Source organism: Leuciscus leuciscus, assembly GCF_965113295.1.
Source record: "Leuciscus leuciscus genome assembly, chromosome: 3".
NCBI lineage: Eukaryota > Metazoa > Chordata > Actinopteri > Cypriniformes > Leuciscidae > Leuciscus > Leuciscus leuciscus.
The window spans coordinates 40382179-40517754 of NC_138727.1; the positions used below are offsets into that span (position 1 = coordinate 40382179).

Sequence of the window (135576 nt, forward strand, 5' to 3'; positions counted from 1 at the left end):
AGTTTCAGTTTGTGGTCAATATGATTTTTATTATTGTGAAAGATTCTTATTCTCACCCAAAAACTGTAAAAACATTAATATTGTGAAATTTTTTTACAATATTTAATTTCTATTTTAAAATGTAATTTATTACTGTGATGGTAAAGCTGAATTTTCTGCATCATTACTCCAGTCTTCATTATCACAAATAATTTTACTGACCCAAAACTTTTGAACGGTAATATAAACTCCGCTTATCGTTTCACTCACCCATATTTGTAGTCCTGTGGGATGGGATAGGGAATGTGTGATCTTGGCATAAGGAAGAGAGTCCGGAGGAGATGAATAAGATTACAGGTCGAGAGGAAGAGGAATGAAGAGCGAAGAGAGACCCCTTTCTCATAAAGCACCTTCAGAAATGGTTATACAGGGTTTCATGGATTGCAGTATGAACAGCTGATAAAAACGTTGCGTAGGCCTATATGTATGCATGTGTGTGTGTGTGTGTGTGTGTGTGTGTGTGTGTGTGTGTGTGTGTGTGTGTGTGTGTGTGTGTGTGTGTGTGTGTGTGTGTGTGTGTGTGTGTGTGTGTGTGTGTGTGTGTGTATACTTCGTACCTTAATGATCAGAAAGATAACTGATGAAGAGTCAAAGGCCCCATTATAGACTGTAATAATGGTTGATCTATGAGTGACAAAAAGGTTCCCCACCTGTAATGAGGATAATTAATATAAGCAATTTAGCATACTCTTAATGTATTGCATGTATGAACTATAATCATTCATGAACATACCTGCATATTTGTCATTAGAAATAAAATCCCCCCTACAGCTATGAAGGACAGAGCAGGAAAAAGCAAAAAAGAGAGAACTGTTTGAGGAAAAAGAGAGGGAAATTAGTTACACCGAAAAGGCCCATGACGTGTGATTATTAGTTCACTTTTTTCAGTCAGTCTTTACCTTTATTGGAGAATGCCACAATAAAAGTGCCGGTGGTATAAAGAAATCTACAAAACATTGATTATATCATTAGCATTAGTATTAAAAAGGGTATTATTGACCTTTTCCCTATCGCATATTTTAGTAATCATCATATTCAAAAATCCATCCTGTGAAAACATTATCATGCTGAAATGGCACTTTAAAACCTTTAAAGGACAAGTTCGGTATTTTACACTTAAAGCCCTGTTTACAGATCGTATCTGATGAAATAGAACGGTTAAGATAAAAATTTGGACACATGCTCCTGTCCCGAGAATTTTAGGTTTATTTCGCTTTAGTGGACCTATTTTGCCAAACGCGTCACACCCGTGATTCTTCCGTTGAGAGCTTGAATAATAGACACTCCAGCCCAGTTGGTGGCGATAATGCACCTTTGCCAATTGCAAGCAAACCACGGGCATTTCATTGAATACACAGAAGAAGCAGAAGAAGAAGCGGCGGAGTAATACCGTAAAGGTGCTGCGGTCTCACAGCAAGTCAATGGAGTTGGACAAAAACTACGATAAAACCTGTTGGAATGCATATTTTTCAGCGATTTTTGAGGGAACATATCAGTGAACACCCCTGACCACTCGGTGAGTTTCACGTCTTTGTAAACGAAAGTTTAATGTGTTTTTAGGACGGAATCTTCCAGTGCATATAGACAACCATTGTGGGGGTGGGTGGTGGGGGGGGGGGAAGCGAAATAAACCTAAAATTCTCGGGACAGCAGCATGTGTCCAAATTTTAATCTTAACCGTTCTATTTCATCAGATACGATCTGTAAACAGGGCTTTAAGTGTAAAATACCGAACTTGTCCTTTAAGAGGGCTCGATTTTCGTGATATCAACTTAAAATTTGGATCACAACTTGGTAAGCAATTTTACAGTCCAAATTTTACACAATATATATTTTATATAAAATAAAAAAAGGTTTTGTTCAGTATATTTGCTTTACAGTAAACTTCAAATTCTATTACTTTTTTTACACTTTCATTTTTTGAAGCGCTCTCACTTTTGCGATAATCTTGAGACCAACCTTAGGCCTGTATTCCAAAGCATTCATGATGACCTAAAACCAGATCTATGCCAAAAAAATGGGGATGACAGTTAACAGATTAAATGTTCAAATATATTATTGTGGTGATCCAGTGTTTCCCTTTTTATAAGTTTTGAGAACTTGTTCAAGTTTTGAGAACAAGTGACTAACATTACACAACAGCTTAGATTTGCAAATATTTCCGGTAGTTCCAACGAATTTTACTTAGGGTCTGTTTTTTAATGGCTGCAATACACAAAGCTCTGTTTTTGGAGTCCAGTCAAACGCCCACGATGAGTTCTACTATCTGCTTAAAGCACACCCCACTCACAATCAGATAAACTTCTTGCCTCCACTGCAGAGAGACACAGCAGTTCTGTTAATTCTTTCCTGATCTCTGTTTTACATCCTACGAGGGACTAACTCACATAGCCAAAAATCGCGTTGCCATCGTGCCAAAGTGGTCGAAGACAAATCCGTTGGGCAGAGTGAGAAAGTTGTTCATGAACGAGGCCACAGTAAAGACCAATGAGAAATTCTCATCTTGCAGACTGCAATCTAAAGCGAAAAACAGATAAGCAACGCACCAAAAGCATAAAATTAAGCGAACCATCTAATACATTAAAAGTATCATTGTATATGACCTCACCTGAGCCAAGTTCTCCACTAGCATTTGTCACATTGATGCATAGATCGCTGAAGTAGCCATCTGTCTTCAGGACAAACACGAGAGACGCCCAGCCAAACACGACTCCAGCGAAACACAAGCACTCCAGCAGTCCTGAAGCCAGAGTCAACTTGTACCTCATCCCCGTCCCAGATGATCCCTTGCATCCCAGCATCCTCTGCGTCCACACCGTCAGGGTCAGGAACACTTTTAGAACTATCCACTTGTATAGGAAAGCACACTGTATATGCTTACCAACATATGTGTTTAAATTAGCTGATCCATTTCTCTTGTTTGTCTGTTACAGCTTGCTCATATTTGACCAGAAACACACCATAAAAGCCAATATATGGTGGTAGAGATAACGCTTGCCACGTGTTTGAACTAAATTTAAGTTGTGCATGCTCTTCTCAAGGGAGGGAGCTATAGATCTGCTGTTGAAAACAACTTGACAACATTTAAGGTGCATGGATAAAGATTCACTACAGGGAGGGATTTATTACTATTAATACTAGCTATTTGTGTGATCCCATTTATACATGTTTGTTCGCAACATCTTTGTATGCAATTCTCACCCTCTTTATTCATGTGTCTGAAGTTTATGTAAAACTGCAAGAAGACAAGACAGACAAAGCAATGTTTTAAGTCAAATTTTACCTGTGCTATTCCATGTAATCAATATAAAGAATTCTGCCAAAACACATATCTGTCATATTATCTACCAATGTACCCCTATACCCTCAAATAGGGCATTATTTAAAGGGACAGCAATTTTGTAGTTTATTTATTGAGTGCACTCACTCAATCCCACAATGCACTGCAATAACGAGTGTACAGCCGATGTACACTCAACTGCTGTCAGAATTTGCTCACCCGTTTTCATTCACTCCTTCAAGTAAACTGTATTAATTAGTGGACTAACGAAGGGAATAGTGATTGAGGGTTTAGGGGGCGATTTCGGATTCAGCCATAGTAAAGTGTCCATCGTATGCACACTTCAGAATTACGCCGGAAGTAAGGTCATCCGGGTACTTTTCGCCTACTGTTTTTCGAATACTAAATTCGAACATACCTGTTCGCGTATTGTTTTTCGCATACTATATAGTAGGGAAGTATTTCCTTATTCACAGCAACATCATCTTTTAGTTTTTTAACGGGAATGAAAGAAAGACTCTGAGGGATAGACATACATCTCTTCATTTGACACATAAATCAGAAGAAGAAAAAAACATGAGCTGTGAAAAATTATAAAGGATCTGTGAGCTTTATACAGCTTTTTACAGTGGATGCCAAGGAAAGTCAGTCCATCCCTCACATACCTGTCATGGCGCTGCTCTGAATAAGGTCTTTTGGGAGGGGACGTTAAAGATTACGCGGGTATAAGCATATGGACTTTTTTTTTTTGTGCACTAATACATCATTTATAATAAATACTGCAATATTCATTTTAAAAAATAATTGTCCGTTTTTATTTCATGGCTCTTTAACTCAAATCAATGTCTCATGTCCACGTTAGGCTATAGGCTAGCAAAGAGACCCTGACGCAAGAGGTTTTATCACAATGATAATCACCGGCTGACTGTACATTATCCCTTACATAATTGCGATTTAGTAGTTAGACATGCTGCTGCAGACAGTGTCTAGTTTTCTTGAAATGTGACATTAGGTTAAAACTGAAGTTGATCACTGATGGCACACATGTTATGTAGACAGTTCACTAATCCAGATTAACATGTCTTCGCGCTCTAATCTCTCTAACAAGAACAACAGTTTTCCTCGTCCAGCGTTTTTACGGATAATGTAAAATATATCCCAGACGTAATCATAAAAGAGCGACAAATCAAATCAAAACCATCTCAAATTAAATGAATTCTGTTGACACCGTTTCCATTCCAGTTTTGAACAATAATATCTAGACAAAGTCTATGGGCATCAGTCAAATAATCGAAATTCAATTTTAAATAGTTTCTCCATACAAAGTTGGTATGTTTGCGTAGACGTCTACTCACAACGGTCTTCTGTCACATTGATGTGAATGACGGAATTTCTGAAGCCCTGCAAATTCCCGTTTCGAGCTGAACAGCAGTTCTAAACCTGTGCACGTCTACGCGCGTTCATGAGCCTGGCAATTACTCAAAGGTAACGTAAAGGTAGCCTAATCACAAGTGAACACGAACATGTCTAGCACAAACTAATATGCATGGATATGACCAGGAATGGTTAAATTATGGACTTGCAGTTCCTGACCTACATCAACCCTGCCTGGTTGAATAGATAATTCAATCTTTTGGCCATCTGGCTCCCTCTTGTGGATTGACATTAAGCCTTTGTGTGTTTGAACCGAACGTGCTTGGCAGGTGCTAATAGACTCTAGTAAAAAAATACATTTGTTATTTGTGTAAAAGGTGAAGCTCTGGATAAAATGTATTTGTGCCTGTGTCCAAAAGAAAAACCGGAAAATATCCTATAGTAGCACAGACGCATGACACTAAACTGGAAAAGTTTCCTTACGGACAGTCTAATAATTGATAGTGAAAAGATACTGATAAAACATACTATAATTCTGAAATTGAAAAAGGTTCAGCTCTATAGAATCCTCCAATAAGAACATGCACTGTTGAGGCTAAGCACATGCACTGCTAAACAGTCATACATTGATCAAAATCTGGACGATTTTTAACTTATGAGCTAATGATCATTATAAACATGTAGCTGTCAGTAAAAAAAAAAAATATATATATATATACAGTACCAGTCAAAAGTTTGGAAACATTACTATTTTTAATGTTTTTGAAAGAAGTCTCTTATGCTCATCAAGCCTGCAGTTAAAAAAACAAAAAACAAAAAAAAAAACAGTAATATTATGAAATATTATTACAATTTAAAATAATGGTTCTCTTTTTTTAATATATTTTAAAATGTAATTTATTTTTGTGATGCAAAGCTGAATTTTCATCAGCAAGTACTCCAGTCTTTGGTGTATTATGATCCTTCAGAAATCATTCTAATATGATGATTTGATACTCAATTATTATCAATGATGGAAACAGTTGAGCTGTTTAATATATTTTTTTGGAATACTTTTTTCAGGATTCATTGATGAGTAAAACGTTAACAGCATTTATTCATTAAAACAGCATTTATTCAAAATAAAAACATTTCTAACAATATAAATCGTTACCATCACCTTTTATCAATTTAACGCATCCTTGTTGAATTAAAGTACTAATTTCTTAAAAAAAAAATAGTTATTGTTCCCAAACTTTTGAACGGTAGTGTATATTGTTACAAAAGATTTCTATTCTAAATAAATACAGTTCTTTTTAACTTTTTATTCATCAAATAATCCTGAAAAAAGTATCTCAGGTTATAAAAAAAAATATTAAGCAGCACAACTGTTTCCAACATTGATCATAAATCATCATATTAGAATGATTTCTGAAGGATCATAAGACACCAAAGACTGGAGTTCTTGCTGATGAAAATTCAGCTTTGCATCACAAAAATAAATTACATTTTAAAATATATTAAAAAAGAGAACCATTATTTTAAATTGTAATAATATTTCATAATATTAGTTGTTGTTTTTTTTTGTTTTGTTTTTTTTTAACTGCAGGCTTGATGAGCATAAGAGACTTCTTTCAAAAACGTTAAAAATAGTAACGTTTCCAAACTTTTGACTGGTACTGTATATATATATATTTATTTATATATTTATATATTTATTTATTTAGAATATAGGCAATGCCTTGATTAAATCATTTTTGATCTTACATCATGGTAAAATTGTTAGGCGTTCTCAATGTAATTTACCTCTCATCTGAGATTGTGAAGAAAATACCTTTGCTTTGTAACATTTTCCCATCAGATCATCCATGTAAATTACATGGCATCACTGTAGAATCATCTGATGGACACTAGATGGAGCCAAGAGAGCTCTAACCAACCAACATCATGAGTCATTTGTGGTGCACCATGCAGAGTTTGATCAATTATTCACACTGCAACATTCGGCAGAAATAAACATTCTGCGACTGATCCTAACCTCTCTGCATCCCCTTCTTGTCAGCTCAATGAACAACTTGTAATCAGCTCTTTCTTGGTTTCGCCACCTATATAGCCTGTCAGCCTTTCCAGCTGAGTTTGCATTCAGGTTGTGATGTAAATATAAACCTGTCTTACTTCAGCTGCTGGACCAGAGGTGAGGCATATGTCACCTGCCAGAATCCTCTATACCTATTTCTGTCCTGAGACATTGTGAACGATCCTAGATGGTTGCTTCCTTTTATATTTTTGATCTGAGTCTCCTAGAGTCTAGCTCCTCATTGGTGACAATCTAATTTGATGATGTTGTATCTCAGGGACTTTTCAAGAAAGGCTGCATTATGTGTGAAATGCACCACATCTTGAATTTATACAGCAGAACTGGTTCCATATTCAAGTTGAAGATTCTACACTTGATGTTAAAATAATCTGCTTGAGCTCCAAACCAAGGCCTTATTGCTTATTTGTTTGTTTTTTGTCAGTCCTTGAAATGGTCATGGATTCCACTCTGACCTTAATTGTGGCATTCTGAGAGAACATCAGGAACTATTCTAAGGAGACACAGAATAAACAATTGAACCAAATAGGCATTCACTTCCGTTCAAAAGCTTGGGGTGGGGAAGATTTCATGCTCACAATGCTGCATTTATTTGATCAATAATACAGCACACAGAAATATTGTAAAAATGTATTTAAATTTTTTAAAAACTGTTTTATATTTTAATATGATATAAAATGTGATTTATTCCTCTGTTGACAAAGCTGAATTTTCAACACATTACTCCAGTCTGTCACATGATCCTTTTCTAATATGCTGATTTGCTGCTTAAGAAACATTTCTTATTGTTATCAATGCTGAAAACAGTTGCTGCTTGATTTTTTATTTTTATTTTATTTATTTTATTTTGTGGAGACTGTGGTACTTTTTTTTCAGGATTCTTTAAAGTTCAAAAGAACAGCATTTATTTGAAATAGAAATATTTTGTTACAATATAAATGTCGCTGTCACTTTTTTAAAATCAATTGAATGCATCCTTGCTAAATATTTTTTTTTAATATTTTGAATGGTAGTATATATTTAATGGCCTCAGACTACATTGGGGCCTAAAACTGGAGTATAAATAATGCAGTGCATCAGTGTGGATTTATTGAAGTGTGTCATAATAAAGATTAGATATTTGTATATTTGTTTTAGGGAGGTTTGGGGTTACATTTGCCTTATAATGCATAATAGATTAATCCTTTCCAAAAGCACAATCCAAAATTACCAAAAGATAGCAATTACGTAGCTTTGCATCATATTCATAATTATTAAATATTTGATAAAGCCTGAGAAATGGAATATTAGCTGTTGCAGTGATCTTAAACCTCATTTGATTTGCTATTAAATTGCTTATACTTTGGGCTATTTTTTTTTAGCAGCAGCAAACTGCCCGGTGGCTACCAATATGTGAACTTTAACCGTCACTGATGTGCGACATAACATGGACAACTGTGGAATTCTCTATGTTGTAGCTGCTGAAAGTTTGCCCTAGGGTCAAGGGAGTTAGCTATGAACATATGAGCTATATTGGATGACTCTGACTCAACTACTGAATACTTTAATCCACAAACTCCCATATACTGACTGGTTGTGTCGAGGTCAGTTCTCAACATATGAACTGAGTTTTCAAATCAGCTGAGTTTGATTTCCTGGGTGGGGAACTCCTGTTCCTGTAATCTCCCACATTGAAATGAAAGGTTCAGATATGACTGATGCTTCACTGGCCCACAAAGTCTGATCATGAGTCATCCTGGTTTAAGAAATATAGGAAATTAGTTAATTATTTATAATATTTGCCTTCAGCGTGTCAATTTCAAGTTTAAAAATAGACACAGACATAACACAGACCATTTTTTTTTTAATCAACAGATATTTCATTGACCTTTAAAAAGCTTATTTGAAAGCATGAACCAGCTATCACAAACACATATCACTGTTTTGTTCTTTAATTATGCTGTAATTCTAAAATAGTCTGTTTTTCAAAACCTTCAAGTGACACATCCATCTATAGTGACCTCAGGAAGTCTTCTAAACAACAAACAGAAATTAGATTGACAGAGATGGACCAACACATTAATAATTCACATGTTTTTGAATGCAATGTCAGTTCTGTGGTAACAAGTGAATTGATCCATCAAGATTCTAATCAGACAGAACATAAATAATCTCCACTGACTTCACTAGAGTCAAAATTGTAAATTACCCAACCTCATATTTTGTAGATCAACTTGAAAAGGCATGTGATGGCTACTTAAAAGAATAATAATGTATACAAATCAAAAGACACTCAAGGTACAATTAACACTGCTTGAACCCTTGTAATCTGGCAATCTGAGGAACCCTAAATGATGCTTTAAGTGTTATTTGATTTTCATACCATCATACAGGCTAAATAGGCTAAATAAGAGAACTAAAATGAGGATATACGAAAAAACAGAAACAACAAAATAATAAACAAAAAGTCAAATGAAAGAAAGAAACATGACAGATTAATTTATTAACAAAGGAGTGATTTGATAAATATTAATCTACGACTAAATTGTGCGAGAAAAACGTATAGTAGCCTACACAAGGTTATTTAGGCCTATTTCTTTGTTGTTTATTTTATCAAAGCGTACAAGGTTATCTATTTATTGTTGTTTATAATATTTAAATCCTTTATATAGCCTATTTTTTTTTATTTTTTATAAACTATTCATTTTTGGTGGAATTCCCCTAACTCGATTCCAATCAATCCAACACGAAGTATCACAGGTGCCACGAAAAGTCGTTTCGAGGCATATTAACAATGTCTGATAATTCACACGACAACGAATAACTGCGATGAAGTGCGTTTACATTTATAGGCCACATTTTTGCGGCGTAAAATTACGTTTTTCATTCGCTTGCATTTAAAAAAATCAGACTCGTGTCCCCGCCCAAAGCGGTGTCGGTGAGCTGAACTCCTGTTTCACAGGGGAGGGGTCAGACGCTTCACAGTGGGACGACGAGCAAAGAGAGGAGTGAACAAGGGGAGCGAGATAGATTGGTGGGTTTTTAAAAAGACTGCTTAAATTTGTTCATATCACGTTTCTTCTTTGTTTTGCTTCATCCAGGGGAAACGCGTTACAGGTCACGCGTTAGAAAGCAAGCTCATAAAATAGGACAGATGCATCTGGCGTAGCGTGGGGCTGAAACGCCCAAATATAGAGCAGCAAACGTTTGGAATTACAATCACTTCCTACCGCTTGGAAAATCTGAAACTGGCCATAGAGAAGCCCGTTTCGATAGGCCACGACCTCACATCGGGACTTTAACGAAACCAAAAACAAAGGTAGTCACTATGGAAACTCTTCTGTTTGTTCTGATCTGTCTGTTGGCTTTCTTTGTTGTCCTCTGGTTTTCCTTGTTTGGCCTCTTAATAGTGGAGTAGAACAAAGTTAGCCAGCTCTCCATGTTAGCAGGCTAGTGTCGTTAGCTGCTGTGCTAATCGAAATGGCACGAGCGTGAGGATCATTGGGACGGAGGAAGCTTGTTTTCCTGAAATTCCCTAAAGTTCATCTTTAAATCGAGTGAATAGTATTTTTCTATTATTGTAATGCTGGCTTCGTGAAAGAGACTCTGATAGCGGAGCGTTTCGGTGTTTCCCCCCAACCTTATTGCAGATATCCAGGATAAATGGAACAGATAAAGTTATTGGTTTTGAGAACTCTAGATTGATGTGCTTTAGTAGATATTATTATGATATTCCTGTATTAATTGTGCTCATGTTAAAACCAGAATGTCTGCAAATGAATCCCGAAACTGATTTGCATTAGGATTAACGTTAGCTTCAGTGCCTCTTATCTATAATGTGACGATTTCAATAGTTTATACACCTCTGTGAGGTTTCTTCCAGGAAAATTTCTTGCATTTTGCACTTTCAGGACCGTAATGTATTTTGATAAGGTTGTCAGTATGATTTCTATATGTGGATAGTAACGTTAATGCATTTGTGGGTGAATAAATGGCAGTGAGTGTGAAATGTTCACTGCAGTGAAGTAAAACGGGTCAAGGCCCATTAACACACCTGAGTTTGCGGAAGTCACCTGACCATTATAAAAAGCATTGTTTTTTGATAACGAGTTACAAATTATAGTAGCCAATGTATTTTATATATTTATTTTAAATATAATTTAACGAATACGTGTGATTCTTAATGAATTATTGGCTTTAATGAAATTTTTAATATTACTTCCAATTGAGAATGAATATATTTGAGTTTAATTGTGATTTTTAGCGCAGTATATTGGCTCTATTCACATGTTTTGGATTCAAATATGGAGTATCACATTCGCACTTACTGCCTCACCTGAACTGATCGGAGACTCACAGGTGCAACAAGACTTTCTCCGGTTTACCTGAGTTTGACTGCGACTAGTGTTTTTTGTATTTTTTTCCAGAAGAGGGCGAAATTCGGTGATTTAACTCATCGAGTATATGCAATAATCATTACGAAAAAAGTTTGGGAACCTGTTGAGTTAGTATTTTGAGAGGGTGTGATTGTGGGGGAAGGGAAAGGCGCGGTTCTCTCTCTCTCTGTGTGTGTGTGTGTTAACAGTGACTCTCATTTACACACAGCCCATGTGAAGCAGCAGGTTAAAGTGTGTGTGTGTGTGTGTGTGTGTGTGTGTGTGTGTGTGTGTGTGTGTGTGTGTGTGTGTGTTTAACCTCACGTCCAGACTTAGTCCAATGAGAAGCTCAGCGTGAGTCAGTGCCGCTCATGATGTTTATCAGACCCCGAGCAAAAAGCCTCAAAGCAGGAATGTTTGGGATTTTTCATACTCGTCTACCTTGACCTGAGAGAGCCGGTACATGTGTACACTCGCCCGATTTGGGACGCCCCCCACCCTTTGAGGGAGCTCAATTCTCCTGGTCGTTACTAAAGAATTGGTCAAAAGCTGTGAGGAGGGGAGGTGTGTCTTTGAAGACGACTCCTGAGTCCTCAATGACGGGTAACCAAATAGTTTGACCGCTGTAATGACCGGCTATAATGTGAGCACCATGCAGGGTGTGTCTTTCAAGCGCGGAAGGACACAGCGCTGTTATTAAAAACACTGTTTAATCATTTCTTAAGTAACATGAATACAGTTACAAAATACAGTTAACATTTCATACCTGTACGCTAAAGCACTGAATTTTAGTGTCAATGCAAAAATAAATCAGTAAAGTGATTTACAACGATCTTTATTAATTTAAAAAAAGAACTAGCTCTAAAGAACATCTGAACCTAATGCATTAAAGGTAGGGTAGGCAATTTCGGAGAGGCTAGCTTTGAAAGCATTAGATCCCACCCTCCCTTCAGAGCGTCTCCAAAGCCGTGCCTCCTCAAACACATGAACGCGCACTGCAAAAGCAGACTCTGCAAAGCACAAGAGTGTGTTAAATTACCTCATGTCTCCAAGCACATAGTATACAATAATATTGAACGTAAACAACTTGCAGAGCTCTGACTTGTACCACCTGACTACTTTGCAGATTCATTTCGAGATTGATAGTGTTGACATAGAAACGCATAATCCGAGTCTGAGGACATGATCAACTCTGAGCAGAGCGTCACAGGAACTGCCATCTCTAAATTACGGTTATGACATGGCGTGAACGCAGCAAAAGCTCGCTGTTTTGGTTCTGGAGGAAATGTAAAAGGTGGCTGCTGTTTGTTTGCGGCGCTCTGTGACTGTTTGTCTACGGCTCTGCATATCCTCATGGAACGCGCTGATGGCGTGTGATGTGTGCGTGAGCAGGGTGCATGGAGGTATGGAAAAACATAGGCTGACAGGCAGGTAGGACATCATATCGTTGCATTCGGACCTAATGCAATGATTGGACTTTTTATGGTCCTAAGACTTCAACAGAAGATACATACTTTGTTTTTGTTTTCTTCTTTTTTTTATGTAAATATTTAGACCATTTTCTATGATTGATTGCTATCAGGATCTGAAGAGTTTTTCATACCAGTACAGAATAATTGAGCATTGTATTGCTGTATGCATCAATGCAAAAAATTTGACTAGGAGATTTGAGTTTTTGTTGTTATTTTAAAGTTACGAAACACTAAAACAACTGTTCAGGACCTTGGCCATTAAGTGTGCAACATTTTGTCTATGAAGTTTAACTAAAATTACAGATCTTACAGAATAAATTCAAGACCTTTTGTAACTTATATTGCTAACTTTTTAAATGCATCTTATGCATAATATTTTATATATATATATATATATATATATATATATATATATATATATATATATATATATATATATATATATATATATATATATATATAAAAAATGTTCATGATGATCATGTAATTGTAACTGTAAAAGTAAGCTGTTCTACTTAATATTGGGACTGTGGCTATTCACAATATGCTACAGCCTCATACCTTTTTGCTCAAAGGGATGGTTCACTCAAAAATGAAAATTCTGTCTGTCGTCATTTACTAACCCTGTATGATTTTCTTTCTTCTGTAAAACATTTTTTAAAGATTGTTGTTCAAAACAGTGACCATATAGACTTCCATTGGATGGACAATAGAACACGGAGATGTTTCTCGATCATCTTTTATATTCCAATGAATATAATTCCATTTTATATTTGCGATTTTAAATGATAGATGGGGATTAAAAGATGACCATTTTCATTTTGGGTGAACTATCAATTTAAACATTACGTGTTGTCAATGGCAGCTTATTTAGCAATTAAAGAACAGGTTAGATGATGTTCTTAAACCTCTTATCTTATTTTAATACATATTTGAAGAGAACCAACTAGCCAGTCTTGTACTTATTACTAGCAACAGAAGTCTCCAAAATAGTTTTGTTTTTTTCATTGAAGTTGATCTCAGACTCATCAAACCCAGTTTGTGAATAAGTAACTGTTAAAGAGTTAATGTTTGGATTACTGTTTTTTTTAAGAAGTTGAATAGGATATGAGGCTTCACTAAATAACAGAGTTATTATTTCGTATTGGTAAGTCCTCTGTATAAGTTGTTCATATGATGATCATTTTCCAGTTCTATCAAAAATGGTGCTCTCCAATATATGAATTATTTCTCTGTTGAACCAATTTGGCAAAATAAAAATGAATTGGTGCTTGTTCTATTGCATCTTGCAAAGGAAAGAGCTGTGTGGAGAGAAATAGTGCTAGTAATAGTTCTTTCAAGCAAGGAGTGCATGGTTTAAAAAAAGCACGTCCTCTTCTTTTCCCTTAGTGGTTACAGCACTATACTTTAGCATGTCAAATTCCAGGAAGTGACAGGAAAATAAAAGACACTCCGCCCATAGTTGTTACCTTTTACCTGCAGTAACGTTCTCAGGTTGATGTTTAAAAAGTATTACGTCACCGGCACTCCCATTTCCTGGTCTATGCGGTGTGACTGCCAGCTCTCTGAATAAGTAAAGGTTATAATGTGTAATGATGACTGATTGATGTACATGCTGAAAAGGTCAGTATGCTTCCCTAACGCTTTGAGATTTAAACACACTAAGCATGGGTAGTGGTTAGAGTTATAGTGGGTTAAAGCACATGGCTGATCGTAGATCAGTTGGCTGCGTGTGTACCAAAGTTCACTGAGCATTAGTTTGGAGCCAGGCCAGTGCTGATGGTGTTGCTCTTTACATTTCAGCATTGCCTGAGTCAGCAGGAACCAAAAAGCGTGCGTGATGTTTGGTGAAATGGTACTAAAAATGCTCTCATTGGAATTCTCTCATTGGTATGTGAATTTAAATGGTGTTTTCCTACTCGACACCTGTATTGACTTTGTCTCAAAGTCACTCCATATAAAGGCACATCATAGTCAGCTTATTGTTTTTCTTCCCATAATCCACATATTTGGAGCAGAAGTCAGCAGCTGTTGTCTGAATTGCCTCCCACATGCATTTGATATGATGATCATATTTGACTGCCTGTTGCAGCTGCAATCTGTTATACAGCATGATCTATTTACTTGTCCTTAATGTGTTTAAACTGTGGTAAAGTTTGTCCTGTTATACTGTATCTTACTATAAGTATTATCTCGGCCCAAGGTGTTTAGAGTTTGGATGGTCAGTGGCTTAGGTATCTAATTCCTTTGCTATCCCATTAGAGGACGCAAATGATTAAGCACCTGACTAATTAAATTACACAGGCTTATGTCTAATACTACCAGAGTTCTAGAATCAAGTGGTTTTGATGATGTGTTGATGATGTCACACAGGGTATTTACTTTCTCTTTAATCCCACCAGAGCTCAGGGCAGTTTTGGTGCATAATGAATCACACTTTCTTAATATGGACTGGCATTTGACAAGATGTTTTTTTGTTGTTTTTTGCATAGTTTAGCACACCGTGTACCTGTGGTGTTAAATCATGTTTTATGTGTGTTTTTTTTTTTTGCCAAAGTTTCAGGGTGTTCTAGGTCAGATCTATTTAGAGAGTCGTCCCATGGCAGTTTTCTCCTTAGAAGATGAGAACTCTTGCAGTTGGTATAGCGTCCTGTGGAGGTCTATTTGTAATGCGCACAGGCTGTGTCCAAAACTTGAAAAATGCAGCATATATATTTTTAAAGCCAATAATGAAAAAAATGCTTTAAAAAAATATTTGCTTTGAATTCATTTTAGAATTTTAGGTGTTGCATTATGATGCATTACATCTACTAGAGACATTATGACTAAACCACTACACTACTTGTTTTGTGGACTTTATTGTGTCTGCGTTTGTAATGTGTCACTTCCTTGTAATTACAGTTAAGTAGTTGCATCCAAATTGGCATGAAATGGATATTCATCTTGATAAATATACTATGTTTTCTAGATGTCCCTTAATGATCTTATTGTGACAGAAACATGCATGGATTAATCGTTCTTCTTTTTTTAAATACTTTATTTGACCGTGTAATATTTCATCTAAATAGTATAACTGGAGAAAAGACATATCCCACTCTGGTGATGTATACTGGACTTCTCCAAAAATTTCGTACACATAATGTACACAGGCCCCTTTCTTTCAGTCAACCACAAGGTCATGGTCAGATCTGCCTCCATCCAATCAACAACCAATGCATTGATCCAAATCGATGATAATTTTTACTCGGATGTACATCACAATATGGAAGATATGGTCTGTTGCCACTTCCGTTAGATTTCGACTTGTCTATTTTTTTTCGACAGCTTTCACTTGACACCGTTTTTGGACACCTTGTTTGACACCACAATCAAAACATTTTGGGTAATTTCCTCTATTAGAAATCACATACATGTAACCAATCATGGATATGTTGTTTGTAATATTCAGTGTTCCCACTGGATTTTGTGAAACTGTGGTTGGTTGACCGGTTACATTAATCTGGTGCACTTTGAGTTGGAAGAGATAAACGCATGAGCTTGTATTATGCCGGAACCTGCAGTCAAGCTTTTATTTTGTCGGAAATCAAGTTTACGAATGCATCTTATTGCAAATCTAGTGAAATGCTGTAATCATCAACTGCAATGAAAATAGTGCGTAACTGGTGGCCGCTACATTCCCAAGTGCACGCTAAACTCAGCACATGCACAGATGGAGTTCACTGCATTCATTCACTGTGAACCGGTATTGAGAATCAAACCCGCGAAGCTGATCGGGTGAACGAAGTGCGTACTTATCGCACTTTGAATTTTAGTTTGTTTGACAGTAAATGCGCTAAACACGATATTTAAAGACCTTTTATGTTATTATGAGAAGTTTAAATGTATTTTCGGGCTGCCACAGTCTAGTTAATGAATGGGAAGCACTGAAATTTATTTGTGGTGGTCAATGTTGATATTTTGGTGGGGTGCCAAAAATAAATCAATGTATGGGAAACATTGATATTCGTACCCAAAAATTACAATTAAGGAGTTTCGTTAATGCTGCATTCAGCTGGTCATTTTCGTGAAGAAAAAAAAAACACATCCCTTCTGTCATCCTGAATAGGGTTTATTTTGTGATAATGTCCAGCATATCAGCGCACATTACAAACTACTTGCTATATGAACAAATGGACTGGAAATAATGATTTAAGTTAAAATGATAATGGGCTGAGACCACAGAATGATACAAAAGATGTGATACTAACACTGCATAAATAAATAAAAAAATCTGATCAGAATCAAGTATTGCTAAGAGCTCTATCACATATAGATTAGACACTCCCTTCTCTATGAGTGCATCAGAAGTCTTTTGTTGTCTAAATGATGCATGCATCAGAGCCAAACGGTCTGAGATGTGAATGAGTCATCGGTTACACACACTTCAATCAGATGCTTTGGGAAAGAATGAGGACATAGGTCTATGTCATAGAGAATGCAACGAAAGAGCGACATATAAGGAAAAAGGAAGGGAAGTGTTTTCCAGTTATTTTCAAGCTGCCAGAGGAGCTGAGACAGGATCTGACATGCCACAATACAAGCTGGAATGTGTGTGTGTTTGTGTGTGTGTGTGCGTGCTCATTCCTCGCTTTCTACGAGAGTCTGTTTGCTTTGTGGGGAGGGAAGTCGAAGAGAGGTGGAAAAACAGTTTCAGTCCTAGTTGAAACTGACTGCTGCGTCTGTGTTTTCGAGGACAATGCGATCACACCCACCCACACCCCCCTCAGTGAACTAAAGTCATCACGGCATATGCACGCCCCGCTGCTGTCCCTCTCTCAACCAATTCTCTGTAGTGGACACACATTTGCTATTGTTCTGTTAACCACTAAGCAGACAGCTGCAAATATTTCCTCTCTCTGTCTCTCCCTGTCGTGTGCTGGGTTGAGTTAGCTGCCGAGTCTTCAGTGGCTACAGCACTGTGTGGGGCGGAGCTTTTCCTATGCTGCTGTTTTGTACATTTTTGGCCTTGACTCCCTGCTTGCTTCCATTTCAATCCCGCTCATGATAGCCACTGTGTGTTTTGGGGTTTCTTTTTCGCTCTTGGATTGTTGTGCTTTTGTGGTCTCCTTAAAATAGTTTCTGACATGCACAGTAGTTTTTCTGTTTGTACTTTAGTGGATGCTTAGAAATTCTCAGTTGACTTTGTGCTTTATTTTTGCAGTGGCTTTGTTGCAGATGTAGGGAAGGTTCAGTCCCTGCAGATCAGTAGATCAAGGTTTAAAGCCAAAATTAGTCACCATGAAATCAAAACCGACAATTCTTATATTAATTTCTTTTGTTTGTTTTTTTATATTGCAGGATTTATTTTAAATGATTTATCAATGCACATGATGTATCATGTGCCCTCGTTATCTTTAAGCAAAATAACTTCTCCTCCCTCTTGCGGGAAATCTCTTCTCTGATGACTGGACATACTGGTCTTCTCTGGCGCAAGGGCGGGTCAACCTGTCACTCACATGACATCACAGCAATACAGCATCCAGTCCATTTCCAATGGACAACATCAAGGTCTTTATACAGGGTCTTTGATTCAGTATTCCCTAGAGGTGTGGCGAGATTAAAATGTCTAGATTTCTCGTCGAGGTGAAAAGTTTTCAAGTGTGAGGGTGAAGTTAGGATTGAATATGCCACCGCCACGTTAACAGTACGCATCCACTGTTGTTTTGCTTTTTATAGAAATAAAAACCATTCATTCATTTGGATAACGGTCGCTTCAATCCCATCCAGCTCATCCAACAAGAGCTGCTGAGTCTTACGTAGTGCAGCAGGAATCAAAGTTCACTGATCACGTGAAGGAGAGTAAGTGACGAGAGGATCACAACAACGAATTCACAACAAACGTGATTTCAATACCTTTTGAAAGCGGCTTCCTGATGCATGCAAATATCTCCCGATATGAAATAATAATAATAATAATTCGTTACATTTATGTAGTGCTTTTTCTGAGACCTCAAAGCGCTTTACATAGAAGGGGGGGAATCTCCTCAACCACCACCAATGTGCAGCATCCACTTGGATGATGCGACGGCAGCCATATTGCGCCAGAACGCTCACCACACACCAGCTTACTGGTGGAGAGGAGACAGTGATGAAGCCAATCAGTATATGAGGATGATTAGGAGGCCATGATGGACAGAGGCCAAGGGGCAAATTTGGGCAGGATGCTGTTGAAAGCTGTGTAGTTGTAACCACCTTACAACTTAGCTTGAAGAAAATGTTGGTTTCTATTTGTACTTTGAATATTGAGAGAGTACTTTGATTATGGTTGGACTTATTGATTGCACTTAATACTAAGGGGAAAAAAACTGTTGTTTATTTTTATTTATACTGTTTTTATTTCTATGATCAATTTGTGGAAAGGAGTTCAGTTGAGGTCAAAAGTTGTAGAAGCTCATAAATCATGTACAGTTCTCAGGTCTGAAGAGACTCATACGGGAGAGAGCTTGTGGCAAAACCTTTTACAGCGCTTGAGTATTGTTGCCTTTTACTGCATATAATTCATACTCAAAGTAGAACTGAAATGACCGAATTATTGAAATGATTTATTAGAAGATTATTAGTTAAAACATTTCAAATGCACCAGCAGACAATTTTTCTAGTCATGTATTTTGTAATTGAGGATTTCTTAAAAATACTTTGTGTAAGTCTCGTCTCGTTCTCGTGAGCTAATGGTCTTGTCACACCCTTAGTATTCCCATAAAGATCCATCTGTTTTGGAGTGCTTTGACTGGGTGTCAAGAGACTTGTGATCTTTATTTTAGATAAAGGTCTTTTATTTTTAAATTGTTTGCCTAAAAAAAAAAAAAATCTTTCACTCACCAGTGTGATGTTGTTGTGTGGAAAACGACCGAAGATGTTCTGAAGATTGTTCATGCTGTTCTTTTCTATACAACAAAGCATCAAGAAAAATGACTTAAGTACCCTAAAGTGGTCCATATGGCTCACGCTTCATAAGTCAGTTTTATGAAGACATTAAAACTGTCAATATTTACTCAACCATGTTTTTCCTGAAGCCTAAGTGTTCTGAAGCCATAAATTTGCTGCTAAAATATAAGTCCTTTATTCAGTGATAATCTTTCCATCACTTAAAACTATCGTCCCTCATTTGTGATTGCACCTACTCGGGCTTAGTTCACAATTCTTTGTTCTTCGCATTTTGTTCTTTGAAAATGCGAAGATTGCAAGCTGTGTGACTTGGAGACAGGAGAGTTTGGCTGTCACTGGACACGTATGAACGTGTCAACTTTTAAGTCTTTGATTTCAAACTGTTATACGCCTAAGTCTCCCCTAAAATGGGCCTGGCGCTCTCCCTGGTATTTAGTGGATTGTTTAACACAAAAAATGTCATCACATTTCAAACGCACAAAGGTATAGAAATTCTACAATGATCAAGAAAAAAAAAGCACTGGTATCGGTTCTGTATCGGCTGATATTCAGATGTGTTATGACAAAGGTATCGTTGCATCCCTACTACTTTGTTAAAAAATACTTAGGTTAAGTGAATCAAGAAGTTCCTTTCTAAAGTATAAATCTGTTTTTTACAGTTCACATTATTTTTAAATTGAAATACACATGTATAATTTCTGCAGTGACATTCTGCAGTATTAGGGGTGTAATGATGCATCGAATCGCAATATAAAAATGTGACTCTTGTTGATGTAAACGGTATGATTTGCGATAGTTTTTTTTTAAACCAAGACTCAGTTTACTGTATTTTTAAGATATGATTCACCCACAAATGTAAATTCTGCCATCATGTACTCACCCTCATGTCGTTTCAAAGTCAAACCTATAAGATTTTCACTCAACTTCCAAAAACAAATGAGAGAGATTTCTGTACCTCCATTTAAAGTCCATTACTCTTCAATTGAAAAGATCCCCCAAAAAATTATAAAGGCATCGTAAAAAATAATCAATCGAGTGGTCTAATCCAGCTATTCCCAAACTGTGGTCCGCGGACCACTAGTGGTCCGTGAGGGTACTTCAGGTGGTCCGTGGAAAGGCAAAATAAAATATAATTTTTTTTTTTTTTACCTTAATTTTACCAGGAAATTCCCCCCCCCCCAAAAAAAAGAATAATATGTAGGCCTATATTGATGTAACATTTTAATTAAATTGTCAAGTTATTGTGTGATTACTAAAATAGCCTAGTGGTGTTCGGCCTTGACATTCAAGTTCAGTGCCGTTAGAACCACAACATTGGTTCGGTGGATAGCAACAGGTTCTCTGAAGAGAAAAGGGCAGAGGCAAATATGTTCTCATTATCACATCACACGCATAGCCTTTAATGGTGCGTTCACACCGGACGAAATTTCGCTTCAAACTTTTGTTTTTACGCGCGTCAATTTCGCTCTCGACGCGCGAATTGATACAAAGTGGTCAAGCGTATCATTAGATGCGGTAGGCGCGAATTTGACATATGATCCCTTTTTGAATTTGACGCGCTATTCGCGTCCGGTGTGAACGCACAGTTAGGCATAGGCAGTAACGAAATGTTTATAAATGGAATGAATAAGGCCTGTTATTATTTTAATTTCCAGTTAGTTTCTTGATCTCGCGTTTCTGAAATGTTTTCCAGATGTGCTGTTAAGTGGACAAACTCAAGCCTAGGTACTTTTTGAGGACTTGTAAAACTAAAACTCTGAAGATTAATAATCCCCTAAAATCGCCAAAGGTTTTGAAATGTTGACTATATTCCAGTGTTCTGTATAGATTTCATACTCCATTGCTATGGAAATAAGCCTGTTGTTCAAATGAACCTGATTATGCCCTCGGGCGCTTGAGTAAATAAATAAATTAAATATGTGGCAGCCGTTGTGTGCAGTAAACTTTCTTTTAACAAGCCTGTTGTACTGATGTGATGACCAATGATAGTTTTAGAGCTAGTAAGCCTATTTAGAGGTGCAGATTAATTCAGGTAGGACTCTGTGTAGACATATTTTATGTGTATTATGAGGTGGTCCGCGAAAATTCTTGATTACAAATAGTGGTCCACACACACAAAAAGTTTGAAAACCCCTGGTCTAATCCTAAATCAAGCCTTTTGAAGAGACGCAATAGCTTTATATGATGAACAGATTTACAACGACGTACACTGACGTCAAATGCTTGCATGACATGTGAAAACATGAGTGAATTCAGAATACAATTTTTTAGATAAACTAACATTTACAGTTTATCGTAATAGTCATTTCGATTAGAACTGATTGCATTGATCATCTAAGCGCTGCCAGAATGGCACTCCTCAAAGTGAAAGCGCAAATGTAATTCAAATCACCATATCACATTTAGTTTTTGGTAGTATGATTAGTCAAAGCATTTTAGATGGGTTATTCTTAAATGTATAGTGCAATAATAGCGGGAGAGGCGGGACATGGCGAGCACCGGGAGAGTCTGGGCACTCGGCTTCTGTAAGAGATCCAACAAATGCCTGCATTGAAAAAAATGATAATTTCTGTGTCATTACTACATTAAACTACTATATATAATGTATAATAATGCAATGGGGGAATATTTGTGGGTCCTGATAATAAAATAATACTATTTCAAGAATATTAAAAAACCTCTCCTTTATTTTGGCTTAAAATATCACGATAGTATTGTGAATTCAGTATTGCAATTTGTAATTTCGCATTATTGTAATTTATGTATCGGTACACACACAGTCACCTAGTATTTACTAAACAGGGTAAAATTGTATAGGCTAATTTTGGCTTCCCTGCTCATCGCCATAAAAAAAATCCATATTGGGTCAACCACTACCAAATCATGGTGCAGTAATAATGGCATGATGAATAAATGTTGACAGAATTATGTTTCTGCATGAACTACTCCTGTAAACGGGTACGTGGTTGTACTTTCATGCAGGTGAGCTTTGGGGGAATTTGGTTATCATGCTTGCCTGTTTATTTCTTTAAACTAATTTTTAGCATGTTGTTTTATGTTTTGATTATCTTTTGTAATGATGCATAGTAATGATTCCTGGACGAGGGCGAGGGCAGGTGCAGCTATGGGCTCGTTTCTCTTTCACTTTGGCTTAACCGTAATAAACCTGAGAATTTGGGAAGTTCAATTGTAAATGGTCGGAAATAGTCTGGTTCCCTAGAATAATTTCTCACTTTTCTTCCCTTTATTGTCATTACTGTAAGCTAATTTACATTGCGCAAAGCCAGCATGCAGCCTTTTTCTAGGTAGTTCTTCCAAGGAACCCTTTAAACCTCTCAACCTGTAGCTCAGATTGAATCCGCTACCCGTATATGACGCTGTGCTGAAATCAGTGCTCAGATCAGCTCTCCAGAGCTCTGTTTTTTTTTCATCTTCTGTTCACACGCAGCATTTGCACCCCACCCAGATATAACTGGTGCTAATGAGCAAATGCAGCGTGGAGTCACATAAGTAGTTATTTATACACTATGCGACTGATATCACAAGTTCCACTGAGAGGATCTTACGAGAGAGCTTCTATGTTTAACACAAAATAATAAAATATGTCCTCTGACCATCTCCAGCTGTTTTACAAAGCTTACTTTAGTTTTAAGGCATGAATGGTCTTATTTTAAAGCAAGTCGAGGGTGAAGTGAGATGCATTGAAGATAATACTTACAAAGAACGATAAAAAAAATATATATATATATATATATCAGCATCGGCCGATGTGTTTGAACAAATAAAGAGATTTATTAAAGCATGATTGGTATTTTGATGGTTCGCCAGACTTTTATTCTGGCAGTGCTGAGACTGTCTGAGAAAGCACCCAGCATTCTCTTTATTTGTTTATGGTCTCCGTTTAACAGTTCGGTCTAACATAGAACTGTTAAACAAAGAAAGTAAACCGCATTTGAAAAAGTATGTGTTTGCCTTTCTATTACTAACTATATAAAAGCAGATGCTATAATACTTTCTAATTTACTATCGGCATTCAGCAAAATCACATTTATATTATATAAAAACATTTTTGAATATCTAATAAACATATTTATTTTCACAAACCTTGCAGACTTGCAGACACAACTGCGCCATGTTTTGTTTTGCCATTATTAATAATGAATAACAATATTAGTTTATTGGTTTTATTATTATTAATAATAATAATAAAATAAACACCACTGAACCATGATTCACATAATACATTTTATATTCAAAGATACTGAATAATTAAACTATAAAGTACACCACCAAGTATTACCATGATACATAATTATTCAGTATCTTTGAATATAAATATATAAAAATTGTCGGCGTTAATTAATAAATGCGTTAACGCGATAATAACGCGTTAACTTGCCCAGCCGTAATTACTATTTATTTATTTGGACTATTTTAATTTGGTTTTAATCAACTTGAAGTTGGATATAAATACATGATCCCATCACTGACTGTACCATGGTACTGTTGCTGTGCTAGTTGGTGTTTTTGTGCTTAAGGAAAACCAACAACTCTGAGTTTCAGTTGTCAGACAGTGAAATGTCCTCCAGAAAGGACAGCACAGTAGAAAGGGCATTTACGGCTTTCATTTATCTGCAGTACGTTTCCGTGGAGCCACTTTTGATTTGAATAGACCGTGGCTCATTCCCTGTTGTGTCTGCACTCGTCTATTTGCCTCTACACGATCTCTTCTCACACAGCATCTGAATCACTCTCCTATATGCGAGCTTGAAACCGGTTTGGTTTCCTCTGTGTTGTCGCTCAGAGGTGGCAGCGTGATCACGCCTGCGTCTGAAGCGCATTGTTAGCACCTGTCTTGCTCGCGCTCTTTTCACAGTTTTTACTTTCTGTCTGTCATGTTCTCTCTATCTCACATCTTTTGTGTCTCTCCCTGTTACTGTTTCTTGATTTAGCTTGGCGCATGGGTCACATGATGCACACCACTTTAAGCTATGTGTTTGTGTCTGTTTGACTTCGTGGAGCGCATGTTTCTTTTTTTTTAGGACACGTATGGAAAGGCGCTCGATCTCATGATGAGAGTGTAACCCCTGTCCTCTTTCTCTCAGTGTGTATGGAGCAGTGTGAGAATGCAGCATCTCTCCTGGCCTCCGTGCGAGAGCAGGAGATGCAGTTTGAGCGTCTGACTCGAGCTCTGGAGGAGGAGAGGAGGAGCGTGGGGCCCTCCGGTACCCTACCCCGCCCCCTCCCCACCCTGCAGGTAACGCCCTCCCAGCCAATCACGCAGCAGCAGGGTTCCCCGCATCATCACCCTGCAATTTCTCACCCTTGCCGCATCACTCTGCACCAATGTGTCCTAGTTGGCACCTCAAGGAGCATGACGATTAACCCATCCTTCACTGTTGCGTTCAGTGTCACCAGAACCCACCATTTGCATCCTTTCCTCTTGTCATCATTCTCCGCCCATCCTTTGCCCTCTGCATCATTCTGCAGTTAATGGCGTGTGTGGCGTCACAGAACGCTCTGAAGCCATACTTAGTAAAGCCATGTTTCCCTTGCATGTTGTTTCTTCATGTCTCCAATTTGTCTCTCACCACATCATTGAATGTCAACCCTGTTGGTTCTCACAAAACGCATGTCTGTACATCACACATGTGTCATTAACCTTGTCTGTTTGACTTAGCGGAATGAATGTTCTTCAACGAAGAGGAATTTCTCTCCCATTTGCTCACTGTCCTCATGATGAATCTCTCCCTTATCACAGAAACTTTCTCAACACCCAAACCCCTTTCCGCTGATGTCTGTGAGCGGAGAGATAACAAACCGGTTTAGTAAGATGAGTCTCCCTTGTGTGTAGAGGATTTCAGAAAGCTCCATCTTTTGGTGGAAGTTGCTCAACGTGAACACGTCAAGTATCGTCTTAAATCTCAGCTTTCTCAGTTTACTTCACTGTAGACTAGAGGACTTCTTGGATTGGTTGCATGATCTTAGACACGCCCCTCCTTTAAGGGCGTCGACTATGCGCAAGTGAGTTGAAACTCTGGAAGTTTCATTCACAGCTAGATAGTTGCATACACAACTTTTATTTCTCTTGGCTCTCAGATACATCAGATTAAGACGACATCTCACAAAATTGGAAGGAATACTAAAATACATTTATGCACCATTTTAGTTTTATTTATATCCTATTAATTTAATTAGCTTTTTTATATTTTCATTTTAGTTTTAATTGTCATTTTTAGCGTCAATGTCAGTTTAAGTAATGTTAGTTCTTGAACTTATTTCAGTTAGTTGCCAACATTATCTAATATTTTTTTTTAATGTAATTTATATTTGTACTGTATTTACAGAAACTCAGTTTTAATAGGTTTAGCTAGCAGTAACGACACTAGTTTCAAATCTATTACTGTCTTACTGTCTATTATGGGTAACATGACAATACTTAGCAAAATGTCTAGGCTGCGCTTTATTAAATAATAAATGGGTCAAAAATTCATATAAAGCTGCAGTCCAAACTTTCTGGCTGCTACATTCTTAGACTCGGTCTGTCATAGCTCTCAGATGTCACTTGCATTCGTGTACATTTTAAATACGGAGCAGAAGAACCAGTGCCATTTGACATTGACGTCAATCTTGGCGCAACACATCTTGATGCTCCACATTTGAATTCAACAATGCTCCACACAAATGCAAATGATATTTGTGAATTGCATCAGTTTAAAGCAGCTGAGTAAATAACACTATTTATTTTTGGTAGAACTATTCCTTCAAGAAAACACTTTTTTTTTTCTCATTCTCTCTCTCTCTCACTCACTCTCAACTCACGCACACAGACACAAAGATAAGAAGCTGTTCAGCAGTGTTTGGAATTCCACCATCTTCTGTATATATCCTCTCTGTTGACATAGTTGTATAGATATTATGTTATGTTTCTACCTGCTTTGACAGGTTCCCACAAGCCCGACTGTCAGCTAGGATTACCGTCTACTTTCACGGCTCCCTCTGTGGAGTGGGAATAGTATAGCAGCCCACTTTCCTTGGTTTACGCGTAGAGAATTTGTGCTTTAAGTGTGAATGTGAATGGTGTTGCATGCCATTGTTGTGTACAAGCATGAGTAATATTATCCGGTAGCGGTCAACCCCCCCATCTCATTCCTTGCGTTCGTTCATCCATGTATTCATCATTCATTTCCGCAACCCTGTCATGTTTCTCTTGTGCAATGGTCTCGTTAACTTAAGTTGTTTTTTAGTGCCTTCAGTGTTTATCCTTTGCATGGACATTCATAAGGTCATGTTTTTTCATATGCTGTTGTATTTACTCGGTCCTGCTATAATCTGTGGTCATTCTGAATGTTTAGCATTGTTCACCGCCTTGGTCATTGGCCATTTTCACGCCTTCCTCATCTATTTTACATACATGTTTTTGTATCTGTCATCATTTCTCTCTCTGTTTCTCTAGAACGGCCGTGTCACTGGTGATGCAGAGTTAGAACGTCTCAAATTAAACGAGGGATACATAAACGGGACTCAGGTTAGTACGTGGTGTCCACAGTGAACTTTTTCTGTATATTTCAGTTCTGCAAGATGACACAAATTAAGTGATTATTAATTATAAATTACGTATCATTTTAAAATTTTAATAATGAAATTATTTATTTATTATGATTAATTTACCCTGCCACAAATTTTATAAAATGGGTATTTTTTGCAAACATGTTTTTGTATTTGTCAGGAAAACAAACACATTTAACACTTTTGTTAAAGTTTTGTATAGAATAGTGACATGAAAAACATAAATCACATAAGTTCATGTTTTTGCTTAGGCTACATATAAGATTTAGTTTTAATCCAATTGACGCGTGTACGGAGTAAGCGAGCATGCCTCTCTCTTTCTCTCTCTCTTATGTTTTTAAAACCAGTCTTCGTTTTTCTAAGATGCTATTTCATGTCTTGAGACTTTTAAATCCATTGTGCTCATTTGCTGTTTTAAAGATCTGATCTTAAAGTCAGGACTCACTCACTCACTCACTCACTCACTCACTCACTCACTCACTCACTCACTCACTCACTCACTCACTCACTCACTCACTCACTCACTCACTCACTCACTCACTCACTCACTCACTCACTCACTCACTCACTCACTCACTCACTCACTCACTCACTCACTCACTCACTCACTCACTCACTCACTCACTCACTCACTCACTGTCAAGTAATGATAGTAATAGTTGCATCGTTTTACTTTCTATTTTGAGACATCCAACCAAACTGCAACTTGCAATGTTTGTGAAAAAGGGATGTGCGCTTAACACGCACATATCTCCATATCTCTGTTTGTTCTGTTGATAGAACACTACACATGCTGCGTGGTTTTGTGTTTCGGTATCGGAGCATTTTAATGAGTACGAGTACATGAGAGCAGCATTCCTAATAAAAACAGATTTACAATGAACAGGATGTAGTGTCAACACAGCACTGGTCCCAGGCCATCCTTATTGTGGAATCCTGGGTGTCCTCTTGCGCATATTTTTACACTTAATTATTTTGCTTCTGTACTAACTTGCTATCGTCGTCATTGACATACACCTGTGATTGTGCCAGATGGTGTTTGTGTGACACTTCCTATTCTTAGCTTATGCTCACTATTGTTCTTTGTTTGTGCGCCTGTTCTACAGTACAGGATGTTGGACCCTGGTCATATTGTTGAGTCGGTCACAGTCGAGGACCCTCATGAAGCGATGCCTATTATTTCTGTTGAAACTAATGATGATGGAACCACACGTCGCACTGAGACCACAGTAAGTTTTCTGTAGCCGTACAATCTAATTTAACTGGTGACATTCTGTCTGGCCTCATGTTTTTCAAGTTGGAAAGATAATTTTCACTTTCCCTTATCAGGTAAAGAAGGTCACAAAGACAACCACCACACGAACAGTCATTCCCTCAGTTTCCGACACACTTTCCCTGGATGGCACTGGTTCAGTCACTGGGATACCCGGTTATAATACCCCAATGGACCGTGTGTACAGGCCACCGGCTGGCCCCATGGACTACCCCACCTCCACTGTCCCCCGTAACTACCACTATGGACCTCCAGGTGGCTATGATGATTATCGCAGCGGCCCTCCTCCTGACGCCTACACCAGCCTCAGCCGAGGGACACGCATGGATGACCGCTACAGGTCTGTGCCTTTCAAATCAGCATATTAGAACGATTTCTGGAGGATCATGACACTGAAGACTGGAGAAAGTTAAGCTTAGCCTTGACAGAAATAAATTACTTTTTAAAAGATAAATAGATTAAAATAGTAACACTTATTGCACTATATTCAAGTTGTCATACACTAAATCAATGCAGCCTTGCTGAGCATAAGAGACCTCTTTCAAATACACTAATAAAATCTGAATTATTTCTCACTTTTGACCAGTAGTGAAGATGTACAAATTATGTATTTTTTCCTTTAGGCCTGTGGATGGCTACAGGACGCTGGACTCCGCCTACCGCACACACAGCCGGCCGCAGTTGGACCCGTACGGGGCCCAACCCCAGGTAGGACGTATGGGCAGTGCTTTGGAGATCTCTGGCATGCAGCGCTTTGTCCCAGAGCCCTACGGCCTGGAGGATGATCAGAGGAGCCTGGGTTATGATGAACCCGATTACGGCATGGGGCCGGCCATGCATTACAGCACAATGCCCCGGCTGGCACATCCACACCATGCACCACCTCCACGCCGGACAGGGTTAGTGTGTTCTGTTAAACATTAAGCAAATTTGGACAATTAAGGTGGGGGGAAAAATCACTTAATATGTGCTGCTGCTTGTTTTGCGTAGGTCATATGAGGGCACACTGGATGGTGATATGAGTGGAGCTGGTGATATGTATTATTGGGCAGGAGGAGCTCCACTGGCTCAGGGAGAGAGAGGCAGCATGGCATCATTGGATAGCACTCTTCGGAAAGGCCCCGCCCCCACAGCCTGGAGGCAACCTGAACTTCCTGAAGTCATCGCTATGCTCAACTACCGCCTGGACCCTGTCAAAAGCAATGCTGCAGCTTACTTGCAACATCTCACTTTTAAGAATGATAAGGTTAGTACACACTTACACAGGACGCTAGTCACAATATGTTGGGTAGCCCCGCCTACATAGCAGTGATTTATCACCTAGTGCTGGGGTTTGGAGCGGAGGGTTAAGTCACTCATGGTGTAGCACACAAGTTCCATGCGCTTAGTCTTCTCTGCCTATCTTTGCAGGTGAAGTCAGATGTAAGACGACTGAAGGGGATCCCTGCCCTTGTGTCCATGCTGGATAACCCAAAGAAGGAGGTCCATTACGCAGCTTGCGGAGCCCTCAAGAACATCTCATACGGACGAGATCCAGATAACAAGATAGCCATCAAGAACTGCGATGGAATTCCCGCACTGGTGCGGCTACTGAGGAAGACGAGAGATCAGGACCTTACCGACACTATAACAGGTACACGCTACTTAGCTCTGGAAATCAAGGTTTTATAATGTTACAGAAGATTTATACCTCAAATATGTGGTTCTTTTGAGCTTTCTATTCATCAAAGAATCCTGAAAAAAGTATCAGGTTATAATCCAAATCAGCATATTAGAATGATTTCTGAAGGATCACTGAAAACTAATAGCTGCTGAAAATTCAGCTTTACCATCACAGCTTTACCAAAACAGTTATTTTAAATTGGAATAATATATTTTATATATTTAATCAAATAATACACATAAAGAGACTTCTTTCAAAAACATATAAAAAGTCATGTCCTTTTGAAATTTCCATTTCATGCTAACGTTAAACTTTTTGTGATTCAAACACAAGTGGTCTGACAAGATGGATTGTTGTAACTGATGGCTCGTCCTCTGACAGGCACGCTGTGGAACCTGTCGTCTCATGACTCTGTAAAGATGGAGATCGTGGACCACGCGTTGCACGCCTTGTCCGATGAGGTGATGGTTCCGCACTCGGGCTGGGAGAGGGGGCACGAAGGTGGAGAGGAGAGCTGCAAACCCAGACACCTGGAGTGGGAGACTGCGCTCACCAACACCACCGGCTGCTTAAGGTACACAACGTTAATGCACGTTTCGCTTTCACAAAGCAACATTTCTTATTTCATGTGCGAGTCAACTGTCCTCACATTGGTCAGAGTGCACCTGTTCATGTTCCGGGATAGAGGTCATATGTCAGGATGACAACAGTTCCATGGGCTTATTGTGGCTTTCTTTGTACCTGTCGTTAATTTACTTTATCGTTTTTGTGCACGAATCAAGGCTTTGCCTGTATTTTTGTGTTTTGAACAGTTCTGAAATATGTTTGGCCGACCAAATTTTAGTTAGGCGTTTCACCTCATCTTTGCTCCAGGTTAACCCACGATTCATTTTGAGAGGCATTCGCAAAGCAAACACTGCCGTCATGCATTGCTCATTATACATTGTGATACAGCCTGGTTCATTGGTCCGCTGGTTCGGATTGCTTTCTCGCCACAAGTGAACCACTTCAGAGTTCGTTTAAGTGGGCAGAGACCACCTTGTCCAGGTTATACCTCGGGCTCGGGGTTTATTTATTTTTATTTTTTTGTGGTTGTAAATCCAAGCGTGATTGCCGTGTTCATATATACGCTTAAAAGAACCATACTAAGGGAGAAATCACTAGTTTCTGAAGCAAACGCTCCAAACGAGCCAGGTGTGAAAATGCCCTTTATCAGCCTGGGAATCGGACGCGTGACTTTGGTGATGCAGTTAAGCCACGGGAACACAGAGAGATGGGCGGAGGAAAGGATTAGGATGTGTTGGGAAGGGACAGTTTCATGATTCAGATTAATGAAAGACTTTATAGGGGGGAGGGGTGTGCCTCAGTGCTGCTAAAGAATTCCTGTCAAGAAAAGTTGTGTGTGTGTGAGGAAGCTGCATTTTGATGGAAGAAAGACAGGAAGTGCAAAGGAAATGCTCTTGAATTGTGTGTGAGAGCAAGAACCTCTAAGGCTGTGAAAGAACCAGGACAAAGTTTGGACAAAAGACAGAAATGTGATCTTTGAATCCACTTATTTCCCTTGAGTGCTTCTCTTTGAAAGTGTCCCTCGCTTCTCCCACTCGCCTATTAGGCTTTTAGAAAGAGCTCCGTTCAGTCGGAGGAGTGGTTTTACACCGTGATTACATTTGAGTAGAGCTAACACTGTCTTGCCTTTAACCCTTGCTTTCTCTTTCATTGGTCAACTTTCCTGATGCCATCTGTGTACTCTTGGTTAATATGTTTTAGGTGATGACCTGAAGCTAAAAGTTTCTGTGCATGCCAAACATTGCTAAACATTAAACAGGCAGTGTCCTAATTAGTTGCATGACGTTTCGCTCTCAGGAATGTGAGCTCGGAGCGGAGCGAGGCCAGGAGGAAGCTGAGGGAGTGCTCTGGACTGGTCGACTCTCTCATGTACATCGTCCAGTCACAGATCAACTGTAAAGATGTGGACAACAAGGTAACAACTGAACTGGGACTCTTTAAGTTTTGAGAACTGCACTTTCACTTCTCTTTCATGACAGGACAAGCATGTTTCCGGGAAGAGCATAGAGGGAAGAAAGCATTGCTGGTCGTTTTTATTATTACACACTGCAATTTTTAGCTGTTAGACAATTTGAACAGTAAATTTGTAAACGTTATACAGGACTAGTTCAATGAGCCCACACACTAGTCAAAATACACTAGCATTTTAAAAATAAAATAATAACTTAAACCAGGTAACCAAGTAACTTTGGCTGCGGGCCAATATTTTTTTTAGCCAGTAGATGGCGGGCCAGCTACACGGAGTAGGCCTATGGATACAAATTAAATACTCTTATATAGGCCTATAATTGTGGAATATGATGTGTCCGTCACCGTCCGTGGATCATTCATTCAATCTTTTTTTTTTCAAATTAAAACCAAAAATAAAAAGATGAAAAACGACTTGTTTTTCCATTATTTATTTCCTGAACTGAAATGAAAAAAACGAATAAGGACGGGTTTTCTGATTTTCTGATTGTGCTCAGATCAAAAATTGAAAAAATGAATTACTGGATTAGACAAATTTTAATTTTGATTTTTAATTTTTAATTTAACACCTTATGCATATATCAAGGAAATCATTTTAAACAGATCAAGTACTATTGTGGTAACAGATTACAGCCATTTTAATAAAGGTGTGAATAGCAATCATGCCTCATTCCGTACAGTCCGACTTTTGAATTTTATTCCTTTTTTTTATTATTACTTATTCGGGGACACACACACACACCTAAGGTTTAAGGAGGTCTGCGCGGGACTGTTTTTTTTTCTGTCCCGCTCCCACAAGGTTCGCAACCGCTTAAAATATACTCGGTGTTCACCCGCTTTATTTCCCGACCTGACGGGTCCACAAAATTTGGATCTCGTTTCCATAATCTCACATTCAAATGTCTCTAACGGAAAGAAGGAGATTAGTTATAATTATAATTATAAATGCTATACAAAAATTGTGTTCGTGTCAATATAAATAGTAGGCTATTTTAACATTGTACTGTCAGCAGAGAAAAAAAAATGCCACTGAAAAAAAAGAAATATAAATAACATAAATTAAATAGGACAAAGCCTATCACTCAAATTTCTAAGCAACATAAACGAAAATCATATTGCCCTACTGACGAAATGAAGTAGGCTATTTTCTGCCGAACTATTTCAAACATCCTTGCAAAAAAAGAATGTTGTTGACTGACAATGGTTTCAGTACCAAACAGCTCCTCAGAGATACAGTAGGTGTACAGGTGGTCAGAATTAAGTGCGGATACGCTGTCAAAAGATGTCGGGAGTGCGAGTGGGCTATTGTCAGTCAGACCGCCCGCTCCGTCCAAAGTACACCAGAGTTCTGACCGCTAACGTCTTTTGACGCGCGAATGGACACAAAGTGGTCAAGCGTATAACTAGACGCGGCAGGCGCGAATTTGACGCGCTATTCGCGTCCGGTATGAACGCACAGTTATACTTTAAAATGTAATCCCGCGCCGCATGATTCCCTATGGGTGTTTCACACAGTATGCGGCGGTGAAATCACCGCGCGACTACGGCTTTTCTCAAGTAGTGGAAGAGTTTTGTGGAGCATTTAGGACTACCAAAATAATCCGGCGGGCCAGAAAATATTGCTGGCGGGCCAGTTTTGGCCCGCGGGCCGCCAGTTGCCGTTCCCTGACTTAAACCAATGTTGTACAACTATATACTACCATTCAAATGGGGACAGTGATTTATTTTTAATTTTTAATTAATACTTTTATTTAGCAAGAAAGAATTACTCAAGTGGCATTTAAGGGTTCATATGAAGCTATTTTAAAAAGTTCATTCTTTTGATTATTGGGTGTAGTAGAATAGGTTAGCATGCTTGTTACATACTGTATATTATCGAGTCAAAATATTTCTAGTTGTCCTGCTTCAATCTCTAACAAATGATCTATTATTTGATCATGTTTGTTTTGTCTGTGTGCAGCTGATTGAGAACAGTGTGTGTCTGCTGAGGAATCTGTCCTATCAAGTGCATCGGGAGATACCAGGCTCTGAACGCTATCAGGAGATGACTCCTGTCAATCACGGCCCCGCCTCTTCCCAAAAGGGCGGCTGCTTCAGCTCCCGAAAGGGCAAAGGTACGCGTCCGATTCATTTAAAGAAAAACACAGGCGCTAGCTGTGGGCCATAACCAATTAAAATAAGTTAACTTGCTATCTTTGCATTCCAGTACACAATCTCTGTGTCGTGTAAACAAAGCCAAGAGGCCGTGCCTATTCCTAGTCTTTAAATCACAGTACACACTTTGAAGTCTCTTAAGCCTGTTAGTTTGATATGTGTCAGATCATATAGAAGTTTGTTTGGACACGGAGGACATGAAGCATGCATGAATTGTGTGGTGTGCCTTGTTTGTGGGTTTGTTGCTAAATAATTGTATGGTGGCTGGGGCACTACTGCAAAATTTATGCCAAAACTTTCCTCATTTTCTTCTGTATCTGTCTCTTCTGCTCTCATTCCGTACATCCTTTTATCCTGTAACAGACGAGTGGTTTTCCAAAGGTAAGCTTTTCTCTCTTTTAACTTTTTTCTTTATTTTCTTTTCTTTTTTTTTTAAGTAAAGGCTTCGCTTTGCTATTATTGGAATCACTTGCATTTCACCTCATTGTAACCCTTTATTAACCCTGTTATAAGTCAAAGTTCAGAAATTGGATCTGAAACGGGAAATGTTTTTAGAGGAAATAATTTATTTCTCATCCTGTTTCACATTCGTTTTATGAGCCGCACTACATTTGTAAAGTAAGAAGGCCTATTAAGGGGACCAGTCACACAAACAAGGTTTTTATCGATCGGAAGGAAATGGATGTATTATGACATTGGACACTATCACTCTGTTTTAAAACCTAGTGAGATACACTACTGCCTATATAGGCTGCTGCCTTCTAAGGTATCATCCTTAGTATCATTCATTCACGGTATCACGGTATCATTCATGGAACGGTTTTTACCACAAATATACAAAATAGCTGGCTATTCTAGAAAACTGGGAAAGGAGGGACGAGATCCCAAAACAAAATGTTTTCTGCAATCTGATTTTGTTTCTTAATTGTTTGACTGGCCCTTTAAAATGCTTGCTTGCATTTTATAACATTTTCATTAGTAACCACCAGAGGGTGCCAGAGCTCAGCATTTCCAATAAGTCCACTCCTTACACACCTTCACTTTTAATGTTTAATCATGTAGACATTTTAAAAGACAATTGTCTGATTCTTTTAAACGTGCACATTGTCACTTTGGCATATACTACTGTGAAAACTGAGCCGTCTGCATTTAGTCATTTAATCACTACACAACTTGGGGTTTTCCCTCAGGGAATAAATGTAACCTTTGTCCGAACTGTCTCTAATAAACTCTTTGTCTAAAGAAAATCCCCTTTTTAAATCTTTGAAGACAGACTTTTGCTTCTAAATTGTCATAAATTACATCACTGTCATTAAATGACAGATTAGATCTGTCACTTCATCTCTATTTCACTTGTTGCTCATGCCGTCTGCTTTGTTCAGGAAAAAAAGAGGATGATGGAACTTCAGATATGATTGACATTCCAAAGAGAAGCTCACCAGCCAAAGGTACAACGACAGTTGAGTCTTGTTGTCTCTGAATAGTTGGTAGTTAGATAATAGAAGAAATAAAGTAATAATTGTGTTGTTTGGTAGGTTATGAATTGCTGTTCCAGCCAGAGGTGGTGCGCGTGTACACTTCTCTTCTGAAAGAGAGTAAGAACCCATCGGTTCTGGAAGCCGCCGCAGGAGCCGTGCAGAACCTGTGTGCAGGCCGCTGGACTGTGAGTACACACAATAATGCAACAGTATATAGAACATACTGCAACTTTCAGGGCTTAGAGTGAAAGTTCTAAGCCCCCCCCCCCCCCAAAAAAAGCAGTTATGAAAGAAAAAACTTATATTAGGGCTGTCAAGTGATTACATTTTTTATTTTTTATATAATTAATCACCACATGTAATTAATCTAATCGCACATCAAATTTGACTGAGAAATTACCACCTAAAGATAATTAAAAGTCATTATAGTATTTAATGAGAAAAGCATCAAATAGATTTTACAAAAAGTAGGTTTAGAAAAATTAAATATATTTGGAATCAACATTGAATTTATTACACAGACTTTTAGGCTTCAATGACCACGTGGCCATGGAATTTTCATTTCTGGGTGGACTATACTTTTAATATATATATTTTTTTTATTAATATGGAAATGTGGAATATGGATTTATTTTTATTATTATTAAATTAAATGATATTCTAAATAAGAAACTAAAACTGTCAGTAGGTGGCGGTAAATGTCTAAATGAGTGAGCCATGAGTCATTCGTTCATTCATTTGATTCATTCAAACAGCTGATTCATTCAGGAATGAAGTAAATGCTCTCTTTATAATGGGCCATTTGAATCATTGGTTCACCCGAATGATTCGCTCAATGCGGATCGTTTAGAAATTAAACAGCGCTGTGTGTTGCTCGGAGATGCACAACAGTTCTGCTCTGGCTTTATTGGTAATATTTTCCTTGGCAAAATTGAGCAAAAGCAAACAATACTGTGTCTAAAATATAATACAATGTTAACTTATTTATTGAACTGTTCAATAATCAATGTCACATTTGCATTTTCACATTTATTCGGGACAAAAACAGCACGTGTGATATTGCATTCATTACTTGTGTGATCTTACTGAACTATATCACGATGAGGCATTTTTGCCCTGATATCTTGAATTGTAGGGGTATTCTAACTGCATTCTCTAGGCTCCGTCCCGCTGTGAGATGTTGCCCTGCTTCATGTTTGTTACTAATCAACTTTTTGAAGTCTAACCTTAATATTAATCAGAAGAATCAATGATTTTTTTCCCCCATAATCGAGCAGCCCTAGTCAATCACCATTTATTCCTTTATATTTGTTTGATTAGCTCCATGAAGAGTGAAAATCTGTTTCATAATTTGATCGTCTTTATTTTGGTCAGTATGGCCGATACATTAGAGCAACGATGAGACAGGAACATGGCCTGCCGATGATGACGGAGCTGTTGTCTCATGGGAACGACCGTGTGGTCCGAGCCATGTCTGGAGCTCTGAGGAACCTGGCCATTGACGCTCGCAACCGTGAGCTTCTAGGTGTGTGAGCCAGTAATACCTGTTTGTTTGTGCTAGACGTTGTATTTGTGTCCATTCAGTGTTATTACCATCAAATTTGCCATATTTGTACAGTCTCAATAAATGAATCTTCCTCTCTCTGTGTAGGGAAGCATTCAGTGCCTAACTTGGTGGCCAATCTGCCAGGCAGTGGTCAGAGTCAGCCTGTGCGCGGGCTCTCGGAGGAGACGGTGGTGTCTGTTCTCAGCACTATGACGGAAGTGATCGGCTCCAGCGTGGATGCGGCCAAATCCCTGCGCAGCTCCCAGGGGATCGAGAGACTGGTGCTCATCAACAAAGACAGGTATGTTTTTGTGTTAATTGGCTGGTCACATTGGAGGAACCTGGAAGAGGAATTTTTTTTTTTTTAACTGCAAATGCTTTTTTTATGAGCCGTAGTTGTATTGTTTCACAATCTGTATTTTCCCCATATAGCAACCGTTCAGATCGAGAGGTACGTGGCGCTGGGCAGGTCTTGCAGATCGTGTGGGGCTTCAAAGAGCTCCGCCGCACGCTGGAGAAGGACGGCTGGAAGAAAACAGACTTCATGGTCACCCTCAACCCTCCTAACAACACCCGTAGCAACGGGGGATACGAGGACAGCACCCTGCCGCTAATAGACAGGGGTAAGAACGCAACATATTCCTTCTGAATGGCTTTTAATGTGTTTATCAGTCGAATGGACATGCAGGATGGACTTTGTGTCTCTGATCTGACTGTGTTTGGTTCTCTTTGTTAGGGGGCAAACAGGACAGAGATATGATTCCACTTAATGACATGGGACCAGGTAAAATGCACATACTTTATTCTCATACTTTATGCAAATACTCAAGGTCTAAAATGAGCTTTTAGACACATTTGCCAGTTGAGTTTTCGTGATGTATCTGCTTTAATTTGCACTTCAAAATTAAATACTTTACTATATTATAACATGGCGAAAAAAAGAATGCATGCATACATAGAAACAGCATTTATTTGAAAAAATTAATATTTTGTAACATTATAAATGTATATCTCTTTACTTCCCTTTTGAACAATTTAATGCATGCTTGTTGAAAGTATCACTTTCCTGCAAAAAATAAAACTTGCAGTGCAAAATGCATGGTTGGGGGGAAATTGTTTACACTTCATATATATACGAAATACTGTGTTTGTGTATATATTTGTGTATATATGCATGTACGAAATGTATGCATGCATTTGCACTGGAACATTTGGAATTTACTACAATATCTATGCAATCGCTATGCTGTGATTCACTAAGTGTGAGAGATCAGTTACAAATGATCAATTTTGTCTGTGGCTCCAGACGCTTATTCTACGATAGACCAGAGAGGACGGAGAAACACTTTAGACGACACTCTGGATCGCTCTGACAGAGACGCACCTCAGGTAAAGCGAACCTTCAAAGGGAAACGTCCAATCCTTGTGCAGTTACACACAACAAACAACTTGTGTTCTCACTAACTTCCTTGCACATCATAAAACCCACACACTACTTAAGCTGAAACTTGTTAACCTACTGTAATTTCACTAATAGTATTCAGAGGGGTTCTCACCTCAACTAACTCTCTCACACTCCCCTCTCCTATTATCACTCACCTCTTCTTCGATGCCTTTCTCTTATCCTGGTTCAATCTCTTTCTCTTTGACTCTCAGGGAGGAATGTATGGGGAGAGACGGGGCTCTTTGCCTCTGTTGGACTCTTATGATGGTTAGGCTACTCCCCTCCCCCCACTCAGTGCATGAGCACGCATGGTATGTGTGTCCACCTTCTGCATGGGCTTCATGTGTACATTTAAGTGTATGTGCGCCGCTCTGTGTATTTGTGGTTCTAACCCTCATTAACAGTATTTTGTTATTCTGTACTCCAGTGGAAATGGGTTTACTAATTTCCAGTGTTGGGGAAGCTTTTTTTGAAACTAGCTTTCTAACTGCAAGCTACTCCAAATTTACAGTAGTTGAATTACAGTCTAGCTACAGGGACTGAGAAGTAGTTAGGAATACAAGCTGCTGACAAACTTTTCTTTTTTCATTTATTTTATGATTTTATTTTTTACAGTTAGAGCAATATTGATCAGGAAATAGGATGACATTTAAATTTAAACATTTACAAAAACACTCAAACACAAGTCAATATTTCACTGCCAGAAGACGATGTAAAATGGCTATAAATTATATTTTAATTAATTTATGCATTCTTATAATTTAATATGCGTGTACGTATGTATATGTGTATATTTATTTATCTGGTGCATTAAACAAGGATCTCAAATAGATTAAATTTCCAGTCAGCTAGAGTCAAAAACAAATGACTAAGGCAAATATTTCACATACTGCACTGATTTACATTAATAAAAAAGCAATTCAGAAAACCGCTCAGCCAGTGTCATGTTTCATTAGTAACGTCATTGCTATCAGTTAGTTACTCCCCAACACTGATCTCTTCCCATCATGTGTCCCATTTTGGTCACATGACTTTGGTTTTATCTGTCTCAAAATGGGTGATGTGATTTGTGTAATATGCACAAATTCTCATCGCAGCTCTTTGATGACGCATTACTGTATCATTTTTCCCTTGTTATTAGTGAACTCAATGATAGAGTACCACGCTTGACCTTCACGTCTCATCTGTTTCTCTCCACAGAAAAACTGATAGTGTGCATCACCCGCCGTGAGTTTCCTCCTCCTGCCTACTGTCCCTGCTGAGCCTCTGATCTCATCACTTACGGGACCATTGCCACTAATTGCAAAGACCCTTCTGTAGTTTTCAACATTCTCTAGTTGTCACTCCTACTCTTATTGAGATCAATGTGATTGAGAACAGCCACTACTTAAAATGGACACTACACAATTAATTCCTCTTGATTTTGGTCCATACCACTCCTTTTTTTTTTTTTATTTTTTTTTATAATGGAAACACTAGGGACTAAAATGTCTATTTAGTCACATGCCCATCTTATCAAGCTTTATAAACCATTTCTTTTTTTTTTGCTTCTGCATCTATTGGAACACTAGTATAGTATGGCAATGGTATTTTGATTATTTTGCTTCATCCTGCTTTTGTGGTTCACATTGATAAAAAGGTAATGCCAAATCGCATCAGTCATATGTGGCCTGCAGAAAATAATGTATATAGAATATCAATAAGTTGTATGTCTCGACTCATCGTGACGGGCATGAGGCTTTTTTTTTTCTTTTTTTTTTTGGTCATTGTTTTCTAAAAGCACTAGACCACCAGTTCCCCTTAAGTTATCCATCTGTGGTTTTTGTGGATGGTCTCATTGAGTGTTCAGTCTCTAGGAAGAGGTTTATGTGAAAGCGTTGAAGCATTACAAAAGAGGCAGAGGGATTTTTGATTTGGGAGATTTTTATTTTATTTTATTTTAAACCAGTAGCATTCAAAGAACGATCTCTAGTGGTAGACGAGGACCGTCGTGCTCTATGGGACTCCTTGCATTGTGACAAATTTGCAAAGCGTTCAAGAGCGTTCGTTTCCCCCCTTTGGTTTGGTCTTTGAAATTGTCACTGACAACAATTAGTTTCTGTGTGGAAGCTAAAGAGTTCCTCCCCCCTTAGTTTTTTAATAAACACAATTAAAAAGCAACAAAAGAACTCTCGGAGACAAATTGTAGTCCTGGTCTTAGAATGGTGCTCCCACTTTTCAATATGTTGTGAATCGGCCCTGCTGGTGGACCCAGCTTGTGGTTTTTTTTCACTTTTGTCTGAATATAAATGAATGTGTAAATATGACTGCATCTCACAAATCCACTCTGCATACTTGGAGTGCCTCGCTTGCCCATTGCGTCGTATGAGTGTGTTTGTGATAAGCGGTGAACAGGGACGTTCGGCCACCCGTCTGCCTCTTGGTTTCAGTGCCTGTCTGTGTAGAGAGGAAACGAGTGTACATTTGAGGATGTATATCCATTGTTTTTTTCTCTCTCTGCAATCCATAAATACAGTGCTTGTTTCTTAGACTGCATATTAAAATGCTCAGTAAGTCTGTTGTAGATATTTACTGGATAGAAACTGAATAGCACTAGGGGTCAGTGGATTTTTTTTTTTTTTTCCAATGCCTTTTTAATCTCCTGTTTGCCAACTGTAATACAATTTTGCAAGACACTACAGTCAGTAAAGGAAAGTTTGGAGTCCGAAGACCAGAAGTCTGAGTCCTGATAGAGGAGGCTGTTCACAAGAATGAGGAATTAATCGATTGTTCAGTGTTGAGGGAGGCAGATAAATGAGCTTTTTAATCACAAAAATTGCATCTCTTTCAGGCAGGATTTAGCAAGAGCTCAGTTATTGATTCTAGCTTGATGAGAAAATAAGATAAAATAAAAGCACATTTAACTATATATACCAGAGAATATTTGTTCATTTTAATTATTATTTTTTTTCCTCCTTTGATTTTTGTCCTGTTGCTCTTTTCTTTTCTGTATTTTATGATTGGGGCTGATTTTGTTTTTCTGGGGTGTTGTCGGTGAATGCATATGCAATCATTTTTATTTTTTAAATAAATGCATTTACAATTTATATCTTTTAATTAAAGACGAAAGGAAAAAATTCTTTGTGTCATGTTCTGTCAGTTAACATGCCGTTTCTCTGCAACACTAACATGTGGATCTTGATTCATAATACCTATATTTCAACACTTTACCTTTGGTCTTAAACATTGCACCTTTCTTTCGTGGATTGAACATGTAACTTAGCAATACTGTTTTTAAATAAAATAATGATTTTTTTTTTCAAGGTTCTGACAGTGAATTTTTGTGTGATTCACAGAGCATTTTTGTACTTTAACACATTTAATACATAATACATTCATTTAAAATTCTTCACTTGAGAATGTAATGAATGAGATCAATTTGATAAATCCATTTTAGCACCTTAGAGAGTTGCTGCTTACTGGGAAATATGAGACTCTCAACCATATTTCCCAGTAAGCAGAAACTCTATTGAGACGCATGATATTATGGAATTGATTCAACTTTTTAATTTATGTATTTTTTTTTATAAGTATTCAAGTCAAATGACAAATTAGTGGAGACGGTGAGAACTTCATTTTAAATTGGATAAAAAAAAATAAAAAAAATGATATTTTTTACTAAAACTCACCTGGTAAAATATATATATAATATATAATAGACATAATAATATAATATATTAATATAATAATAAACATAAGAATGCACATGGAGTTTTAAGATTTTAATTTGTGACTTTTCCAAGTCTAGAAATCAAACACAAATTAGGCTACCTCACATATCCAGGTTTTGCAAGACTGCGGGAAGGACCTTTTTTCTCTCAAAGATATACAGGTTTTGAGAAGATGAACTAAAAATAGGAAATATGTTAGTTTTTAGTTGTTAAGCTTATATTAATGTTTGTTTTGTTTTATTTTAAATCATTGTAAGTAACCTTGAGGCCCCTAGTGGCCACTGGCTCCCTGGTTAAAGCTGCAGTCCGTAACTCTTTTTGTGTTCAAAATGTATGTAATGAGCGAGTACCGTGTTCTTGTCTTATCCTGAATCACTACGGTACACCTATAAGAGCTGTGTCCAGAATCAGGGGCTGCATCCTTTGAAGGCCGCGTCCTTGGAAGTGCGCGGCCGACATCTCTTTCACTCGTTAACCTCCCTCCGTCTCGTTCACTCGGATGTACGTCATTGCTTATGTTGCATGAGTGCCCACTACTGGCGGAACCTTTGCAATAGGCTGAATTGGAACGTGCACAAGATCATTTAGAATCCACTATGGGGTTGATTTATTATTTATTTTTTTCCCTTATGAAATTGTTTAATGCAGCATTCTATATGTATATAGGTGTGTTTGAGGTTTTTTATTTTTTTTATTAAATAATTAATATATCCTATTGTGGTGGGGTAAATTAAACGCAATATGCGTTGACGTCACAATCATATTGCATTGTGGTATATTGAGCTGCCTGAAGTGTACATATTAAGTAGACTCGCTCCCTCGATTTTGACCGGTCTGTCCATATAGGCCCTGTCCCAGATGGCACACTTCATTATGCACTTTCGGTCTTGTGGACTTACAATGGCTGCCGCGTGTGCGTGTCCGTGTCCGTTAAGTCCGTGAGACCGTAGGGTGTCCCATTTGTCATTTTAGGCCTCAGAAGGGTGCTTGCGAGTCTTTGCGGTTGATATGCGCCCTCGATGCACACTTTTGCCGAGCCCGCACTGATGCGGACTCCGCAGCAGACTTCTTCCCGACAGTCGAAGCGGCATTACGTAACGAAAGTGCGGACTTGTAGGAAGACCACGAGTGCTTAGGGTGCCATTTGGGACAGGGCCATAAACTTCCCTCGTCCACTTCACGAAGTGGAACGCACTTTAAAATGGCGGCAGGGATTCCCCCGAGGGGAAGTGCTTAGAGAAGTTTGCAAGTGCGTGTCTAAAAGTGGACTAGAACGCTGCCTTTGAAGGAGCCTTAGTAGGACCTTAGAATTGGGACACGACCTTCGTCACGCCGCTGTGACGCAATCGGCCTTCAAATGCGGCCTTCGGAGGATGCAGCCCCTGAATTGGGACACAGCTCATATCATAAGTGTTTATATTCGGACTATTTTAGATCGTTCGGGTCGTAACGCTGTGGAGTAGCCCAGTACCTGCGTGATAACTCATAGCAAACCTGTCAACATTTGGGTACCAAAATACGGGTTTCAGTTCAATCACATGCGGTTTCATGTCATCTATACATTACACATCCCATCGCCAAATCATAGAAACATTCAGTTAAGGCAGTTGTATTCATCTTAACAATACACAAATCAATATACAGAAAAACAGATTTCTAAAATAAGGGATAGGCCACAAATCTGTGAGTACAGTTTGTGAAACTGAACAGGTGATGTGTAATATTCGGTTACTGCAATAAACTGTTCCAGCGGGTGGAGTTTACTGGTACTGAATATTACACATCACCTGTGTATACTCCATCAACTGGAACAGGTTTTCATAGGAACTGAATATTACATCCAAATATTAAGTAATCAGCATATTGTTGTGTAACTTCACCTACTGGAACAGTATTTACAATTTTTCACAGGAACTGAATATTACAAAACAACTATTGCAAAAGAACGATTTACAAAACAACGATTGCGAAAGCGTGCACGGATTATGAATTTGTTCACTATTACCTTGTACAAAATGTAGCCTACATAGTTGTTTTTTTTTCTGTTTAGTTCTATTTAGTTAGTGTGTAATGTTGCTGTTTGAGCATAAACAACATCTGCAAAGTTACAACGCTTTGAAAGATATCACTCTTTAAGGACTACAACAAACAGCTGGTAGGGACTACACAACATTCCTCCCGGGTTAGTGACATCCCCAACCCTAAAATTTACATAAACCCCGCCCCCGGAACACGATTTATAGGTTATAAAGACAGAATATGCTAATCAATGACTAGAAGATAACTACACAAATTCTAAATAATCCAACAAAATGGCCCTAGGGAGAGCAATGGAGTATGTTTTAGTGCGCTTATGATTTAAAATAAAAAAAAAACTGATCAGTGCCACTCTGAAAACACTGGATTTTGAGCTGATAATGTGAGCAAAGTCTGCACTTCATACACCATGTTTAATTTAATACACCATTTTGCAATTTGATAAGGACACTATGACATATTGCGATTTCCTTGGAGATAATTGGCCCCAGGGCCTTTGCAAGTCATAACCATAGACAGTATATAAACTGGACACAGCGACCCCATTGGATTCAACGGAGACAAGTGAAGTCAATTAGAAGCACTCAATTCCTGATGGTCGAGCGTACTGCGCAGACTCAAACTGAGCTTGACGACGTAGATGTGACGTGAGCAACCCGTCTGTCTTCTAGTAGCTGTGCCAAGAGAAATCTGAATCATTCCCTTCTGAAGCTTGCAGAGACGGAGTCACGGAGAGTGTGAGTAGGAGGTGTCCATGAGCTAGGAGCAGGAGCAACTTTTGCTAAGTATTCTGATTAATTACTTTGTCATTTTGCCTCCACGTCCCCCCGATTGCCGCGAGCTTCTCCTTCTGTCCATACGGTAATTCTCTACTGTGCGACAGAGAGTCGCGTGGTTATGACGCAATCGTTAGCCTATTTTTACAAAAACTGTATCTACGGGGCCATAACGTAAGATACAAGGTAATGGAGCCTTTTATACATTTTCGTGTTTCTTTAGAAATAAATAATGGACAAATGGAGTCTTTAAACACCTCAGATGTAAAGTTATTTGCTGTCAAAGTGACGCCAAAATGAATGGGAGTCAATGGGATGCTAACAGCAGGAGGGGGTCCGCAAGCCAATGGCGGCGCCCGAAGAAGCTTCAAAATAATATGAAACCCTGCCCCCCTGGTCATAACCCGTCCCTGAGTCACCACATCATCACGTGATCAGTGGCGCAAAAACGGGGTACGCAGTGCATAGGGGCGGCGGACGGGAGGGGGGCGCCATTGTGCCCTTTAATAAAACTTTATTAATATTCAAAAATTGTTTCTTAAAAATTATGAAAGGAAACGTTTTTTTTTTTTAAGGGTCAAGTGAAAGAGTAGGCTACTTGCCCGAATGCTCGGCCTGACAAAAAGCTTAAAAATAACTAGGGAAGCATCGTAACGCGAGAATGATTCTGGTTGTATTAACTACATTCAGTGTAAAGAGCGATTGATACTGGATGTTGTAACGTTAGGCCTATTTCTGGTAACAAGCTCGCGCTGACTGTATCTTTGCGAGAGAGAGACTTTCTTTCGTGGAGAAATCTAAACAAATGAGCGCAACAGCACACAATAATCTCACAGAAGAAACATACTGAGGTAAAATTCTAAATGTTGAGTAAAATTAAAAATAATAATAAAAATAACGTATGATAGCCTATATAGGCTACATAACACGACCAAGGAAGCTGTTTTACTAAATATAATCAGCAGCCTATTTAATTTTCATAAATGTTTATGATCATAAACACGTAGCCTATATATTAAGTTAATTACATTTTAGATACATTATTAACTGTTTTAGTTATATTTCACCGACGAAAATAGTTCCAAAGGAAAACAACAATCAGCGCGGTGTTTTGTTACTGAATGATTATGATTCTACGGAAGCCCTGAAACGCAACGTAAAAAAAAAAAAAAATCCGTAAAAAAAAAAAAAAATTACGTAAAAAAAATTATGTAAAAAAAAAATGCTATCATTTCGAGATTAAAGTCGAAATGTTTCGAGATTAAAGTCGAAATGTTTCGAGATTAAAGTCGAAATGTTTCGAGATTAAAGTCGAAATGTTTCGAGATTAAAGTCGAAATCTTTCGAGATTAAAGTCGAAATCTTTCGAGATTAAAGTCGAAATCTTTCGAGAATAAAGTCTTCCGTAGAAGTTGTGTGTGTGCTTGCCGTTATTTCACATTGCCGCACAGGCATTCATGCGTGTGCGTGCGTGTGTGTGTGTGTGTCAGTGATGCGCGGGTCAATGTATAAACAATCCGCACCCGACCGACGTTTTCAACTAACCCGCCCGCAACTCGGACCGCAAAAAAAAAAAGAAGAAAATATTGTACCCGACCCGCTTCCTGGCCCGCATTTTTTAAAAGTAGTAAATGCATAGCAAGAAGTACACATGACAAAGCCAGCACTTTGGTCATCATCTTTCATTATTTCGGCAAATGTCTCCCACACTTTGCTCTTTCTGTTTGTGTATTTGCGGAGCTTCCACTCCCCAGTCTTCACCTTTTCTCTTGCCGCCTCCATCTCTACCTGCAGACTGAGCTCGTGCGTCATCTTCGCGCCAGTTATTCAGCCAATAAAGTGTAGGCCTATGTATTTCATAGAAAATTGCATGTGAGCGGAGTGGAGCGGGAGCGAGCGGGCGGATCTTGGACAAGAGCGCAGAGCGGCATTTTTAAAAGGATGGAGCGTCGCCCTATTTCCCGCTCCAATTCCGCTCCGCGCACACCACGATTCTGAAGCATGCTCAGTCAAGCCTGACTCAGTCTACTGTTGATGACTGCAAGATGGATTCTATTTTCAGTCAAAACTCGGCTCAATAATGGAGTTCAAAGAGTAGGCTACTTCAAAAAGGAAAATAAGAAGTCATACAGGTGTACTATAATATAAAACTAACTATAATGTGGTAGAAGAAAACGAATGTGGAGACATCGTTTCAGTCAGTAAAGATTCATTTTGGAATCTAAAAAGACATCTCTCGAAAACATGCAGTGTGCTATGTGAACACGCTGGGAAGAAAGCAAAACGTTAGCAAATTGAATAGGCCTACGGTAACTTGTAACAAAGTGTAAATTAAATATAGCGTAATATTCAAACAATTGATACAAGCCCATTTAAATTTTAATCCTGCGCGCTGCGCAAAAGTTCAGTTATAAGAATGTTGGCCTAATAGTTAATTTAGCCTACTTTTAAACTTTTTTTTTTTTTTTACTTTTTTACGTTTCTTATAAAACGTTTATGTATATTTTTTTATATTTTTGTTTATATACATTTTATTTATATTATTAGGCCCATTTATTCGTTATATTTTACAACAGTTTGTGTGTAGGCTACAATGGATATACGCCCATTTCAATTTTAATCGTGCGCGTTGCGCAAAAGTTAACTTATCAAAATTCTGGCCTAATAGTAAATTTACTTTTAAAATTTTTATGTAGGCTATATTTTTGTTTATATAATTGTTATTTATATTATTAGGCCCATTTATTCGTTTAATTTTACAGGACTTTGTGTAGGCTATATTCCTTCTTACATAGGCCTAATTTTTAATTTGAAATAAAACATTTCTATTTGAAAAATGTTGTTGTTGCTCATTAGTTCTTTAGGAGGTAAGGCTGTGGTCTAAGCTACAGTGATATAGGCTACATGTAGATTTTTTTTCCTTTTTTGGAGCGAGCGGGGGGCGATTTGAGCGGAGCGGCCTGATGTAGCTTTGAGCGGGGGAGCGGAGGGGTGGACAGTTCCGTGAGCGATGAGCGGAGATTCTCACCGCTCCACTCCGCTCATATGCTCTCTAGTACTATATAAATTACAAAGGTTTAATTGGCATCTTTATTTCAAACGACCCGACCGACCGCGACCCGAATATCATTAAAAATATTTGTGGATGACTCGTAACCGCGGGTGACCGCGGGTGACCGCAGGCACCCGCTCATTTCGGATCAACCCGCGCATCACTGGTGTGTGTGTATGTAAACTGGATCTACACAAAATAATAGCTTTTTACTTTTATCTGGGCTTTCAACAAAGGGATATTCTACAGGTCTACCAACATGACATTAGGCTATAGGACTTTATAAAATATACTGTCAGACTGGATCAAGATATCCAGCTTTATGAATGAATGAATGAATGCATGAATGAGGCATTTATATAGCGCTTTCATATGTCTACTGTAGGCCTACACTTAAAAGCGCTTTACAATCATTTCAGGGAATCTTTCCTCAACCACCAGTGGTTATTATATTTGAGGAAATCACGGGATCCGGCCAAATGATTGGATACAGAATGATGCACTTAAAATGTATCCAGAACGTACGGTGTCTATTATAGACGGCAGTTCGACTTCACAAGCGCATGTATTTACACACACGCACACGCATGAATGCCTGTGCGGCAATGTGAAATAACGGCAAGCACACACACAACTTCTACGGAAGACTTTATTCTCGAAAGATTTCGACTTTAATCTCGAAACATTTCGACTTTAATCTCGAAACATTTCGACTTTAATCTCGAAACATTTCGACTTTAATCTCGAAACATTTCGACTTTAATCTCGAAACATTTCGACTTTAATCTCGAAACATTTCGACTTTAATCTCGAAATGATAGCATTTTTTTTTTTTTTTTACATATTTGTTTTTTTTTACGTTTTTTTTTTTTTTTTACGTTGCGGTTCAGGGCTTCCGTATGATTCAGCGTTTTGAACGAATCGTTTGAACGAATGACTCAGTTATTAACACGGCCACTTGTCGCCACCTACTGGCGGTTTAGTTTCATGTTTAAAAGTATTTTTGAATTTTTTTTCTTGTATATTTAAACATTTATTTAAATCTCATAACACTAGGCTATTAATTGCAGTTGCAATTTTGCAGTGTAGGCTATAAGCTAAATCATTTATTTGATTGGTAACAGCCCCGTTTTATTATTAGGCTATGAATTTATTGACCAAATGTAAGAATTTGACATAAAAGATGATGCATACATTTAATAAGTAAAAAATAAATAAAAATCATCGCCTTTATAAAGGTAAATAACGCCCTGGGATAAAAAAAAAAAAAAAAAAAAATGCAGATTTAAGTATGTAAAAGCTGATAGAACTCTGATGAGAATATTGCTTCAGAATACATTATAAGTAGCCTACCCAAAAAATCATCCCAGAATAAAATACTGTTATTTTACATTTGATTATTCAATATCAGTACGTGAATACTGTGAGACCTACCTGAACATCTTAAAGCTGTGTTTATTTAATCGGTTTCATTTATTCTGTTTCATCTTTGTTCTATTTAATTTGATAGGGGTGATGGATGGCAGAGGCAGGCTAAATACACATGAATTGCGCAGATATTAACATAAATAAATACATAATATTCAATAAAAATAAAAGTAAACATGAATAAGACATTCATGTTTCTTTTTTATTTATTTTTATCGATTGCAAAAAATGAACTAGATTAATCGAATTTTTTTCTGTGATTAATCACGACGAATCGCCACTAAAAAAAACTAATGTTTTTAATATATTTTATAATGTAATAATTTCACAGTTAATCTCCAAATTAATGTAGAAACAACAAGACAGTATATTTTAAATATTTGTCTAAAAGGTAGGAAATATACAGAAATTGAATAAAGTTATCAAACCGTTTGCACTGCATACATTTTAAATTATAAATGAATCCTTATTAAAGTTACAAAAGTTCTTTAGTCAAGAGCAGTGAGTGATTTTCTCTGTTGCGTTTGTTTTCTGATTAACTTTACTGACAGAAAGCTTTATTTGCTGCTGTCCCTTTAAAACCTGCAGGTGCTGACGATCTCACACGAGCCTCATTCTCTCACAACTCTTTACCTTCATTTATTTAACTCATTTAACCCTTTCGCACGTACGATCACACCGGTGTGATCAGTCTAAGCTGGTCCCTGGAGCGTACGATCACACCGGTGTGATTAGAACGGTCAGTGCATGACGTGATCAACTGCTAAATTCAAAATGTGCTTTCGCGCGTTGGCTGGCGCTGAGCCAGAGACAGGCGCGCTCAGAGCTGTCATATATCACAACTTTTCAGTGTTTTCAACCACATAATGTTTATTTTAGGTTCCAGACATATAAGTACTAAAAAAACAATACATTACAGTTCGTAAAATACACACTGATGTCAAAGGAAGAGGCAATAATAATCCTTTCCATTATAATTCGTTTTATTCATATCAGATACACATTGTGTAAGTAACTTTAAAGTTTACTCTATTCTTCTCCCAGTTGATCTGCCACTTACTTGTATGTATTTCGGGAGAAGTGGATGAATTAACGTGTTGTAAATCCAACAGATCCGATTCTCTGAACTGCGCGTCTGCGGCACAAACTAAGATGGCGGCGCCCATCGCGAATACAGCTGAACTAACGCGATCGTTATAAATGTGTTTAAACAACAAAACACTTCCACTTGCATATATTTGACAACCGGAATATCAGATATTTCATGCCATATCTAACAAATTTGTGAATATTTTGAATAAAAAAGGAAAAATGACATAAAAGCAGATCATCATTCATTCAGCTCTGTTGTTGCTGCGGTGTGTCACGTGACAATCAATGACGCGTCACCACGGAAACCATAAAGTGACACATTCTAAATAACGGTCGCCTTGAAAAACTCACGCTGGGGGGTCAGTCAGAATATTTTAAACTTACGTGTGAAAGGGTTAAGACTGTTCAGTCTGCTCTTGTGAGGATACTCGACAAAACTGACATTTTGGCATAATGGCGTGTCTTTTAGTGTTCGGTCAACTTCTAGCCGAAAGAGTCTATTAAGAGTCTATTCTTGAATGATTTAAAAGCATTTGCAAGAGTAAAAGCGCATCATATAATGTAACGCCAGTCAAAGGATGACAGAAAAAACGGATGCTGCGTTAAATATTTACCACTGAGTCTTCTTTTCCCATTTCTACCAGTGAAGCTTGTTCAACTTCCCGCGTCTATCGACGGCGCAACTAGGTTGTTGGTTGCCAGGTTGAGCTCACAAATGGGTTGAAATTTGATTGCGCGAGTAGGATGGGTTTCATACAAAATCTGGCAAATGGACAACCTTGGAATAATTTATTGGTGATGTTATTCATATAACGACGTTTGGGCCATACAAATTACGGGAGAAATAACAAAACGGGAGGGGGGCGGGAGATGGGTGTGTAACACGGTAGACTCCCGGGGAAAACGGGAGTGTTGACAGTTAACGGTTGACAGTTAACTCAACATTTAGAATGCACTTTATGCGTCATAGACATTTAGAGAAGTAGCTCCGGCTACAATGTTCTTCCGCAACAAGACTGCAGCTTTAAGAGCCACAGAACTTAAAAGCCCCAAATAATTTTTACAGTGTAAACATTACACTTTCTCAAGAGATTTCCATAATTTACGTTATTTTGTGCCTAAATTTACCGGTACTGTTTTATTCTTTCCGACGGTTCAAAGGAATTTTCAAAACAAATGTAATAAAATAACAATAAATTGTGTTGTCAAATTGAATGCAACAGTTTCTGCACAGGATATAATGGGGTAAGTTGTTAAAATGTCCCATCACCCCTCAAGGCAGTCAGTTCCCTTCAGAGATAGGCCTACATTCATATATTTCATTCATACTTTAATTTATATAATTTCCCTCAGCACTCGGTAGTAAAATCTCACTTAACGTCATGTTTTCACACAAAAAGGAAACAATGATGCGTGCTGCGCTTGCTAACACGGCAGTTTACCGTGAGATAATTGTCAAATCCTGGTAAACAAATATGGTTTTAATTATGATTAAAAGATTAAACCGTAATACAAATAGTAGAAGATTGTATACGGTAGTAGCCTAGTTTTTCGCCAGACCGGTTATACTATTTCATACTTGTAAGTAACCCTCAGTAAGAGTGAGCTTGGTGACCCCTCTTTAGCGAGCCCTAGTGGGGGTTGGGAAGCACTGCAGTGGCACACACAAAAACATCAGCGAGTCACACCAAGAGAGAAAAGATGCGGAAGAATTATTATGAATGTGTATAAACTTAAGTAATGAATGATTCAACAATAAAATCGTAGTGAATGACTCAACATACTCGTTTAAGATGATATCACATGGCTCTGGCGTAATGATGTAGGTTCACAAATCAGTGAGTGGATCTTTTTGGTGAATCGATTCAAAATATTCGAATCACTGAGATCAAGATCTCACCCCTGAAGCTACTGAGTAGCAAGAGCCGGTTGACATGAGATTGTTGTGCAGCGGCTCACGTGTCCTACATATCACCTGTGTTTGCGTATGTAAAATTATTTGTGTATATAATATCGGTATATTAGCAAGTATTGGTGAAGCACGTGTACTTAGAGCATGAAAACGCGGCGGAAATACTAGCGATATCAGGATCAGTTGACAGTTTGTGACCTTCGAGATCGAAAGTATGGCTGAAATGATACATGTATTTGCAATTTGATACAATGTTTTGAATTTAGTATAAAATTGCCCGATCAGTCCTCAAACTTTCAAACACAGTCTCTTTGTCTTCTCTCTATGTTTATAGGCCTATCAAAGCAATGTAAAAGCCTCTACTTGTCCAAATGTGGGTTATTTTAGTCTATAGCTGTTGGATCTGAATTGATAACACAAAATAAGTAAATGTATATCTCGCAAAATTGAAGAAAGTGGAATTTTTCTGAATCACAAACATCCTTTCCTTTTGTTTTGAAGTTTCTAAATGTATTTTAGACTGAAGTTGATGCCAGCATGTGGAAGTATCAGCATCCTGACTTTGCATTATTCCTACTTGGTGAACTTCAGAAGCAGCAGCAGGGAAGCATCTTCTGTGACACTCTTCTACAGACTGAGGGTAAGAGCAGAGATCACAAACACTGTGTCACTGGGAAAAGCGGTCAACTTTACTTGCATACAGTACAGGCCAAAAGTTTGGAAACATTACTATTTTTAATGTTTTTGAAAGAAGTTTCTTCTGCTCATCAAGCCTGCATTTATTTGATCAAAAATACAGAAAAAAAAAGTAATATTGTGATATATTATTACAATTTAAAATAATTTGTTTTCAATTTATTAAACTTTAAATTATCATTTATTTCTGTGATGCAAAGCTGAATTTTCAGGATCATTACTCCAGTCTATCACATGATCCTTTAGAAATCATTCTAATATGATGATTCATTATCAAAGTTGGAAACAGTTCTGCTGCTTAATATTTTTCATAACCTGTGATACTTTTTTGGGATACTTTGATGAATAAAAAGTAAAAAATTTAATTAAAAAAGAAGCAAATGTTTTAAAAATAGAAATCTTTTGTAACAAAAATATACACTACTGGTCAGTAATTTGGGGTCAGCATTTTTTTTTCTTTCTTTTTTTTAAGTAAATCAATACTTTTATTCAGCAAGGATGTGTTAAATTGATAAAAAGTAATAGTAAAGAAGATTTATATTATTAGAAATTATTTTTTTATTTTGAATAAATGCAGTTCTTTTTAACCTTTTATTCATCAAATATATTAGGCAGCAGAACTGTTTCCAACACTCATAATAAATCAGAATATTAGAATGATTTCTAAAGGATCATGTGATAGACTGGATGTCACATGTGACACTGAAGACTGGAGTAATGATCCTGAAAATTCAGCTTTGTATCACAGAAATAAATGATAATTTAAAGTATAATAAATTGAAAACCAATTATTTGAAATTGTAATAATATATCACAATATTACTTTTTTTTTTTTTCTGTATTTTTGATCAAATAAATGCAGGCTTGATGAGCAGAAGAAACTTCTTTCAAAACATTAAAAATAGTAATGTGTCCAAACTTTTGGCTTGTACCGGTACTGTATATTGTAAACAAATCAAATGAAGACCTGATGCATGCCATAATTTCCACAATTAGTAATTGTTGACAGAGAGACCATAGAAATGAATGTCTACTGTCATAAATGAATCCTACGTGTCGTAAAATGTTCTTCTTTACACAAAAGCAGTTTAATCAGCACATCATTGACTTTGATTCAAATGCAACAATAATAAAATTAGCTCCAATAATATTTAACTTGATTTGATTTGTGTTTTTATTTTTTGGTCGTTGATTTGCCTGCTGGGCAATTTTTTTGTAATTTTCAAATTTAAGATGTTATAGACTTCTGTTATATTGTGGCTATTGAAAAATAATTTGTTCTAAGCTTTTAGATTTATACATTTAGCAGACACTTTTATCTAAAGCGACTTATTGAGGAATACAGCAAGCGATTCATCTTTGGGCAATGAATTCGAGAATCGCTGGTACAAGCTAACAAATTGTGAGATGATTGTGTCAAGATTTTTTTCAGCAGGATGCAGTTAAGGGCTCACTGAAAAGATGATTTTTCAGCTGGTTCTTTGAAAATTGTCAGGGATTCAGCTGTCCGGGTAGGATTGGGAAGATTATTCCACAAGCAAGCAACCGTGGAACGAAAACAAGCTTTTTCTTTTAACTAAAAATACTTTTCAATTCTTCAGGTGTCTGTGTTCCTGCTCACAGCTGTGTGTTAGCTGCTCTAAGCCCCATCTTCTCAAGAATCCTTTCCACTTCCCCTGCTCCACATGCGGGGCAGAACAGGCTTCTGAGCCTTGAGGATGTAGGATCTCATGCCTTACTGAAGCTAGTTGGGTTTCTGTACTCAGGGGAAATGGAGATCGAGAGTCGGAGCGAACATGAGGAAGTAATGGCTGCTGCCCACAGACTTGGACTTAGAAACCTTTTAGGAAAAAAGAGAGTGTGGGTGGACAGAGGAGTTGTGGATGTTGGGAGTTGTTGGAAAGAGACTGGTGTACGGACAGAAGACAGCGTGAAGAGCCAGGAAAGTGAAATCGTGTCTGAACCTTTGAAAATACAGAGCTGTACTGCTTCAGTAACTTCAGTGCAACCTTGTGGCTTGTTGGGGCCTGATTTGCCACCATCGCAGTTTTTGGAAGAAGTTAGTCCAACTAGAGGTTTAAATTTGATCAGTAATGTCACTGTTCCTTCCATCCCTGACATGACAGAAGCATCGATATCAGACCATCATAAAACAAAGGCTAAGAAAAGGTGGAAAATGCCAAAGAGAGAAAGCCAATTAAAAAAATTAACTCGTCAACAAAACCAGATAAAGCTTCTTAATGTTGAAGGGAACAAAACAAACCAAATTGGAGCGGTGGAAAAAAGTAGGAATGTTTCAGGCAAAGACTTCCAAAAGCTTTTAGAGGCAGATAATGGACAAAAAAACACTACTACTGAACAGAAAGAGGCCAAACTGGACCAGCTTAAAGTAAAGATAAAACTGAGCAGAAGGAGTGGAGCTTGCTGGGAGAGTAACCTCCTCGTTTCCGTCCAGGGTGAGAGTGAGAAGAAGCCAGAAGAAGCGAAAGAGTGTGGACCTCGAACTCAGGTAAGGATTTATATTTAAAATCTGTGTGCTATATTTGTTGCCACACTCACACACACACACACACACACACACACACACACACACACACGTCACACACACACACACACACACACACACACACACACACACACACACACACACACACACACACACACACACACACACACATAAACTCACTCACACACACACACACACACATAAACTCACTCACTCACACACACACACACACACACACACACACACACACACACACACACACACACACAAACACACACATAAACTCACTCACTCACTCACACACACACACACACACACACACACACATAAACTCACTCACTCACACACACACACACAGACACACGCAATTGTTAAAACAGTTGTGGAGAAACCAGGATAAAAGAAATTCAGAATTCTTTGATAAATAGAAAGTTCAAAATACTTTTTACTCTCACTTTTGATCAATTTAAATGCATCCTTGCTGAAAAAGTATAAATTTCATACATTTTATCACACAAACTATTAACTGTATATATTTATGAAAGAAAGAAATCAAATTGATCAAAAGTGGCAGTAAGGACTCTTACATTACTATTCACCAAGACAATACAATTTCCATAAAAATATCAAGCACCACACCTGTTTTCAATATTGATTATAATAATAAGAAATGTTCATTGAGCACCAAATCTGCATATTAGAATGATTTCTGAAGGATCATGAGACACTGAAGACTGGAGTAATAATGCTGAAAATTCAGGGATGAATAAATTTTTTAAATATATTAAAATAGAGAACAATTACTAAAAAAGATTATAATATTTCACAATATTACAGTTTTTACTCTTATTTTTGCTAAGTAAAAATGCAGCCTTGGTAAGCCTAACTATGCTTTATGTTATATAATATGTTATATAATTATAGAGACCCACTTTTCTACAGCAAAGTTTCCTTTCAATATGTTCTACTATGTTCCTTTCATAATCTTATTTTTACTTTATATCTGACTAAAGAGCTGCCCATCTAGTGTGATTCCTGGTCAAAGTCTTGGAACTCTCATCCCACAGACGGACCTGCCTATTTCACCCTCTAATTCCTCCACGCATGCCTCTTCAGATAAATGTCTTAGTACTCCACATCACATTTCTGTCTCTTCCCCTTTGGATATACCAACATTATCTTCCAGCCCTCCCCAAGCAGACGAATCGGATGAACATATTGCAATGCTCTTGGAGGATATGTTCATGATGGGTTTAAACATCCTTCCGTTGGTGCCGTTAGACAGAAATCTGAATGAGCAAGATCAGCTAGGTCCTCTTCAGGAACAAAAAGGTGGGCAAAAGGGTGCTGAGGCCTCTACTCAAGGTCCTTGTCTTTTTGTGCAAAGTTGTGAGCCAGAGATGAGGGAATCTGAGGTTAGCAAGACAGCAACACCAGTTGGTTCTTCAGGACAAAGAGATGAAGGTAAAGTCTTTGGTTCATGTTATTTTAGACTACGCATGTGTGCATGCATTATTTTGTGTGTGTTTTTGTTTACTTATTGTTTACTTACTTTACTAATTGTTTTTTCAGACCACTCAGGCTTTCACAATCAGTCAAGATCCAATACAGTCGTGCTCCTGACTCAGTCAGCTGAACAGGACCACTTGAACCAAGTTCAGAATCTGGCAACTGCGCCAAGAAACTCGACCCCCTCACTTATAGAAGGCTCGAGTTTAATCCCAAAAGCCACAGCTGTCCCAAACTCTGTTGCAACAGGTGAAATACCTAGCCTTGTTATGACCAGCATACCTGATGATAGGCCAGATTTCAAACTACTACAATGCCTTTCCCCCCTTGAATCAGAAAAAGGAGACAGTGATGTTCCATCAAAACAAGAACCATCAGAACCATCAAAACCATCAGACAGGCAAGACTCTTTAACACAAAACTTTCCCCTGTGGCTTTCTGATTCACCAGTGATATTGGACTTCCCTCTAAGCTCAATGATTGATATTTCCTGCCCACGTCCACAGCATGACCTCAACGCCTGCCAAAATCGATCATGCCCTGACCTTGCAGAATGGCAAGAATTAAAGACTTCCTTTTCACACAATAATTTAATCAGTGGGAGTAGCTCAAACATCATTCAGCCTGGTATGAGCGATGCTAGTGAGCGTCCTAAACGGAGAAAGAGGAGAAAACGGAGGATTGCAACTCAAAAGTCAAAAGTGAAAGGGAACCTAGAAAATGGGGATCAGGTTCAACCGAAGATATCCAAATGTGATGAGCCCCACTGTGGAGACATTAAGCCATCAAATTCTGGCACATATGGAGTCAGTACCCGAATGACCAGTGCAAGCACAAGAATAGCTGCAGCTATGAAGAGAAGACGAGAAATTTCTTCACCTCTCAGTAAGAAAAAGCCTCTGTTAGACGCCGCCAGTAAACAACATCTCACTGGTGTTGTAAAACGTGGTCGTGGCAGACCACCTAAATCCAAAACAACTCCTGTAGCTCACTTGTGTAACAACTTCACCTCAGGCCAAGATGATCGTGAAGTGGAAAAAACTAAGACAGACAATAAGATTGAACAGGGCAGTACGCAAGAACCAAATACACAGCAGGAGAAAGACTCAACAGAAATGGAAGAAGCAGATGTTAACTGCAATTTTGCACAGGCAACGCCAAATTCTCACTTTAAATATGCTGGCCAGGCGAAGGGACCAAGTATCCTTGATCAAGTTTTCCACCAGGCTCTTTCAAGTGTTGCAAGTCCCGCATGTAATAGTTCTCTGAATTTTAATCAGCAGCTAACATCAAGCCTGCAAGACTCGTCTTTTAGCCTTCAAAAATTCCAAGGAGAGAAAAGTGATGATGTTAATAATAAATCAGTGATGAATAGCAGTGAACAGATCAAAAAGGGCATTTGTGGGGAGAAAAAAGCAGAGATGTCTATGCTGATAAACGAAAAGAAAGACGTGGAGGTATCTGACAATCATGCAAGGTCACCGTTGTCATGTGGAGACATGCCAGATAATGTGAAATATTCAGGTAAAGATGGAGATATTTCCATGGAGGAGAACTCAAGAAGAACAGCCACTGTTTTACAGAATAGTGATTTCCAAAATGAGATGGGAAAAGACATTCAGGACCATACAACTGAGATTTCTGTCCTGTTAAAATCTGAGGAGGACATAATGAAGGACGTCATGACACCTGATGAGGATATGGATGATGCTGATCATGATTTTTCACCGACAAAGACGGACTGTGTTGTTACTACCAATGAACTGAGAGTGATGGAGGGAATAGAAATGAATTTCTGTTTGAATCCTGATATTACACAAGCAGAACATGTCAAAAATGCTTTGGAAACTACAGTTTCTAATGAGCGGTCATTTGAGATGACATCAGATAGTGAAAAGAAAGTTAAGGCAGCACATGGTGTTGACACTCAGGATATTGACTGGTTGACCGATTGTTTGGAGAACAATGAAAAAGAGGATTTAGGTTGGAACAAAGATGATCAGATGATCGAAGAAACTGAAGTTCGGAGAGTACATACATTTGTAGAGGAATATAAGGGACGTTGGGAAACCACCAATGGGTCGGATGATGATGATATTGATGTGGTGGGGTCCCAATACAGTGCTGAGATGCTCGATGGACAGACCCTTTTGGAGGAAGAGGAATTGAGTCAAGGACACATCGCAAGTGCTAAGACTGCAGATGATCCATCAAAAGGAGGTAAAACTACGAAATTTACATTTAAATTGTTAGTAATAATAATCAATATTCCTGATCCTGCTGTTTTGTCCTCATAGCTTTTCCTCAAGAAATAAGCACAGATGCTCCTTTTGTCCAAACTGAAGGTTCAAACTTTCACAGCCCCAATGTGTGCAGTGAAGATGTCTCAATGGTGCTGTCCGTTGGGGCCGATTCAGAATCGAAAGATGACTGCCTCTTAGATGAAGAAGATATTGAAGTAGATGTTCTAGGGGAGTCTGTAGAAGAGTTTCCATTAGGGCTTTTGGCAGCTGGACAGGTTGTCACTCTGCCTATTGAGGATCCTCTGGACCAAGAGGACGAGTCGGATACCACTGAAGAAGAGGAGGTAGATGTCACTGGAGAAGAGACAGAATGAAATTTTATGTTTATGTTAAGCATACATCTTTCACAGTTTGAAGTCAATAGCAGATGTTTGAAAGTTCTCAAAACCTAAAGTTGAACATATCCAATGGTGAGAATTCTCTTTTTTGTCAGTGTGATGTTACTAAAGTGAACTGGCATCTTAATTTATTTTTGACTGTCTCATGTAAAGTTACATATAAAATTATGTAAATTAAAATAAATGTCTATATTATATAAGTTCATATCACACTTTTTGATGTGTGCTTAATTTTTGTATAATGTTACCATAATTATTTGGTATAATTATTTTGGTCTGACTTTATTTGTGTTACTTATCCTCTGTTGTTATCTGACATTTTTGAGAAGAAATAAGAAAGCGTGAAGTATAACACAGAATAAAATATAACAATATACATTTCTCAAGGTAAAGGAACCTCAAAATATCAGGTAATTTGAAAATGTGTGATAGTAAATTTATATATATATATATATTTAGTTGTGCTGCTGCTTAGCTGTAAAACATTTTATCGGTAAGAAATTGTTTATTGTTAGTGTGATTTCTATTAGAAATTTTTTTTTTATATATGTGTAATCACAACTGGAAGTCATAGGAATTGGTAAAAAGATGCAAGAGCTCTGGTAATAGCTTCACTTTTTACCAATTCCTATGACTTCCAGTTGTAGCAAGTAAAATAATAAAATACAGTTAAAATAAAGCAATAAAAACAATGTAGTATTTTTCATTACACAAAAATACTTAAAAGTAGAGCATAAATTAATTTACAACCATAGACAGTATAAGAAAGTTTACAACAGCAATGAAGGAGCAACGAAGCAAATGTAGCAGTGGTTTTGAATGGAAAACTTTATTGTCAGCGGAAGTGACAATTACAACGCTGGATGAAAGGATCCACGTGGGTACTTCCTCCGGTCCGGTCAAGCAGTCACACACTGAAGGTTAAGCAAGCTGTCTAGGCTCATTGTTGAACGGGACCCACGCGCTGTCCGGTGGGTTTTGAGCGAGGGTGAACCGAAAGGTTATTTGCCGAGATGGACCCCATGAAAGCGCAGCAGCTCGCCGCGGAGCTGGAGGTCGAAATGATGGCTGACATGTATAACCGGTATGAAGCTCTGATGGTTTGAATGTGTAACGGCATGCTTTCTGTCAGATTACTGACGTTTTCGATATCTGACATCAGGAAAAAAATATGGACTTGTGTAGTAGACTACGTAACTATTTAATAGTATTTTGCAGATGTTGTAGTAGCTACAATTAGACTAATGCTATAGACATGCTACACGTTTTATCATTTCTTAATTAGATCTTATTTAGACACCAGGCCTTGTTTAAGAATGCATACTTGAATCGTTTAAAGCACGATCAAACTTAATTCTTGATGCGATAACCCATAATATATATGTAACCCATGGGTCATTCCTGGTATGCGGTGACTTTCCTGTCCTAATGATTTATTTACTCATATTTTCTCTAAAATGAGTCACATATTTATAATAAATGGCTTAAATTGTAGATTTAAATATTCTTTACCATTTAAACAGAGATAATAGACATTAAAAATACTATTTTGTATTTTACACAATTTTAATTGATGTTGGCCTATGCATTCAATTTTATCATGTCCTCAGTGCACAGTAATCAACTTCTGCAAGAAATATAAACCATGAAATGACAAAAACCTCAAAATATTTTTTAATTATGTTATTGACTAGGCTAAACTGCCTCTAATCATATTATAAATCATTTGAAAATATAGGCTAGGTCTTTTTCTTTAAATTTTCTTCAATTACTGCGTCCCTGAAGTCATCTTCCACCCTGTTAGTATGTACTTTTCTGCCTTCCAAATCCGACTGCAATTTCATTGAGACCATTTTCAAGAAGTGACATCATTTCTTTTTCCCGCTGGAATTCAACTGTACAAACTGAGATAAGCTTCAACTCTCACTCCTAACTTTTTTTATAGTTTTTGAAATGTTATCCTGCTTGTCCCACCCTTAAAGTTCCACCCTGTTAGGCTATGTTATTGAGAATGTTTGTCCTATCAAAAAAAAATGTAAAAACAAATCTGACATAGTTATAAAAGTTCTGTTCAACTGTAGAAGGTTAGCTAGCTAAATGTTGATCACTCAAAGAGCTATGAATAACTTAGCTCATAATTTTCCACCCTGTTAGGTCTATAAACCTAACCGGGTGGAATGTGAAACTAACAGGGTGGAAATTCTAATAGAATTTTGTATACGTTTCTTAATCTAGTTAATTCAAATGAATTATAGTATCTTTATTTTTAATCAAATATAAATACATAAAAAATTAATTTATTATGTCTGTCTTCTCTAATTTGTAAATATTTCTCTTGCCATCTGAAGAGAGAATTGTTTTGCCACCATGATTGATTGTGATAAGGAACCACATAGCTATTTTTAGTGTCCCTCCCCCAAAGGAAATTTGATTTTTTTTTTTTTTTTATTGTTTTGAAACAGTATTATATAGGTGCAGTTCCACACATTACTGATGGCAAACCATGCAGGACAATGACAAAAAGCTCATCCACTGAACCTTTTAACACTGGTGTTCCACCCTGTTATATGCCGTTCCACCCTGTTATGCTCCTTTCCACCCTGTTAGACAAGTCATTTTAAATAATAATTTGACACCAACGTTAAATGTTTGGTATACTTTTGTCTTATTTTGTGAGGTGAGGAGCACGAACAGCATAGGCTCTATATGTTTTTGAGCCAATTTTTAAAAAATTATTTATACTATTTGCAAAAATGGGCACAAAAAATACCTGTTTTTAATAATCAAGACATATACTATTCATCAAAAATAGTTTTGCTTGTTTCAAGAAGAAAAAAAAAATCTAAGATGGCATAAGGGACATATACTACCCAAGAAAAGTTCATTATTGTTTAACATTTACATTATTAACATGTTGTGATAACTATGTATATGTCCCTAACAGGGTGGAATATTTTCATGGACAGTGTCTGAACAATCTACCCATAATAATTATTTTTTGAGTCCCTGAGCTTGACCAATATGTATTCCTTATAGTTAAACATGTCACTATTTTGGTAGAATGCTAAAAACATGAAAATCATGTACTTTTTTTCCCCCAACACTTATGAAGCCAAAATGTCACCGCATACCAGGAATGACCCCCATAATATATGTGTTATTCACTACGCCTGCCTGTACTGCCGTCGTCAAAGTTCTTGTCGTTTTTGCAGTCACAGTTTTACATTCAGGTATTAAGCATGTTCACAGTCTTCCAAGGTTTTTCTTAATGTTTGCATAATCTGTACTTTAAGTTCAAATACAATTTACAAATAATTCTATTTACCCTAGTTTACAGTATGCTTACAAATCGAATTATATTTTCTGGCCGCAGTTAGAGATCAATATATTTGAGCAGTTAGGTCAATAATGCATTGTATTTATTCCTGCTATGTACTGTATGTATGTACTGTATGTATGTAGTAGGACTGCAACTAACGGTTATTCTGATAATCGTTAATATGTCAATTATTATTGATATGCACACATACACTGCCCGGCCAAAAAAAGTCACTGTTTGGATTTAAGAGACAAATGCTTAAGAGTCAATGACTGAATTATTATTGCAGTGATGATAATATTTATAGCATGTTATATGTTTGGCAACAGTTCTTCTAACCCTAAATGATGGAGTGTGTCGCTTTTCATTTCATAAACAACCATGTAGGAAAACCCATCATGGCCATATTCCAGGATGACAATGTCAAGATTTATCAGGCTCACATTGTGAAAGAATGGTTGGAAGGGAGCTTGAAGAATAATTTTCACACATGAATTGGCTCCTCTGTGTGCAGACCTTATATTCATTGACAGTCTTTGGGTTGTGCTGGAGGAGACTTTACAGAGTGCTGGACTCTTGCATTGTCAATACAAGATGTTGACCAAAAATGTATGCACCTCTTGATGGAAATAACATCACAACATTTATTTCCATCAAGAGGTGCATCAATTTTTGGTCAAGATCACAGGGGTGTCAAACTCAGCTCCTGGAGAGAGGAGCCTTTTTTTAATGGATATCAATGGAGGAGAGGCTTCACTACGTTGAGTAAACAACTTTTGTGAGGAAATAGCTTATAATTTAATGAATCGACAGCCTGTTCGCTAATCTTCAACATGTTTTACATCTAAACAATACTTTTGTTGGGAACTAGGCCTATATGTCGATTTTACCTAATTTTTAAGAGAAGGCAGAGTAGATGTCGCGACAGGTTGGACTCCTTTACGACATTACCACCAGCAAATGTGTTGTAGTATTTAATACTAGGCCATGTGTAATATTGATGACATTGTATATTGTTTAAAGAAAATAAACAATATTTATGTTTTCTTTCTTTTGCTTTCAGGTTTTACCAATTATAATAAGACTTAAATGACCATGACTTAAAGGGATAGTTCACTTTGAAATACATTTTTGGTATGTTTTAGCTTACCTCAAGGGCATCCCAAAAAAACTTTTTTTTATTTTTTAATTTTTTAAATGATGCGTTCTGTCTATGGCTTCCAGGTGTCAACAAATGAATTAGACTTTAATTGGAATGATTTATGTCTACAGTGTATGTCTAATAATAATACTTTTTAATGAATGAAGGTAAACAAAATATAAAGATTTTAATAAATAAATGGCTTCCAGATTTCAAACAAATGTACAATGTAGAATCAATGTGTTTTCTTTTTAAGAGAAAAACATAAACAAACATCTTCCATTTTCAGTTTCCTTCAAAGAGTCAGACTCCTACGGAGGCACTAAAGGGACATGGTGATGGGGAACATATTTCAATGCGTTTGCGTTCTCTTGCGAAAGTTTTGCTTTCCCCAAGAAACTTTGCATTCAATCGCAAAGAACTCTGCACAGTTTCTTGGGGGAAACTGTCTTCCCATCAACATGTCCCTTTAGGGTTTCCGTAGCCCTCATGTGACCCACAACAAAAACAAAGAAATATACATGCAATAAGGGATGCAATTGTTAGAAACTACTTTCGACTGGTTCGTCTAATGTAGTTTTTTTACAGTGGATAATCCAGATTTTTTTAATCAAAGGTATCCCAATCTTACTAAACTTTTAAACAACAAACTGACGATTTGATCCAGATCAAAACCAGGATTGGATTTTGTGATCTAAAACAAACAAAATTTCTTCTTTTGAGCAACCCATTTTCAAGATTTGACCAATCCAATCAGAAAACTTTTGAACAACTGGGTCATGCTCTGTCATCTCATCTCTCCTGTCTTTTTTCCTCATTGCAGAATGACCAGCGCGTGTCACAAAAAGTGTGTTCCGCCTCATTACAAGGAAGCAGAACTTTCAAAGGGGGAAGCTGTGTGTCTTGACCGCTGTGTTGCCAAGTACTTGGACTTGCATGAGAGACTTGGCCGTAAACTCACTGAGCTTTCCGTTCAGGATGAAGAGGTGATGAGGAAGGCCGCCGCGGGCACTGGATAAGACCCGACATGAACTCCAAGGGTGGGGCTGAAGGCCTTGGATGGGGTTTGTGGGCACTTTGGACATCCATTATGGGGAAATCAGGCAGCGTGGACATCAATATAAATATTATAACATGAGCAATATTGAGACAAATATTGATTCAATGTTAGATATGCCAAAAGATTCAGACTTTTGGAAGGAGGTGGGGGATACAGCTTGCCCCCAGGAGTTGTTAGTTTGTTAGCATGAACATTATTAACATCACAGGAATAAAACCTTATGTGGTTGGGGAGATTTTTTTTGAGTGTTGTGAAATTGTGTCCTTGTGAAATCGTAGGTGATTTTTTTTTTTATGTTGACACTGGTCATTGTAATTTCTTACATGCTCTGAGTCATTTTACAAAATGTACCTTTATTGAGTAACAAAATTAAAATGTTTACCAATCTGTTTAGCTTCTGACCCTTATTTATTTAAAATTAGCAAAAGAAAAATATACGTTGTATGTGTGTGTGTGTGTGTGTGTACACACACAGTACTGGTCAGACCCAAACCCATCTTAAAGTGTTTGCTGCCAAAAAAGCTAATTTTTTGTTTCATCTGTCCATAGAGCCCGTCCCATTTGAAGTTCCAGTAGTGTCAGTTACTTTTCAAATGTTCTATGGACAGATGAAACAAAACAACAACAAAAAAAGCTTTTTGGCAGCAAACACTTAATATGGGTTTGGTTCATACAAGGATAAAAAAGTACCCCTTGTTCAGATACATGGCATCATGGATTCGATCAAATACCAACAGATAAAAAAAAATCAAAACCTGACAGCCTGTGCTAGAAATCTTATAACGGGCCATGTTTGGATCTTTCATCTGGACAACGATCTAAAACAAACATCAAAAACAAAACAAAAATGGGTCACTGAGCACAAAAACAAGCATCTACAATGACCATCCCAGTCCATGACCTGAACCCTATAGAAAATGAGTGGGCTGAACTGAAGAGAAGAAGCGCCAACATGGATCTGGGAATCTGAAGGATCTGGAGAGATTCGGTATGGAGGAATAGTCCGTCCGTCTCCCCCCTGTAGAATTTTCATTTTTTCAATAAAATATCAAAAGGATAAACAATGCAGATTTATTTTTTACAGCCATCTTTGATCATATTTACCAAGGGGGCACTGTATATATATATATATATTTATATTCATGTGTGTGTGTGTGTGTGTCAGGATTCTTTGATGAATAGAAAGTTCAAAAGAACAGCATTTATCTGAAATAGAAAGCTTTCGTACCATTATACACTGCTGTTCAAAAGTTTGGGGTCAGTAAGATATATATATATATATTTAAAGAAATTAATACTTTTATTCAGCAAGGATGCATTAAATGGGTCAGACGTGACAGTAAAAATGTATAATATACTTCCAAAAGTACTTACATATTATAATAATTTCTGAAGGATCATGTGACACTGAAGACTGGAGTAATGATGCTGAAAATTCAGCTTTGCAATCACAGCAATACATTTTTAAATATATTGGAAGTGTGTATACTATGTATAAAGTGTGTGTGTGTGTGTGTGTGTGTGTGTGTGTGTGTGTGTGTGTGTGTGTGTGTGTGTGTGTGTGTGTGTGTGTGTGTAATTGGGTCAGGGTATTACCCGATGGTTGAGATTGTTGGTTTCAAGAGGATTAATTTAGAGTAACACCAACTGTTGGACTGTCAGTATGCTAAAAGTCTTTTTGGGGAGATGTGTAACTGAATTAATCTTCTTTAACTATATTCTAACAAATCTTCAGTATTCAATGGGACATTTCCTGTTCATTTTTGGAGCTTGGCGGACATGGGCTGCATCCAAAATCACATACTTCCACTATATACAGTCATGTGAAAAAGAAAGTACACCCTTTTGAATTCTATGGTTTTACATATCAGGACATAATAAAAAATCATCTGGTCTTTAGCAGGTCTTAAATGTAAGTAAATACAACCTCAGAAGAACAACAACACATGACATATTACACCGTGTCATTATTTATTTAACAAAAATAACTACTTTCGACTGGTTCGTCTAATTTACAGTGGATAATTCTGATTTTTTTAATCAAAGGTATCCAAATCTTACTAAACTTTTAAACAACACAGACTGACGATTTGATGGGAAAGCCATGTGTGACAATCTAAGTACAGCCTATAGCTTGTAGAATGTAATAGCTTGTAGAACACCTGATTACAGAAAAGTAATCATTTTGACTCTAGAATACTTTGGTATACAGAGGAGTTCATGGTCGACCCAATGACGGCAAGATGCCCAAGTTCTGTGGCTGCAAAACAAGCCAAAAATCATCACCCCTCCACCACCGTGCTTGACAGTTGTTGTGTTGTGACACAGGTGTTGATATGCTGCGTTCAGTTTTCGCCAAACATCTCCACTTTGGTCTTGTCTGTCCAAAGGACATTGTTCCAGAAGTCTTGTGGTTTGTTCAGATGCAACTTTGTAAACCTAAGCCGTGCTGCCATGTTCTTTTTAGAGAGAAGAGGCTTTCTCCTGGCAACCCTTCCAAACATGCCATACTTGTTTTTTGTGTGTGTTTTATTATATATATTTTTTATTACTCTGAGCATTGCACGGTCTGACCTTGGGGTGAATTTGCTGGAACGTCCACTCCTTGGAAGATTGGCTACTTGAATATTTTCCACTTGTGAACAGTCTTCCTTACTGTAGAGGACTTCAAATTATTTGGAAAAGGCTTTATAACAGTTCTCAGATTGATAGCATCAACAATTGCTTCTCTAAGATCATTGCTAATGTCTTTCCTCATTGGTATTGGGTTAACACACACCTGACCTGAATGCTCCAGACCAGCAAACTGACTGACTATTAGAGCACCCTAAATGGGACACAAATTTATCGTATTCAGACCAAACTTGGTACATGTCATCACAAGCATGACCTGAGGCTACATGCTGGGTTTCGGCACAGTGCCACCTACTGGTCCAGAGATACGAAAAATGGCTACTTTTGCTTATAACTTCTGAACGGTTTGTCCAAAAATCCTAAAAGTGGTCTCATTAGATTCATATATAGATTCTGATATACATATATATATTTCCATATTGACCATTTTAGGCGTCGGACATTTATTTTATTTTTTACCAAAATGCTGTATTTTATTCGGTATGGGTCATCAATACAATGCCCTGAAGGAGCCTAAAGTTTGCGCTGGTTCAAATTTTCAAATGCTTATAACTCTCGGTGTGGTTGACTTATTTTCACGGGAGTCATCTCCTTAGATTCCTGAATCCTTGTCAAGTCCATCGATACCAAACATGCTAGGTTTCGCTTTACGGTTTGTGTAGCGTTCTGATGTAGCGCTTAAAAAAACATTTGCCAATATTTTCGAAACCGTAGACCGATCCACCGAAACCACCGTAGGAAGTTCGCAAACATAGGTTTTGGCTGTACGTTAATGCCCAAATGTCAAAATATTAATAGTAAGTGGCAAGAAAATGTAAACAGAATGTAAAGTCAGGTATGGGTCATTTTTATGTGTTTTATACCAAATTTGACACACACTCTCTCAGGCTCACTCTGAGGACACACAAAATTGTGGGATTGTGCCTCTTGTTGGCACTATAATATAACAAAACATGAAATTGCCATTGACTTCAATACAATGTTGTGATATAAAATGCTATACTTTATGAACGCATTGGCGTATCATTACGAAACTCATATGGGTCATCGTTACCATGCCCTGAAAGTACTCCAAATGTATATTGGCACCAAACTTTGTATGTGTCATTGTCACCTGACTACACCACATCAATTAACTGCACCAACTATTGGTAAAAAGTAACAAACCATTAAATAATATTATTCGTTTTTTACATGACTTTTTCACCCATTTTGCCTAAAATAATCTTAAAATGTATTTAATTGCTCATTGTTGCAGTTGGTCCGACACTCCCAGGCATGTTGGCATGGTTTGTTTTCTTCTAAGCGCTTGGCTCCAATAATGGTTGCTTGTAGCAATAAGGGTGTAGGCTACTTAGTTTGTCACACAGTTTTTGTTAAATAAATGTCATGGTGTAATATGTCATGTGTTGTTGTTCATCTGAGGTTGTAGTAGGCCTATTTACCTAATTTTAGGGCCCGTCAGGGACCAGATGATTTTTTATTATGTCCTGATACGTAAAACCAAAGAATTCAAAAGGTTGTACTTTCTTTTTCACATGACTGTAGTAGGCAAAAAACGTGTTAAAATAAGTATTTCCGATGAATTCACAGTAGGCTACTCATAAAAGAGTCAAAATGTACCCAGATGACCAACTACTTCTGGCGAGATTGTTTTTTAAGTTATGGTCCTACTTCGAAGGGCACTTTTATTTCAAGCTTTCTCTTGTTAAAAATGAGACTGCATATGTAAATGAGTTTGGTATGTTGATAGAAATGTTAGCTTTTCCTCATTAATTTCCTTTCACAAACATTATGCAAGAGAATACAAACAGGCTGTCTTCCAATTTGCTTGCGTAATACTGTGAGCATAGCCGACAAATCGAAGCACTATCCCTTTAAGAAAATGGGGAACTAGGGAGAAGACTTTCATTTCCTTCTCTGCTTTCTTAATAAAACCCGCACGCAACTGTTTCAAAGGGTAAAGTTTTATTAGAGGCTCGATATAAGTTTCTTAACGTTGAGTTTTAATCATTTAAAAGACTTTGCAGAGTTTGTCGTTGTAGCGAAGTTCATCGTTACCAGTTTGGTGAGTTATATTTTCTTAGTTAATGTTTGCTTTGCCCTGCGACATCGTCAAGCGTCATTGCATATACAACATTACCTATAAATGTTTTAAAATGTAGCGGTGTTGACATCGAATGAACTGGGTTTGTACACCTGTTTTATATTTTCCACTTGTTTTTTTTTTTTTTATGAACTCCAAGAATAAATGTATGCATTACTTTATATAACATTACAGCCATACAATCGCAACATTTTCGTATTGTTCTCTCTCTTCTTTGCTTCACTTATATTTATTTTGGTTTGTTGTATTTTTAAAATCGTCATTATTAGTGATCTACCTGTCCTGCATCTCTCTTGTGGTTAGAGAGCAGTGCGGCCGCTAGATGGCAGCAGTGATCACTGAAGATAACGTGTACAGCGAGGCTGAAGTCAACGGCGCGCCCCCTGCTGGTGGAGATGATCACGTGCAGCTGCCCGGTCCTGAAGGAAACATTCAGGGACAGGTATAGCTTGAGCTCTGTCAAAGACACTGCCTTTACACGGCATGTACTGTAGCATGATATTTCTTCTGGTACTTTTGCTTTAATGACGACAAGACGGCTTGGAACTTTTTGTTAGCAGAGAAGAATCAACAGATTAGATAAGTAACCTCGGGTAATTTAATGATTCTAGAAGTTTCTAGAACTGCATTCTTCAATGAAAGCAACCGTTGTTTAGAGGTTAATAGAATATGAAATATGATGTTATTTTACACGCTGTACGTCTTTTAATTGAATTAGTTTATTTTAAGTCTTCTTGCAGCCTCCTTGTTTTTTTCTTTGCTTTAAATAGGCCTCAAACATGGACTGTAAAAAAATAGGAATCAAATATAGCCTACTGATACCGAAAGTTCAAAAGTCTAAGATACAAAAAATTATTCTTATGTATTTATTACAGTGTTTTTCTTTACAAATTATTGAATAAAACCGAATTAAAACATTTACACTAGGCTACTGGTAAAAAGTTTGGAATACATTTTTTTTTTTTAATGCAGTAAAAACTATATGGAAGTAGAATAATGTCAAATATTTTTGAAATAAAAAGCCTGTTGAATTGCACTACTTGAAAAAATAGGCATTGCATTAACCATGCTTGCATTTTAATGCATTGTATTTTTAGTGCTTACATTTTTATGGGCTGAAATTCAACATGGTTGAATATTTAAGCTGTGAATATTTCAATTAAAAACATTTCAAACACATTTTCATTATTAAAAATTCAATAATCCATATTCACCTTTCATATTTCATTTCCAAAATATTCAAACTGTTTAAAAATACAACCAATAATATTCAACAGGCAATTTTCGGTCCATTTTATTTCGCTTTGCAAATTCGCTTCCACAAATTCAGTGGTTCAAATTCGACAGTAAATTCAACATTGACGTCCAGGAACTGCAGGAAAAGCAGTAGATTGCCGAGCATACTCTCCATCTGCTGTTAGTCGACCTCACCATCAGATGGTGCAAAAGCGCGTGTTGAAGACCAGCAACAGTTAGAACAAGTCATTCATTCATAAAACTCATTTACAGCAGTGTAAGTGTATTTGTGATTATTATGACGGTTGTTTTATGTTAAATTCAGTGTCTTCACGGTTACTTTTCCTGTGTAGCCTACATGCATCTTTCTCTACCGTGAACGAGATTATAATGTTATTCCCCGATGCGGATATACAGATCCAATGTTAAATTTTTGAGGTTGACATATATTTCTCTTGGTTGTTTAGTTGCCTTAACTTTATATTGTGGATGTGCTGCATGCAGGCTATTAGGGTTTCCCTCAATACTTAAGGATTCCCCTGCTGGACATATACAACGCTTAACGTAGCTTAATGGACTACAGTGATGTAAAAGACCAAACTCGCAGGCAAGCAGATGGACTCAGAATAACGCGCAAAGCTTAATGCTGAGCGTTTCCCAGTGATAGACTGGCATACAGATGGCTTGATGTTGGACATTCGCACATTTAGGGACCGTCTCTAAAGTGTATACGACTTTGGTATACACGTTTCTAACTCCGATAGCATTTGAATAGAACGACTTACAGTCATAAAACCAACTGTAAAGTGTTCATGTAGTGTCAGGCATAATGCGCACCCTTTGGATTTTTGATATTTATTCAAATACATTTAAGTTTGCTATTGAAGTTAGAAACGTGTATGCCAATGTTGTATGCAACTTTAGAGACTGTCCCTAAATGTGCGAATGTCCAATGTCAAGGCAATTTTTACATTTAGTCATTTAGCAGAAGCTTTTATCCAACGCGATTTACAGTTAAACTAACAATAGGAGGACAATATGCAAGTGCTGTGACAGTTTAAGCTAATGCAATACAATACACGTATGCATACTATGTGTTGATTTTATGCCAGTATATCACGAAACGCTCAGCATGAAACTTTGCGCGTTAAGTTCATATTCTGAGTCCATCTTCTTGCCTGTAGCCTATATTATAGCCTACAGCCTACTTCCCTAATAAGGTGCAAGATTGGTCTTTCATATCACTGTATCAACGGAAGGGAAATCCTTGAGTATGAGGTATTGAGGGAAACCGATTATAATCCTGTTCATGGTAGAGAAAGCTGATAACATGTTGAATACACAGGGAAAGTAAAAATGAAGTTATTGAATGAAACATAAACACAGCTTTTGTGTGTTTATCATCTTTTCCGCATATACTGACACAGATAATCATTTTCATTTTATGAATGAATGTCTTCGTCAACAACACGCGCTTTTGCACCATCTGATGGTGAGGTCGACTAACAGCAGATGGAGAGTATGCTCGGCAATCTACTGCTTTTCCTGCAGTTCCTGGACGTCAATCTTGAATTTACTGTCGAATTTGAACCACTGAATTTGTGGAAGCGAATTTTCAAAGCGAAATAAAATGGACCGAAAATTGCCTGTTGAATATTATTGGTTGTATTTTTAAACAGTTTGAATATTTTGGAAGTGAAATATGAAAGGTGAATATGGATTATTGAATTTTTAATAATGAAAAGGTGTTTGAAATGTTTTTAATTGAAATATTCACAGCTTAAATATTCAACCATGTTGAATTTCAGCCCATAAAAATGTAAGCACTAAAAATACAATGCATTAAAATGCAAGCATGGTTAATGCAATGCCTATTTTTTTCAAGTAGTGCAATTCAACAGGCTTTTTATTTCAAAAACATTTGACATTATTCTACTTCCATAAAACTAATACTGTGAAATATTATTAAAATTTAAAATAAATTTTTTGTAATCTATTTTAATCTATTTTAAAATGTAATTTACTCCCGTGATGGCAAAGCTGAATTTTCAGCATCATTACATCATTACTAATCATTACATTGCTGCCCAAGAAACATTTCTTATTATTATTATTATCAATGTTGAAAACAGTTGTGCTGATTAATATTTTTGTGTAAACCATCATACATTTTTTTTCAGGATTCTTTAATGAATAAAAAGTTCAAAAGAACAGCAGTTATTGGAAATATACAGTAGCCTTCTGTGCAAAAGTCTTCGGCATGTTAGTATTTTCACCCCAAAGGCAGTACCTAGGACAAAAGCTGTTTTAAACGCAAAGGGTGGTCACAGCAAATATTGATTTGAATATTGAATATTGAATATTGATAGAAGTTAATTGATAAATAAAATCTATTTATGATGTTATTTTTGAAAGCATCCTCACTTTACAGCACTTTTACACAAGTTCCTAAAACTTTTCACAGCACTGTAGCTTTGCAGGGAGGTTTCTTCAAGCGTCTTGAAGACGTTGCCTCAGTTCATTTGGATTTAGTCTGTCTCAGTTTTTTCGTTTTTTTTTCATGTAATCACAGACGGACTCGATGATGATGAGATACCGGCTGTTTTCAGAGTCCTTGTGAATGCAAAAATCTCACTGGATTATTACAATTAATGGCAAAAGGAATGTTTGGAAATGTAAACTGATATTTTCTACTGATACACTACAGCAAAAGATAAAACATTTATTTGTCTGTATGTGTGTGTAAATATTACAGTGCCTACCACATTTGCACAGTACTGTATATTGTATAATATATTGTTACATTTATAAATGACACTTTTGATCAATTTAATGCATCCTTAAGTTTTAATTTCTTTAAAAAAAAATCTTACTGAGCCCAAACATTTGACCGGTACAATACATTATCAAAAACAACTTGAGTGAAAAGTTGAATAAAAAAATGGTCAATGTCATAAATGTGCTAAATACTGCAGAATCTCCAATACTCCATCTTCACTTTCCATCAAAACTTTTCTTTGTTTAACTTTTACAAAACCCTGACACTCATTTCCAAGTCTAAATGAAAAGAAGAGTTTTCACTGTGGTCTCTGACTTTTGGCCCTTTCCTCTACTAACAGGTGGAGGAGTTTCTCGGCCCACATCCTGACTACGACGAGGAGGAGGAGGAGCGCAAGTACTACAGACGAAAGAGGCTGGGTGTTGTGAAGAACGTGGTGGGGGCCAGTTGCGGAGGAATGATCATCTACAGTGTTTACATGGGTCAGCCAATGCGCATCACACACCACAGGCTGTATGATTCAGTCCAGCGATAACCTCATACTCTTCAAAGTCTGCGTGCGCGGTTTTATAAAAAGATCCTACTGTAAATACGACATTGAGTAGGACTCTACTTATGTCACACTGTTGTCTCAGTGGGATTTTATTATGCACTGTCTGCTTCCATGCAGTGCCAATGAATATGACATGCTTTGTGGATGGCATGATTGAGTGACTCTTCACTCATCTGGTCTTTTTTAAACACGCTCAAAGATGTGTCATTTGGTCTGAGACTGTGACATCGAGGAACAGCTGACAAATCTCGTCACATGCCATAAGTAAAAGAAGGATTTGGTTGTGTTGTTTCTCTGTAGGTCTGTTACAGATGCAGTTGATTCTGCACTACGATGAGACGTACCGAGAGGTCAAGTATGGCACCTTAGGGCTGGAGGACATCGACAACAAAATGCTGATGGGCATCAACGTAACGCCTATCGTCGGCTTGCTCTACACACCGGTGCTCATTAGGTAGCACACTGACTGTTGTTAGTGTATTTCCTTGCATTTCTGTTTTGTTCGTAATGCTCATGCAAACTACATTATTCCGCTTTTCTCATTTAGTTTGGTTCTTTGGATGTTTGTTTGTCACCCACCAACACTGTTATTAGCAGCACTTCTTCATCTACTGTCCACTTAATGGTTGAGCAGTTTTGGCACCAAAGGTCTTCTCACACCCATGGTGTAAACTAAAAATGACTTTTGATAATTGCAGTCCAGCACGGCCACTCTTTCACTTTTAATTGAAGTTTATTTCTCAATTTCTTCCTCAGATTTCTGGGGACTAAATGGATGATGTTCCTAGCTTCAGGCATCTATGCTCTTTTTGTTTCAACCAATTACTGGGAGCGATACTACACTCTTGTACCATCAGCTGTGGCCATTGGTGTTGTCATTGTTCCGCTGTGGGCATCCTTGGGAAACTACATTACCAGGTGAGGGTGTTCAAAAGCGGTGCGTAGATCACACCAGCGTTCAAAAGATTGTAATTTTGGAAGAAATTAATACTTTTATTCAGCAATTTAAAGGATGCTTTAAATTGATCAAAAGTGACAGTAAAAAAAGATTTATAATGTGACAAAATATTTCTATTTCAAATAAATGCTGTTGTTTTGAACTTTTTATTAATCAAAGAATCCTGAAAGAAAATTCTGTTTTAAACAGAACAATGTCAACATTTATAATAACATTAAGACATTTTTCGTAAGCTCCAGATCAGCATATTAGACTGATTTCTGAAGGATCATGTGACACTGAAGACTGGAGTAATGATGCTGAAAATTCAGCTTTGCCATCACAGGAATAAATTACATTTTTTAAATATATTAAAATAGAAAACAGTTTTAAATTGTAATAATATTGTGCAATATTTCCATTTTTATCATATTTTTGATCTAACAAATTTGGTGAGCAGAAGAGACTTCTTTCAAAAACATGAAACAATTGTAACAACCCCAAAATTTTGAACAGTACTGTATATGTCAATCATTTTAAGCATGTTTTTAGGCATTTGCAGTACTTTATTTTACTACTTAATTCATTTAGCATAATATTGCAAAATAAAGCAAAACTAAAGGTGCAGCTGTGATGCATGATTTATTGTTACCACATGGATTATTGGCAAATATAAGAGATTTTTAAAATGTATCTCTTCAAGTTCTGGACACTGACCATAATATGAAAATAATTACTGGTATTTGTTTATTGGTATCGGGCAGAATTATAAAACTGGTGAATCCTTAGCTGTGTGTAATATTTTCAAAACAACCAATGATCCTAGTTTTAGCAGTTACTGTAAGCCATTTGTTGGTTGATTTCTAATAGTGCAACATCAACTCAACCAATCAAATCCGTGAGTTGGTAGACTGGAAGTATTTAGGAAACCTGATTGGTCATTATTCTTCTGGGCCCGTATTCATAAAGAATCTTAATGCAAAGAGTAGCTCCTAGTGACAAAATTCGAAGAAAATTCGTAGAAATGTGGGCGTTTACTCTTAAAATTAAAGAAAAAATCCTAGTCAAGAAAAAAGTAATTCAGAAAGCATCTTAACCCTTAAAAGAGGTCTTAAGGTCAAAATTGTTAGGAGCATGGACGAGGACTTTTAAGAGGCTTAAGAGTTTCTTTAGCAGAGGAGAAAATGGCAGAAAGACGAGGAGGGAGAAGAAATGTGTTGCAGACAATGAATAACAGTGAGTTAATAAGACGCTATAGATTAGATCGTGCAGGGATCATGTTTGTGACAGATCTTATTAGAGACGCGCTAATATCTCCGATACAGCGCATATGCCATAGCGCCAGAAATGAAAGTAATCACTACATTACGATATTTGGCAACTGGGAAAATTCCATGTTTGATACATTAAAACCAACATTCAAACCACCACTTAAATAGACATGCCAGCAATCAGTGTAATTGGAAAGAGTGGAACAATTTTTATCATTCTAAGCCAATCAAATACCTTATAGGAAATTAACAGCATGGTAAATAAAAAAAAAAGGATTTATATACACATATATAATGTGTGTGTGTGAGAACGGTCAAATAGGAAAAATGACGCATGTAATAGACCCTATACTTAAAATCACTTTTTTTTTCTTTTTTTTTTTTGGACAACCAACCAATCACAGTCTTCAAAAGATTGTGTCATACATAGCAACGGGGTCAACCCCACCTCCTCACTAAGATGAAAGTTTTTGTCTTTTCCTTACTCAGAGTTGCTCTCAGATCAGTCCCGAATTGCTCTTAAGCTAAGACTCCTACGTAAAAGTTTTTAAGCTAAATTAAGAGTTTTCTTAGAGGATTCTTAGAATCTTTATGAATACGGGCCCTGATTATTTAGCTAGCAGTTCTCAGCTCCTCACATTGTCTAAGCAAAAGCTCACTACTCAGTCATACATCTATTTGTATCTAACTTCCCACCTGTGTGCTTATCAGAATGGCCCAGCAGTACTATGAGTATGTGAACTATAAGGACGAACATGTCCAGGAGCAGAAGAAGCCCCCCAAAGGAGCCTTCCATCCTTACATCATCATTTTCCAGTCTGTCTTCTACATTGTTTTCCATGTGAGTTAAGATAAGCAGTTTCAAGGCACTCTTAAAATGTGTGAAATGCTGTAAGCTGTAATAGTTAGCCTGCGATTAGTTGTGTTCTCCCCTTTGCCATCATAACTAAAGTATTTGTGTGTATTCACAGCTGCGTGCGTGTGTGTGTGTGTGTGTGTGTGTATGTGTCAGATGCCGGCTGCATATGTGGGTTTGTGCATTAACATGCAGTTATTTATAGAGTTCACTCTCTGTCTCTCTTCTCTCCCTGCAGCTGAGTTTCGTGTTCGCCGAGTTCCCCATGGTGCTGTTCCTCAATAACTATCTGAATGATTACAATCACACTCTCTTCAAAGTCACACAGTGTGGTAAAACTCTCTCTCTCTCAGTGGTGTCCTCTTTTTAGCTTTACACGCTGACATTTTAGGTGCTCAGTATGACATTTGCATTGTATTAGTTCTCGTGTCCTTTTGTGGAGTTTTGACATGCTTGATTCATGTAGAATAAGTCACGTAGAACTAGAACAACTAAAAAAATTACTTTATAAAGTACTCAAGATTTTCTTTGAGACTTTTAAAAAGTGTTCTTTTGTTGGATAATTCTGGAAGTTATAACTATAAGAGAACATCGATGAAACTACCACACCAAGCATAAGGTCTAGATAGATGGATATATTTATAAGGGAGCAACAAAACTTAAAAACAAGAAAAACTTTGACACTGTGGAAAAACAATATCTCACCTCAACAGCTGTTGTTTGAACACCAGCTCTACAAGACTTGAAAATGAGGAACTCAGTGACAGAAAAAGATCAATTTCCATGTGCGGTGGCCCCAAAAAGAATTGATACATAAGCCATTCTTATAAATGTATGAATTACATAAATTATCATACCAAATGCTATTTATTTATACACTGCCATTCAAAAGTTTGTCAGTGCGATTATGTAAGGGTTTTTACTGAAGCCTTTTATGCTCACCAAGGCTGCATTTATTTGATCAACAAACAGTAATATTGTGAAATATTGTTACAATTTTAAAGATCTGTTTTTTATTTGAAGAAATGTATTCCTGTGATGGCAAAGCTGAATTTTCAGCATTATTACTTCAGTATTCAGTGTTACATGATCTTTCAGAAATCATTGTATTATGCTGATATGGTGCTTCTTAATATTTTTGTGGAAACAATGATAAAAAAAAAATCAGCATTGTTCATCAATTAAATTCATATATTATGTTAAATAAGTGTCCAAATACTATAAATAAAGTGAGTGAACTGCCCATTATTTATATTCCTGAAATTCACTTCAGTCAAGTCCAATTAACACCAAATAAAACAATAAAAAAATCGTATCAAAACCATCTTGAATATGTGTTAGTTCCATGTGTTGATAATGAGAACATATCTCGCAAAATAAAATAAAATGTGTCAAGAATATTTACAGTCAGTTGGATCTGATGGGAAAAAAATCAGTCATTTGGCAATTATAAACTTCACACTTCTGACTTGCTGCAAACGTCAGCACATCTGCTCTTCAATGTTCTGCTGGGTCTGGCTCTTCCTGGCTCTCAGCAGAGATGACGATAAGGCTGTTTTTAAACCAATATTTGAAATAGCAAAATAGCCAATCACGCCAAATCACCAGCAGTCACCCACTTGTCATATTGTATAGCGAAAAACCTGAAAGATGCAGCCTGAAGTCTATTAAACTTTATGCATCCAGACCAAATTTTAGTTGAACACATTTGCAGTCTTGTTAGATACATACTCATCCTCTCTCTCTCTCTCTCTCACACACTCACTCACTCTCTCTCTCTCTTTCTCTCTCTCAGGAGCTGGTGGGAAAGGCGTGATAGAGAATTTCAATAAGACAGTTCTGCGCAGTTTGCCTCGCTCTCTGCTGCTCATCGAGGTGGAGAGTGTGCTCATGGGAGCAGCCTTCCTTTCCATGCTTATTGTAAGACTATCATTTTCATTATTATTATCACCATTATGAAGTCTCTATTCTCTGCATCATCTTAAATACCCCCCAAAATTAGGACTAAATCAGTGAGTAAAACACTAGATACAGTTTATAGCCAACAACAGTTTGACCTTGATAGTCCTCTCACATAGACATTTCAAATTGAGCCAAAGTTTGAGGCCTTTTTCATTTGTAAATATAGATTTTAAAAAAAAGAGGAATGTCTTCCATTAGAAATGAAAATCTTTTATTTAGCCTCAAGTTATTCAAAATCCATAAGATGTTCTGGTAACGCTTGACTTTATTTATTTATTTATTTATTACTTATTTACAGAATAAAATAACAAGACAAGCTTCAAACCCCCCACCCACCCCACCCACACCCACCATGCATTCATACCACAATCACAACCACAATCATCCACACATTCATAGTGTTATGACAGGAAAGCAAACTATAAATAGAAAGGAAGCACAAAGCAAACAAAATTAATGGGATAGTTCACTTTGAAATAAATTTTTGGTATGTTTTAGCTTACCTCAAGGGCATCCAAGATGTAGGTGTCTTTTTTTCCGCAGTAGTTTCAATTTTGATATTTTTAGGTCAAACCGTTCTTGTCTGTCAGTCATATAATGCAGGTCTATGGTCACGGTCTCAAAACACAAGCACAGAGTCCAAATTAAAACAATTCCCCGTCGTCCAAATGAAACAATTCCCCATCGTAAGTACACATTGATGGCCTGAGACACGAAACGAGCGGATTGTGTGAGAAAACAAACAGTACTTATATCGTTTTTACCACTTATACACAGCCATGTCCGAGTGATCTGATCTGACGTGTACGCAGACTGGTGCATAGACATATACACACTAGATGTCGCCTTGTCTACGGCAGTTCATTGGAAAGAATGTCTTTAAGGCGACATCTAGTGTATATATCTATGCAACAGTCTGCGTACACGTCAGATCAGATCACTCGGACGTGGCTGTGTATAAGTGGTAAAAACGATATAAATACTGTTCGTTTTCTCACACAAACCGCTCGTTTCGTGTCTTAGGCCATCAATGTGTACTTACGATGGGGAATTGTTTCATTTGGACGATGGGGAATTGTTTTAATTTGGACTCTGTGCTTGTGTTTTGAGACCGTGACCATCGACCTGCATTATATGACTGACAGACAAGAACGGTTTGACCTAAAAATATCAAAATTGAAACTACTGCGGAAAAAAAGACACCTACATCTTGGATGCCCTTGAGGTAAGCTAAAACATACCAAAAATTAATTTCAAAGTGAACTATCCCTTTAATATCATAAGAAAATGAAAAATAGAATAAATCAATAATACCGATCAAAAATCAATAAACAAAATACAATACAATTAGCAAAACATTTATGACACAACACATGGCACACCTTTAAGAAAGTACACCTGATATTTATATCTCTAACTCAAGTAAGCAGACATTCCATTTATTTTCATGCTCAGTTATTCTGTTATTTGTTGCTATAATTGTTTCCAGCATATACTGATGATAAACTCTATTCTTAAAGTGTTTTTGATATAGTTTTAGCTTCAAAAATAAACATTTTACCCATCAAAATAATCATATTCAAAAAATGTGTGCATTTACCCTCAAAGACACATAACAAAATATTCTGAGGTATGATTCGTAAAACAATATCCATAAACCTTAACCATAACTGTATACTAACCCAAAACTTAGCCACATGTGGGCAAAAATAAAACAAATGCATCAAGTCCTCCTCCTCATCCCCACAGAACCTGCTACAGGGATCCTTTTCTATCTGCCATTTGAACAGAGATTTTTTTGTTGCAATAATTTTATAAAAGATTTTAAGTTGAAATATTCTGGAATATGTAGTTCTATAAATTGTTCTAAAGTAATCTTTCCACAAAATTGTATCATTAAATTCATCTTCCCAAAACAGGCAGGTTCTGTGTGGAAAAAGTGCAGTGCCTGTGATATTTAAATTCCAAATATATATTATTTTATTTATCTTTACACCAGACAACCATTTTAGGCATCTTATTGGTGGGAGACAAACCATTCATTTATTCTTCTTACCATTTTGCAATTTTATTTTCCAAGTTTTAGGAATTGCAGAAATCAGCTGGTTGAATTGTAACCGATCGAGAGAAATGCTAAAAAAAATTCTCCAGTTTTCATAAGAAATAAAATCTCCAGATAAGTCTAAAAGGTCATTGACAAAAATTTACCCATTTTTGACACATTCCTCCCACAACAATGGCTTGTCTCCAACCGTAATGTTTGAATTCATCCATAGCAACTGTGTCTGAATATCTTGAATTGTATCTGGAGGGTGGTACTGGAAATTCAACCAAGCTTTCAGTGCATCCTTGAAGAATGGTGATAACTCTTTTAAACTATTTTGAAATAGTTTATCAATATGTATTATTTTTAATTGGTAAAAAGGAAATATATTGTTCGAGAAGAAGGAAAAGGCTGAATATAATCTCTGGCTCGTGATCCATTGTTTGTTGTGATAAATTTTAGCAACCCAGGAGGCTTTCAAGGAACAGTCCATCATTTGAAGATTTTTTTAATTCAGTCTGCCGTTTTATTAGGTTTCAATCCAGATATTTTAGAAAAAGTATTTAATTCCCTTATTAGTCCTTCCAAAGTGGATTGTGTTGGTTTTATGAAAAAGGTTGCATCATCAGCATACATTGTCAGCTTAATCTCTTGACCGTTTGGAAATAGACCTGGTATATCTGGATTGTTCCTAATTTTAATAGCAGAATTTCAATACATAAAATAAAGAGATATGGTGACAAAGGACACCCTTGACGGACTCCTTGTGTTAATAAAAATATGTCTGATATATGACCGTTATTGATCACTCGACTAACAGGATGATTATAAAGAGTTTCCAACCACTGTATTAAGTTATTCCCAAAATGAAAAAAGCCAAGACATTGTTTTATGAACTTCCATTGAACTTTATCAAACGCCTTTTCAAAATCAGCAATAAACAATAATCCTGGTTCCTGATGGTTCTCATAAAAATGTATAGTGTCCAGTATTTGTCTCAAGTTGTCTCCAATAAATCTTCCCTTAATAAAACCTGCTTGATTGTGGTTTATAACACCTCCAATTATGTTTTTTATTCTTAAAGCAATACATTTAGATAAAATACGAGTATCACAACAGAGCAGGGTCAATGGACGCCAATTTTTTGCAACACTTGACTTTATTACAATAGTAAAACAGTACCAGTAAATTGCATAAGTACAAGCAACTAACCCAATACCAACCAAATCCCTAAAGTACATATTGTTAATTAATATTACTCAGTACTTATTTAATTACACTGTAACAAGGACACCTTAAAAAAAGTGTGACTGATTTTTTTTCCTTTATGAAAAATGTCCATGTAGTGAAAGTGAACGAGTCAATGACAATCAAGCTCAAAAAAAAATAATATTATGTATGTAATTATTATACTTTTTTTTTTATGAAGAAAATGTAAATAATGATTCAATACACCATCACACTGATTCACTATTGTAGTGCGATTATAAGTATTTCTATTTTAGACCAAGCGGGATGTTTTTCATGCGAAATTGTGTACTTGCAGCATCACTCGTTCGTGTATGTCTCGTCACATCCGTAAATAGAGAAAAGTTGCTTCGGCTTCATAGGTTAGTTGTCACAACTAGCGAGAAAGGTTGACATGGAGCAGCTAAATCTCCAACCTCCAGGGAATCATCTGTCTTAAAAAAAAACGCAGAACAGAGGCGAGTCTGCTGGCAAAAAGAGAAAGAAGAGCTTGTGATAAAACCCGAATCAACATTAGTTTGGCTTTTCAGAGATTGCGAGAACTGAGGGATTTGAAATGTTGTAAAAGCGACGCTTTTATCACTCAACAGGCGAGTAAGGTATTTTACTGAACACATACCGTAAACTCCCATATGTAGCTCTCTAACAGAGTTCATTGTAAAGCATTATCTACCTGTGAAGGGTCATTTCATTATGGTTGTTGTAGCGCTGTGCTGGAATTTATTTTCAAATAAGTACCGTGTCTATTAATGGGTATAGCTACGGTAAGTCAGCTAATTAGCTTGAGATCTTTTCCATCTAAACTGGATATATTTTAGTACTGAATGTTTTATGAGCAGTGGGATAACCATATTCATCTGCACAGTCACACAGAGCCGAAGCACAACCAAAACAATGATCTTCCGCAAAATACATGCCGTTTTGCTTTTTAACCGCTAGATGGCCCAAAGTTACATAGTGTACCTTTTAAAAGCTGTAGCTTTCAAATCAACTACACTGTAGCAGCACTAGATGCATCAAATTAAGTTTATTTTATTTTAGTATCACTGGGATATTAATGTATTTTTTTATTATTAATAAACTAGTTTTTATTTGTATATGTTCCTTTTTTTTTATCCAGTTTTAGTCATTTTGTTTTGTGGTTTTGTCATTTTTTTATTTTATTTTATTTCTATATAGTTTTTAAAGAATTTTAATTAGAAAAATTTGCCTTGAGAACTAGCTGAAATAAAATAAAATATAAAAAACGTATTTTATTTCAGTTGAAGTTTTTATTTTATTTTAAGCAACAAACATTTTTTTTAGTTAATGGTTTTAGTTTAAGTTAACTATAATAACCATGAAAAAGTTAACGAAAAATCTTGCCCTTGTTTGATATCAGCAAAATATATTTTGTTATGTTCCTCACACAGTTATCATATGGTTTCAGAAGACTTGCACGAGTGTTCCACGTTTAAGATTTTTCATTTTTGAGTGAACCCTTTTAACAGTGTGCTTCCAATGTTCCCCAAATAGTTCCTGGTGTTGTGTGGAGCTGCATATCGGCCCACAGAGGAAATTGACCTTCGCAGCATCGGCTGGGGGAACATATTCCAGCTGCCCTTCAAGCACTTACGTGACTACCGAATCCGTCTGCTCTGTCCGTTCTTCATCTACTCTGGCTTTGAAGTGCTGTTCGCCGTGCAGGGACTCATACTGGTGAGAGAAAATAGACTGTGTATCTGTACGTTATTCAGTGTCAGCTCTCAGCACTGAATCTTTTTTTAGTTTTTTGTGTTGCCATTCTACAATATTAAAGGGTTATTTCACACAAAAATGAAAATTCTGTCCATATTTACCTCACACTCATGTTGTTCCAAACCCATAAGACTTTGGTTAATCTTAAAAACACAAATCAAGATAATTTTATTAAAAGCCCCTGGGAGGTTTCTGTCCCTCCAACCCTAATGAACAGAGCTACTTAATCAAAGTCTTGAAGAGATCCAATCGCTTTATATGATGAACAGATTTAATTTAGGCTTTTATTCACATATAAATACACACATAGAGCAAATCACATTTGTTTGTGTGATGCGTCACATGCCAGAACAAACCTCATTGGTTCAACTTCCACGTTTACCATATGTATCTGTCGATCATTGTTTAGATGGAAATAAAAGCCTAAATTAAATCTGTTTCTCATATAAAGTGATCGTATCTCTTCACAAGACTTGAATTAAACCACTTGATTCATATGGATTTGTTTAATGACGCCTTGATGACCTTTTTGAATCTTTTAAGTTTTGGTTATGTGGACAATCAACGGATAGACAGAAACCTCTCAGGTTTCATTAAAAAATATCTTAATTTGTGAAAATAATTTTTGGGTGAACTATCCATTTAAGCAACTACGAAAAGCAAGTAAACCAATTTGCCTGGTATTTAGGTTAATTATGCTATTAAAGTAACAGCGCACAATCACTCGTAACCTAAAACAGAGTTTCTCTTTTTTTTATCCCTCTTTCTCAGTCATATGGAGTGTGTTCGGTCGGGATGGAGAAGCTGTGGTTGTTGGTTATGGTGTATGGTTTGTCATCCTCAATCTGTTCGGGCCTGGCCCTGACGCTGCTGCGCTTTCCCAGGCCGGTTATTCTTCTGTCGGGAGCTTTCGTGCACTTTGTGGTAATCATAACCCTTATGTGCTGGTCGCCCCAACCCAGAACACCCAGCTATCTTCCATATCTGTTGGTGATCGCTGCCCTCTGGGGTCTGGGCACTGCTTTCAACAAGACTGGACTGAGCAGTGAGTACAAATGGCATTTATACATTCAAAACATACAGGAAGTAGAACAAAAATACAGGAAATAGCCATCTAGACTGATTCTGGGAGAGGTTAGATTGCAATCACATCAGTGATATGACATTTAACATAACATTGTTGTGTGTAGTTTTGCTGGGGATGCTGTATGAAGACAAGGAGCGACTAGACTTTGTTTACACCATCTACCACTGGTGGCAGGCCATTGCCATCTTCATCGTCTACCTTTGGTCTGCATTGCCTATGCGAGTAAGGCTTTTATTTCATAGGCAAAATTCAAAAGGCAAAAGGCCAAATTCGTTATATGTTACTGCACCTTAATATGTGGAGATTTTTTGTTTACATATAAAAATCAATGTTTAAGATAAAGAATAATTCAGCTGCTCGTTTTCTCTGGTCCCTTTCCAAGGCCAAGCTCGGACTCCTGTTGTTTGCTCTCATAGTGGCATCTTTATGTTACGTGCAGATGGAGCGTCGCCTGGCGAAGAAAATCCCGTTTAGGTTGCCACGAATTCCGCGCCCACGACACAAGGTAATCCAGCTATTGAAGCCGGCACGAAACGGAAGTTATGATAGTATTGTCTTTCCGATTATGACATATATTCAAGTGAAATGGCTTCTGGAATGAAAAAAAAATATGCTCGGCGGGACTTGATTTCATCCTTGGGAATTGATTGGTTCATATGAAGTTGGGTGTTGCTAACTGGAGTCAGATCAGAATGCAAGTTTACAGTCAGATGTGGAGGATATTAGCCACACACAAAATGAAGAGAACAGATGCTGTTTCGAGGGGAAGGGGAGGTTAAAGTTTTTGATTAAAGATTACAGGTGCACATGAATTAAAATAAATAAATAATGATGTGCATGGATAAATCATATATAATAAACACTGCAACACTCTGTAAACAATAAGAATTGCCCATTTTGATTTCATGGTGTCTGTGGGAGATTTATTAAAAGGAAAAACATTTTTTTACACATTATTGTTAGAAGTTGAATTAATTTGTTCTGTAAACTCTATCCTCAATTTGTAACCCCCCCCCCCCCCCCCCCCCCCCCCCCCCCCCCCCCCCCCCCCCCCCCCCCCCCCCCCCCCCCCCCCCCAAAGAAAGCACTTACTAATTTTTGTTGAAGCACAAATGTTTAATAGAAATTATAAGTGTCTAAACTGTCCTTTTAGTCCTGTCCTTGACTACTGTTACAGGTGGATAAACTTCTGCTTTTATCATTATTATACTTCCATATCGCTCTCATTGCTAATGTCTTGCTTTATTATCCCGTTCCTCAAAGGTCAAAGGTTACCGATACATCGAAGAAGAAAATTCGGATGAATCAGACACGGACCTGAGTGATGCTGACGATGATGAGAAAGAAGAGGATGAGAGAATGTTGGTTGAGGAGGACAACAATACAGACGGCGATTCCCAGGGTTCACCGGGACCAGAGAGGAGCGGGGTTAGGGACCGCAGGAGGAGACAAGACAACGCCGCCTACGAGCAGGCCGGAGAGAGAGAGGACTATGTCCAACACACGAGGGACTAGAAAAGGAGAGGTGAAAGATGAGAGGAAGTTGTAAAATACTGAATAGCAAGATTGAAAGAGAAGAAATGGTATTGGAAACGTTTACTGACTTTTTTTTTATTAAATCCAATTTTTTTTCTTTGGAAAGAAAAGGTGTGGGCCACCGATGAAAAAAGGAAGGTCAGAAAGTTGTCCACAGTAAAAAAAAATAGAAGTGATACAAGCGTTTTATTGAAATGGGAAGTGAAAAGAGGAAACTGCTGGTACCTTGTAAGGTTAGGTGGTTTGTTGCCATAGAAATGGATATTCTCTATTTTGAACTTGGTCAAGGTGATGCGCTCGAGTTGTGCATTTCATTCAAATTTTTATTTGTGAGCAGTAATTCTTCATCCACTTCATGGCTGTTTTCCTCATTGTAACTGAAGAACCAAATAGCTCTCCATTAAAAAGTGTTACATTTCATTTTCATGTATGATGCTATAAAACCAATTTTAAATATTGCAATAAAGATGACAGAGATATTCTCTAAGATTTAAAATGCTGCTTTTAGAATGTTTTTAAGCAAGCTATGATGTGCTGTAATATGAATATAATATTACAGCAAATATGTGCTGTAATATGAATATAATATTACTAAACAAGTTTCTCTTTCATTTGCATTGGATGTAGGTGCTTTTGCAGTTATATTCTTAGGGGCTGTTCACAGAAAGCATGTTTTTGCATTTCACTGCTCTGCTTTTCCATTGGTTTTTATGTAAACATGGGCTCTATGGACTTTTTTGACTGTTGCTTCTGATGTCTCGCTCTGAAAGCAAAAAACTAACACACAGCTGAAATGATTTTCCCAAACGGGTGATTTACTAATGAAACTAAAGCTAATTTTGTTTACCTAAGAAAGCTTAAGTAAACATAAATAAAATACACCAATAATTCTCTGAATGTGCTAACTTTGTACTAGTGGGCATTGTTTTTAAAGCACCTGACAGGAAGTACAACAGATGCATGACTGAACATAAATGTGTTTAGTATATTAAACCACGCATATGAATGTTTTATTGATGTGTGCTGACACACAAACTGAAAATTATATTTCATCATGTCATCATTTCATCATATATTCATCAATAATATTAAACCTGCAGATCTGGACTGGAGGATTGTTTTTCTTTTCTTTCTTTTTTTTAACGAATTCATTGGTTTGTCAAGACTAAATTAGAATTTAAAATGTTACAAAAGTACAGTACATACCTTCTATCTTTTCGAAACTGTTATTAAATATATAAATTTAATATAAAAATATAAAAAATATATATATATATAAAAAAAGAAACTTCCACATGATTCCTGTAAAGCTGAATCTGCATTTATATTTGCATGTAATATTCGCCCCAGCATAAGCCTTGTTATGTTTCTAAAGTATACACTAGATATTATATATGGAATAATTCTATTCTTTTTATAGAATATTATAAAATAATTGAAAATACTGAAACACCAGCATTGCAGGTGTTTCATGTCCATTTTATAATAAGACTATGTAATATAATCTGTAATATTTTTTTACCTGATTTTTTTTTAAGGACAGTTACTATAATTTACTGTTGGTTAGAGGCCACTTACATGTCATCAGTTTACACGCAAACAGACAAAAAGACCAAATATGCTAGTTTGAGGCGAGTATGCATTTATTAGTCAACCGTCATCCTCCGAACGGTCTAACACACACTCTCATCTGTCCCCAAATGGCACTCAAACGTCACACGGCATGACATGTTTGCATATAAAGATATACATCTTGCCTTGATTTACTGATCTTGACTCCCCGGTGTCCTCCACTGTGCTTCTGTGCACTTACCAATATGAGTTCATAAAAGAGCATTGATGTGTGTCTGTATATGCGTGTCATTAAACATTTATTCGTTTTTTTTGTGTAGTATTAAAGCACCGCAAGTGGAAACTACGTGCAACCAGTAAAGGTTTTACAATTTGCCACACTGCACCTCATAAAGTGACTGCTGCTAGAATGATTGACACGACTCCTCTGCTTCCTCACTCTGCACACTTTCCATTTCCTTCCGTTTTTCCCATCAGGCATTATTGTTGGATTCTGCGGATGGACTGGATCTGAGGGGTCTGGCAGTGGGAGCCCCAGTCCTTCCAGTGCTGGTAGTCTCCGCTGTGCTTGTCACACTCCATAACATACTGCTGTCCTCGATAGCCAGGGTACTCGTAACACACAAAGCTGCAGGGAAATAGAGGATGCGAGATAGATGGAGAGGTCAAAAAAATAAATAAATGAAGCTGGTAAATGAGATGCAGCGACTGCATAAAATATGACAAGCTGTTTGGAGAGGGAATGTAAAAAAAAGTGTTTTAATAGAAGAAGAGTATCTTGAATCAAAGTCAGCTGGATTCTAATGTGCATTCGAATTTTAAGATTAGAGCTGGGCATTGACACAAATTTTACGATTTGATTTCGATTCACAAGTTTGCGATTCGATTTTTGATATAGATTAATTGGGGCCTATCAGGTACAGTACTTGGCATAATTTATAAACTATTATCACTGGCTTCCGGTAACGTCCGACCGCGCGTTCACGAGAGAGTCAAGTTTCTGGTGTAAGCGTAAGCTTAGGTGACACCTCTCGCGAATCAAACAAATAGGGCTGGGCAACAAACTCAAGCTCCTCCGACATTTCTCTTTTAAAAAATTCTCGTTTTAAACTTCTAATTTGTGATCGGTGTTTTGGTTTGGTCTAACCTCTGCACTTCCACGTTCGTCAATACGTCCTGCATCGGGTCAGAGGTCACTCTTCCGCCAGAACCAGACTTGTATACGGCGCTTACCGGAAGCCAGTGATTACAGTTTATAAAGTTTATAAATAGTTTATAAATAGTTTATAAATAGTTTATAAATAGTTTATAAATATTGATATTTTTCTTACCAAAACGCATCACTTCGCTTCAGACGGCCTTTATTAACCCCCTCGAGCCGAATGGATTACTTTTATGATGGATGGATGCGCTTTTTTTTATATAAAGCTTGGAAGAGCCAGGATATTTTTTAATATAACTCTGATTGTGTTTTGCTGAAAGAAGAAAGTACACCTAGGATGGCTTGAGGGGATCATTTTTGGGTGAACTATCCCTTTAAGTCGAAATGCAATGAATATGCAACATAGTGCATATATTTATCAAAACTCTCTCAAGTAAATTTTTTTCTAGCAGACTATAACAAGTTTTTGGACATTGAATGGCTTTTCTGAGGTAAATGTAGCATTACGTGACATTGTTTACAAGCTGTTTTATTGACGTCTCTCCGCGGTTCAAACGCTGATTGAGCGATTACATTAGACAAAACAGATTTAGTTGGACTGTATCTTTCAACATTCCTTCTGATGTTCATTCATGTTTATTTCATGCTGTAACTAATAGTAAAGCCATGCAGCAATACATGCAGCTTCGCTTGAACTGAAGGCACTATATGATCTGTCGCACCACATGAAAGAGCGGCAAAAAAGTATTTATTGTTTGAATTACGTAATAAAATTGACAGAATCTGAAAGCTGAGATGTTTCATATCAGAAGAAACAAAGCACAAAGCTTATTGTGATTTATTAGATGGGAGGCGCGCTACAAAGTTTGGTTCATTCATCAACTGAAAGCAATTCTTCAAAATGAGAATTCTTCACCCAGCCCTATGTAATGAGTAAAAATAATCATAATTAGACTTTTGCTTAGAAGTTCGCGATGCGAAACGAAAATTATCACTGTGTTAAATGATCAGTTTCTGTGATGATGTGCACTGAAAGGTTGACATAACATCATTACATAACAGATGAGGTGGTCACAGGAAATATATTGCTGTGATGCTTGATCTCTGTGATCTCTTATCTGACGGTATGTTGCACTGGACTGTTTTGTGAATGCAAAATCAATAACACTTCACAAGTACAAGGACTGGCTAGTGGCTACTATGGAATGTGAGCTAATGACGCTGGTCTCATCTGTGTTGCGTGTACGTGTATTGTCAGCGCAGCTGTTGAGCATGAGAAATGTTCAGGAGAACAGTAGTTTGGCACTAATGGTGTTTTGTTGAGCGTTACTCACGCGCCACTCTGCACATGCATGGAGCCCACTTGCTTGTCGCACCAGCCCATGGCCTGCAGAGACGGGTAATCGTCACACAGCTCTACATTGCGGCCCAGGAAGTTGTCCTTCTCATAGATGACCATGCGACTGCTCTGGTGGACCTACAAATGGAGAGAGAGATTGGAAGGAAATGGGGGGAAAAGCTTTAAAGAGATGGTTTTGTCGAGAAGTCAACTTCAGCACTTCAGAACCATCTAAAACAGGGGTGTCCAACCAAACTCAGTCCTGGAGGGCCACTGTCCTGCAGAGTTTAAATATACGGTTTCTAACGTGTTCTGATTTTGATTTGCAGTTGCTAAGGTGTTTTTGCCTGTTGCTACGTGGTTATCCAAGAAAGTCAAAATAGTCCCTGGATATGGCTCAGCTCTGTCTTTCATTGTGAGCCTATGAGATTTTCTCTTTTCTTTTTATTGTCAGTCAGGCAAAACTCAGTCAAATTGCTTAGAAAAGTTTGAGAATTAAAGTTGAAGGCATCAGTATGCGCTCACACACTCACAGCGCTGCAGATGGGGCGCAGGGACATCAACCTTTCCACATGGTAGCCCAGACTGCCGCTGTAGGCATCCCAATGGGGATATTCTCCTTTTTCCAGGACAAACTGCTGCCCCTGGAAGTCGTGGTGCTCGTATCCCACCCAGCTGCACAGAATTAAAGAGAATTAAAACATTTACACTACTGGTCAAAAGTTTGGAATAATTTTGATATTTTTTAATGTTGCCTCTTCTGCTCACCAAAGGCTGCTTTTATTTGATTAAAAATACACTAAAACTGTAATATAGTCAAATATTATAACTATTTAAAAGAAGTGTTCAGTATTTTAATATATTTTAAAATGTAATTTATTCCTGTGATGGCAAAGTTGAATTTTCAGCATCATTACTCCAGTCTTCAGTGTCACATGATCCTTCAGAAATCAGTCTAATATGCTGGTTTGCTGCTCAAGAAACATTTATTATTATTGTCAATGTTGGAAACAGTTTTTGCTAGTTAATATTTTTTTTGTAGAAACAATGATACAATATCATATATACAAATACACAACCATTCCAAACTTTTGACCGGTAGTGTATAAAGTACTTACAATCGGTTTGGAGGAATATATGATGTTTTGTTTTCATTAAAAAATAAATTTCGGTGTAGTAAGGTATTTAGCTTATATAATAAGCTAGTCTTTTTTGCTTTATTAACTAGCCTTTAACTAGTAAATTCTTCTCCTAAAGGAAGCATGTCAAAGACAAGCCTGAAACTACATAAGTAATCTTGAGTTACGGCAGCTCAGTCATTCTCATATTTTATTATTTCCCAAATCATCATCACATTTTACAATTCATCTCAGGATGAAACACTTAAAAGCTTTCAAACACATCTAAAAGCGTAATTTCTTTACTAACTGGCAAGATTTTGCAATCATTAACACAGAGTGGGCGACTCACGCGCCGCTCTCGACACGGATAGAGCGGATGTTGTCAAACCCACGCTCCTGGATGTTTCGGCACTCTGAGGTGAGTTCCTGACACTTGCCTTGGAAATGCTCCTGCTCGAACACGGTCACCTGACAAACACACACATGCACATGCCACAGTTCCATTATCTAATTTGGAAAAACTCTCTCTCATATACACAAAACCACAGGCCTCCACTCCTTTCATTATGTCCTCTCTCTCTGTTGAATAATACAGAATTCTGCACATCTTGGAGAAGAAGAAGTGGTAGCAACCATTCACAAAGCACTCATCTACGCAGTCTTAAAATCAATACCTAAGCAGAAGCCGCCTTTGTCGAATCATTGATGGTTTGACGCCTTGTTTCTCACTCTCAGACAAAGAATCAATAGTTTGTTACTCATTCTTTCATTGTGCTTCTTACATTAGAGAAAGCGTGGAAAGGTTTTTACCTTAAAGCAAGGAGCCATGTCTATCCCAGACGTTGATGGGTTTGTTTGGATCTTAGTTACTTTGTTCATCTTCTTTCCTGCACAAAAGGGAAGGCTGAAAACTTCTTCAAATGTATTTTTACTATAAAACAAACTTTGGGACATGCACAGTTGTTACATACTGACATATTGTATGAATGACATGCATTTGGGCATTTTAGACAATGCATATAAGGACTGCTAATGGATCCCTATTTATTCCAAGTATTTATAATTTTTTATAATATTTATGTATAATTTTACATTGATCAATTTCTTTTACACAGCTCTCCAGAATACTTGATTCTGATAAGGATTTCATCTCTCTTGTATCACGTTTGTGCAAACTTTTTGCAGTGAACATTTGGCAATATATTGCTATGCTCAGCAGTTCCCAGGAAAGAAAAGGGAAGGTAATCATTCAGAAGAATAACCAGTGAGAAACACAAATTTGAGTTCTGTGAGAGAGAAGACATGTTACATAATAGCACAATATTTTAGCAAACTTGTCCATAGAAAAAAATACTTTGATTGCAGAGTAATTAAAGCCTGTTACTTAAATAATATATTGCATAATGCAACAGTATAGGCTACAGTATGTTCCAGCATTCTTTGCTTGGATGATTGTTTTCTGCATTGTACTCATAGGCCTATATAAGTGCTTCAAATGACAACTCATTTGATGTTGGCAATATAGGCTATTTAGGCGATATCCCAAACACAACATTCAAGCTGACCAAGTTTGACTTGGCACTTAAATAGTTATAATAGCTATTAGTTTAATAGCTATTTTTCTTCTTAATTTACATTAAACACGGATTAAATCTATTACTCTAGCTTTATCTTACCTGAATCTCCACCTGTCCTACTTTACAGTGATGCTCGTCAGTCCCGTTTGGCGAGGAGTTTTATGATTATTTGGCGCTTCTATTTTATAGCGACCATCACAGCTGGGTGCACGTCGCGACTCTGAAACTGGTGGAAGGACCAGTAAGGGAGTGTGTGTGTGTGTGTGTGTGTGTGTGTGTGTGTGTGTGTGTGTGTGTGTGTGTGTGTGTGTGTGTGTTGGGTTTGGGTGTGTTTATGAGATCATTCTCTTTATTGTGAGTCCAGAGTAGAGGGGCATTTCGCGCCGTCAGCGCATTGGATTTGATGAAGCCGTGAGTGAGTGAGCGCGCGCGCGCCCGTGGTGCGTGTGAATGCAGACACATTGAACCGCACAATGGAGCTCAAGCGGCTGTATTCCTATCGGTCAGCACTGTGCATCGTATGGTACACAATGAGCGGCCTATAGGTGGAGAATACAGGGATTTCACCAACTGCATGAGTGGATGTCCTCTCTTTCAAACCTTTCTCCCAGAAACATATCAGTTTGGCTTCTGTCTTAAGGTCACGACAGCTTAATCTTCAGAAAGCTCAGTTTTGACAAATTCATAATTTAACAGATGTAGGCTAACTATATTTGGGAATAGTCATACCCAAAATACTGATTTATGCAGGTTAAGTTTTTTATTAAGTTTTAGAATTGTTTTTCTTTTCTTTTTCTATGTTCTGTATAAGACATCATCATATTCAATGTGTTTAGTAATAATAGTAAGCAATTTAATTTAGTAGTAATTTCATTTAAGAAATTGAACTTTTTCAAATCTTAAGAAAAAATTAAGATAGGAAGTTTTTGTAATTCAGACAGATCTTTTCCCTCTATAATCAAGTTTACTAGTCGGAATGTCTTTATCCAGATTGTAGGATGTAGTGTCGGCAACAAGTGTCACATCATGCCTGCTCATGCCTGTCCACACCTTATATGTGACCCTGGACCACAAAACCAGTCTTATGGGTAATTTTTTTTAAATTGAGATTTATACATCATCTGAAAGCTGAACACATAATATTTCCATTGATGTATGGTTTGTTAGGATAGGACAATATTTGGCCGAGATACAACTATTTGAATATCTGGAATCTGAGGGTGCAGAAAAATCGAAATATTGAGAAAATCGCCTTTAAAGTTGTCCATTTCTATTGGCGATAGTGCTGCATCCATTCACAAAAATAAATGTTTTATATATTTAAGGTGGGAAATTTACAAAATATCTTCATGGAACGTGATCTATCCTAATGATTTTTGGCATAAAAGAAAAATCAATAATTTTGACCCATACAATGTTTTGTTGGCTATTGCCACAAATATACCCGTGCAAAAAAAGACTGGTTTTGTGATCCAGGGTCACATATGACCCACATAAGTGTTAAAGTGATATGTGGTTCAGAAATATTAGCTTACTATTTACTGAATATATGCAGTTTATAATGCATAGTTTCTATTAAAAAAACATAGTGAAACAGCAGGCATTATGGACCTCACACTGTGTTGCATAATTCAGCAAGTTATCATCTTGGAGAGGCAGATAGTGAAATTTTGTAGTTGTGTATAAAAGTATGTATTCCACCTAGGATTTTTGCAACATGCTTTTAAGCTGCAATTATAAGGGTAACAGTATCACTCAACCATTAAACTTCGATTTTAATTGGAGCAGTTTTGCTGCTATTACTGAAGAAGAAAAAAAAAAAAAAAAAAAAAAATCACAGTTTGCAGCACGGTTGCCAGAGCTTTAACACATCATATGGACTGCATAAGCAGGTTAATGTACTTGAGACAAAAACTTTAATTGGCATCAAAAATAGCTGAAGATATGAAAAACAAATTCAGTAAATTCAGTGTATGTTTGGAAATTCGCCAAGTCTTCAATTTGGTGCCAGAAGGTTTGGCTCTGGTGTTCCATTACACTGACAAATGCAATTTTGTTCTGTCTTAACACAACATACTGTAAGTGTACTGTGGCTAAAGGCTAATGCAGTTTGCAAAAGAGACAAAACCATAATGAACTTCTGGCACCAATTGAATTAGTCTTTTATGAAAAATATCATAGCATTATCCAATGTAAAAGAGTGGAATATATGCCAATCTAAGCCTTCAATTTGGTATGTGAGAGTTTTGCTATGGTGTTCATCACCATCAAATGTGATTTTTCCTTTGGTTTACTTTCATCAGGTTTTATGTACGTCACTTCACAGTCTGGAATTTGTCCTGTGAAGGTGTCCAACAGCTTAATTTTGTAGTAACCTTGTAAAGTTTGTGGAAGCTCACCTTGAGTTTGAGAAAGAAGTATACTCCTCTTTCTTCTTTCTGTCTGTCTCTGTCTCTGTCTCTGTCTCTGTCTCTCTCTCTCTCTCTCTCTCTCTCTCTCTCTCTCTCTCTCTCTCTCTCTCTGTTTGATGATGGGGTGATTCTTTTCTGTGTGTGGGTTGGTGAGCTCAGCGAGTTTGTTTCTGTGGGCCTAATCCCCCCATGCTAGGCGCCAGCCTATAAAAGGGACACATGTTTGCTTTCAATACACACACTGACACACTGATTGAGACAGACAGCGGCTACTGACTAACACACAGGTAAGAGACTGGGGTCTGTGAGCAAAAACAAACTTAAGAGAAAGGCATTCCCACATTTCATTTGGTTGAAGTCTACAGCAAAGAAACTCCAGCTTGTGTAAGAATATCTCGAACAGCTTTGACACATTAGTCACCGGTAGAAAGCAATTAATGTAATCCATTTTTGAGCATAGCACTTTATACATTGTCAGGGTGAACTGTAACCTTTTAGTCATAACAGAAAAATGTATATAGAAAAGAAAAAAAGCTGTGTCTCTATGTTGTGAATATGAAGAGAGTGTGAGAGAGAGAAAAAGATAAGGTGAAATTTAATTAAAAAGTAGTTTATAAAAAAAAAAGGCAGTACCAAGTGATGAGTTTTATATATTTATTAAACACTGAATGTGCGTTTTAAATTACCGTTAATTACTTACTGGGGTGGCTGTTGGTTTAATTAAACAGGTTTATGTATAAAGCCTTGTGAAAATCTGGGGCCATTCTAATTTAATATCTTACGCAAATATTTTGTAGAAAAGGCAAGAATTATCTCAGTCAATATTTCATGAGTATTTCATCAGATAGCTTAGAAGTCCTATTCCATGTTTCAGTTTTAATATTCGGCTTGAATGACATTATAATATAACATTTTGTCATATATTTCTAAATGAGTAATCTCAGGCAAATTATGTTACGTATGAGCATTGCACATCTATAACACTTTTGTGAAAGTGTTTCAAAGTGAGTGGGTGAAGAATTGATCCAGGGGCTATAAATGTACTCGACTGGGATTCGTTAATTGCTTTGAGCAATATTTAGCAGTTGACATCACTATATGTCCAACAATAGATATTTCCAGCAAGGAGGCTGCAAATTATTCTCATTTCTCCACTCGTACATATGCTCTCTTATCGTAGTCATCATGTCCACTGGTGGAGAGAAGTCCAAGCCCGCCTCCCAGCCTGATGGGAAGGCTGCTCAGACTCAAAAGAGAACCGAGATGGGTGTGGGAAACTACAAGGTATGTACCGCTACCATATTTACAGATGCATAAAGGTTGCATGTGAAGACTGATGAAATTGCAAACGTGAATGATGGCCAACAGCTGAGCAAAATTCAGTTTCCATAGAAATAGATGTGGGTGTTGTATGTATGCAGTATTTTAAGCTAAGCTAAACTAAAACTATCAACTTTAATTTATAGTTGCATAACAAGCAAAAATGACCTGGTTGCCTCCTCTCTTTCTTCTCGTTCAGATGTATGTGTTTGATCAGGAGAACTTCCAGGGCCGCATGATCGAGATCTCCAACGAGTGCATGAACGTGTGTGAAATGGGCATGGATAGAGTGCGTTCCCTCCGCGTGGAGTGTGGCCCGTGAGTCTTTCTGTGATACATATGAGTGACTTACCGACTGTTCTGTATCTGAACACTTCCTCCATTCTCTCTGTCCTTCTTTCTCTTCTTTAGTTGGGTGGGTTGGGAACAGATGAACTTCTGCGGAGAGATGTACATCTTGGAGAAGGGTGAGTACCCCCGTTGGGACTGCTGGAGCAACTGCCACAGGAATGACTACCTGCTGTCCTTCAGACCTGTCAAAATGGTATTCATCCCTTATATTCATTATACATGTGTATGAATGTTTTCATTTAGTTGATTTTTGCGAAATCGTCAAAACATTATTCAGGTTGTTTCATGGAGCCATTGTGCTCATTTGGGCAATGCAAGTTTGAATCCCATTCCTATTCTGTTCCTGTCCATAAAAGTGGCAAAAAGGCTAAAGGTAAACTGAAAAAGAAAAAATGATTTTTTAAATCCATATTCATGGATGTATTTGCTGCCACCCTGAGTCATGGTGCTTTTGCAGGCAATGCAAATTTGAATCTCGAATCTGGCTCCAAACATTTCCTAATCCCATCACACTCTTATCCAATCATTTCCTGTCCTATCTCACACACACTGAATCCATAAAAGTGGCAAAAAGGCTACAAATATTTAAATCCATATTCATTGATGTATTCAGTGACACACTGAGCAATGGTGCTTGCTTTTGCAGGGAACACAAGTTTGAATCTGGCTCCCAACATTTCCTAATCTCTTCTCACTCTTCATGTCCTATATCAATATAATCCATATTCATTTATTAATAAATATTATACCTTAAACTCCTTGTTTGTGCTCCTCACAGGACCCAGAAAAGCATAAGATCTGTATGTTTGAAGTTGGTGAGTTCAAGGGCCGCAAAATGGAGATCATCGATGACGATGTGCCCAGTATGTACACCTTCGGCTTTACCGACCGCGTTGGCAGCATCATGGTCAGCTGTGGCACGTAAGTGGTCTCGCATAGAAGAAATCTGAGTGCAAGTAGACTGTGATATCTGAACATAAAAAATAGATCTGATAAGAGAAATTTGAAGTCTGTGATCTTTAAGTCATACACTCACTTCCTAAATCCACTGAGTTTAAAGCAGTTTTTTTAGTTTTTTATTTATTTATGTTAAAACACTTTCTCCTAGCCCTTAAAAAGTGTGTAAAATGTGGCACTATTAAAAAATTTTTTGGCGGGACCAACCCAACATCACAGGAAAACATAACTATTTTACGAGGTGTCGATTTCGTATGAAAACGTGTGATGTTAAAAGCCCACTACTAAACATAACTGTCACTGGGTCGTAAGCAGATCATACGTATTAACCATCAGTTTACCAAAAACAATTAATACTTACGAACTGCCATGAGATTGTTTTGGCGGGAATATCTGTTTGTAATAGCAGGCTTTCCGGAAACCTTACTTTGGCCTTGCATTACAAAAATCAGCTTTATAGTTACGCCACCTAGATAAAATAACAGTATTAGTACTTCTAATATTTCAAACATTAAAATATTAATAAAATCATTTCCAGTGTGATCGTTTTTACAATATATAAGTAATTGATAAGAGGCTCTTCTCTATTTTGAATTCTGTTCTTCACTTTGATTTATTCTCTATGTTTGTGGTGTCTGTTTGTCTTTCCTCTCACCTCTTGTTTCAGTTGGGTGGGTTACCAGTATCCTGGTTACCGTGGCAGCCAGTACCTGCTGGAGAAGGGTGAATACCGTCACTTTAATGAGTTTGGCGCTCGTCATCCCCAAATGCAGTCCGTCAGGCGCATCCGTGACATGCAGTGGCACCCAGACGGCTGCTACACTATGGCCACCAAGTGAGGGCTAGGGAGGACGAGAAAGAGAGGGAACAGGGGAGAGAGAAAGAGAGGAGGAGGAGAAGATGAAGGAGGTGGAGGGGGGAGGGCCAGGAAGGAGAGGAGGAGCGCACCACCCGTATGAGTCATCCTGGGAAGGGAAAGGAGGAGAGAGGGCTTTGTAAGAAAAAAAAGACAATAGACAATAAAAAATGTGGCTGCTGTTATCAGATGATCTTTCCAAGCCCTCTTTATTCACTCTCCACTCTTCACCTCTTCTCCCATCTTCTTCGTTCTTCCATCTTCCTCCTCTTCCTCATCCTCCATTCACTTTTCCCCGGAGGAAATCAGTCCATCACAACGAGCCTTAACTGATGCCTGACTCGTGTGGGTCAGGGATGATGATTGACATGGGTGGGTTGGGGGCAGGGGGAGGGGTGTTTTGACCTAAAGACCATGTAAAAACCTCCACATCCTTTTTGGAACGGTAATAAAAGTGACACCTGTGACTGTGGTTCCCTGATATCACTGCTGATTGTCTCTGTCCATTCAGGCATTCACCCTTTACCATCAATACATCAGATCACATTTCCACTCTGACTAAAGTGACTAACATCAGAACAAAAAATATGTCTCAAGTCAGAACACATTAACAGAACGGAGCACATTATCATAACACCGATTTAACAATGATTTAGTGTTCAGGTTCTACTATTATTCAAGTTGGCGTGGATCCAAAGATAATAGTAAATGATCTGAAATTTCGCCAAAATGTTGTTCCTAGCAGTGAGGTGGGATTGCAATTTTGAATAATTTTATAAATTAATAACTTTTTACTAGGGATGCACCAATATGAAAATTGTATCTGATACCAATAACCGATAATTCTTAATATTTGAAAGCCGATAACCGATATATTGGCCGATAAATCTAAATCCATAATTTTTGAGAGCCTGGTTACAAAAACAAAAGTTCTCACCATTAAAAGCAAGTCCCACGAACACAATTATAATGTTCTCATAATTTTATGTAGCCTTGAGCTGCACATGTTGCACTTAACAGTATTTTCCTTTTTGAAGTGATTTCAATCATATTTCAAGTCGTTCAAAAGCATCATGGCGAACAGTGTGCATCTGAAGTGTTTCAGCTGAAGGAAATGATCCATTATGTATCGGCTTTAATATAGTTTGGCCAAATTTTCTTATCTGACCGATAACGATAGCATTGAAAATGAACAGTTATTGGCCGATACCGATATGGTGGCTGATATATCGTGCATCCACTTTTCACAGTATGAAATCCATTAAATAAACAAACAAAAATGTATTTAAATATGCTACTGACAAATCGCATAATGAATATATTATACAATGTTGTCACATGAACAACCAGTAACCAGAAAGCTGCATGTGTTTGGCTTATTAAAAAGAACAGAATCATAAGAGTCATTCATAAGGAGAAACAGGCTACACTGGATGTGCTGTAGATTCAAGATGATGCAGCGCTACCAGTACAGGAAACTCCCACTCCATCCGAAATTGCATCTTTCTTTGAAGTACTTAGATTGCGACTGTTAAAAAAGTACATTCCATATAGTATGAAATGTATGAATGCAATCTGGACATTTTTCATGTTTACATGCCTTCAGTGTCAGTTGCGTCGCCATCCACAGATCCTCTCCCATGAATTCATGGGATAGTAAAGTGTCCATTGAATGTGCACTTCGAAATGTCATGGAAAATAGTAACTTTTCGTCTACTGTTTTTATGAGTACTGTGAATTCAGACATACTATTATTTATTTCACATTCTCTTTCTCACCTGCTGTAAAATAGTGAAGTGCATATTCGAATGTAACCTAAGCCTATATGTCAGGGCTCCTACCTTTCAGATTAATCTCTTTTTTTTAAGAGAAATGTTACAAAAAGAATATTAAATTTGAGAATTTAATTTGAGAACCACTAAACTGGTAAATCGAAGGTTGCTGGTTCGATCCCAGCAGTCACCACCAGTGTGTCCTTGAGCAAGACACTTTACTCCACGTTGCTCCAGGGGGATTGTCCCTGTAATAAGTGCACTGTAAGTCGCTTTGGATAAAAGCGTCTGCCAAATGCATAAATGTAAATGTAAATTAAATTTGAGAATATGGTCATGAAAACTACTTTATGACACTTTTAATACAAAAAAATTGTTTACATTATACCATAAATGGTATAAAAACATATACAGTACAGGCCAAAAGTTTGGACACATTACTATTTTTAATGTTTTTGAAAGAAGTTTCTTCTGCTCATCAAGCCTGCATTTATTTGATCAAAAATACAGAAAAAAATGTAATATTGTGATATATTATTACAATTTTAAAGAATTGGTTTTCAATTTATTATACTTTAAATTATCATTTATTTCTGTGATGCAAAGCAAAATTTTCAGGATCATTACTCCAGTCTATCACATGATCCTTTAGAAATCATTCTAATATGATGATTCACTATCAAAGTGGGAAACAGTTCTGCTGCTTAATATTTTTTCATAACCTGTGATACTTTTTTAGGATACTTTGATGAAAAAAAAAAGCAAATGTTTTAAAAATAGAAATCTTTTGTAACAAAAATATACACTACTGGTCAGTAATTTGGGGTCAGTCGTTTTTTATCTTTCTTTTTTTGAAATAAATCAATACTTTTATTCAGCAAGGATGTGTTAAATTGATAAAAAGTGATAGTAAAGAAGATTTCTATAAGAACTTTTTTTTTTTTTTTTATAAATGCAGTTCTTTTTAACCTTTTATTCATCAAATATATTAGGCAGCAGAACTGTTTCCAACACTCATAATAAATCAGAATATTAGAATGATTTCTAAAGGATCATGTGATAGACTGGATGTCACATGTGACACTGAAGACTGGAGTAATGATCCTGAAAATTCAGCTTTGCATCACAGAAATAAATGATAATTTAAAGTATAATAAATTGAAAACCAATTATTTTAAATTGAAATAATATATCACAATATAAAAAAAATTTCTGTATTTTTGATCAAATAAATGCAGGCTTGATGAGCAGAAGAAACTTCTTTCAAAAACATTAAAAATAGTAATGTGTCCAAACTTTTGCCCAGTACTGTAAATTTTAAAAGAACATTATGATATGACCCTTTAAATGGCTTAAATACAGCAATAGTCTAGGATTACTCTTTTAAAATGAAGATTCTGAGTCAGCTGTCAAGTCAATTAAACTAATATAATTACACAAGCTGATTATTATCAACATTTTTGGAGCATGTGCTGTGCGTGCACAAAAAAAAAAAAAAAACAGTGTATGTTTTGTCTGTCTGTTCTTTGGATTGTAATGAGATTTAATAGCATCTTAAAATAAGACAGATATAGGCTTCTGTCATCATGAACAGAATGATTGTGGGTTTATACAACATCTGACCAATTTCTCCAGGCACAAGCATGAGTATGTAATTCTAAACCTTCCTGAATGAATTAATAATTTATTTGAAATCGACATCATCTTTCCCACCAGGCCGAAACAAATACACAAACAGAATTAAGATTCACCCCAGCTCCACACAAAATCCAGCCCTTTCATTGACGTCAGTCGCCCCAAAGTCTTACTTACGTAAACATCTACACACACACACACACACACACACCAGGCACCTTGGGAAATCTAGTAACTCCACATCTTAAGTGTGTGATCAGCCTGTCTCTCACACATTTTCCCTCCTCACACTCTGAGAGGTAATGAAGAGCAGATAGAGGATGATTCGGGACAGAGGCTGGAATGATTTAGAAGGAAGCTAGTTATCACACGGCTCAGTGGGATGCTGAGTTAATTGAATCTCACTCTTGTAGTTCTACACGGCCACCACAAGAAGGTACTAACAATTAGATCATCGAAGAAGCAGTCAGTCCTCTTTTGCTTGTTTCACACATTTTTCTGTACTTTTCCACGCAAAATTAATTGTAGTAGCTTGCTACTGGCAACAGTGGGGAAATACGTCAAGATGACGTCAACAACACCGTGGCTTCACATCTACACACACACACAGTGCAGATGTGCAATTGTTACCTTAGGAAACCATTTCTACCTGATCTGACTTTTACAAATTCTTCAGTAATTTAATATCATATTTATGTGTAGCCTCCTATGGACAAGTGTTGCAAATTAGCAGTTTTGCTATAACACAAAAAAAAATAAAAAAAATGTATCTGGTTTGTCTAATGCTGTTGTTATGTCCATATCAAATAAATAAATAAATAAATTATCATCAGTTAAACCAGATTAGCACATTAGTTTTTCTAACAAAACCCTTTTACAGTGCAATATCCTCTTTGACTAATGGGTTTTCTGTATTCCATTTAAACACATAAACACACAGACAATCTACAGACATGTCCTTTGCCGTTTCATCTCTCTCCTTCTGAACCACATGCATACAGAGAGCCTGCAAGAGCTGTATGTGTGTTTGTGTGTGTGTGTGTGCGCCACGGCAGGTCTCTTTCTTGCGTCACGGCTGTGTTGTGAGTTAGCCGGGGGAGAAGCGGTTCTTTTTATGGAACTTCCTAAAAAGTCTTTCCGCCGAGAGTGATGTAAGCTATTTGTCTTTATGTTTAACAAACGAGTGGGTGTGAACCTATCAGTGAGATAGAGAGAGTTAGAGAGAAAGTGACAGAGAGATAGTGGAGAATAGGCAAAGAGTGAGGACACCTACAAAGCTGCATATGTATCATACACTGTAAAAAATAAATAAATATAGATATATAAAGGTGAAAAAGTGTTACCTGAAAGATCTGTTTCTACCTGATCTGACTCTTAAAAAAGACTTGTAATGGTGTCTTCTGAATATATTAGGTAATATTATGTCATATTTAGAATAAAACTAGTAAGTTTAGATGTTAAATATTTTAACAGTACACTCTTTAACAACTTGTCACTAGCTGATGCATTTTGGATGTTTTTTTTTCTTTGATCATTTTGAGCACTTTGTTCTCCCTCCGTCTCCTCTCTTTGCCACAGCTTGTCCCCGTTTTGCCAGCCTCCTTCTCTCTTTCTCTCTCTCTGGCTGATGGTGTCAGAGCTGCATGTGGATCTGCGTCATCGGTGAGCAGTGTCTGATTGACTGGGTTAAAAATAAAGAGCAGAGAGGGGTGAGAGTGTGTGAATGAGTGAGTGCATGAGGCTGAGAGGCCAGAAACTGCGTTGGGATGCTGGGGCAAGTCTGAGGAATCTGGGGGAAGAGCCATATGTGAATAGAGGGTATTTTTAGCAGGAGAAAATGAGTTAGTGTTAGATAAGAGTATAACAGTGCAAACAGGAAGATATTTGATATTCATAACCTCTATTTGGGAGAAAAAAAAATCTATGTGAAGTTTTAATCTGTTGGGAATAAAAACTTTGCCAAGAGGCTGATTAGATGTAGATTTTTTTGTGTGTGTTTTTGTTTTTATTACTTTTTAATGTCTATATGGCTACAGTGTAAAAAAAGAAAACGAAAAAAAGTTGCTGCCTTGAATTAAGTACAGTTAGTTCCTTTCACCTTAAATTACATTAAACTGAGTTAAAAAAAAAATTGTTGAATCTTGATTGTATGATCAATTGATCTTTCTAATTTATATATATTGTTTCACGTATTCAGTCGTGTTTGTTCTTAGTTTCATTTTCATGGACTTTTAGTTTGTATTAATTAGTCACATGTGTTTCTTTGCCTTTGTTTCACGCAACTCAGTTTCTATTGACACTGATTATTCTCACAGCTGCTTGTCATTTAGTTTGATTCCTCGATGCATTTAAGTTCCTCCCTGTTCACTCTCAGTTGTCTGTCGTTTTTCGTTTGTTTTACGCACACACTGTTACACCTTATGTATTTACCTGAGTTTACTTTATTATTGAAGACATTTCATATTGGATTTTGGAACCTGTGGACACTCATCTTTATCTTTGTGACAGAATGACCGACCAAAGTAATGGATTATGCAGCGAAGCCTTGCAGTTCTGCAGTTCTGTCATCGCGCCTTTTGACGAAGAGACCCTGAAATCATTGTTTTGGATCGGGGCCAACTACCACCAGACAGTAGACCTCCCAGACACCCAGGAGGGACTGGAGAATGAAAAATGTGGCAAAAAACGACATTAATGCACAAAATGCCAGCCACAACTTTCAGATGCCAATGTTGTTTTCCTCACGCTGAAGTCACTGAATCACATGCACAGGCTAATGGACATCATAAACAGTGAAGGATACATGTTGCCTTGAAAAATCGATCAGATAAGGTATCTAAGAAGACAGTATATAATATGATCATTGGATTTGGACGTGCCTTGCAATCGTTCTACCTTCATTTCTCAGCTTTCAGAGACAGCCTTATACGCTGATTTCACGCAGCCGCCATTTTGAAATCGAAAGTGAGGCTCCGGTGGGAAGAACCCCGGAAGTAAAGATAAACAACAATGCCTTGGATTAACAACCTGAAGCTGCTGCCGCGATTTACACTATTGGATGTTAATATCCAATATAGGATGTGTATATAGTTCATTCCTGCTTCTTTTTTTACATTCTGAATTATATATAAAAGAAATGTATTTATAAATGAATTTCACTGTATATAGTCTTAAGTATGAAAGAAATGTATGTACATTTTTAGAATTGACACAACATCATTAAACACAACAATACGCCATCGCATTCACGACTCTCCTGTGATTAAAGGCGACACTTCCGGTTTTCTTCCCACCGGAGCCTCGCTTTCGATTTCAAAATAACGGCTGCGTGAAATCAGCGTATAGGCTACAACAGTTTAATTCATGCGTTTGTTTTAATACTGTATATAATCTTTAAGCTATTAAGGTTAAGCGTATTTGGCTTGTTGTCCGGAGTGGAGGGGCTCAAAGAAACAGATATACTCAAGCGTAGATATACCCCCTATTGGGACTACTAAAGCTTGGATGATGAGTATGTTAGCAAGATGCCTAAATTATGTTGGTGGAGTTGGGGAGGTGGAGGGATGCCAAAACAGCTGATGCCAGAGCAAGGTGAGCGGCTTCTTATGCGGCTGCTTATTCTCCGGCAGTTAATTGAAAGATTAGATGGGTTCACTTTTCCCGAAATTAAGTTTGGGAACTTCACTTAACGTTTCAATAAAAAAGTTAACACTGAGTACATTTTGTTGGCCAATAATATGTTTGTTTTTTTCTCCGCCAACATACTTCCAAAATAAGTCAAAGTGTCAAGCTTTGCATGTTGTCAAGCGATGTACAGACCGAGTAACTCCACTCTGGGTTTTCCGAACCTCGGGTCAGTTGCACCAGCTGTGCGTAAATTACAACTTAGTCTAATTTTGATGTAAATGGACACAATATACGCACAACTAAATATTTGACCTAAATAAAATGTTTACAGAAGCCTCCGACCAGGAGTAACAGTTAATAAAATAGCAGATTCACTATATTGCATTAGTAAGCTCTTGTCTTGGTTGACAGAATTGAATCCCTTATATTATGATAATGTTGACATTTATGCATGTTTACATTCTAATCTCTGGAGAGAGAAAAAACAAACATTCTGATATTCAAAAAATGTCTTCAAGCTAAATGACATGACAGTGATAGGCTACAAACAGTGAAGTATGGGTTGTTTAACTTCATGTCATAAAAGTCCCTTTACAGCAAGTTAGTTTCATGGCAGTTTTGGTAGCTAAAAGATATAGGCTAAGTTTATGTTGCAATAACACAATTATTTGTCAACTGAACCCCTTTGACCTAAAACATTTACTTAAAGTACCCTGTGAGATTTTGAGTTAATATTTCAATCATATAAAGTTGGCATGAAACAGAAGTTGCGATAGTCTTTTCTTCCTTCCTATTGTGATGTACAGTATATGCGAGTGAAGCAACTTCTTGAACAAGATCAAATGTAGACTGGGACTTGATTTTGATGGGAGGGGAATCTGATTAAAGATTAAAGATTATGAGGGCACATTCCCTTTATAAAATCCTGTTCTAGAGTAACAATAAGTGCCGGTAACACTTTAGTTTACGGTCCAATTCTAACTATAAACTAGTTGCTATTAGTATGAATATTACTAGGATATTGGCTGTTTATTAGTACTTATAAAGCACATATTAATGCCTTATTCATGACCATATTCTATATCCCTTACCTGCACTTAACACCTTACTAACGATTTATTATCATTATTAATTAAAGTGTGATTGAAGTCCCACAGTTTTTAACTAAAATGTGGGACTTCCATTCCTATAGCCTCCATAGTGGCTACGTTCACAGTCCAAATCCAAATATGTGTTTATCTGATTGGAATCTGATCTAAATCATTGACTGTCCACACTGTGCATCGCAACGGTTTAGATTCGATGTCCTGTGGCGCTTTTTAATTTTCTAGAATATCTGCATTGGTTTCTATGACAATCAGGGCAGGGCGTGCACAGACATTTTGGGGGGCAGGTGCTCAAGTGAAATAAACGCACCCGTCTTATAATTATTTATAAAAAATAAAGGTCCATATTGTTAATCATCTTCTAATTAATTACACTATTTGAAATTAGTATAAACAAAATCCATCTTACCATTTATCAAAATCCATTTACACTGCAATTACAATTGCCTAAATAATGTTATGAGATAATTGCTCTAAATATAACATTTTGAATACAGAAATATGAAATGTAGCGGGAAATGAAATAATAATGACATAAACCACTTACTAAAACCACTTACTAAACCGCGAGTAAGTGGTGGCAAGTCATAATAAGTGAATCATAGAATCATTCATTCAAACAATTTGTTCATATTGTTCTTTATGCCAACTTTTCTGCTTTGTTTGGAACTATTTCTGTTGGCAAAATATAAAAAAATGGTCAATTCATATAAATCAACTTATTGTTTATTGAACTGTTGTATAAAATGAATATCATATGTAATCATGCTGATATTCAAGAAAATAGTTTGAATGATTATCACTTGCTTGTGTAATATTGCTCAACTATATTATGTTATAAACACAAAATACAATAACTCATACAGAGTAATTCATATTTTGAATTTTGGGGGCATTTTTATTAATTTCGGTGGCATTACCTTGCATGACGCTATTTTATGTCAATGCAAAACTACCTTGCTTGTTGTTAAGCCTAATAGAGGGCTATTACCTAAGTTAGGCTGGCTGTATTGAGATGTTTTAATAGTTTCATTTCACAGCGGTGACAAACAGTGCAGAAGTTTTGGGAAAACACAATCGTAACCTGGCCAATGAGACGTGGAGAGGTGGATGCGCATGCTTAATTGAGAATTGATGCCACGGGCCAATTTTAAACAAAAAACTATAAGATACAAAAAGTCTTAGTCTTAGTAAAAAAGTTAGTCAGAGGCCAAAAGGTCTGGTGCTTGAGCAGCACTTACGGTCTATCTGTACACGTGCCTGATGGCAAAGATGTTGCATTGGTAGCTGTAACGTAGGCTGTTCCAGTAAAGACAGGGCATTGGATCCAGGTGCAGTTTGACATTTATTATTAACAAAACAATCAGAAAGTAAATCCAGGCGGAGGCAAAGAACAAAATAATCCAAACGCAGGAAATTCCAGAAACTGCAACATCCACTAACATCCACTAACATCCACTAACATCCACTAACATCCACTAACATCCACTTACATCCACTAACATCCACTTACATCCACTTACATCCACTTACATCCACTTACATCCACTAACATCCACTAACATCCACTAACATCCACTAACATCCACTAACATCCACTAACATCCACTAAGGACAACACCAGATAAAGACCATGAGAAACACTGGGGTATATATACTCAAGGTGAGACTGGCAAACAAGACACACCTGGGAACAATCAGGAACTAATCAACAAGGAAAACTACAAAGGACTACAAAACATGGCACAGAAGAGGAAATAACAAACAAAAGTCCACACAAGACAAGGCGAACACAGGACAGGAATCATGACAGGTAGCCATATGCCAAAAAACAAAAAACAGCAACATGGGGTTTGCAAAACAGATGTTATCTTACATCATTATGTGTAGCATTCAACATTTTTTTTTACAAATCATTGTGAAAGTGTCCATTCTGAAGTTTGACAGCCAGTTGGGTACCAAACAAGTACACCAGTCACTGCTACCAGAGCCCGTCTACGGAGAGCCTGCCCACTCCCTATTAAGCCCTATTGTACCGAATTTTGGTTGTAGTACCACCAGAGTTCCACTGGGGGCGCTCGCCATGAGTGCCAAATGAATGGGAGTCAATGGGGCTAGACGGCTAAATTTGTCTCTTTCACCCGATTGCCGTTGAGAAATCTCAGATCTGATTGTAGATTTTGCAAGTTCAACATGGGTTTTAGGTCGAAAGTTGAATGAACGAGTACTTATGTCGTTTTGATTTCTTACAGGTTGAGTTGTTGTTGCCCATAACACGCTAGCATTCTGCTAATGACGTCAGCATTCTGACGTCATTGACATTTTGAAAGACTTTTTAAAGCAAATAAGTGACTCTAAAAAATCTAACACCCAGCAATGTGTAATTTCTTTGCATCTCCTTTCGAATACAACATTCAAATTACTAGACAAAAAATTATATCCTGAGAAAAGTGGATTTTGAGGGGTATACCGCCATTGACCTCCATTCATTCTGCACTCGTCCTGTGAGCGCCCTCATATGGAATCAGAGTGGAACTGCAACCAGTTCAGAAGCCGGAAGTGTAGTGAGAGTGAAACTTCTCGCCATATTAGACATTCTCTGCTGCTACTCACCCTGATCCACACATCTACGACCCTTTCTTGCCTATCAGGACATGCAAGTTCTGCAACGACGTCTAATGTGTTCACGTTTATGTGGCATGTGAAATTCCAATTGGATAGGCACAAAAAATCACATTTGAAAGGACACTCTGAAAAAGGGTATTGAGCGTTAAGATTCCTCCAATCATTTTTCTATGTGTGGTCTGTCTCCTCCTTAGGTCTCTGATATCACTCATGACTCGACCAATCAAATTAGAGGGCTGAGATTGTTGTATAAAAAACAGGAAATGACAGAGCTATGATCACATTGTCACATTCACAGAGAGACACATAAACACAATGTAGTGGTTCAAGCTGAGTGACACAAGCACAATTCCACAATACTTGCTGTTCTCACGCACATACAGGGTCATACAGTTCTAGCTGTGTCTGTACACAAAGATATCACACACTTTGCCCACACACAGATCACACACAGAAGGCAGTGAGCAAACTAACACTCGCATCCCTCTCTTTGAGTCTGACAAAGAGTCAGTGCAGATAAGAAGGTGAGGAAGAAAAGAACGAGTGAGAGAGGAAAACAGCACGGTAGAGGAGGACAGTGAAGATGTCACCAGAAGATGAAAAAGCAAAACAAAAAAAAGTGAGAAAAAGAATGAGGCAGGAAGAGAGTTAGGAAGAATCACAAAAGGGATATGTCAGAAAGAGCTAAAGAGAAGAAATGTCCCTGAAAGAAAAGCAGAGAGAGGGAGAGAGAGAGAGAGAGAGAGAGAGAGAGAGAGAGAGAGAGAGAGAGAGAGAGAGAGAGAGAGAGAGAGAGAGAGAGAGAGAGGAGAGAGAGAGAGCCTGCTTTTGGAGACTGCTGTGCATTGAAGGTTTTATTTGGGAGAAAATGAAGGCAGACACTCAGCAGTTCAATGGCAGAGGAAACAGATGAGTGAGAAAATAACAGAAATGGACTGAAGGATGTGGGTCAGGGTTATGCAACAACTGCAAAAAGAACTAAGGAAGGGAAGTGTTTGTTACGCACAGATGTAGGTGTAGATATATGCGCAACTACAGATAGGTGCCTATAGGCAACACTGCCCATTATAGATGTCTCCCTAATCAAACACACCTGATTCAAGTCATTAGACTCCAAGACCTCAAGGGTTATCCCTTGGATAAGGAAGGCATCAAAAATTTGCTGTGTTCGGGGTACTCCATTGGTAACTACTGATATAAAGATATAGGTACTGTGAGAGCGTATGGATAAAGAGAGATGCCTATAGATTTACAAATTTGTGGAATGCAAAGGTTCCATAGATGTTAAAGGTTCTTCATGGAACCACAGATGACAATAAAGAATGTTTTAAGAGTCAAGATAAAGATTTAGATACTGAAAGATACCTATTGTTATGTATTCTCTGGCTTTGTGTTATGTGTGTTTTGTTTATTGGACTTTTAGTTAGCATTTACCCCGTTTCCTGTCCTTTGTGCCATTTTTGTAGTCCTTTGTAGTTTTTCTAGTTGATTAGTTCTGTGATTATTCCCAGGTGTGTCTCGTTTGCTAATTACCCTTTGTGTATTTAAACCCCAGTGTTTTTTGTGTTCTTTGTCAAGTCCTGTCTGAAACGGATTTACATTTGGTGCTGCTCATTCTGTGCCCATGCATGGTTCCCTGGTCTCTGTTGGTCTTTTTTGCATATGGATCCAGCTCTCCTTTGTTTTTGAGTTCATTGTAGATATAGATTTACTATAGATGTGTGCTTAGACAGGTGCCTAGATGTTAATATTGCTAGATTCATACAACTAATGAAATGTAGATATACTGTATATGTATGCATTCGTAGATGTATCTGAGCATATCTAAAGCATCATATCATCAATTGTCACATACAGTATGATAATTGAGTAGACCAGTACACTGCAGTAAAAATATGTAAAGACAACAGTAGTAACGACTTAAAGTTGCAGTTTAGCATTTTAGATAGAACAGTTTGAAATATAAAAAAAATTGTTAAACCATGATGAGATACTAAGGATAAAAACCACAGCGCAGTGACACCGCCTTTAACGAGATATGCTTTATAAAACACATCAGTGACATTCAGCTTCTTAGTGTAATAGAGCCACATTTTGAATTTTGCAATACATAATTAATAAACCATCTCGCCCTGTACAAAGATCTGAGAGTGCCAGATGAACATTTGATAGCCTTTTATTCACACTGAATCGCATAGAGGTCTTTTCATGCTTGTAGTATTCTCAGCATGGTGTACGACGGTGAAACAAACCACAGTACGCTATATGTGGGGAAAAAAGCTTTTCAAATGAATTCAAAGTCACAGGCATCAGGCATTTGAACACAAAGCGTCTGAATGCGCAACTAGGCTGCTTTATGCGTTTTTTTTTTTTTTTTGCTTGCTTGGTTGATGTCATCACTTGCACTAAAAGAAAGGAGTCTAGAGTTGATTTTAGTATTGTGACACATTCAGTGTATTATGTGTACAGTCAGCTTACTGTTTTTAATCTTGTACCTATGCCGTTTGTTTTACTCTGGCCGCCAAAACACATAAGTAGAGCCTTCTTAAAAATGTTTTGCAAAAAAATGACAATAATTTTTGTTCCCAAGAGGATGTCATAGCAGAATAATCACATACTATTAATCTTATTTTTGTAATTTATGGTAAAAAAAAAAAATAAAAAAAAGCAACCGTGTTTGCAAGAACTTAACCGGGAATTTTATTTTAAAGCAATATTATGTTAAATTTAGTTAAAATACCAATCTAGTACTTAAATCTGTTTTGTCCCTTTATAATGACCAGGCGGTAATAAGAAAGCCAAACAATTCTGTAGCTTTTTATTTTAAAGTCCTGTTTGGCATGAACATACGATGCTGTTTTTCTAGTACTAACCCTGATCCTACCCAAAACCTTATATTAACCCATTTAGTTACGTTACACTACTCTGTACTTTTGTGGGTGAGTACACTGCAACATACTGTACATTGAAAGTTTACTAACTGTAAAATAACGTGCAACCCAAAGTTCACTTATTAATGAATCAAAGTTTGTGACAACTTTCTACAAGCTGAAGTAAATGCCATAGAAGGTTCACACAGTGTCAAGCACACAAAAACAACACATCAGCATGGTAACACACATGACACTAAAATAATACAATAAACATTCATTCACCAACACAAGATACAACATAAATCCTTAATTTACATAATGATAACAAAAACAAAAAGAAGAAACAAGTCAAAAACCAGCTGTCACAGAGAATATGGATTTTCACTGTAAATTATAAGATGACTTGCTCTTCATCACTTTAAAAACTGTATTTAACAGTATTTTACCAGAAATTCACCATTAACCAATTAACAAGTTTTTACAGTCTAATTTTTACAGTCTTTTACCTTTAAAATTATGATTATTTTTTACACTTCAGATGTAGTTCTTCATAATTACTATGTACTTTCCATTACGTCTGGAGAAATCTTAACTGAACCTAAACTTATTTTTATGATTTTTGTTTTTGTTTAAAAAAGTGTATATCTTTCCTTATGTGGTGTTTTAAGGCAACATCCATACATTTCTAAGTGTCACTTAAGTGTCCAAATACTTAACACTAGATTTAGTTTGATCGATTTCTGTATTGTAACAGAAATTGATGAAATCAGTAAATCATGGTCAGTGCAGAGTGCATGACAGCGGTTTTAAAGAGAGCGTGAACAAATATGAGAAACACGTAGTGGAAGTGGCTCTGTAAGTAGGCAGAGGAGAAAGAAAGACAGCGATTAACTAAACACAATGCTTCTGTCAAGACAGAGAGGAAAAGTCTGACAGCTTGTCGTTCTCTTTTTGTCTGAAGCGTGACTTGACGTCTCTAACTAATTATAATCTTGTGTTGTCATAGCAGGCAGTGATGTAAAAGGCTAAAAAACTTTCCAGATGCAAATGGGTGTTAACTATGGGCACTTTTAAATCCAACTTAAACATTTTTTTTTTTTGTTCACATTAAACAATCTTGTTTTAATTAAAAAAAAAGTATTGTTTCAATGTTATCTTCCTAAAAATATGAATTATTGCATGTACTGTAGAATCATTATGATAAACCGAATTGTGTAAATAAAACAAGTGACCTTGTTTACCAAGGACCCAACAGTGCTGGTAAAGAGCAAGAATATGATGAAATATGAGACTTGAAGGAAATATGGTAGGGGAAATATGTGATTTGTGAAGAAGTGGACAACTCAAGGGAAATATCACTTGCGAATAGAATATTTTCACTGTGAGTAATATAAAAATAAAGCTATAGCCTTGTTAAATGAATTTTTTTTTTTTTTATTGTGCATTTAATGGTGGTTTGAGATGAAAATGCAATTTGTTCATAACGGGGAGGGGGGGGGGGGGGGGGGGGGTTCTTTTAGTTTCATTTAGTAGAAAAATGAAACTAGTGTGTTTTAAAAGAGTTGTAAATGTGTTTCATTTTAGGCCAAGGGTGCCTTAACGCTTGAATTTAAGGTTCGGGTCTTTCTGTGACTCTACTATAACTTTAACTCTACTAAAGCCCTATAACTTCTTGTTTCTTATGCAATCATGGCAGCATTTTCATTATATTTAACAGTCTTCAAGATGATCCACTTGAGCAAACCTCAATACTTTAGACAAGAGCAGCATAAATTTTCTGCCGAATCTCTAGTGGACTCTTCGTTTTGAACAGCCCATAAAAGGGATTTCATCTAATCAGAGCAATCAAAGCACATTTTCATAATGTGTATACTCATAAGCCAATCTAATAAAGACATAATCCACATTTTTGTCGGCCATAGACATTCTAAAACACATAGATAACACATTTAGAAGTTATTTACACCTATAGACTGCATATGTGCATAAATATTCATGGATTTAATTGATGAGTTTAGGTGTGATGACAGTTTACATTAGCATGTAATGCTCTTGATACTACCACATCAGAATTTTACACACAAAAAACAAATATGTGAATTTATACATGGGTAAAAAAACAAAATAAACAATGGTCAAACATTGATAATAAAGATATAACCAAAAATTATGCACATAGGAGGATGAAGATTGAAACACACTACTGGCACTGGTGCCAGAAGCAGCAAGACTTAAAGAGTTCAGGAAGGGAGAAATAATGAGCTAGTGAGAGAAAAAGAGATAAAGAGAAAGAGAGAAAGTAAAGGTACCCAGGGGATTTTAACATTTGATTGTGGCTGTGCATCATTAGATTCTCCTGAAGTCTAATTACAGTGCTATTGGCTTTGCTGTGACTATACTTTTACCGATGCTGAGGGAGTTACTGTACACTGGAACAGAACAGTGATGGCCTCAGTATATGAAATTATGCCAATAATGTAGGGGGGGTGGTGGCGCAATGGATAAGACACATGCCTTTGGTGTGAGAGACCCGGGTTCGAATCCACTGTGAGACACCAATGTGTCCCTGAGCAAGACACTTAACCCCTAGTTGCTCCAGAGGCGTGCGACCTCTGACATATATAGCAATTGTAAGTCGCTTTGGATAAAAGCGTCAGCTAAATGAATAAATGTAAAAATGTAAAATGTAGTACGTACATACAACATCCCTCACTGCGCCTCCATTTACTTGATAGACAACAGGAACTTTCATATCTTTAATTGGAAATTTTACTGAAATTATCATTCCTATATATTTCCATTTCCAGATACGTTTGAACAAATATTGGACCCTGATCTAGAGTGTGACCAATATATTTAAATAAAATATAAAATTAAATTCACCTATGTTGTCTAGTAAATGTAAACCTTTATATTTGATTCCATTAATTCTTAACGCACAAATGTTTACTCACCCTTCTGATGTTCCAAACCTGTACGACTTTACATCTTCTTCAGATGACACACAAAAAATAGCTTTTTTTAAGAATCCAAACAACATTCAACCCCATTTATAGTTTCAATGTATGGAGAAAATGAGGGTTGGTAAATAATTTCAGAATTTTATTTTAGGGGGGAAATGTTCCCCTAATTTGGGGATTAGACTCCTCCAACCCACCCCTTCGCCCCAAATTTGCTTCTATAACACGCAGAAAACCAACGAGGGTCATGACGCAGGTCTCTAAACTTATCAGTGCTGATTTTATTCTGCTATCTCTGTGCAACAGGGCAAAGCAAATCTGTCATTGTATGTGGGCTGTCACTGTAGAGCACTCCCTTAGGGCACTACAAAGCCACTCTTGGAACACTACAGGGGATACAGCTTTCATGCATTAGGCTGCTGGCCCGCACACTAATCAAGCCTCGGATGCGCAACATCCCTCTAAGTGCAGTCCCATTTCACTCTTGTTCCACTATGAGTCATGTGTCGCTTCTCTCCCATGTTTTTAATTCCATAAACTCCTCCTTTCCAACCACACTCTGTACTTCCTCCTTATCCTATTCTTCCCCCGCCACTGTCTTTTTGTTGTTGCTTTTTCATTCATTTTCTTAGACGACTGTACCACGACCCAGATGCTGTCAGTCATGGCATTCACTTGGCTTACTGTTGGCGATAGGGTAATATACATGAGACATGAAAACCATCACACACACTCACGTCCAGCTGGTAGGTGTAGGTGGAGCGGGGAAAGCCTGTTCGTCAGTCATCTTGAGTTTTTGTGGAGGTGGAGAGGGAGGGAGGAAAAGAGGAGAGGTGTCCAGAACATGAGTGAATGGAGGAGGCGCTAAACAACAACATGGACATCCTCGGGTCTACCGTCTTTCAGTTTGTCTATCTGTTTATTACCAGGCTCTCTGATTCTGGTTGGTCAGTCATGGTATTCTGAATTACCTCTGAATAATGACTAATGTTTGGACAGTACCGGATACCTGACCACTCACCCTGAAACCCTGTTACCTACATAGCCTAGATATGCTCGTGTTTGCTCTCTTCATGGTCTCTACAAGAAACCTAAGAAGCAATATAACTTAAAAACGGACAGGTTGATCAATACTGATTGAGTTCAGTTTTCCTGGACACACTTAATTTTCACATATAATAATTTCAACTCAAATCAATATTTCATGTCCATCTATTTGTTTATTTTGCGTCAGGGTGCCAATTACCTTGTCTGGGTTTATTCTGGAGTAATGAACATCTGGCCTTAGATTATCAGGACAGGAATATACAGGAATGCAAGAGGATAAGAAGCACTTTTCACATACTGTATATACTTTTAATGAATCTAATATATATTGGATATGGGCCAGACAGTGTTATAGCATAGGCCTAATACATACATTGCAAAAAGCTTTGGAGTAAATAAGGTTCCATTGGCTTAAGACTCCAGGAAGCTGCCCATATTTTGACCAAATTTGGTACTGGTTTTAATTTCCTTTCAGCAGTAAATGCCAGTAATTGCTTTAGTCTCCCATTATTAAATCCCTTAACGATTATCTCAGTGTTAAAGCTTTATATTCTATATTTGAAGTCATGACTCTTATGTCTCTAGAGCATAAACAATGCGTTTGTTTCATTAATAATGCGGAGGACAACATAATCCAAAGAGACGCAGATGCAAAGCCAAGAAACGAGCTGTGTGCCTCTTTCATGTGCCTCGTGCGCTCCTCCTCGCATGCTCGTCGTTCAGTCATTACCGGGCGCCGTGCCTGCGCTCCCCCGCCCTTTCCAAACTACGTCTCCACAATCGTAACTCTGAGCTAAGACGTCGAACTTCCCTCGGTCCAAACTGGTGCGCGAGAGCCCTCCCCTCCTCTCTCCGTCCCGCCTTTTCCGTTTGCCACCCTCGCTTGGGCTTGACCCGACTAGTGACGTAGGAGAGATTCCGCGGTGCCCACAGCCGTAGGCGCGCGCTGTGCTCGGGTATAAAACGGGCCCAGGACCCATCATTCGGCACTCTCTCAGTCGCTCCGACTCGGGAACCAGAGCATCAGCGGAGATAGCAGGGAATCAGTGGCTAAACTCCTCAGGCTAACTCGCTCTCGTCTTTGGTTCGCAATGGAAACATCAACTTTTACGCGGAGCCAACGCTCCTTTGCGCACAACTTTAAGAGTGAGTTTCTGCTTCTTCAATTTTCATCTTTAGTCTGAATGTGCTTTTTAAATGCTTAACTTTCTTAACTGCTCTAATGGAAATGAATGCATTTAAAATAATTCTAGAATTTAGAATATGACCAAATTGGCGGTTGGAAATGTGCTAGGCTTTACGCAAGGACAGTTGTTTGGAATATATTTTTTCTCTGGTGCTACGATGTTTTGCATTAATGTTTTAGTGCTTTATATTAATATTTTATTTGTACCAAGTGTACGCATGTATTAAAAAGTTAAATGTTTTCTGAACTTGGAAATAAATTTCGATGGAGAGAATGATGTTTGGAGTAATTGGATGTAAAAAAAAAAAATCGAAATTGTTGCATTAAATTTGTAAATGACAATCTGCTGTCATAAGTTCGAATTTAAAATTAAAACGTAAAAATGTACTTTAAATTTAGGAGTTGAAACTTATAATACCGTGTAGTAATGAGATAAATGATTTTCACAACTTGCATGGATGGAAACAAATACGTTGTTATAATGAAGAAAACGTTTTAGTTTATCTGTAGAAAATTCGTTTTGAGAATCGTGAATTTTGAACATTTAAAAAAAATCAGTAGTCATTGTTATCTTTTGTATTTTATTTTCATGTATATAAAATGAGACTTACGGACCAGGAAAGCTCCCTTCTAGGCAGGAAACATGCAATGCGCTAATAAGACTTTGTGATGTGACGCGCTCCTTTCTTTCCATCAGGCGCGCTCTCGCTCTGGCTGATTGTCTGGCTGGTCGTGGTAAAACCCGTGCCTGCGCTGAACTGCCCTCACCGGTGTGTGTGTTACCCGACCCCCATGACTGTGAGCTGCCAGGCGCAGAACTTCACCATTGTGCCCCACGGCATGCCCTTTGAATCCCAGCGCGTCTTTCTGCAGAACAACCGCATCACTGAACTGAGAGTGGGGTCTTTTGCTTTTGGCACACAGGTAAGGAAGTGTATACATATAATATCCATTTGAAAGATATCAGTCCTTTTGGTTGTGTAATTTACTAATTTTGTATTCATTCTCAACATCTTCACCTCATTACCTTTTCCTCCCTCTACCCTTTTCCTTTCCTTTCTGTCCATCAATTCATCACATACCAGGTTTTGTGGCTCTTCTCCAACAACATCACCTGGATTGAGGCTGGTGCATTCAGCGAGCTGCGCGATCTGGAGGAGCTCGATCTGGGCGACAACCCTCACCTGCACCGCCTTGAGGGTGGAGCTTTCCGTGGCCTGGAGAAGCTTCAGAGCCTCCACATGCACCGCTGCCGGCTAGCCGCCCTTCCCCATGACATCTTCCACAAGCTCTACAGCCTGCAGTTCCTCTACCTGCAGGAAAACCAGCTCCACTTCATCCAGGACGATCTCTTCGCCGACTTGATCAACCTCAGCCAGCTCTTCCTGCATGGCAACCGCATCCGCACTCTGTCCGAGAATGTGTTCCATGGCCTGGTCAACCTCGATCGCCTGCTGCTGCATGACAACAGAATCCGTCAGGTCAATCGTCGCGCTTTCCGCGACCTGGGCCGGCTGACCATGCTCTTTCTCTTCAACAACTCCCTGGCAGAGCTGCCCGGTCAGGCCATGCGTGACATCTCCTCCATTGAGTTCTTGCGGCTGAACAACAACCCCTGGGCATGCGGCTGCGAGGCTCGTCCCCTGTGGGAGTTCTTCAGAAGTGCCCGTCTGTCCAGCTCAGAGGTTCTGTGCGCTTCCCCAGCTCCTCGTCGTGGACAGGACCTGCGCTTCCTGAGGGAGATGGACTTCGCTCTGTGCCCACTTCCCGACCCCGGCTCCCTCGCTGGCTCCACCACCACCACCTTCAGCACCAAGACTCGCTGGTGGTTCTCCAAGAACAAGCCCGTCAGCACTTCCAAGGGTATCTATGAGAAAACCTCAGAGACCAGGGCGTACCCCTTAAATGGAGGAAAATCCCAACATCCCTCTATCACATCTACATCCACAAAGTATGAGCTTGGGGAGGAAGAGGCTCTGCTTCCCAAGCTTGACCCAGAAGAGTATTGGGCCAACTACGGCAATGAAGATGCGGGTATCACCTCCCTGCGCTGCTTCGAGCTTGAGTGCCCTCCTGAATTTGACTCTCTGCCACCATCTTCCTCTTCTTCTCGCTCCTCATCTTCTGTTCTCTTGCTACTCTCCATGTCTGTCTTGACTGCCTGCATCCATCTTCTGTTTGGCTGAATATGTCAGAAGAACCCTCTTCCCCTTAATTTTTTCTCCTCTCTGGAGGAGGGAAAACCCTGTTTGCTCGATTTAACTCTTCAATGCCTTGATTCCTGTTTACCATGAACCTCACCTGTATCTTTGTTCTGTTCAGTTTGAGCCTCTAGTTCCTGGTATCTAGAGGGCACTACACTGATTTAGGATACAGTGGGTAAGCAGGGAACGTTGGGCAGTACAGGGCCTTAATGGAAAGTAATGAAAGCTGTTCACAGGGCTTGGCTAGTTAAGCAGATACTCGGTCCTTCTTTTTTGAGGACAAGTGTATTCTAAGCCATTTCTGTCACAGTCAGTGCAGACAGAGTATAGAAATTTCCATCTTATGTTTACGTACAATATTTGTATGCTTTTAGACTTTTCAGCCACTCTAAGTGCTTCTATGATAGTTGTAATTATAGCTTGTGATGTCACTGTGACACCCTCTTTCCAACAAGGCTATTGCTCAATTTTTTTCAGTAGTTACTGGTAACAATAGCATAATGAGCAAATCTTTTTATTCCCCTTGGGAGTGATCGAATGTAATATTTCCTCTATTATAACAGATGGGTCTCAAAACCATTCAGGGCTCGAAAAGCACAAAGGAAAGGCGTGCAGCAACAAAGCAAGATACACAAAGCATACTGAAGTGAGGAGTTTGAAAGTCTTACAATACAGCTAAATCAAGATAAGACACACAATGAGAGAGAGAGAAAGCACGCGCAAGAGAAAGAGAGACAGCGAGTACACACAAGAGAAGGCGAAAGATTTCATTACATCACCATCTAGCTATGACAGCAATTATCACTTGTGTAAATATGACATCTTGGCAGAGGGAGCTGTAAATAGCGCTATGAAAGGCCTTATGTTTGTCACTATTCTGAATGGCCAAGAATGCCACTGTGAGTAATGTCTGTGATATTATTTCAATGGTCAGTGCATGGAAAGATCAATGGCACAAGAGTGTGCGAATGCGGTTGTTTTTATGTTTTTTATTTCTGTCAAAATACTGTTAACATGTTATGTTATTACTGTAAAATACACAACCTACATTGTTCCCAGACTTTTGTTCTTTTATTCTTCTGTTCAAATTCAAGTTTAACTGATTTTATCTGGATAACAGCAAATTCCATCCTTTCTCATTTAAAGTGCTGATTTAAAATCAAACTAGTCAATCAACAGCTTGCAGCTAGTCAAAAAAGAATAGGCAAAATGCTAAAACTAAGACTGAATCCAAGGCAAGGCAATATATTGAGGACACTGTGGAAAGACGCGTTTCTTTAATACTGAATTGACTACTTGGGGCAAAGCCAATTGGAATATCAGTAAAATGTGCTTACTGACAGATTGGTCGACATTCAGAATTATGTCTACCATTGGTCACTGTTGTGATGAGAGCAGGTGCAAATACAGACTGTTTGGGCTGCTCTTTGTGGGCATGCTGAAGACAATGGCTTTCTTTGCTGGTCCTTGCCTATTCCCTTTTCCTCCTCTTTCGAACTGCAATAAAGAATCAAAAGGCTTAAGGGAAAACAAACAGAGAGAGAGAGCAAGGACAAGAGGACAGAGAAAAGGAAAAGGAAAAGGAGAGAAAAAGAAAAAGCACAGAGAGCAGGGGTGGTTGTGGGCGGTAGAGGCGAAGAGATGGATGAAAAAGGATGGACATGCTGATAAAGAAGGAGAAATGCAATCTAAAGTTAATAAATAGGTGAAGATTGAAAAGATTTTTTTTGGTCAACTATTAATTCTTGCAATATCCTGTTTTGTGTTTACCCTGAGACAGTAGAGAAGCAGATAATACTGCTCTTTTTGTCCCACAGATGTTTCCATGACAAATGTATGTCTTATAATTGTTTTTATGACGTGTGAATGTATATCTCAGCTGGACGGGTAAGGTCAAACTGCCTTGAGGTGCTCTCGAGCGACCATGTTTGTGAGGTCGCTCACAGATGACCAAAGCATTAGTTATACCTTTTTACCCAGAATGTATGCATTTGAATGTAAGAATGTGAAAAAAATGAGCTGCTGAATCTTTTCACTAGAACACAAATTGACGGAAAGCATGACAAATAAATGAATGCTTATCTGTGGATACGAAACATCTTTGGTGTGGGCGTACTTTCTTTATATCTTCATCCAACGGCTACGACTCTACAGTACAATCTCACATGTGCCTTCTCTCCCTCGCATCTTTCAGTCTGACCTCCCTTGACACATACAGACAGACAGACAAATAGACAGACACACTGGTGCACACACATCTACTCCTCACTGCTTGTAAAGTTCTTTGAAGGCAACATCATTCACTATAACATGCAGTTACCATGCAACGCACTGGCCACCATTCAGAGCTTCAATTCATTTCAGAGTTGCAGAGCATGCAAGACTTGTGCATACTGGCCTATGCAAGTAAATGCACCCCTTAGGCTGACAAAAAGATGCAAAATGATGATGTTATTGGAAAAGGTATTCACTAAGCACTCCAGCTGTGCTATTGAATTGTTTTTTTTGTTTTTTTGTCAAAGAAGACTTCAGAAAGCCTTTCTTTCTCTTTCTTTCTAAAGCTTTACTGTCTTTAGCAGATGGGTCTCACTGAAAGAGCAGCAAGATGTAGAGAGCTTGCTTCAGTCTCCCACCATGTGCAAAGGCAGGCTGTGCTTAACACAAATGTAAACGCACACACACACACAATCCCGGTGAGAGGCTCAAGTGCTTTTTCTCTCAATTCCACATAAATGTCCATAAAAACTACTGCCAGCAGGCTGTTTCATTTTCCATCCAATGCTTAATCTTCAGCCTGTTTGCGTTACATCTAGCACTGATTGCAGATTAAATATGTCAGTGTCATATGAATTATGCTTTTGTAGACTCTGCCAGACACGATTACTATATTCAACTAGTCAATCATCCGTCATTTGAGTAAACTGTTTATGGCCAATTATGATGCATGAGGCTATTTTTTGAATCAGGCCTTTGAATGCAAGACATCTGAATCTCGATGCCCCATTGGACGGAGTACAGTTGCGCAAATTGTCCCTTCACCATCCCACCCACCATCTGCATTCACATTGGCTGTCGGCCACGCTACTTAACAATGAGACACAATGAGTTGGCTAGCAATGGAGGGGTGGCGACCACGTCATATCACTGAATATTAGTTCAAGAATGAGTCATTGCATCGCATGGATGGGGGATATGTGTGAGGAAAACAGAAATGGGAGGGGCAACAACTTATTTTTTGTTTGTATGTGTGTGTGTGTGTGTGTGTTTGTGTGCAAGTGAGTTTACCGGAAGTTGCTCATCACAATGAGTGTTTGGAAGTGTTGATAATCGCCCCCACAAGAAAGAAATGTCAAATAAATAAAGTTCTTGCATGGTACGTATCGACATTTACAAACAGACGGTTTTAGTGTGTTCTTCAGTTCATTTATGCAGAGAGGTGCACACTTTTGCATTTCTCAGAAGATTTCTAATTTCTAGCTGCTGCAGGGATTTCATTCAGTATAAATTATCAATAATTTTAATACATTCCCACATCTCTGTCTAGCATACAGTTCAGCACAGCTCAAAGCTCTCTTTCTTTACTACACATTCTGTTTTTTCACACTCTTTCTTCTTTCGGTCTTTCCGCTCTGTATGTCATCATCAGCTCATCTCTCACCCTTCCCTCACCAACATTTTCCAATTCACTCCCTCTGCTTCCTTACTTTTTCCAGCTCTTCTTGACAAGATTGCACGTCACCTTTATCTTCACACCACCCATCTCCCTTGACAGTCCCCTTTTTTCTCCGTCTTTTAGATTTAATTACAGGTGTTCAGAGACAGGTGCTTTGTTAAACGATGAACCCAAGTATGGATTTGTAATTGATGCCCAGCATTTAATGATGTTCTCATTACCATTAAGAATATCTGTTGAGTGATGAAAATAAAGAGTGGAGAGGGTGCGTCAACTCCCATTTATCCCTTAAACACATTGACAGGTTTTCATCTTGTATATTTTGATTATACAAAGTATGGATGAAAGAGACAGTGGATGATGTTAAAACTTGAAAGGGTACCAAAAGGAGAGAGAAAGACAGACTGCAAGAGACATCAGCAGGGCTGAAATAGTGTGTGAAGTGGTGAATAAAATGCAGGGAGGAGTGAGAGGAGATGTGAGATATTTGAGTCACAATCTTGGCAGATTCCGGCGCCACAGACATTTGGAGAGTTTATGAATTGCGTATGCAAAGTCGCACACTTGCGCGGGTGCACACACACAATCATTTAGCTCTAATCACACTTTCTCAGAGCGCTGCACTCTTCCTGCAGTGAGGCAGACGGTTTTCAAACGGAGTGCGTCATCGTTCTCATCACTGGACCGTGGAGGGTTCACGTGCCTCCACTGCCTGCATATCAATCTTAAACACATACCTGCAACTTAACTGTCAGACGATACGGCTTTCATGTGAAACTTAAAGCAAAGACCTTAATCCTAAACACTCACATTCACTGCATCCATATAAATCTGATTAAAGCTGTCAGTTAAGAAAAGCCTTTATGTGTACTTGGTTGGTTGCATGTGTGTGTGCGTGTGTGTGTGCTGTGCGTGTGTGTGTGCGGCTCTTTTCCAAAACCTTATGAGCTGCCTTCTAAGGCAACACAACCCAATCTCAAGGGAAAACAAAAATTTTATGAGGTGCCAATTTAATATGATTTCATACAATGTGACCCCAACCATCCCCTAAACATAACTGTCTCTGGGGCATACAAATGAGATTATATTAATTCATACAAATTAGCCATCAATTCACCAAAGCATAAAATAGATACAAATTGCCATGAGATGATGTTGGGAAACATCAAAATGGAACTTCATTAGTGACCTACTTAGAATGCTTTGCATAGGCAGAAACTATCCATAATACACAAATAGTGTTCAACACATGAGACGACTTGGGTGTTAAATTATATATAGTATTCAATAAAGAACTTGCTTCTCCACTGAAGTGCATCATACAGAAGTGTAGTTGTGTAGTATAAATTCACGGACGTGAAATGTAGGATGGTATAGGAATGTTCAGTGTTGAACATGCATTACAATATGCATTACAATATTGCGTTACTCCCTAAAAAGTAACTAACTGCGTTACTTTTTCTCACCTGGGCTGGGCTTGCTTGTTTGATTTTTACTAACAACAAAAAAAAGTTTTATTTTTGGCAAATGTAAAGGCGCTTTCACACCAAAATTGAAATGAATAGGCCTCAGGCTGAAAGAAATGCAAATTCACACCTGTACAGTAGAGGGCGCAGTTTAAAAAAAACGTTCAGCTGTTTTGCCATTCTGGATTGAAGAAGTATAGGATGCAGGAGAAGAAAATTCAACACTTATTTCAGCAATATATATATATATATATTTTTTTTTAAACACAGATGTGATGTTTATCGAAAGTCATTTTTGCTTATGTATGGTTGAAATGGATCATCGAAAGTCAGCAGCAGAAAAAAAAAATGATTAAATAAATAAAGTATATTTGTGTAATTTTATATATTTAATTATTGCAGGGTTCTGTAATATTCTTTAATATTCTCTCTGAATATCACTGTTTTTTAAATTGAGTAATACTGAATCTGTTTGTTTTTTTAGCAAGTGAGATGAGTAAATGCCTGCTGACTAGAACTACAATAACCATCATGTTTCCCACACAACACCTCTGCACTTACTTACGATTTCTCCCAACATGGGGACAGGAGAGCTGCCAGCCAATAAATGGAAAAACAAAGTATTTGAAAAATACTACTTGAAAAAGTAACTCAGATAGTTTGTTGTAAATTTAAAAGTAATGCATTACTTTACTAGTTAACTGAAAAAAGTAATCTGATTAAGTAACTCAAGTTACAACACTGGGCATGTTAATATGCATAACAAAAACCCTGCATTATTGGTCGGTGCAAAAGCAAGCCAATCAGCAGACCAATATAGTTAAGGTTAGGGTAAGTGTAAGAGGGGACTTTAGGTATTGGGGCCAAGAAATTTTCAGAAAATTGTTCCCCATACTACATCCGCCATTTTGATACTGTGTTTTTTGACATATGACTCGACATCAAATGCAAAAATAATTGACTCTTCTGAAGTACAATTTAACCACGGTGAACAACTTTCTTGGTATATAGGACTTGGGCGATTCTTCAACTATAACTTTTGTCTCTGAGGACATTTAAAACATTAACTTAACACTTTTCACACTCTTAATAGTTCTTATGTATTGTGTTTAATTGATTTCTGTTGAGGAAATGACAATGGTGGAAATGGCACTTTTAACATTTTTGGAATAAAATGCCAGACTACTTTGTTTTGCCAGGGCTAATTTCCTAACGAGCATCTCGTGTATCCTAAATACAGAATATTTTGCACTTCTTGCATAATTTAATAAAATTACAGCTCAATTGAAAATGACCTACAATAAAATATTCTCTATTTACCTTGACATTTCTTTTTTTCCCAAGCATGCTCTACACTGACACTGGTGTCTCCTTGGCAACCAGGTACAGTAAAAAAAAAAAAAAAAAACTTTATTAGTAGCAAAATTATAGAAACCAAAGTTGAAGAAACGCCCACTCAGAATTTACAGTTCTTTGCCATTGTTCCATTGTGACCTCTCCATAAAAAAGTATACTGCTTTTTGCATATTATTTATCAGGGAGATGCATATTCGGACACAAGGTGTGTATGTGAGTGTGTGTCTTTTTTGTGCGTGCACTGAATATAGATTAAGAGTGATAAAAAATGGTTGCAATGGCAACCTACGCGCTTCGCTCCAAGCGGGATTCGAACCAGCATGGGAGGCGGGCACACTGACAAGAGCATTAAAGACCACAACCTCTTGCATCAGTCGCTAGTGCGCCTCTTGAGGCCAGGGGAGTGAGGTTTACTCGCACAGCTGTTACTAGCTGGCCTCCATTACACAACTTCATCCTCTGGATCGTTTGACTCATTTGGTTTTACGCATGTGAAGTTTTTGGGTAGTTGACATGACATGTCAAGTAGCGAGGTCTTATCATGCTTGAAATATTATGTGAAATACAGGCTAAAATGGCCGCAAAGGTGATGAATATAGCCAGTTGCCACAGAAGGAGAACACACACGTATTTCTGCAAAGCTAGATCAAGCACACTTGTTTGCATTAACTACCAAATCAGGATTCAAGATGGAACAGTGGAGATGAGATGCACGCTTTCATCTCTAAGGGGCCGTTCATACGGGATGTGCTCTTGCATTCAAAACAGCTAGATAGAGCAGACCACAGAGACAGTCTACAGACACTCTTAAAAGCTGAACTATTTTTCACTTGACATGACATCTTATGACAAGACGCTAAAAAAAGGAAAATATCCTGAGATCCCGACTACTCACAGACGGCACCTAAAAAACACACTCTGTTATATACATATAAATTGTAAACCTAAATCTTAATGGGAAAAAAAGAAAAAGAGGTGAATTCCCATGTTACTTCTCAAATTCCTATTTCTTTCTTCACTGCATGCTACTGGAAGAGTACTCATAAGTCCCTGATATTTGGCATTGAATCTAACTGTCTAGTGCTGTTGTTCTTCTTAATAGCGGCATATTTCTTTTGCACTATATCAGGTGAGAAGAAAAGTATTGTGAGGAGACTTTTAGTTTTGCTTCCCATCGACCCACACTACACTATTAATACATTTTCGCCAGACAGTTGATGACGAAACATATGAACAAATTAAGCGTCATCCATTTTTTCCTACTCCTGGCAATCCTTTGATTCCGCATCCAGAGTCATAATCAGTCAGACCCCGGCACCCACTAATACATGAATAGCACGAACATCCGCCCAGCTTCTTTTCTTTCTTATTGTGTTTTGAATACTCAGAGCTTTTTGTGATGAAGTTATAGTCACATACTCACTAATTTTGTGTCATATCCAAAGTTTGAGACATTTCAATGTTCAATATCATCTGCAGAAACCAACATCAATGATTCACGTCACAGACAAAAAAAGACAGATACTAGATGTTTGTCTGCTGCCCTTGACATAATAAAAATATCACTATCCCTCTTTACTGCTTGCATCCTTACAATTATTCGAATAGTCAAGGTAGTTTTAAGTAAAAGTGATTTGTACTGCTTTGTGATGTTTCGCATTAAAGTATTTCTACGTTTTATGTGACAGACCAATAGATTTGCACACATGAATCAGTTGTTGCAATTTAATTTATGCAGTGTTCTTTATTAAAGCTGCCCATAACCTTATAAACACTACTGTATCATATTTGATACAGAAAATATTTAGGGCCTCTAAATCATCAACATGATCAAAATATTGATGAAAAACCTGTTGTACACAATCTTCTCTGCCTTCTGTCATCTGATAGTTTATACTTTTTTACTGAGTAAAAGACATTTATTATAATTTTCAGGTTGTGATATGTGGTAGTTTTTGCTGTGAAATATTTACTGATTTTTAAATGTAAACTTAAGAATAAGTTTTATATTGTTAGTAATATTTCAAGATTTTTTCTATTTTTTGAAAAAAATCGATTAGGCTATTAGAAGAATTAGGCTTAGTTGATTATCCATACATCGTTTTTAGAGAAGTCATGTTAAAATGTGAGCATGAAATATGATACATCATACCTTTGAGGAATGTTTATTTGTACATCTCTCAGTCATCACTGTAATGTATTGCATTATGTTTTGCCCCCACAATAAAAATTACAGAGCTTTTTTCATGAAACTAAACATTTAAATATCATCTTATTATTGGGAGATAAAGTGACAACTGATGCATTTTATGTAAGTAGTCTGCTATACTGTAATAAAGGTCTTATTGATTTATTTATATTACAAGCTATCAGAATTTCATGTTACTTTTTGGCCATATAAATATCAGCAACTGCCCTAAATTGCATATTTTTAGCTTATGACCTCCATGTTCTCCTATACCATAGCATATACACCATAAAAACACTTGTGTCAAATATGATACTAAACAAACAAAAAATTATAATTTTTTTTTAAAGATTTTGTTTAAAGGTTCAATAAATAAATGAACTTTTCCATTCAATATATTTCATATGTCAGGATTTACAGAATTAATACTATTTTTATTAAGAGCTTTTTAATGTCTATGCCCATATTTATGTCTTCCTTCCTGCATTCATTATCAAGTCTTTTAAATTGTCTGTCCCTCATCTTTCACTGCACGCACACTGTCGCTCTCTGCATCATCTTATACGTCCTCCCTGCTGCTGTTTTCGTCATTCTATTCTCTTGTTTAAAATCCTGCCTCTTCTCCTTCTACACCCTTTCTCATGTCTCCTCTTCAAACTCTTTCGCTCTTTGTTCCAATTCCCGCCTCAGCCTATTTTTGCTCCTGCTCGTCTCGGCAGTGCGTAGAAGGATCTCAGTGAGTCAAAAATAAACCAGGGCAGATGCAGAGTTGTGCCCTGGGACACGTGCGGATCCTCTATCATCCCTCTCAAGATGGCCGACGATAATGAGTCATCCACTGCCTCTCTAATCATCTGCCTGCCAGACTTTGCAATCTTAAAAAACTTCTAGATAGATAGATAATGTCCGTGGGGCCATCATGTGATGGTTTTTGTAAAGCATATACATTTAACCAGAAAATATATATTAAACACCCAATTGTTTGAGGCAGGAGATAGAGACACCTGGAATGTACTGCATTTTACTTTAAGGACATTGAATCCTTTTGCTTCAGCATCTGATGCTGACCATTTGTAGTTTTCGTGGTCTTCCGATGCCCTCAAGAGGTAAAAGTTTGAAACAGAGTTATCCAACGACGCAGATTTGCCTCTGCTGCTCAGTATGGCATCTGTTGATTAGGTCTATGGGAATGCATAGGTCTTTGTATGTTTATAATCTGTCTGTTCATTTCATAACCGATAATTGTGATGCCTATATGCACTAAAGTGATTTAAAACAACAACTATAATAACTAAATAAAAATACTCAAATTTTGATGGCATATAAAAGTTTTAGCTGATGTATATAAACTCATATTTGTACAGATCATCAGTGTCAGTGATGGTTTTATCAATAAAAGCATTTTTTTTTTATGTTTCGGATTAATTATTAAGTTGCATTTTTATTACTGGATACTGTGATGATGTACTGCATTAAATCCAATACGTAGGACGCATGTTTTTTTATTGCCCAAACAGTATATTCTAAAATTTCAGTAGAATTTTCCATTCAATCACAGTGCTGATTGCCTACATAATGCTACAACAGACACTAAACCCTAAACCTATACCATAACCTTCGACTGGAGGGAAACTTGGGGGAAAAACACATCCAATCCGTATTGGAATTAATGCAGTACTCTCAGAAAAGATGTGTAATAATTGTACCTTAAGGGGGAAAACAGCTTGTCACTGGGGCAGTACCCTTAAAAGGCCATCTTTGTACCTTTTTTACCCCTAAATATTAGTACCTGAGAGTAGCAATACATATCTTAAGTAACCTTTTAGGACTAAATAAGGTAAAACAAATATGTCATTTTAAGGGTACTGCCGCAGTGACAAGCTGTTGTACCTGTAAAGGTAACATTTTTAGAAAAAAAATTCTGAGAGTGTACGCAATCCAGGCTACAGCGAGGACTTGAAAACTGAAATGTCTTGAAATACTGGGCTGCTTTCTTCTGCCCACAAATCTGTGATACACCTTCCTACAAAATGAGATACAAATTCTGGACACCAGAGGGCAGCATTGTTCAAATATCATCAAAGTATTTATAAAGCATTTGAACGCATTCTTTTTTATTTAAAGTGAATACAAAATAATGATATTTAAACAAAGCATATAGTAAGTAATATATGTCTGAAATAATCAGCTGATCTTGTAGGTTAAACGTAAAGAACGGAATTGATCATTTTTAAAACTGTGTAACACCGCATGGTTTTAGCTTTAGATTTATAGCAAATGCATTGATTAATGCATTGAACACGGATGACATGGCTTGTTATTCAAGAAGCAATGAACACAAATAAGAAATTAAAAAGTATCATTCAGATATAACTGCTTAAATTTCACTTCTGTAATATTGTGCCAAAGTCATGGCTTCATGTACCAGGGAATGCATGAACTGATAAACTGTGTGCCCTGAATGTAGCGTAAGTTGCTTTGGATAAATACACTAACGCAATTTTTTTTTTTTTTAGGGGCGGAGAACAAAATATGAGTGTTCTGACGTACTACATTAATTATAATTTTTTTAATAATAGTTTAATTTAAATGTTATCATCATTTACTCACCCTTGTGTGGTTCCTACCCAGTAAGTGGTTTTGCCTGTGGAACACAAAGGGAGACATTTTTGACCACAGCTGTCATGCTTCAAAAAGGAACAAAAACACCATACAAGTAGTAAATCGTATTTAAAGTCATCTGATGTTAAATAGTAGCTTTGCATTGGAAACAGACCAAAAGTTCACTTCAAATCATTCATATCTCCTCCACAGCTACATCATTTTATTCTTCATTCTGCAAATACTGGCAACAAAGAGTGAGATTTTAAGTGTATTATCAAGTATAATAAAACTTCATATACAGCTGTGATCAAAATTATTCAAAACCCATTTCAAAAAAGTCGTTTGCAATGAACAAATCAAACAAAAGTAATTGGAATAGTTCAGCACAACAAATGTTTCAAGTGGTTTCCCCAAATTTGCAACTTTTTATGACTTCTGCGGTCTCAAAATTATTCAACCCCTTCATGGCAAGCATCTTTAATACTTTATTGAACACCCTTTTGCTGTTTTGACCTGCTGCAAACGAGCTGTATAACCAGACACCAGCTTCTGGCAGCGTTTCTGAGGAATCTTAGCCTATTCCTCATGAGCAATGGCCTCCAGTTCAGTAATATTCTTGGGTTTGTGTTCTGCAACCACCTTCTTCAAATCCCACCAGAGATTTTCTATGGGGTTCAAGTCAGGTGACTGTGATGGCCACTGTAAAATCTTCCAGGACTTCTTCTGCAACCAAGCCTTGGTGGAATTTGAGGTATGCTTGGGATTATTGCCCTGTTGGAAGGTCCAATGACACCCAAGCCTCAGCTTCATCACAGATGCCATGATGTTTTCCCTTAGGAATTCCTGATATGCAAAAATTAATCAATCTGGCGGGTTTCCAGTGACAGAGAGGATGCAAAGCAGCCCCAGAGCATCACCGAGCCCCATCATGCTTAACTGTAGCCAGAGGGTTATTTTCAGCACATGCTTCATTCTTCTTCCTCCAGACATACCGCTGATCCAGAGCCGAAACGTTCCAGTTTCCAGCTCCACAGAACAGAATCCCAAAACTTCTGTGGCTTAGTTATTTATATGATTTATTCCTTTAACTTTGAACTTGCGAACTATGCTTCCAATGGTGTCTTTAGGAACATTTAGTGCCTTCGCTATCTTTTTGTATCCTGTTCCTTGTGATATTTTATCTTAACTTTTTGGGCCATTCTTTTCACTTGAGCCATATTTATGAGCCGTATTTCTAACATGCAGTCAAACGTGACACTCAACAAACCTAGCCTGGTCACATATTTCATGTGTTGTAGCTCAAGCACACCTAATGCAACTGATGATGCCCTTGATTAGTTGCATCAAGTGTTCTTGAGACAACAACTGTTGCAGATGTGTGCTAATGTGAGGGATTCTGTTCAGGGGGTTGAATGATCTTGAGACTGCAGAAGTCATTAAAAGTTGCATTTTGAGTTGAATTTGGGGAAACCACTTGAAACATTTGTTGTGTGGAGCTATTTCAATTACTTTTGTTTGAATTGTTCATTGCAAACAGCTAAAAGTCTGTAAATGTTGCCAATAAACCTGATTTGCAATGGGGGTTGAATAATTTCGATTACAACTGTAATATGACACTTGGTATATGGGCACACAAGTCATATGGATCACTTTTGTAGTGATTTTGTACTTTTTGGAGCTTTCATTAAACATATCAAACATTTTTGGAAGATTTTCAATTTAAGCATTCATATAACATTTATAATGTACACATGGACACAGTACAAAAAGCCTACACAAATACAGAAACATTACATGAGAGCAGAGGAGAAAATAAGGAAACCCCTTTTAAATATAAAATGAACTAACAGAGTATTTTATCCCATTTTAAGTGAAGATAGTGGTGCTATTGAAACATGAGCATCTCACATTAATAATCATCCTCGGACTAAATGCTGATTTTTTTTTACATATTTATATATAGAATGAGAGACACAAAAGAGTATACTGAGCACTATGAATGAACATAGACATTTAATGCTGCAGCTGCACTAGATGATTTGCACCCCAATTTGTAGTCACTTTACTTTAATCTGTGTCCTATTTGTTTGTGTCTCATGTCTTGTTTAAAAATCATGTGATTCTTTGTCAATGTGAAATTGTGTCCCTATATTTGCTATTTTTTATATTCTGTGATCAACAACATTAGTCATCTGCATTTCGATCTAGTCATCGAATTTTGATTATCCTCATTGGATTTGCAATTATTAAAATATATCACACTTGGATTCTACATTCAGTCTGTCTTTAGTATTCATCTCTAGTCCCTTGTGCTCACCTTAGCATTACAATAGCTCAGGGTTACCATATGCATGTAAATATCTCATCGCATGAAAATGGAATTCAATTCCCTTGTTGGTTTTGAAAGTAATAATGAATTTATAATTTCTTTATCTGTGAGTCCAGAATGTGTCATCATTTCTGATTCGAGGTTCCCTGTTGTTCAACTTAGGGATCATGAAATAAAATTGAGAGAACGCCCAAATTCAGAGTCTGTTTACAGGAATACATGAGCGTCTACTGAAAGACGGATTAGCATTTGTTATGATGAACTTGTTTGAAAGGTCACACACACATCATGTAGGATATGGTGTGCATACCCCATTGCCAGACATAATACTGTATTCTAGTTGGCTACTTTATTTTTACACTTATTGTCATTTTGGCCATATCTAGGCATGTCAGAGAGTTGATGTTTTCCTGTATGTTTCCCAGAAAATTACAGTCTAACCCAGGCATCTGTCAGGGTGCTCTTGTTTTATGTGTTTTGTACACTGAGCAGTAGATTTGTGTTATTTGGTCTAAAAGAGGTGGTGTGACAGATGTTGGTCAGATTTGTGGGGATATTAGAGTGGGTGGGGGAGACGCTTATCTGCAAAACTCCTGCTGTCCCTTTAATCCTCAGAGCAACACAAGCGTCTTGTCTGTCTGCCTCCCTCTCAGACACACGTATTTAATATGTCACTGTGTCACTTTTTATCCTTCATTAAGCTGTTTATGTCTG

General features: G+C 37.5%; 8 protein-coding genes across 18 annotated transcripts in view; 6 read left to right on the forward strand and 2 right to left on the reverse strand.

The window, feature by feature from the left end:
- The window catches only part of slc43a3a (solute carrier family 43 member 3a), an 11626-nt gene extending 6707 nt beyond the window's left edge, over positions 1-4919 (reverse strand). The window contains exons 1-8 of one of the 2 annotated variants that reach the window (XM_082164884.1): positions 4675-4919; positions 3241-3274; positions 2648-2843; positions 2427-2556; positions 939-985; positions 773-849; positions 597-689; positions 250-389 (exon numbers count right to left, since the gene is read on the reverse strand). In XM_082164884.1, coding sequence (XP_082021010.1) covers positions 250-389; positions 597-689; positions 773-849; positions 939-985; positions 2427-2556; positions 2648-2840 — 680 coding nt within the window. In that variant the 5' untranslated portion in view covers positions 2841-2843; positions 3241-3274; positions 4675-4919. The other variant, XM_082164885.1, reaches the window with a different exon arrangement.
- Positions 4920-9667: 4748 nt separating this feature from the next.
- On the forward strand, positions 9668-41981 carry ctnnd1 (catenin (cadherin-associated protein), delta 1). Of its 6 annotated transcripts, none has more exons than XM_082164833.1 (21): positions 9690-9780; positions 24624-24775; positions 26975-27046; positions 28194-28316; positions 28417-28700; positions 28984-29259; positions 29351-29606; positions 29771-29993; positions 30405-30597; positions 31887-32004; positions 34018-34171; positions 34575-34592; positions 35594-35659; positions 35747-35874; positions 37064-37214; positions 37341-37536; positions 37668-37858; positions 37972-38019; positions 38542-38624; positions 38892-38990; positions 39880-41981. In XM_082164833.1, exons 2-20 carry the CDS (start codon positions 24629-24631, stop codon positions 38949-38951), a joined length of 2787 nt encoding a protein of 928 aa, XP_082020959.1. In that variant the 5' UTR covers positions 9690-9780; positions 24624-24628; the 3' UTR covers positions 38952-38990; positions 39880-41981. The 6 variants fall into 6 exon arrangements, with proteins under 6 accessions (XP_082020963.1, XP_082020959.1, XP_082020958.1 ...); XM_082164832.1 differs by having other exon boundaries at positions 9720-10065; XM_082164837.1 differs by lacking the exon at positions 24624-24775 and having other exon boundaries at positions 9668-9780.
- A 7177-nt stretch (positions 41982-49158) lies between these two features.
- Positions 49159-60535, forward strand: LOC309495189 (uncharacterized protein). 3 transcript variants are annotated; one of them, XM_082164811.1, is made up of 6 exons: positions 49159-49668; positions 51864-53326; positions 54984-55891; positions 56902-57352; positions 57461-59617; positions 59695-60534. In XM_082164811.1, exons 2-6 carry the CDS (start codon positions 53224-53226, stop codon positions 60012-60014), a joined length of 3939 nt encoding a protein of 1312 aa, XP_082020937.1. In that variant the 5' UTR covers positions 49159-49668; positions 51864-53223; the 3' UTR covers positions 60015-60534. The 3 variants fall into 3 exon arrangements, with proteins under 3 accessions (XP_082020937.1, XP_082020938.1, XP_082020939.1); XM_082164812.1 differs by lacking the exon at positions 49159-49668 and having other exon boundaries at positions 51176-52759; positions 53188-53326; XM_082164813.1 differs by lacking the exon at positions 49159-49668 and having other exon boundaries at positions 51176-53326; positions 56956-57352; positions 59695-60535.
- Positions 60536-60890: 355 nt separating this feature from the next.
- Positions 60891-65947, forward strand: timm10 (translocase of inner mitochondrial membrane 10 homolog (yeast)). Its single transcript, XM_082164948.1, has 2 exons — positions 60891-61122; positions 65322-65947. The coding sequence occupies exons 1-2, from the start codon at positions 61052-61054 to the stop codon at positions 65515-65517; spliced, it is 267 nt and encodes an 88-aa protein (XP_082021074.1). The 5' UTR covers positions 60891-61051; the 3' UTR covers positions 65518-65947.
- A 4124-nt stretch (positions 65948-70071) lies between these two features.
- Positions 70072-88657, forward strand: unc93b1 (unc-93 homolog B1, TLR signaling regulator). 2 transcript variants are annotated; one of them, XM_082164854.1, is made up of 13 exons: positions 70072-70260; positions 70569-70741; positions 74655-74796; positions 75168-75321; positions 75624-75785; positions 77787-77916; positions 78170-78263; positions 79727-79851; positions 84701-84883; positions 85694-85967; positions 86113-86231; positions 86392-86514; positions 87273-88657. In XM_082164854.1, exons 2-13 carry the CDS (start codon positions 70622-70624, stop codon positions 87522-87524), a joined length of 1878 nt encoding a protein of 625 aa, XP_082020980.1. In that variant the 5' UTR covers positions 70072-70260; positions 70569-70621; the 3' UTR covers positions 87525-88657. The 2 variants fall into 2 exon arrangements, with proteins under 2 accessions (XP_082020980.1, XP_082020981.1); XM_082164855.1 differs by having other exon boundaries at positions 70603-70741.
- A 147-nt stretch (positions 88658-88804) lies between these two features.
- cryba1l2 (crystallin, beta A1, like 2) lies at positions 88805-98517 on the reverse strand. 2 transcript variants are annotated; one of them, XM_082164928.1, is made up of 6 exons: positions 98400-98517; positions 93550-93626; positions 93089-93207; positions 92152-92293; positions 91614-91756; positions 88805-89745 (listed from the first exon to the last, which is right to left on the reverse strand). In XM_082164928.1, the coding sequence occupies exons 1-6, from the start codon at positions 98428-98430 to the stop codon at positions 89598-89600; spliced, it is 660 nt and encodes a 219-aa protein (XP_082021054.1). In that variant the 5' UTR covers positions 98431-98517; the 3' UTR covers positions 88805-89597. The 2 variants fall into 2 exon arrangements, with proteins under 2 accessions (XP_082021054.1, XP_082021055.1); XM_082164929.1 differs by lacking the exon at positions 98400-98517 and adding an exon at positions 94416-94543.
- Positions 97913-100275, forward strand: crybb1l2 (crystallin, beta B1, like 2; the record flags this gene model as incomplete). The annotated part of the gene is made up of 5 exons (XM_082164927.1): positions 97913-98011; positions 98247-98365; positions 98459-98591; positions 99177-99319; positions 100023-100275. The coding sequence occupies 5 exons, from the start codon at positions 97913-97915 to the stop codon at positions 100192-100194; spliced, it is 666 nt and encodes a 221-aa protein (XP_082021053.1). The 3' UTR covers positions 100195-100275.
- An 18503-nt stretch (positions 100276-118778) lies between these two features.
- On the forward strand, positions 118779-123342 carry rtn4rl2a (reticulon 4 receptor-like 2 a). The gene is made up of 3 exons (XM_082164897.1): positions 118779-119002; positions 119740-119966; positions 120128-123342. Exons 1-3 carry the CDS (start codon positions 118948-118950, stop codon positions 121226-121228), a joined length of 1383 nt encoding a protein of 460 aa, XP_082021023.1. The 5' UTR covers positions 118779-118947; the 3' UTR covers positions 121229-123342.
- The last annotated feature ends 12234 nt before the right edge of the window (positions 123343-135576 follow it).

Coding starts and splice junctions, on each gene's coding strand:
- ctnnd1 (XM_082164833.1), top strand. CDS start 24,629: ATGGAGCAGTGTGAGAATGCAGCATCTCTCCTGGCCTCCGTGCGAGAG. Junction 27,047..28,193: donor GATACATAAACGGGACTCAG/GTTAGTACGTGG, acceptor CCTGTTCTACAG/TACAGGATGTTGGACCCTGG. Junction 38,625..38,891: donor CTGACAGAGACGCACCTCAG/GTAAAGCGAACC, acceptor TTTGACTCTCAG/GGAGGAATGTATGGGGAGAG.
- LOC309495189 (XM_082164811.1), top strand. CDS start 53,224: ATGTGGAAGTATCAGCATCCTGACTTTGCATTATTCCTACTTGGTGAA. Junction 53,327..54,983: donor CACTCTTCTACAGACTGAGG/GTAAGAGCAGAG, acceptor TCAATTCTTCAG/GTGTCTGTGTTCCTGCTCAC. Junction 59,618..59,694: donor AGATGATCCATCAAAAGGAG/GTAAAACTACGA, acceptor TTGTCCTCATAG/CTTTTCCTCAAGAAATAAGC.
- timm10 (XM_082164948.1), top strand. CDS start 61,052: ATGGACCCCATGAAAGCGCAGCAGCTCGCCGCGGAGCTGGAGGTCGAA. Junction 61,123..65,321: donor ATGGCTGACATGTATAACCG/GTATGAAGCTCT, acceptor TCCTCATTGCAG/AATGACCAGCGCGTGTCACA.
- unc93b1 (XM_082164854.1), top strand. CDS start 70,622: ATGGCAGCAGTGATCACTGAAGATAACGTGTACAGCGAGGCTGAAGTC. Junction 75,322..75,623: donor TACACACCGGTGCTCATTAG/GTAGCACACTGA, acceptor TTTCTTCCTCAG/ATTTCTGGGGACTAAATGGA. Junction 86,232..86,391: donor GGTCTGCATTGCCTATGCGA/GTAAGGCTTTTA, acceptor TCCCTTTCCAAG/GCCAAGCTCGGACTCCTGTT.
- cryba1l2 (XM_082164928.1), bottom strand. CDS start 98,430: ATGGAGGAAGTGTTCAGATACAGAACAGTCG. Junction 93,627..98,399: donor GTTCAGATACAGAACAGTCG/GTAAGTCACTCA, acceptor CCTTTTGTGCAG/GAAAGAAGATGAACAAAGTA. Junction 89,746..91,613: donor ATGCATGTGCAGAGTGGCGC/GTGAGTAACGCT, acceptor ATTTCCCTGCAG/CTTTGTGTGTTACGAGTACC.
- rtn4rl2a (XM_082164897.1), top strand. CDS start 118,948: ATGGAAACATCAACTTTTACGCGGAGCCAACGCTCCTTTGCGCACAAC. Junction 119,003..119,739: donor CTTTGCGCACAACTTTAAGA/GTGAGTTTCTGC, acceptor TCTTTCCATCAG/GCGCGCTCTCGCTCTGGCTG. Junction 119,967..120,127: donor CTTTTGCTTTTGGCACACAG/GTAAGGAAGTGT, acceptor ATCACATACCAG/GTTTTGTGGCTCTTCTCCAA.